Source organism: Panulirus ornatus, chromosome 45, assembly GCF_036320965.1.
Source record: "Panulirus ornatus isolate Po-2019 chromosome 45, ASM3632096v1, whole genome shotgun sequence".
NCBI lineage: Eukaryota > Metazoa > Arthropoda > Malacostraca > Decapoda > Palinuridae > Panulirus > Panulirus ornatus.
This window is the reverse complement of record NC_092268.1, coordinates 4,397,732-4,541,910: the sequence shown is the minus strand read 5'-3', so window position 1 is coordinate 4,541,910 and position 144,179 is coordinate 4,397,732. Positions and strand designations below refer to the sequence as shown.

Sequence of the window (144,179 nt, the reverse complement as noted above, 5' to 3'; positions counted from 1 at the left end):
AAAAATTATCATAAAATATGGTAAAAGTAAATACTTTTCATGGTGTGTCATGAATATGGTTAGATAGGGATACCCCCTAGTATTGGGTTTAGTATTGTTAAGAGAGTATTCTTATATCTCTCTAGGTCACCTCACGTTTTCTTTAGAATTTCTTCCCATTATTTGCTTGTGTCTTTATGATAGTTTTGGTATCAGAATATGTACCATACGGCAAAAAATTTAATTTTAAGAAACATGAGTTTCCTCTACATTTATCAGAGTGCACATTAAAATACACACTCACATGATAAAGTATATTTTATATATTTCTAATTGGTCCAGTGTCTCTTTCAAGGACATGAACAGGAACACTTAAAAGCCCAAGATTTTGGTTGAACCACATTTTAGGTTACTGCTCATTGGCCATAAAGGCCTACCACTGAAGTCTCATGTATTTCATTTAGTTCAATGCTCTCATTCAAAATAGGAGACTGTCAGCTTTGAATAATAATAAAGGTACCTCAGGATTTTTGGATATAAGTGCCTGCCATAAAGGCTACCTTTGAAAGTTCAGACTTATTACAGCTTCATGTGGCACCAAGAGGCCAAAGAGCTTGAATGTAAGCGCTTCAGAATTGGGGCAAGGTTTTCATCTACCCCGTATTGGCCTTCAAGGCTGCTTTTAGGCCACTCGAGACTACTAAAGACCATCCCTGCCTGATAGATTACTTTCATATCATTGCACTTATTCAAAATAGGTGACCCGTCAGCTTCAAACTATGAGGAACGTACTTCAGGATCGAAAGTACTGGTGCTGTATGATAAACTCTTGGCATCAGGATGCTCACCTATTACTTTGTATGGTATGGCATCTATTTTCGGTTCTTATGAATTATCACAGATGTTAAGAAATTTCTTGGATTGTGTAAAAGGCTGTTGTGCAGTATTGTTAGCTACAATTTAGAAAGTTTGTTCTCGAATATTCCATTGCACAACACCATTAATATTGTCATCTCAGTTCACATTTTGATTTCTCTGAGAGTGTGAATAGAATTCTTTAAAACCATTTTAATACTCTGTTGAAACTATCTGTATCAAGTTTATGTTCACCTCATGATAAGGTTTCTGTGCAAGGTGTGGGATACCTTTCGACTCAGTATTAGCTAATTGAATGATGTGCTTCCATGAGAGTAAATCATTTGAGTGATTTTCTGTCTATGAGTTCTGCCTTACTCTGCATTAGCATTACGTTCATGACTTTTTTACATTCTTGATGCCAGTTTCCTGCTTATAGTTTCTTTGATTAGTAAAATAATCAACACCTAAAGATCAAGTCTACTTTGAAGATGGCAAATAATGGTAAACTTTCTTTCTTGAAAAGTTTGCTGGTTGATTTGAAACTTATTTATAGAAAACCTACTTTCTCTGGGTTAGGTGTAAGTTACTTAAGGTTTGCATCAATTCAGAATAAAGAATGTGTTGTATAGTGTCAGCTGTATATGCTTGAACTTCGGGTGTAAGCATAATGAAGATTTTATAAAATCTCTTTTCAAGGATGTTGGTTTCCCAGCATTCAGTAATACTGGTTCCTGTGTAAACAGATTTCTTACTAAGATGTGCAAGTCTTTCTTCAAAGCATGTGCTGTGCCAAAATTGGAAAAGTATGTAGTTTACCTGGGAACTTAAAAAAAGAGCTATACTCTATGCTGTGCAGATTTTGTTTTTATACGGTTGTAAGTGTTGTCTAAACTAGCTATCTAACAAATATGATCATTATTGATATATAAAGACCTTGTGCCATTGTTTGTCTGTCCTCAGTGCTTATTTCATTGTGGTTTGCATCATACATTAGATCCACAGTGCGATCAGAGCATTGTAGGGTTGAACAGCGTTACGACATGTCCCATTGCATAGGTAAGTGGCTTTTAAAGCCTGGTACTTTTGCTGTAGAGGCTCATGCAGAAAATTGTGGCTCTGACTTTTCAAGTTATGATTTTAAGATAATTGGCTAGGAGAATAATTTGCAACATTTAGAGGTTCATAGAGTCCGTGCATATTTTCAAAACTAAGGTTAGTCAGAAGGATAATGTTGTGATAGCTTTGTTGAATATCTTGGTTTAATTTAAGAGTCTTATATATTATGATTGTGGCTGTTGATTCTTCATATTTTGAATTCTGTATTTTTTTATGTTTTATAGTTTTGTGTAAAAGTTAAAGCACTCCTCTCATATATCTGTATGTAGCCTTTTAAGATTTATGTATCATTAACCATTATTTCACTGAGTTTGGTAAAGTGTGTGAAAGAAGAAAGTTAAGAGTAAATGTGAATAAGAACAAGGTTATTAGGTACAGTAGGGTTGAGGGTCAAGTCAATTGGGAGGTGAGTTTGAATGGAGAAAAATTGGAGGAAGTAAAGTGTTTTAGATATCTGGAAGTGGATCTGGCAGCGGATGGAACCATGGAAGCGGAAGTGGATCATAGGATGGGGGAGGGGGCGAAAATTCTGGGAGCCTTGAAGAATGTGTGGAAGTCGAGAACATTATCTCGGAAAGCAAAAATGAGTATGTTTGAAGGAATAGTGGTTCCAACAATGTTGTATGGTTGCGAGGCGTGGGCTATGGATAGAGTGGTGCGCAGGAGGATGGATGTGCTGGAAATGAGATGTTTGAGGACAATGTGTGGTGTGAGGTGGTTTGATCGAGTAAGTAACGTAAGGGTAAGAGAGATGTGTGGAAATAAAAAGAGCGTGGTTGAGAGAGCAGAAGAGGGTGTTTTGAAATGATAACATATGTTTTAAGGAATAATTCTATTTCAGTAATTTTGTGTGCTTACAAGAGTATTCTCTAATGATGAGATTGGTTCCCGAACCTTCAAACTGATAAAAACAAAAGGGAATTTAAGAAGTATAATAGTCTTGATGATGTATGGATGCAAGGCTTTGACTAAAAATGAGAAGGTGAATGTATCAGAAAGGAAATTGTTTGAGGATGATTTGTAGTATGAGGGTTGATCAAGTAAGAAATGAGAGGGTAAGATAGAGGTGTGAAAATAAGAAGAGTATGGTTGAGAGCTGAAAATGGAGTGCTGAAATTCTTATACATACAGAGAGAATGAGTAAGGAGAGGTTGACAAAGAGGATATACGAGTCGGGTTAAAGGAATAAGAAGAGGGATGGAATTGGAGATGGAAGGGTGGAGTGAAAAAGGTTTTGAGTGCTTGAGGCCTGAACGTGCAGGAGGTGTATGGCATACATAGGTTATATTGAGTTGGAGCGCTGTCATCGCACTAAACCACTGCACATGAAGGGGTTAAAGGATACCACAAAAGGGTCAGTGGGGCTTGGCTATGGATAGTGGGCTGTGGTTTTGGTGCATTACAGCTAGAGAATGAATGTGAGCAAACGAGGCTATTTCTTTATCTGTTCCATGCGCTGCCTTGCTGATGCTGGAAATGGTGAACATGTATGAAAGAATATATTTAGTCATACTTTTTTTCATACGTATTCGCTATTTCCCCTGTAAGTAAGGTAGCATCAGGAACAGAGGACTGCACTTTAGAGGGAAAGTCTTCGCTATGCCCCCTTCTCTGTTCCTTGTTTTGGTAAAGTAAAAACTGAAGGGGAGGATTTTCAGCCCCCCTAGCTCCCACCACTTTTTAGTCGCCTTCCAAGACACGTAGGAATACAGTCTCATCAAGAAACTACACACTTCAGAGTTCGCATTCCCCTGCTAGTGGAAATAATTTTTGCACATCCATGGGCTGCAAGAGCCTGAGTAAGAACAGGCCTTGTTCCTGGAAATATGTCCTACTTTTATTCACCTTCTGTGACTTTTAGATGCATTTAAAGAGGGGTTTCATTATATTTGTATATAATGATAGGAAGCTGTGGTTTGTGTTTGCACCTGCATTCAATATGAGAGGTAGAAACAAAATAGATACAAACACGATTTTGTAGAGAAGAGAGCTTTTTACCACAGAGCCTCCAGAAGTCACCTGGTTTAAAATGGCATGTTGTGATTTATTTGTTAGGAAGTATAACCATGTTCTCAGTTTATTAATTATTTCCATTTCATGCATTATGTATGCTGTGACACTATGGGCTAATTTTTTTTAAAGGCTTTTGGTAAATTTGCATTCATACTTCAGCAATTTATGTTTTCCAATGTCTCCATAATTATCATGTAGTGATAATGTGGTATCGATTATGATCTTCCCACCACAAAGCATTGGTTCCTTGGGTTTCGTGAGTTATCTGTTTGATTTTGTTAAATCTAGATTTATAGTTGTAATTATTATTGGTTAGATGCAGTCAGCTCTCTCAGCGGTGCAGGAGCCTCATGGAATATGCCTCTAGGGATGGGATTTATTTTTTCTATTTTTCTTGACAGGTTTATTTTTCTTTGGCAGTTGAGCTGCACACTTTAAACATTGTTATTGCAAGTGGTAGATTCCTCCAGCCTAACCATAGAATTTGCCACATCAGGACTTCTCTGACCTCATTATCACATACTGCTTGCTACACATTTGAAATGAATGGGAAAGTTTTTATTAATGTAGGGAGATACTTAAATATGTCACTCAGCATTAGATACATCTGGTGTATAACATCATCCTCCCGGTACATTGACTGCCAATCTCCAGATTCCATAATCATTTGAAGAGAATATATTATCTGCCCTCGACACTAACCTTGCCAGTTTTGTGGAAAGAGCCATCTCTAATCAGAGGTATTCACTTATATGTAGGGTGGATAAGTGAAAGTGGAGTCAGGTCAGTCAGTCACAACTGGAGTGATAGATTTTTTTAACTTTTAGAACAAGAGGGCCAATACCATTATGACATCCTATGATGCGCTAATACTCTCCATACTACAATATTGTTCTGTGCTTGCATCACCCTGCAAGGCAGTCAAAACTGGCGAGGAAGGTGTGCAAGATTTCATTTACTGTCTGCATTGACTTTATTGAAAATCAAAATGACTGGAAATGACTTAAAGCACTCTGGAGAGAGAGAATATGTGTGTGCATACACATATATATGCAAATATTATTGTGTATGTGCATGTTTGTAAGTGTATTTTTTACAAACATATACATGCATGCACCTGCATATTGATATGTATATAATGTGTATGTATATGTGCCATTTCATGTGTAGTGGGTTGGCGATGGGAATGGATGAAGGCAGCATGTATGAATATGTACATGTGTATAGATGTATATGTCTGTGTATGTTTATGTTGAAATATGTAGGTATTTATATGTGCGCGTGTGGGCGTTTATGTATATACATGTGTATGTGTGTTGGTTAGGCCATTCTTTCGTCTGTTTCCTTGCGCTACCTCGCTAACGCGGGAGACAGCGACGAAGTATGATAAATGAATATAAAAAATAATGATATATGTGCATGGCTGAGTGATTGTTGATAGTCAGGTAATCAGAAAATGTAATGAACTTCATATCCCCAATTATTTATATTCATTGAATGTCTCTTATCATTTCAGAAAATAAGTTTCCAGTATGCAGTGAGAAGTTAAAGGTAAGATTTTTTTTATTTTTCATTATGTTGATGATGTATAGTGGGAAATATATCTGAAAGTTTGTTGTATAAGCAGTGACTTATTTGTCATGAAAATCTCAACAGAGACATGTTTATGCATTAGGTAAATAGAATTATTTTGCTGTGCATATGAAAAATTGGAGGGTACTGGGACTGTTCATTTTGTTGTTTGGACAAAAGATGAGTGGTGTGAGGAATACTTCTGTGTATGACCATCCTGGCTTCAAATACTTTGGGAGTATTTAAGTATTAACACATTCCACAAAGTAAATCAGTCTTTAGGGCTTGTTGGCTCTTGGTCTGTAGGGTATCAGTACAGGAAGATGCTGAAAGTCCAGTCCTCATTTTTGCTAACCCTCACATCATGAATTCTTTTTCCCCCTGTACAGGAGAGAGGTTTATGCAGAACTCCTTGCAGATACTGTTGTGTTTGTGGATCTGTGTTTATCCACGTCAGATGCTCCCCTTGTACACATCGTAGAACACTTTTTCTTTTACATCCTCATTGTAGCACATTTTCCTTTACATTTTTTTACACACTGTGCTATACTCTATTCCCTTTGCTCCATATCTTGCCTTTTATTTCATATTAGATCATTTCAGACCTTGTACTCCATCACCCTCTTTCACAACTTTCCTTGGGATCCACCTCACCACTCCTGAGATGTGACCTTTTGTAGTCATTGCTTGCATAGCCATACATGTATCATATTGCTGTACTGTCAGTGTTCCATCATTTGCTTCATTAATCACACCCTTCGTAACTGACCTTACTGGAAACATGTCACACATCCACAGGCTTTAATCTCACAACATAAAAGACTTTTATCTCTACCCATATAGCCATTTTTATTTTGAATTGACGCTTCATTACATCTATGTGAAATTCACATTATTAGTCAAACATGCTATATAGCTTAGGCTAAAGGTAAAACCCAGACACCCACTGACAAGAATTCCTTTTTTGACAATAACATCTACTGTCTTGACTTGTTCACAGATAGTCTTTCATTATTCTTATTTATGGCCTTAGAGTTTACTTATCAGAACTTTGTTACCTCAACATACATTCCCTTATTCTTGCTAAACATTATTATATCCAAATTTTGAATTCTTTGCAACATCTTATTCTTAACATCCACTATTGATAAAGAGACTGACTCCCCTGTCGTAATCATAATCTTCTACCGTATTCAGCATTGCATTTGTACATGCTTTTCTTGTTTAATCCTGTCTTGATTGCTTGGAACTGATTTCTCAGCTTATTATTAGAGGTATTATCTATGTAAGACATCATTAACTGGTATTCCCTTTCAGCAGTCTTATATACATTGCTGCCTCTTGAGTTATTTATTAGTCATAAATTCTAGGTTTCATAGTAGTGAATACATTCAGTTGCCATGATTCTATAAAGCTTGAAATTTTAACTATGATATATTTGTGAAAGTAGTCATTTGGTTAACCTGGTTGAATCCTATGAATTTCCTTAGATTGTATGTAACATAGAGTTTGATAAGAGCAGGCCTCATTATGTTAAAGGATGATTATTTATATCTTTTTTCCCGAAAGCATGTTTTGACCACTTTGTCGTAAAACATTATCAGTAACTTGTGTGTTTTACTAACCTTTTACCAACTAATTCATAAGAACCATTTCTTTCCATATTTCAGCCATCTTTGATGTGATTACCTTAATACTCACCTATTACCACTCTTCCTTCAGAAAAATGTCTTACTTCATACTCTGAGTAAGCACCTACTGTTGCATTTACAGCTACATATCATGATTTTTCTTTTTGGTATGGTGGCATAAAAATTGATCTCATGTAATCACTCCATTGATATACTACCTTCATTCTTTACTGCTTAGTTTTGGCAGTGGAAGCACTTGTGTACCCCTGTACAATGTTATATGAAGTTAAGTAATTTTAATGATCTTTGATCATCCTTATCATTTACCCTATCAGATATATCCATTGCCATGCACTAATTTACATGACTTCTATATTGATAACCCTCTCGTACATATATATTGGTTCTCAGTGAATGTAGGTTTGCGGCAGGGGTGTGTGATGTCTCCATGGTTGTTTAATTTGTTTATGGATGGGGTTGTAAGGGAGGTAAATGCAAGAGTCCTGGAAAGAGGGGCAAGTATGAAGTCTGTTGGGGATGAGAGAGCTTGGGAAGTGAGTCAGTTGTTGTTCGCTGATGATACAGCGCTGGTGGCTGATTCATGTGAGAAACTGCAGAAGCTGGTGACTGAGTTTGGTAAAGTGTGTGGAAGAAGAAAGTTGAGAGTAAATGTGAATAAGAGCAAGGTTATTAGGTACAGTAGGGGTGAGGGTCAAGTCAATTGGGAGGTGAGTTTGAATGGAGAAAAACTGGAGGAAGTGAAGTGTTTTAGATATCTGGGAGTGGATCTGTCAGCGGATGGAACCATGGAAGCGGAAGTGGATCATAGGGTGGGGGAGGGGGCGAAAATTTTGGGAGCCTTGAAAAATGTGTGGAAGTCGAGAACATTATCTCGGAAAGCGAAAATGGGTATGTTTGAGGGAATAGTGGTTCCAACAATGTTGTATGGTTGCGAGGCGTGGGCTATGGATAGAGATGTGCGCAGGAGGATGGATGTGCTGGAAATGAGATGTTTGAGGACAATGTGTGGTGTGAGGTGGTTTGATCGAGTAAGTAACGTAAGGGTAAGAGAGATGTGTGGAAATAAAAAGAGCGTGGTTGAGAGAGCAGAAGAGGGTGTTTTGAAATGGTTTGGGCACATGGAGAGAATGAGTGAGGAGAGATTGACCAAGAGGATATATGTGTCGGAGGTGGAGGGAACGAGGAGAAGAGGGAGACCAAATTGGAGGTGGAAAGATGGAGTGAAAAAGATTTTGTGTGATCGGGGCCTGAACATGCAGGAGGGTGAAAGGAGGGCAAGGAATAGAGTGAATTGGAGTCATGTGGTATACAGGGGTTGACGTGCTGTCAGTGGATTGAATCAAGGCATGTGAAGCGTCTGGGGTAAACCATGGAAAGCTGTGTAGGTATGTATATTTGCGTGTGTGGACGTGTGTATGTACATGTGTATGGGGGGGGGGGGGTTGGGCCATTTCTTTCGTCTGTTTCCTTGCGCTACCTCGCAAACGCGGGAGACAGCGACAAAGTATAAAAAAAAAAAAAAAAAAAAAAAAAAAAAAAACATATATATCTTACCATACACTAGTTCATATCACATTATTCCTTTATAAACACAGTTGCTTCTCCTTCCTTAGCTAAGCAGTTGTAGGAACTAATGAATAATGGCTTTATTTGCACATATCCATTCTTCTAGCTATCATGTGTAATGCATCAAAACCAGAGCCTTGCACCTAAAGGCTAACCTCACAGAATATTTCATTGTTTACTTAACCACTTCACATTCTCAGGTTCATCCCATTAACAGCTTGGCATTCTTGATGTTGATTCATTTCATTCCATCCCATTTGTGCATTTTACCCTCCTTAATGTTTGGTTATTGATATTGTAAAGCTTCTTTCACTTGACCCTTGGTCTCTCTCTGTCTCCCTCCACTTCTGACATTTCTTTATCAGTCGTGAAGTTGTGCTGTGCATGCCATCTCTCTCAGTCACCACTCTTTCATTCATCTTAAAAGGTGTACCTCTTTGGTATACCTCTTTAATTCGAGCACCCTCGTTCCTGGTAACTTTAGTTGTCTTTATTGATTTGACTATTTTCGTTGTTTTTTAACATCTGATTCACCTCATGTTGATGGCATTGGAATTAAGAAAGGTTTTGGAATGATAGGATAAGTTCGAACATTGCAGATTATGTATACATATTGTATTAGATCATGAGAACATTGTTAAGGAAGAAGAGAACAGATACTGAAATGAAATAATTTACATGTAGTGGGACATTGTTTTGTCATATCTACATCTGTTTTTCTGTATGTCTGTGGATACATTCTTGTACTTGATACTTCATACTTGTACCATAGGTATACCATGTAGATTTGATGAACTGCTTAGAATTGGGGGCAAGTAGTTGCAGAATTCACATTTGTTTGGAAAAATAGATCTTTTTGCAAATGCTTTAACTCAGGATTATCGAATGATAGGAATTTCAAATATATAACATATGAATGTATTTGGCAGAGACAAATATCATGTAATGCAGATTTTTTTGATAGTGATTTTTTTCATTAACAACTTGTGGCAGGACATTTGGAAATGCAAGTGCCAATTATTTCACCATACTTGAAATGATTGTTACATTGCTGTTTACTGTTACATCAAACTGATCTTCAGCATCTGCAACTTTCCTCAGAGTGATTGCCTTTCACGACAAGAGCTGGAATCTGTTCAGCCTCTAATGGGTAAACTGGAGGATGTTCTGCTCCCTGCATTGCATCGGCAGGCTGGGCTCTATCAATGTGGAGATTCTTCACTCAGATATCTGTTGGTGTCTGAAATTCAAGAGGTGTTACTTCAGAAAGATTCATCTCTGGTAGGTCCTTAACGTCTTAGTTGTTCCAATAGTTTTTTCTATTCATGCATATACTTTCTGTATGTGTTACTCTGTAATTTGTTTTTGTTTTTATTGGTTGTCCCCAGAAAAAGCTTCTTGCACTTTTTTCAGGTTTCTTTTTTGATATGTATTGAGATGGCGTATGCAAAGAATTATGCCAAAAAAATCATCATTACAATGTTTTGGAGTTGATATAATATACTTCTGAATATTTAAAATCTCTTTTGTTAGTCTAGTTATCTCACGTTAGACACAGTTGCTTGTGGCTGGGACAGCATTAGTATTTAGCAAAGGAATGTTATGCCCATTGCTAAAGGGAAGATGAGAGAGAAAAATAGGTAAGAGGAAATGAAAATAGTATTTCTTTTGACTCATTAACTGTTAAGCACAGTGTTGGTCTTACAGTGAATGTTTGGTTTCACAAATGAACCTAGGTTTTATTCCTAATAGTCTCAAGTTCTATGTTTCACTACATTAAGATATCAATGCGCTAGTGTGTTTCATCTAGAAATGACATGTTGTCACTTGAGGAGTATTTTGATTGGGGAGTCGAGGTACGTTACTTGCAATACTTTCCCTCTAAGGTCTGATCAAAGAATGTTACATTCTTATGATGAAGTTTTCAAATGAAAAATGGTCTGTGAACATTTAGATAACCTTTAGAATGTATATTTTTTCATTTCACATGTCTGTGCAGGAAGGTTTCTTTCACTTCACTGAGCAAATGGAAAGAACTTTATTATAAGTAAAAGAAAAGTATGTTTCTCTGCATTTTGATACAACAAAAGATAGGTATTATTTAAGGTATATCAGTGATTATTGGTACATGACTGTTTTACAGGATATTTGATTGAAAACTGCAATTGGTGAACTGTAATGGCTTGTCATTATGCTTCCAAAATTTCTTAGCTTACCTATAGTTTTACTCCTGTACTAGGTGTAACTTTATCCAGTAGCATAGGCATAATGTGAACATCTGAAAACCACCTTAAGCAAGAAGTAAATTCATTATCATTATTGTATGTTTATATTTTTTTATTAGTTCCCAAAACACATTGTCCACCAAAGGACACCAGTTTACAGCCAGTGGAACACAATTGAGTGATTTTATGAAGTAGTACTGATTTCTAGCTAGGAGAACGGGGCATCCCTTATGAGATAGGCATGTGCAGGAGTTGAATATGTGATCTGAAGCTTATTCATAGATTGTAGTACAGTTTGGAGATCTCTCGTCTAAATTCCTTGGGACTGAGCAGTTTTCGATGTATCATATGGGTTATATATATATATATATATATATATATATATATATATATATATATATATATATATGTATATATATATATATTAGTCTTTCCAGTGAGGTTTTTCAGATTCTAAAAGTTAAAAGATTTTTGTAATATATATAAATGAATATATATATATATATATATATATATATATATATATATGTAAGTGATGTAGTGTACATTTATTAATGTTTCCCATAATTTTTCCCTGTCTCATTTTCCAACAAGTATAATTTTAAGGTAGTATTTGATGATTATAGATGTAGTGAAGTGCTCAGGTTGGCATCAGCCTTTTCACATTGTTTCTTCACTTCGCATATATTCAGGTTACCAGCATCATAGTACTCCCTCAGCTTCACTATGCTCATCACTGTCCCATTATTAGAGGAAGAGTAAGGGCAGAAATCATAGAAGTAATTGAGAAGAGCATGGAACACCTTTTGCCTTGAATTTACTATTCAGAAACTCATTTGCCATTTCAGCGGGAATCTTAAATGGATGGGCATATCAATTTTGGATGTTGTCAGACTGAATAACTGGGCTGGAAATCTTGTGCCTTAACTGTAAACTTATAGAAAGGCTTGTATCTCAAATATTAAGGCATCAGTTAGTGAACTGGCATCGTTAATCCTTATCCTCAGCAAAGGAAAGTCTCCAGACTGTAAATATCTGGTTTCTTAGTTTTTATCATTTTACATTGAAGACTGATTTTGCTTAGGTTTGGTTGAGCAAGTAGCATCCACAAATTGATTACCTGGATTACATGTCTTGGGTCCTTGGGTCAATGTATCAGGCTTGGAGAAGAAGAAAAAAAATGAAAAGAAAGAAGCTTGTTGGTTAGCCAAGGGTATACTATGTTGAATCACCGTACCCAGATAGAGATGGCAGCAGGGGTGCTGATATTAGTGGTTGAACCACAAAGGATTGAAAGTGAATTACGAAATTATTGATGAGTGGTTTTTAACTCTAGATATTTATCTCCGGATGTGCTGCTTAATCTAACGCCACTGGGTCTGTTTGAGCATCATTTACTTACCTAGAAAAGTTTTTCATCATTACAGAACCATGTTTCTAATAGCTTTATGTTAACAGATTTACCTTTGTGGGTGATATGTAATGGAGGAAACACTTAACATTAATTTTTGTCGACAAGAATAGGATAGAAAGATATTTTACTTTTGAAAGAAACTGCTAAGTTGTAACTTTTAAGTTTTGATGGAGATGGTATATGATGCATCTTTTTTGTATAGATGTTATTGAATTTCTTTTTTCAGAAACCTTCACACATCACTGAGGGCATCCATTCCCTGGGCAAGTTGACAGAATTGAATAGTCATTGGGGTCTTGAGGCTGTCAGAGGAGGGGAGAATGAACTACTAGGCATATCTTTGTCTTCACAGCCAACTTACATTTTATGCCATATCACTGCAGCCATTTACTCATTCATCTATTTAGCGATGGGTGTTATTACAGGTAGGTGTGACATTTTCATTCAAGCAAATAAGGTAATATTTGAACTCCCCAGTTTGAATCCAGTTTGCTTCTTTTTCAGATGAGGGTTTTCGATACATAAGGTATCTTGAATATACTTATTACCTAAGAATTATTTTAGAATGTTATATGATGAATTATGGTGTAAGAGGGCACTGTGCCTACAGTAATCTGATTATGTATTTAAACAATCTTACACAATTACTTATAGAACTCCAGTACCCATTTTATGGGGTTCTTGGAGCTTAAAAGCTTCACTCTATGCAGGAGCAGCTAAATGAAAGACTTGGAGTGAAAAAGGCCCTCACAAAACTGAACTCCTTTCCATCCATTGATGATGATATACCGTCTTCAGAGATTACTTCTCATTTACAGTGTATCAACTTCAACCTTTGATTTGGGCAGTGTGGAATTGATGGTATAGTGTTGGGGAACAAGATCCCTGGTGTAAATGAAAATATGGAAGAACTCTCTTGGTGTTTATGGACCTGGTAATGAGAGAAGTTTGGAAAAGTGGTGAGCATTTTTCAAGAGCTGAGTGAGTGCATCACTAATTTTCATGTGAGAAATTGAGTAATAGTGTTGGGTAATTTGAATGCTGTGAGATATTATGGGGCATGAGGTACATAGTGTTTGTGAATGAAAATGGTGAATCATTTGTGGAGTTGTCTGTTGTAAAAGGAATTATGATTGAGATAGCTGGATTTATGGACATACATAAGTGAGTATTCATGTGTGTTAGGGTTGACTGGTAAGCAGGCATTAATGTATTATTTTCTCAATAATGGATGTGCAAATTTCTAATTTTGGATGTAAATGTGTTGAGAGGGGTAGCTGTAGAGATGCCTGATCATTTCCTGATGAAGATGAGGGTGAAGTTTGCAAAGACTTCAGGAAAAGAGGAAATGATATGGATGGGAAGAAGTATGGTGAAAGTGATTGAGCTTGGAAGAGCCTTGTGTGAGAAGATAGAGAGAGAGAGAGAGAGAGATTAGGTGAAGAACAGCAAAATGTGAAAGTAAACTAGCTAGGGGAGTGGTTAAGGAATGCGAAGTATACAGGGTCGCAGTGCTTATGTGTGTGAGAGAAGTTTGTGATATATGGAAGTTGGGATATAGGCATATGAGAAAGGGTAAGAAAGTAGTGGGATGAGGAACTAAAGCTTTTAGTGAAAGAGGAAAGAGAGTTGTATGGGTTTTATCTGCAGTGAAGGACTGCAAGTGATTAAGAGATGTACGAAAGGTCAAGAGGTAGGTGGAGGGCTAAAAAAAGAAGCAGTTCAAGTTGGGGTGAGAGAGCCTCAGTAGACTTCAGGAAGAATAAGAAAATGTTTTAAAAATAGGTGAATGCTGTCAGGAGAACAAATGGGAGCAGATGGGATAATGGTAACAGGCAAAGAGGAGATGGAGTGAGAATTTTAAGGAGCTGATGATAGGGTGGCAGGTGCGGGGTTTGGGATGTAAAGGTATGTAAAACGAGAGAGTCATGGCTGGTGGTTTGGTGAAAAAGTGGAGGTCATGAATGCCTTACTAAAGCTAACTGGTTACCAAACCTTAAATAGAAATGAAAAGCTTATTCCTGTCTCACACGTCAGCAACCTCTACGCCCTGACCCCCCCATCCCCAACAATAACAAACAAAACACATACATACTGACATGGCTCAACAAGCATTAAACAACCACCCTCTCTACTCAGTCTTAAACACCACCAAACCATACTTACACCCACCTGAAATGACAATCTCCAGACATATATGAATCACACTCTCATGTCTGCACTCAAGACATCACCCCTCCCTGTAACACTACAAACACTGATTCATCATATCCCTAGAGCCTTCATGCCTATGATACAGCTATCGCAAGGAAGACAGTGAACACTAACTGCTCATTTACGCTCTCCCCACATAGATGTGCATACATCATTACCGTATATGATTTGTGGTTTAGCAGGGTGGATATGGCTGGTTTCCTGAGTGCTGTGGGATCCCCATGAAGAAAGAAGGGACTCCTGGGGTGGGAAATGATTATGCATGTAACTTATATGAGATCACCAAGGTTAAGGCATTCAGTTTTCCTTGCCATCTCACCTGTCATAAAACAAATGCACGAGTTTAGTTTTTGATCAAATTTTATCCATAGGGTTCGGGGACAAGAAATACTACCCATGTATCTCCCGTCAGTTGGGAATCTTCCCTTTGTGGATCACTTTCAAAAAGAAGGAACAGAGGAAAGAACCAAATGAGGATTTTTTTTATCTTCTAAGGCTCCGTCATCTCTTGTGGATACTACCATGCTCGTGGGAAATATCGAATGTGTGAAAATTATAAGCATAATGAGAACTTTCTAAAGCTGCCTAAAGTGGTGCAGTAAGGATTTTACTGGAGTAGGTGTGAAAGAGGGTATTGTGGATTTTCATTCTACTTGAGTGTGCTGTCTATATACCACCATCTATCTAAGAGAATAATCATTTGTATTAATAGTGGTACATGTAGAAATGTATCAAAAACCATGGTTTCTAGATCTATGGGCTGTTGCTTCGGAAATTTGATTGAACAAAGGAATAGCAAAACAGCTTGTTCCCAGACTGAGCTGTCAGGCAACAGTGCCTCAAAAACCATTGTGAGTTATACTGCAGAATTTCTTGCATTAGAATGCTGGATACACAGAAGCATAATTCTACACATATATTTCTGATGGTTTGTGGGTAGGCAGCCAACAACAAGGGAGGTTTATTACCAGTACTACCCACCTAGGTATCAGGAAGGTTAGTGACATCTGCAAAGTGAACCTGCACTTTAGTGGTTGTCAAGTTGCACTCCTCTGACCCAGGTAGCTGTCTTTTCTTTCTGCCTCACTAACATGTGAACTACTAGCATTGTGTCCACAAACATACAATCTCTCCTTGTCTTATGTAATACTTGATGACACTTCGTAACTCTAGATTTTCCTGCAGTGAGCAGTGTGTGCAAGGCCTACCTTTTGGTAAAATGATAGGAGCAGGAGATTGAAGTACTAGGTAGGAACATTTAGGCAGGATTATTAGGTAGAAGTAGTAGGTAAGAGCATTAGTTAGGAACAATAGGTAGGAGCTACTGCAAACACTGTGCTGCACTTGCCATCAGCCAGTGGCTTGTTAAGGGTGAGTTACTAAGGGCTAAGAAGCGGCATTGGAGTTCTTCAGTTACTGAGACTGTTGCCGTGGCCACCCCTTTGAGGGAGTTCCTGTTGAAGCAGGCATCAGAGATATAGATAGATAGATAGTTTGTCAGTTAACCGAGTTAAATAGGATGAATTTAACCATTGGAATAGTGGAATAGTAAAAGATGAGCTGTAGTTTTAAGATGTAGGTGATATTGATTTAGATAAGTTTGCAGAAGATGAAATATGAATTAATGGTAATTTATGCAATGTTTTTCTTTTCCAGTTATTTTTACAGCTTGGCTTGCATTCTACTGTGTCCGATATCACAAGCGGAAAGCAGAGGAAGAAAAACAACAGGTAAATATGCATATTTACTTTTATTGTGTTCACACAGAGAATGAAACATGTACACAGATCAAACCCCACAAATGCCAAAGAAATGCCTTCCAGTAATCCATGGTAATCCACAAATAGTTAAACATCAGCATCACAATCTGCTTTCCTGAAGCTGAGGGTTTTACATAGGTGTCATAAATATTTCTCTTGAGAGCAGCTATTTCTTATCTTCAAGTTTTAATTGCCTTCGTATGGAGTACTGCTCACATTTCTGGGCTGGTTTGTCCTCCACTATTAACTGAAGTACAATCAGAAGCTTTCTGTCTCATTAATTCTCTTGACATCACCTTTATTCAACCATCCCTTTTTGTACACTTTGATCTGCTACTTTTTCTTTATTCCGTGGGTATTATTTTGGCCTCTCTTCTCATGAGCTGTCTGTTTGCCCACACTCCAAAGGCTTTTCTCAAGGCTCACATTTGGGTGTTGCTTCCCCCTTTTATGTGTGGAGACCAGCCAGTCGAGGATTGAATGTTATATCTCCTTCTACCCTAGAATAGCTAAGCTGTGGAATTCTCTTCCTCTTTTTATCATTCCTTCTATATCCTGGGATTTTCAAGAGTCAGGTCTACAAATGCCTGCAGAGCCCAGATTAATTTGTGCTTTTTATTTCTCTCACTTCTATCTTTCACTCAGCATGGCCTTTGATTGGGGCATGTTATGCCCATTTCATGTCAGTTACTGTTACAAAGAAATGGAGGAATGTCACTGCTATTACTTTTAGAGAAGATGCAGTGTAAACAGCCTTACTCACACTATCAGGAATGATAAAGAATCCATCAGTGTCATGTATGATATAGAAATTTTTGAAATTTATTGATACAGAATTGAAAAAATTTAATTTTGCAAATGTTTTGAGCATTGCAGTTGGGATGTTGACAGTAAGAACATGTGGAGATTATCAACTTTTGAAATGAGCACAGCTTTTGCTGAAAATGTAGAAAAGGGTATAACTATGGGATTTTCATTCTTTTTTTTTTTTTTTTTGAAAATTTTCAAGTAAATATGTTTATTTTCAGAATCTTTTTAAAAGCTCAAAGTTTTAAGTCTATACCAAGGTTGCTTTGCATTATTCCCCTTTTATGATATGATGTGAAGTGTCATGATAAGAGGTAAGGTTGACAGGAAAATTAGAACATATCTTTTATTGATAGACTCGAAGAGAATTTTTTTCCCCTTTCCATATATTCCCTTTTCATGAAAATGGATGTGAGCAATTGTGGCTTTTCTTTGTATGTTCTTAGCCTTGCCTTGCTAACACGGGACACATCAATCAGTTTTAAAAAATATTTTGTCATAACTAAAATGTTTGTGTGTAGTACTATGATTACTGGTGGGCATTTTCCTTCTAGGTCTTGACAGAGATTTTGCTAAAACTCGAAATGCACCCGTTAAAGCAATTAAAGAGTCATATTCAGATTTACATTGTACACCTATCTACCTATATTTCTAATGCCACTGGTTCTCTCTGGGATCTTCATGAAGAGGGTGGCCATGGCAAAAGTGTCTCCATAACTGGTGAACCTTATTACTGCCCTTTTAGCTTTTCGTGCGTTACCCGTAAAAGGCCACTGGCAGAGGGCAATTATAGCTCAGTGTTTGTAGAGGCTCCTACTTAATTATCTTATTGACTATTACTACCTTATGTTCCAACCTACATCTATTTTTACCTAATATTCCTGCCTAATGTTCCTGCCACCTACTCCCATCTATTACTACTACCATTTTGCCGAAAGTTAGTGCTCGTGTATAGTGCTCACTGCCGGAAAGTCTACGAGTTATGAAGAAATAAGTTGTCCGTCTATTGTGAAGTAATGTATCTGAAGATTTGTCAACAAATTTTTTATTTTATCCATTCCTTCAAAGTTTCCTTATGCAAGTTCATGAGTTGAATGCGGATTTTGGTCTTACTTTCAACTAATATGATTCTTCATTTTTAGTTTTCTTGGTTTGGTTTGGTAGGTAGCCCAGAATTTGAAAGATGTTAAGTACCTGCTGTATTCTCATGTCTTGTAGATAGTTACCATTATATAGCTGGAGAATGCTGGTAATTTTAGTTGTATGAAGATATAGTATCTACTTTAGTGTACTCGTCTCCCTTTCCATTTTATTATTTCTGGTCTCATGAGTGCTTTCTAGTACAGATAGTGTTACATGAATATTTATGTACTAACAAGGCTTGAAGATTGCCTGCAACTAATGTTTCCCCTTTCTGGTAATTATACCTGATCTGGCTTTTGTGCTCTAAACTTGCTGAGATAACTGGCTGCCTTTCAGTGTATTTACATCTAATTTTTTTTTTTTTCTAGGGCCTCAGTTGACATTCCAACTTGAAATGGGTTTCTTATTGTTAAGAATGGTATTGGAGTGGTTTGGGTTTGACTGCTATAATAAGTCACAGTGTACTGTAAGTCAACATGTACTGCACACTTTAACCCTTTATCTCAGCTGTCTCTTCAGTGAAACCAATTTTCTGAAATGGGTATTCTGCTTATGTATGAAATTTTTGTATAAGTGTTTTTTAACTTTTTCAGTGTAATGTTAAATGTTTTTTTTTTTTTTCCCATGTGTTTCAGGTTTACGAGTTAATAGAACAAATTTTAGAGGTCTTAGGAGGAGTTGGTGGTCCTGGAGGAAAAGATTATGTTGCAGTTAATCATGTACGAGACTCCCTCATCAGCCCAAGAGACCGTCGAACGAAGAAGAACTTGTGGGAAAATGCTGTGCAGTTCATTGACCAGTATGAGTCTAGGGTGCGTTTTTGATGTATTTCAATAGATTTTTTTATGATGAGAGGAATGCTGAAGGGGCCATAATTTGAAATTGATAGAGGTGGTATAGTTTGTTAAGTAATATACAGAAGAAACCTAGATAAATGGCTGTGATTAGGGCATTCGTTTGCCCATGTCATTGCAGCTTACACTGAAAATAAAGCTGACTTCCATATTAGTTTGTTTACTATATTTATCTCATTATTTACCATATTTTATTTATATTTCCGGTAATATTAATTTGACAGGATTTACTGTTAGTCCATCACTTTCAGATGAATGTAAAAATTTTTTTTATTCATTTGAGTGTCTGGGGAGGAGGGCTCCTGCCTTTCCTATTTGTTTATTAACTGTATTTATTGTAGCTCTCATTGTTTACTATGTTTTATTTATTGTTCTCATTATCGTAGTTTCATAGTCTTTTAATGCATTGAATCACTCTTAGTCCAAACCTAACCTGAGCTTTGTAGAAGTGAATTTTGGATAGCACTTGGTAAATAATGAACATGCGAATTCAGCGTAAGTGAGGGACACCTTCATATCAATGTCCAGTGCCCATAAAACAGTTTTATTGTTGTCATAACCTCATCCTGTTGTAGATACGACGTGAAATCCAGAATGTTGGGGGAGAAGATTGTGAGGTTTGGCGTTGGGCTTCTGGTGTGCCACATTCACCAAGCAACTCACCAGGAGCCGATGGCAGTGTGAGACGTCCCCCTGCCAAGATGTGGCAGGGACCAGCCTTTGATACTCATGGACCACATAATGTTCCCAATGTTTCTCTTACCTCTTGCCTCAAAATTAGGAATATGTTCGACTGTGATGTGTAAGTATAGTTTACTTCTTGACCTTTCTATGATTACTAAGTTGATTTAGAAATAGTTTTCCCAAATGTCTTCAAGGAAATATGAGAACTCAGAATACATTAATTCATTGTTTATATGGTCTAAATTGTTTTTTACTCTTTTTCCAAGATGTGGAAGTACTGTATGTGCTAGTACAAAGTAGGATTTAGGTTAGTATTTCTACAGAGAAGAACTTTTAGAAGTAGGTGTTCACATGATATTACCCCTTGAAAAGAAATGCTTTTCATATTTTGACCTTTCTGAACAATATACCAAGTGCATAAAGATGATACAATATTGTCATCTCCAAAGTGATTAATGTCACCTTACAACAAACTAAGAGTTGAAAAATGTGGTCATTAGATATGTGTTGATTTGCTGCTCATACTATCTGATTTTGCTTGCAAGATTTCTTTTTACCAAATTTCCAGAGAGTTTGGTGATAGTTGGCCCTCACGAATCCAAGACAGCATACTAGAAAAATGTGAAGGGATTAGCATTGTCCATGTAGCAGTAGATCGAAGTTCACGAGAGGGCTGTGTTTACCTCAAGTGTGCCTCACTGTCAGAGGCAGGTAGAGCGTTTAGAGCGCTACATGGCTGGTGGTATGACGGTAAGTTTTCTTTTTTTTTTTTTACCTTAGTTTTGAGAGTAGTTATTACTTTTGTGGATTTCTTTTATTCACATTGAAATGTAGGGAACTCCCAAGTAACAATGTCTCATAGAGTGATTCTTTGTCAGTTATAACATTCAAGAATAATAATGCATGATCTGTGAGGATTTAGAAAAAAAATAACAATTTTTTCCATCCAAAATATTGCAAGATATTTTTTGACTTAAGCATTTTAACATGATGTCATAGCCTAACTACTGTTCCCCATTCAGAATCTTGTCCTGTGGATGTCCCTTACCAGGTTTACTCGATGTTTATATCCGTGGTATTTCAGGATTCACTATGGACCCATTGTCTTTAAGTAAGAGCACTATCTGGGGAATATGGGCCACTCTTTCATCTGTTTCCTTGCGCTACCTCGCTAACACGGGAGACAGCGACAAAGTAAAATGAAAAATAAAAAATAATAATAATGGGGAAAGTGGTAGAGGTCCTTCCCTTCCTTTGAGTTATGCAGTGTACAATGAACTTCTCAGTAATGATGATATATAAATATAGAAACCCTACCTTCCTTGTATTTAACTTTATAAAAGGGGAAACAGAAGAAGGGGTCATGCGGGGAGTGCATGGTGGGGTAGTGAGTGGTGGGATGAAGAATAAAGATTATTTATGAATGAGAAGAGAGAGGCTTTTAGACAATTTTTGCAGAGAAGTAGTGCAAATGAATGGGAAATGTATAAAAGAAAGCGGCAGGAGATCGAAAGGTGCAAGAGGTGAAAAAGAGGGCAAATAAGTGTTAGGGTGAGAGAATATCATTAAACTTAAGGGAGGATAAAAAGATGTTTTGGAAGGAGGTAAATAAAGTGTGTAAGACAAGAGAACAAATGAGAACATCGGTGAAGGGGGCTAATGGGGAGGTAATAACAAGTAGTGGTGAAGTGAGAAGGAGATGGAGTGAGTATTTTGAAGGTTTGTCAAATGTGTTGGATGACAGAGTGGCAGATATAGGGTGTTTTGGTCGAGTTGATGTGCAAAGTTAGAGGGTCATGGAGAATGGTTTGGTAAACAGAGAAGAGGTAGTGAAAGCTTTGTGGAAGATGAAATCTGGCAAGGCAGCTGGTTTGGATGGTATTGCAGTGGAATTTATTAAAAAAGGGGATGACTGTGTTATTGATTGGTTGGTAAGGATATTCACTGTATGTATGGTTCATGGTGAAGTGCCTGAGGATTGGCAAAATGCATGCATAGTGCCAGTTTACAAAGGCAAAGGGGATAAAGATGAGTGTTCAAATTACAGAGGTATAAGTTTGTTGAGTATTCCTAGGAAATCATATGGGAGGATATTGATTGAGAGGGTAAAGGCACGTACAGAGAATCAGATTGGGGAAGAGTAGTGTGGTTTCAGAAGTGGTAGATGTGTGGATCAGGTGTTTGCTTTGAAGAATGTATGTGAGAAATACTTAGAAAAACAGATGAATTTGAATGTAGCATTTATGTATCTGGGGAAGGCATATGATAGGGTTGATAGAAATGCTTTGTGTAAGGTATTAAGAGTATATGGTGTGGGAGGTAAATTGCTAGAAGCAGTGAAAAGTTTTTATCAGGGATGTAAGGCATGTGTGCGTGTAGGAAGAGAGGAAAGTGATTGGTTCCCAGTGAATGTCGGTTTGCGGCAGGGATGTGTTATGTCTCCATGGTTGTTTAACTTCTTTGTGGATGGGGTTGTTAGGGAGGTAAATGCAAGAGTTTTGGAGAGAGGGGCAAGTATGCAGTCTGTTCTGGATGAGAGGGCTTGGGAATTGAGTCAGTTGTTGTTTGCTGATGATACAATGCTGGTGGCTGATTCGAGTGAGAAACTGCAGAAGATGGTGACTGAGTTTGGTAAAAAGTGTGAAAGAAGAAAGCTGAGAGTAAATGTGAATAAGAGCAAGGTTATTAGATTTGGTATGGTTTAGGGACAAGTTAATTTGGAGGTAAGATTGAATGGAGAAAAACTGGAGGAAGTGAAGTGTTTTAGATATCTGGGAGTGGATTTAGCAGCGGATGGAACCATGGAAGCAGAAGTGAGTCACAGGGTGGGGGAGGGGGCAAAGGTTCTGGGTGCGTTGAAGAATGAGTGGAAGGCGAGAACGTTATCTCGAAGAGCAAAAATGGGTATGTTTGAAGGAATAGTGGTTCCAGCGATTTTATATGGTTGCGAGGCATGGGCTATAGGTAGGGTTAGGTGGAGGAGGGTGGATGTGTTGGAAATGAAATGTTTGAGGACAGTATGTGGTGTGAGGTGGTTTGATCGAGTAAGTAATGAAAGGGTAAGAGAGATGTGTGGTAATAAAATGAGTGTGGTTGAGAGAGAGCAGAAGAGGGTGTGTTGAAATGGTTTGGTCACATGGAGAGAATGATTGAGGAAAGATTGACAAAGAGGATATATGTGTCAGAGGTAGAGGGAACGAGAAGTGGGAGACCAAATTGGAGGTGTATTAATGCACTGAAACCAGAGCCCTATCTACGGCCAGGTCCAATGGACCTTTCTATGGTTTCTCTCAACCACAGAAAAGTCTAAGTGGCCTAGTTATGGATAGTAAAGGTATGGTTTCAGTGCATTATACATGACATCTAGAGAGTGAATGTTTGTGAATGAGGCCATTTATTCATCTGTTCCTGGTGCTTTCTCATCATACCTGTAAATGGCTAATAATGTGTGAAGAAAGACCATAGATTTTGTTGTCAAACTAAATAATTACAATATTTGTAATCTTCTCAGACCTTGTAATAGTAAAAAAAAATGTCACTTCAAACAGCTGACCATGTATAATTCATGTTTTTTGTTTTTGTTTTTGCTTTGCTTTGGGAAACTTGGAATTTCCAATATCAAAAGAGGGATTTCATCCAAGTAGTCCATTTAGGTAGAGTATTACCAATTTAACTGTTAGCAGGTTTAGTTGGACATTAAAAACAAAAGAAAATAGATATCTTTTATGTGAATAGTTAATTTCTAGTTCTTTTGTCCCTCAAAGACACACATCATCACCATATCTTTTGACCTTTTGTCCCACCTCGTTGATGTGGCTAGTTTCCAGAGCACTGCAGGAACCCTATAGAATAGGTCCCTCTGCAGGAAAGTAAGGTTTTATATTTTTTAAGACTTCTTTTCCAGGCAACTTTGTGACTCAAGTTTCTTTTAAACACTTCCGTTACAGGCAACTTGATGTCTGCCAAATTTCTTTTACATACTTCTGTTCCAGGCAATTTGGTGACTGTCAAGTTTCTTAGAGACAAACGTTATCATCAGCGCTTTCCATCTGCTCGTCATGCCGTGCATCGGCTAAGACCGTCCAATAACAAGCGCCTCTCTTTGCAAGCTCCCACAGGTCAGCCAGATGCCTCCAGACATACATAAATGTGACTGATATTAGCACACGGGCTTAAACAGGGTGAAGGACAGCTGCTAATGGTCTAGACAGTAGGGAGGCTTGGACAATGGATTTTGGCTGCTTGGAAAGTATATATAATAATTTTTGAGAAATGGAAAATAAGGTGTAGAGTGCAGACTTGTGGGATTTACGAAGACTTGAAAACGTGAACGTGAAATTTATTACTACATTTATGTGAAGGATGAAAGATTATTATAGAGTAATTTGTTTTATATTTTTCTTTGACCTTACCCAGTAAAAGGAAAAAAATCCACAGCAATCAGCAATTTTCAACCATAAGTCCATAGTCTTGTTTCTAATCTGTAATATTGCTCTTCCTCAGTTTGTTCAACCATAATATAAACAAACAGTATAATCAGTTTTTCTGGATAACCAAGGTCCTAGTTAGCTGGATCCTTAAATCAGGGTGCACCATACTTATGTCTGTCAGAATTTATCTAGCCATTTCTATCACTTTTGTATTAAACCACCTATCATATCCTAAACATATCTTCGTCCAATTGTTCTTTGGTACCCTAGTTTTGTGTGTAGTTCCTCTATATTTTTGTGTGGAGCACCCTCCCTGTCAACCATAGTGATAGTGATACCATGGTATGCACAGGGAAAGCAATCCACATTATCCTTGTTGGATGCTGGTCATTGTCATCCAAAGTTGCAAAACTAGTTCAACCCTGCTTGTCTGGGAGAATGCCCATCACTCATCCGAAAATACCAAATAAGTTTACCCCTGCTCATCAAGAAGGATGACAGCCACTGCCATGCAAAGGTGCCAGAGTAGTTTAAACCAACTCATCTGGGAGGATGTCAACTATCGTCATCCATAGGTGCCAGACTAGATCATTCCTTCTCCTGTAAGGATTACACCATAGCAGGAAATTCCAAATGGAGTAATTGGCATTACCATTCACCTTGTTTGCCCTGATCTTTTTCTTTCATATGTTACTGGTTTATTATTGTACTTGTGGTTAGTGATAATGTACCATTTAGGAACTCCGAATATATTTCTGAAGACTCACCATATATTACCATTTCCAAGTTTTCATTTATGGGACCCTTTCCAGATCTCCCTCATCTATTATATTTTTTTATTATTATTATTTTGCATTCCCTTTGATAGATTAGGGTGATTGAAATTAAAAAGGAATGTAATGACCTATTTGTCAAGGTAGTAATTTGTATGAACCACCTTCTGCGTGAATATATCAAGTGTTCATTTGGGAGCAAATAAGTCAAAAAATATTATAAATGGATGGCTGTGAGTGTTGTTGCCATGATCTGTCCAAAGAATGGCTATCTGAAGCAGTGTGTGAGGCATTGAATTTAAATGTTATGGTTCTCTTGTGTGTACAAAAGTAATAGTCAACATTTGTCTCAAACTTTGTGTCACCTACAGTTGCACTTGATGTACATTCTTTATTAAGAAATTTTCCATGCTATTACAGAAAATGCATATATTATTAAAAGATCTGTTGAAGTACTGATACTGTGAATGTTAGCATGTTGTGCATGTGTAACGTTAAGATATTGTGCGAAGAAATGGGACAGAACTCATCAAAGATGATAATAGTTTTATTTCAATTTCAGAAGACATACAGCATGAATAAATGGTTGTATGAACAAGGGAAATTATCAACAACAAAAAATTTCTTCAGAAGCAATAAAATGTATGATCACCGTACTTGTGTTGATGTGTATGGTCTGTGTGTTTAGGGATTACCTGTATGTGTGTTGACACATGGCAGCGTAGGATGTGTGATTACCTGTCTGTGCATTTGGGAAGTTTTACACATAAGGTATCATGTAATTCAACTTGTGTGGCTGAGTGGTGTATTGTTTACCATTTGTACATGATGAGGTTTGAAATTTGTGGGACCTTGTCTCAACTATAAATGTATATATATGTGTAAATATAACTCGGCTTATGATAAGTACCCATTTATCCACCAAACCCAAAAAGGAAGGTAAAAAAGTGGATTTGCTCTGAGCTGTCTGTCTTATCTAGAATTCAGAAGCCTATGAGATTTGTGGAACTTGGTTATAATCATTGAGTGTGGGTGGTGTGGTTTTTGGGTGCTTAAATTGTATGTGTGTGTGAGGGGTGCAAACAGAGTGCTTGGGTTGTATGCATGTTGAAAATATGTGTGTACCTGTCTATTCGCTTGTGTATCTGTGTCTGAGGGACAGACTTAAGTAGGCTGGATGCATTTGTGGACCGGTATATTTTGTGTATGAGCATGTACGTAAGCTAAACTATAAGAGAGACAGGAAAACAAAGTTTGTTAGAAATAGGTGTCCATGCGTAGTACTGTAAAACTTATAGATATAAAAGATTACATGCTGAAAAGTTTAACAGAGGTTTAGTTGACTTTCTTCTCTGTTGGTAACAGAATAGGGATGAGGCAGATTTTTAGATTTATGTAAACAGTACAGGATCCTTGCACCCTGTAATATAATCTGCACATTTATGTTACTTCATCTGTCAGTATTTGGAAATTATGAGGTAAATTATATATTTTAATTTATTTGTGCAGTTCAGAAATATCAGATATAAGATTTTTTGACATTTTGAACTGTTATATACTTTATGTACACAAATATAGGACAATTTTATAATTTTAGCATGGAAGCACTTGTTTCACTTTGGCATTGGACTTGGGTTATGGATGTGTGCAAGAGAACAGAGAAGCTTTATGCACTTGATCCACCTCATGTAAATGGGACTGGAAGTAAAGGTAATATTTGTTTTTTCGTACATTGAGAGTTTTGCAGGTAATGCCTAAACTACATAGCTAACAGAGAATTCACATCTCAGAAATCCAGATAACTGAGTCTCCTGTATTACCAATAAGGTAAAAGGTCATTATATGTTATCAGGGTGAACAAGGGTTAATGAATGACTTATCCATCACGTGACAACTTCTCCCAGGTGTCCATAAAATGTCTGAGATGGTGCAGCCTGTGTATATTCAGCTGTTGTTTTCCTCATATTTTTATTCTAACAAGTGTGAGAAAAGTACTTAAATTTCTGTGTTTTTATTTCATAGCCATTTTATAAATGAAAAAGGTTAGGAACAACATTTTAGTTTTACTGTGATATGGTTAGTAGATGAAGTAATCACAAGAGTATTTAAGTAAAATTTTATTTTAAACTTTGTTTCTATGGTTTTATGGTCCCCCGAACTTTCTATTGTCAGGACTGCTTGGGGATAAGCTTAGTCAGGATGGATATGATCTCAGCTTGGAGCAACTCCGGATGACTTACAACATTACCATGCCATTAATGCATTTATTGAAATTATATTCTCATATTACTCAAAAATAGTCTCTTATTGTAATGATATTCAGTACACATGGAACTTCGGTCTGTGTATCTCTCAAATTTCCTCCGTGTACTCTCTTGCCCACAAAGTCACTCTTATCCTGCCTTCTCAACTTTGGCCTCCCTCGCATTTTGCCTTCATTCTTTCTCTCTTATGACTGCACCACATGAACAACCTCCTGTTCTGTCACTTCTTTCTCAGGGATAGTCAGTGGTTTTAGATGGATCAGAACACTGTCTGACAGTATAATATACTTCAGTTATCCATCCCTGAGTTTTATTAACACTTTTCACTGACTTGTAGCCATTTTACTGTAGAATTGTTTGATATATGGGTGATACCATTTCCTTAATCAAAGGGAAGATCCACCAGTTCTGTTTATGCTGATTATTTCTCATTACGTATACCCCTTCAACCCTACTTTTATCTTGTAACCCTGTATATCTATACTGTATGGTGGCACCTTAACGGGAAGCCAAGTGATAGTTTGCTATTACTGGTTGCATATTATAGCTAGAGCACCAAAAATGGCTCACATACATGTATTTGTAATACTGAAAATATCGTACTTCAAGGGGTCGATGGAGACTGATGAGGTGAAAGGATGGATTAAGGATGCTTTGAGATATCAGTGCCTTTGCTTGGGTGTGGATCCTTACTGTTTATGGGCATATAAAGTTGTCATTGTAAAGTATGAAGTTGTCTGTGAAGCTTGGCTGTAAATGGTACACTCTTTTTTTCAAGGCATTATACACAACAGTTAGCGACTGGATGCTTGCAAATGAAATTGTTGTTCATCAATTCCTTATGTTACCCTGTGAAGGCAGGAAAGGCATTTTGGTACAGTTTTAGACCCAGTCACTTCACACAACAAATCCTGGATGGCTTGGATAAACCCTAACCTAATGCAAAGGATTAGTGGCAACACAACACAAAGCATTTGAAATAATCACTGGCTGCCTTTCAACCTCAAACATTCAGTACCTGCACAATAAGACAAAAATTTCTTCCAAGGCAACTTCTCTTCATTATTATTACCTGCGTGTCATGGAAGGTGACTAAAAGGGGTAAAAGTGGTGGGGCTGGAAATCCTTCCCTCTTTTACTTTTCAAGAGAAGGAACAGAGAAGGGGTCCAAGTGAGTCTTTTTCCTTCAAAAGTTCAGTTGTCTATTTTTGACACTACCTCACTGATGTGGGAGGTGGCAAATATGTATGGGGGAAAAAAATGTACAGGAGGGAGAGAGGAATAGAGTGAATTGGAACGATGTGGACTGAACCAGGGCATGTGAAGCTTCTGGGATATACCATGGAAAGGTCTGTGGGGCCTGGATGTGGAAAGGGAGCTGTGGTTTTGGTGCATTACACATGATTGCTAGAGTCTGAGTGTGAATGAATGTGGCCTTTTTTTTGTCTCTTCCTGGTGCTACCTTGCTTAAGGTGGGGATAGTGATGCCGTTTCCTATAGGACAGGGTAGTGCCAGGAATGGATGAAGACAAGCAAGTATGAATAGGTTTATATGTATTCCTATTAGTCCATGGGGAAAATGAAACATGATGAGTTCCCAAATGCACTTCCGTGTAATAAGCACATCATCAGGGGAGACACGAGAGAAATATGTCAGTTGATATACAATGAAGAGACGTAGCTAGGATGCCATTTGGTAAACCAAATGGCATCCTAGCTCTGTCTCTTCATTGTATATCAACTGACTATTATATTTCTCATATCTCCCTGATGATGTGATATTACATGAGTGCACTTGGGAATTTATCATGTTTCATTTTCCCCATGGACTCATAGGAATATACTTGTTCATACCCTTCCTAAGGGTGGATGAACAGCTGGGTTTACATAAGAAAGACAGACAACAGGAGACCTGCTTGGCCCACGACTGGGTTGACTGTAGTCCATCTGCCACAACTAGGATTTGAACTTAGAAGCCCAACCTCGGGTGGCCTGTAAATGAGTCATGGTCAGGAACCAGTACACAATGGAGGATTTTCATTTGTATCCCTCCTTGGGAGCTGGATTCCTTTCTGGTTTTATTTTCTCTACCCACACAATCAGATTTATGCACTTAGTAATTATTTTTTTCTAAGACTGGCATTATAGCAAATATTTAAAATTTCCTGGTATTATATATATAAAATGGTAAAAGATGTTTTCTTGAAAATATACCAAAAATTTATGCCTCTGAACACCACATTCCTTCCCTTTTGCATCATTACATTCACTTATGTGTACTCATATCATCCTTTTTGTGTCTGTTCCTTATATTTTTTCAAACTCTAATTTTCACTCTACTATCATTTTGAACTCTACATCCTTTGTTCAGGAATCCATATATAAATTGCTTGCTATCTTTATTATTATGATACTGCCAACATGTGTTTCACCCCCTATTAACCATGTTGGGCTAAATAATGTCTTTGACAAGCTCTATCACATTTGCAAAAAATGTTTAACCTTCATCACTCCCTTTAACTTGTCACCAACTTACATGTGTTAATCTATTCCTAACGCCCATTTCCTTCGGGAACTCCCTCAGAGGGATGGCTTTAGCAAAAGTCTCCATAACTGGTAAACCCCAGTGCTGCTGCTTGGCCTTTATTGCCTTACCCTTAACAGGCCACTTGTTAGAGGACACCTCTAATGCAGTTTTTTCAGAGGCTTCTACTTAATATTCCAACTGGCTGCTGCTGCCGATGTGTCCTACCTAATCTAACCAACTACTTTTACCTAATGCTCCCACTTAATGTTTTGGCATATAAATAATCGGGTACAGTTTCACAGCAATCAAGAGGACTACGCTTTCCTGATACCTTCAGCAAATTATGACTTAACCATACTGAAGCAGTGACGTATCTATTACTGGTTACTTTGTCAACAGTACAGATCAAGATTCAATAATCTGAAATTCTGAAAAGTGAAACGTCCTTAAATCTGTGGTCAAGTACATTTAATATGACAAATTTCCAGTCGTGTTTTTTTTTTCACAAAAGCACTGCTGACAGTAGCATCATTGTTCTATCTTGTGGAATAAAAACTTTTTTGTTTTAATTACCAGTGTGATACAAATTCTGTTCTTACAATAGCATCCAAAAAGTACAGGAGAGATAATAATGGGTGTATACTGCTGAAAGGAAGTAAACAATGAACTTACCATGTACAAAATGAGGAAATTTTACAGAAATTAGTTTTCATCGTTAACATCACCTTTAATATCTTGGTGGGGGTGCTATTCTGTAAGTTTGTATTCCAGACTGCTTAACTTTGTTTCACCTGGGAAGCATAATAGACTGTTTGTGGTCCATGTGTCTATTAAGAGACGCACTTTCAACCTGGTCATGACCTGAAAGAATAAATCGGTTACAAACAGTCATGGAATTTTATGCTGTTGTTTCTTTATTGGAAAGTTGAACAACACAAGACCATTAACTCGTAGTCTGGATTTTGCCTGAGTACTGTCTACTATATACACAGAATATAAAAAAGATACTAATTTTTTGTGAAACTATGACACCACAAGAATTTTGGGGAATGCCAATATGAATATGTACGTGTCTATATATATGTCTATGTATACGGTGAAATGTATATGGGCGTTTACGTTTATGGGGCATTCTTCTTGTGCTTCCTTGCGCTAACTCGATGACGTGGGGAAACAGCGATTAATTTATATATTATATATATATATATATATATATATATATATATATATATATATATATATATATATATATATATATCTCCTAGCCTGAGTCAGGTACAGATTTTTATCGACCAATCCCCTAGTGGTGGATGAACAGCTGGGTTGACTGTGGGCCTATTGCCCTAACTAGAATTCGAACTTGTAATTAGGAAGAATTAACCACTGACACGTCCAAGATGGACTGATGTAATGTCTTCATAAGTTTCTCCTGTTTTCATTATTAACTTGTTTTCATGTACATACATCATCTTGCTATTTCATTGGTAATGCAGGGACGATAGAGGTATTCCTTATATTGTGAGAGCTAATTTGCATAGAAATGCCGTATGTACTAATGTTAAATGACGAAAATAGGTTTGAGTCGCTCATGGCGTCCGTTTTCCCGTCATGTTGAAATTGCTGGCATTTACATGCCAAAATGTCATTGGTAATTGTATGTCACTTTAACCGTAGTGATATTATTAAACTAAGCTATTCCATGTTATAACATCCAGTTGGTAGCTTATATTTGCTCTGGATATGGAAAAAAAATGATTTAATTGAAGTGATAAACAATTGAAGGTCGTGTGTCGAAGGCGACGGTTGAAACGTTTTGAGAAATACAAAAACGTACAGCACACTTGACATTAATCACGTATGGCTCTCTGGGAACCACCACCCTCTAAACATAGGTATGTTAGATGACCTGTCACACAAACAACCGTTGCGAGTGAGATAATTACTCAATGACGCGTACCTTTGAATAATTTGTGGTCCACGTGTGTCTGGCAGCGGGCAACAACCCACCTCATTTCCAGTCCGCCATTGACCATCATCAATGGCGGACGTGTGACCAAGTGTCTCCTTCATCTCGTGACATTAATCTCGTTTATCACCTCTCGTGAATATTGATTTATATCATATATGGATAAGCTATGTAGATGTGAGTGTTATAAGTGATTATATATTGTCCTGATCGATGATGGAAGACGATAACCCACCCTAGTGGAAAAGGTAAGTTAATCACCATCTTTGCAAAGTGATCGTTACAATTGAGTGTGAATGACGTGCATGGCCTTGTTAAGTGTGCTCGTGACATGTCCTCTCAATACATCATCAGTTAACGACCTGACAGACGAAGTTATATATATATATATATATATATATATATATATATATATATATATATATATATATATATATATATATATACATATATATATATATATATATATATATATATATTATATATATATATATATATATATATATATATATATATATATATATATATATATATATATAGCATTCTTTACGCCCCCTCTTTCCCTTTTCTATGCAGCATACAGGAAGTAAGCCACGTCCACCAAGTGACGTCACCTAACAACAAGTGGTGAGAGATGAGAAGAAACTTAATGATTTTTCTTATTTATGGGAAGTTATATTTCACCAGTTGTACCTTAGGCAGTTAGTGGAAAGACCTAAGCAGAGGTAAAGCATTGTTAGTGTAGTTTTGTATGTGTTTGTAACTGCTTGTTAAAGTAAATGCATTATTAATGTGGTTTTCCAGTGTTCCATGTGTTTTTTACTGCTTGTTTGGTTGTGTAGAGCACGTGGAGACATTTTTTTTATATGACGAGGAATTTTTTTGTTTAATATATATGTTAGCAGAGACGGCACATGGTAATGAGGCTCAAATCAAGGCTAACACATTAACGATATGGATGGTGGTTGGAGGAAATGGGGTTACAGCCAATTGTATTGTGCATATTTAGGAAAATTTTTTATTTATTGTTTTTGGTTTTGTTGTGCCAATGATGAATGTGATGTGTCAAAGCCACTTGACAGCTTTTAATTATAGCTTGGTTGTTTGTGGTATTTTAGTTTTATGTTTGGTTTTGGCTGGGTAATCCATACAACACATTCAAACACACAGTTAGCAAACATCTTTGACACAGGGAAACTTTTACTGTAAACCATTTAACAGTTCTTTCTTTCTCCATGCACACATGAACTTACCTTCTTCATACAACATTTAGAAACTTTCTGTTTACATCATGTATGTATTACACCTTATGTAAGGCATTTCTCTCTCCCCTATTACCTTATCCAGAACCAGGAATGCCATGTATAAGTCACTGGGTATTTTGTTCTTCAAGTATTTCTGAAAATCTTCGAGGCGCACACACCTGGCACACACACACACACACACCTGGCACACACACACCCACACACACACACACACACACACCTTGCACACCCGCACACACACCTGGCACACACACACACACCTGGCACACACACACACACCCGGCACACACACACACACCCGGCACACACACACACACACCTGGCACACACACACACACACACACACCTGGCACACACACACACACACACACCCGGCACACACACACACCCACACACACACACACACACACACCTTGCACACCCACACACACACCTGGCACACACACACACACACACACCTGGCACACCCACACACACACCTGGCACACACACACACACACCTGGCACACCCACACACACACACCTGGCACACACACCTGCCACACACACACACACACACCTGTACACACACACACACACACACACACACACACACCTGAAGCTACACTAAGCCTCCTCAGTCAGGTGTGTGCTGCTTGCCATAACCCTCTCAGGTGCCACACTTCCATAAACTCTGAACATGAGCATTCAACAGACATATATCCTTAATTGAGACGTTCATTCTTGTAGCCTTTCATCTTGTAAAAGGACATTCTACATGCACTCTGCATGTCTTCAGGCACCATATCCCATGCACATTAAACAGCTTTACTGAGTAGTCAGTATCAACCCTTTTCTTGAGAGAGTAAACTGCTATTTCTTTCAGTCTTGTCCAAGGCCTACTCCATCTCCTCCTTCCTTAATCATTAAATTAGTCATAACTCTGTCAGTTTTTATCCCACCTCACCCTAGAACTAACTACCTTGATCTCCCAGCCATCTAACACATTCACTTGCCTTTTCACTCCATCTCCTCCTCACATATTTATCACTTGTCACTTTCTCATTCTCTGTCTTCACCATTAACTTCATTTGCCATGTTGCTTTCCTCACACCATTCACCTGGTAGCTCTCATGGCCTATATCTTCTACTTTTCACTTTCCCTTGTACTTTGTCTCCGTGCATACCAACCATACACCTGCCTTTCTTGTTTCATAGCAATTCAGTATCCTTATTCTTCTATTCATTATACACGCTATGAGTAAACATTTAAGTTCTACACTTCCAGTCCCCTAGTTTCAATAACTTTCATCCTATTTTCAGTAAATCTCATACAAAGGAATTCAAACAGCAAACATTTATCATAATGCATATTGAGTTTCTTATGAGGATGATGAAAAGTCTTCCTTTACATACACATGACTGCAGAAAGCAGATGAAAGAGAACTAAAAAGAATTCTTGAAATGATACGAGAAATAAATTTATGTTGATTCCTTATGGAAGCCCAGTGTGAGGTTTTCATGTTTGGTTGATTTCTAATGTGTTTTACATTAACTAGTTCTGTACCTTCCTTGTTCTTCATATTACCCCCCTCACTCTTATTAACAAAGTATTGTCATGGGAGGATAATTACATTATTATAATCCATCCAAAGGTCTCAATGTACTCTTCATACTGAGAAGCTTTTCATCTCTGTATATAACATTTTATTAAAGATTCCACTTTTTCTTCATATCCCTGCCCACTAGTGAGCCTTAACACATTTTTTTTTAATGAAAAATAATTCAGTTGTTACATTTCAAATGTAATGACGCTGTCTTCACAAAGAGTTAGCAATCATAGGGTCATATGTTATGTTGCCAAAATCTAACAATATATATTTCCATGAACTGGGAGACCAAAGTTGGGGGGTTAGGTAAAGTTGATTTGCACATTAATAATTAAACCTAATAAATGTTTCACAGCCAATGAAGTGTCATAAACAATTACCCTGTTTATTGCCTTAGCACTACAAAGATACAATAGAAATAAGAGTTAATAGGGAAACCAAACAAGTTGCTGGAAATTTGGATTTTTTAAATTTCAGTTGTAGCAAAAAAATTCAGAATATTCAGTTTTTGAAAATGAAAACCTCAGAACAGGTAACAAAAAGTTAAAGAATCTGTAGCAGGCATTTTCTTGCTTTTAATTATATTGCCTAGTTCAGAAGTCTGAACCCTGAGGTAATCCCACATCAGAATTTGAAAGGTTAGAAATATAAATATATTTCAGTATTTGTATATGTGTATGTTGTAATGTGCCGCACTAAAATTAAACATCAGAAAAAAGAAATTAATCTCTATACTGATGTTTATATTTTTAATTATTTCACTTATTAATGCCTCAGTATTGCACAAAGTGTTACAGATTTTCAATTTTTTTGTTTCTAGTATAATTAGTTAAAGATTATTTAGTGTTTCATGCCATTAATAGAAATGTATGTCAGTTGTACAGTCTATTTCAGAATGTTTCATCATTTTGTTTCACAGATTATTTGAGAAAAAAAAATCTGGATTGTAGAGCTTACGTAGCCCATTGTAGCATTATGTTACCAGCAGTGAAATACAGTATTCTCTCATATCTTAGGCATGAACTTACACCATATCAGCATTACATTATTGTAACCAGTTAGGATGCTCGACTTTAGATCGGGTTCATCATTATTAGCTTTCATATCCTGGAAGAGCTGTGGTGTGCCTTGCAAAAATGTTTTTGACCTGATGATGTGCCCCTCATAATTAAGATCAGCTACTGTGCCCACAAACTAAATGATACAAGTCGAATATATATATATATATATATATATATATATATATATATATATATATATATATATATATATATATATATATATATATAATTTTATGTTATACTTGATCCCGTGAACCGTGTGACTACATCGTGCTGCTTATCAATAATTGGATTTACACATTAATGTTTCATTGAAGTCCTGCATGCAGGCTTTTTATGACTTCCATGGTTTTATACTATATCCTAGTTTCATCTAGCTGGCAGAGCGTGACACCAAATATTTTTTTCTTTAATATTTTAGTAAGAACTCTGAGGTGTTCAGTATATGGTGAGAGTACTTTCACAAAGTCTTGCAAATGGCCTACACAAATTTATATTATGCTTAATGTGGCTTAATGTTACATTAGATTTTGTTCCAGATAAATTAACATTTCTGATTTATTTAATTTTGCTTTATTTTCATTTATTAAACATATGTTGGTATTTTAAAGAGGTGTATTTCTCTGATAGTTCACTTGATGGAGAAAGTGTCGCTATTCCACAACCAGCATGACCTTATTTATATATTTTAATCAATTTATAGTCTCTTTTTGCCGAATTCCTAAGTTTGGATTATGTTTGACCAATTTGTAGAAATACTGTAATGTGTTGAAACTACAGTAAAACACAGAAGGCGTTATTTGAATTTATTTGTTATAAGGGATGGCTGTCTGTTGTAGGGAGGTCTATGAAAATCAGGAGGAATGGGGCAATTTAGGTCACCTTGGCAGCATTTCTGGAAATTAACAGAATATTTTAAGGTATTATTATAGTTTTGCATATCCAACACAATTTTTTTAGTTTTAGGTTGGATTAAAACGGTAATTTTACTACCATTAAACCTCACCTAACAAGTGACTTAGAAAGAGAACATGAGGGAATAAATGTTCCTTCTGCACTAATATTAGGAATATTTATCTATTCATTTATTTTGCTTTGTCGCTGTCTCCCGCGTTAGCGAGGTAGCGCAAGGAAACAGACGAAAGAATGGCCCAACCCACCCACATACATATGTATATACATACACGTCCACACAGCACATATACATACCTATACATCTCAACGTATACATATATATACACACACAGACATATACATGTATACACATGTACATAATTCATACTGTCTGCCTTAATTAATTCGCGTCGCCACCTCGCCACACATGGAATACCAACCCCCTCCCCCGCATGTGTGCGAGGTAGCGCTAGGAAAAGACAACAAAGGCCACATTCGTTCTCACTCAGTCTCTAGCTGTCATGTAATAATGCACCGAAACCACACCTCCCTTTCCACATCCACCAAACTTTCCATGGTTTACCCCAAGCGCTTCACAGGACTATTATCCTGTAATAACAACACCCTCCCCCGCATGTGTGCGAGGTAGCGCTAGGAAAAGACAACAAAGGCCCCATTCGTTCACACTCAGTCTCTAGCTGTCATGTAATAATGCACCGAAACCACAGCTCCCTTTCCACATCCACCAAACTCTCCATGGTTTACCCCAAGCGCTTCACAGGACTATTATCCTGTAATAACAACACCCTCCCCCGCATGTGTGCGAGGTAGCGCTAGGAAAAGACAACAAAGGCCCCTATTCGTTCACACTCAGTCTCTAGCTGTCATGTAATAATGCACCGAAACCACAGCTCCCTTTCCACATCCACCAAACTTTCCATGGTTTACCCCAGGCGCCTCACAGGACTATTATCCTTTGATAAATATGATGAAAGAGAATGGAATACTCTTCTTCAAGTAACAGCTTCACCTACGCTACTACCTACACTTATACAAGTGGAGTAAACCATTTTGGAACACCTCCTCTGGTGGGGGTGTGGGGGAGAATATGGCCAGCCACAGGAGAATAGCGGTAATTAAAGTCTCTCGGGAACTGTCCTGGAAATTGTACATGGTAGTTTTAAACAGCCTGGAAACCCGCCCATACAGGAACATTCCCTACCCACCCCTTTTATCACATCCTCAGCCAACAATGGGGGAAAGGTTAGCGGGACTGATCATGTCTGTGTAGTTATGTTAAGTTTCTAAACATCCTGTTTAAGTCCAGTATTGACCGTGGAATCATGAGAGATGTGGCCATTGAACTCGTCCATAATGATTCGAGGTTCAGAGATGGACATCAAACATGGCGGGTCTGTCCACTTGTATGGACATTTCTGAGGTGAATGGTTTGTTTATTGAGCTTATTACTGAACTGGGGAAAGAAATCAGATATGTGCCTCTTAAACTCCTTTTATTATGCGTCGTGGCCATGATTCAAAGTTTTATCATCCATTGTGGCCATGTTTCAAAGCTTTATCATCCATTGTGGCCATGTTTCAAAGCTTTATCATCCATTGTGGCCATGATTCAAAGCTATATCATCCATTGTGGCCATGATTCAAAGCTATATCATCCATTGTGGCCATGATTCAAAGCTTTATCATCCATCGTGGCCATGATTCAAAGCTATATCATCCATGGTGGCCATGATTCAAAGCTATATCATCCATTGTGGCCATGATTCCAAGCTCTATCATCCATCGTGGCCACGATTCCAAGCTCTATCATCCATCGTGGCCATGATTCCAAGCTCTATCATCCATCGTGGCCATGATTCCAAGCTCTATCATCCATTGTGGCCATGATTCCAAGCTTTATTTCAAAGATGGCGTGGGGTGGCCGCGCGCGCCATGTCCACGCCCGCCCATACGTTTGTGACGAATTATCATTGGACGCGGGGGTGCAGGGATGCCACATGGAACGCTTATTATACGCCCTTAAAAAAGGGCCTCCCCGGTGGTTTACCCTGCGTCAAGTGGGTTGGGGCAATACGCAGGGCTTGTTAGGTGACGCAAATGATGGTAATGGATGTCTGCGTTGGTGTACCAGTCGTTTTTTAGGGTTTTTCCCCCGGGGGATGGTGGTGTGTGGCAGCCATGCCAGGCCGCCATGGTGGACATTACGTATTGGGACTATTCTTGCTTCTTGTGTCTGCTGCCTCTTACAACCGCTCTGGGTTATTTCCTCGCCATATTGCCTCGTTAAGGAAACTACCATAGAGGATTAGCGTGGGGTTCAAGGTCGCCCAAAGTCCTGGTTTTGGGGGGGAAAAAAGAAAACAGCAAGAGGACATTAGACACTTAAACCTCCAGGTAGAGGAATAGGTGAGTGGCTGACAGTTTTCCACTTAAATATCGTACAATTCGTGGAGATAACGAGTTATACCATGGTCATCGTCACGACTTAACCACCCATCGTTAGCCTGGATCAACAGGTAGTTGATTAGGTGCGTATTTACTGCGTAATGGCCAAATGTAATGGTGTGGGTTGTCGCGTATGTGACCCGGGGGCCTTCACCATAGTGTAACCTAAATGGCATTTTCGTGCGTATGTCACATGACCTTTTGGTCTAACCATGATTAAGAATATAAAATGGCCGTATTATATGTAAGTTTACGTGAGATTAATAATAAATTAGTCCGTAATTGAGTTATTGGACCAAGGAAAAGATAATAGCCACAACCCTTCCCCCATTTTTTGTTCCTCCAATACTTTTTTCTTTTTTTTTTTTTGCACTATTGTCTGTGCTTGAAGCTAGCTACCATGTCCCTCACATGCGTAGTGGAGATAATATACGCATATTGTACGCCTGAAGGAAATGCTATCTCCGGGGGGAAATTATGCATCCCTCTTCACTACATGATAATCATAATAATCATTATCACTTGTATGATAATTGTGTTTATATGTCGGCTTTCTTCTCTCCCTCCCCCACTCATGACCCCCCCTAAATGGGTGGGGGGGTCACTACTACAAGTCCAGTTAACAAGCATTATAGTCATTACAGCGATGTATTATGTCTATATTAACTATAAACGTATAGCAATTATAAGCCGGGAAAAAAATCTCTGGTGTTATATCACATACGATTATGAATAATTAAATTTCTAGAGGGAAAACCATTCTATATTGCTTCTTAATAACCATGTTATCAGTAAAATAAAACTAACAAACCTCTTTAGGGTTGAGTTAAACCTTGACCTGGACTTATCTACTTATGATAGACATATTAAATAAAGAAAGACTTCAGAAATGACCTGGTTCGTGAAGGTAATGGAGTGCGTTGTGAGCCACACCCAGCAGGAGCAGCAGCAGGCCACCTCCTCACCCTGCCATGGCTCAGGACAGACTGACGTCTTTCCCTCAGTCGTTTGGTGACGTGGTTGACCACTTGACACAGACTCTCGAACGTTCTCTCCGCTACCAGAACGTGACGCCATGATGGCGCCACACCTGGGCCACTGGTGGGATGTGAGTTGCGCTGGGAAGTAATGGGTAGAAAATGGACCCATTTGGGCCATTTGATTGTATGCTATAAAGGTCAAACTCCTTCTAACTTCGTAAGTACATGGCCTTTTAGATATTTTTTTCGCCATTAGCTCAGCCTTAAACTCAAATCAGGCCATCAACCCACGTAAATTGTTCATTAGACATTTTGGTCATGGTTTCATAGTTAAACACATAGACTATGCACCAATTACAGGAATTACAATCTCTGGTTTGCATGCCATGGTCAAATGCTCGTAACACTTAGCATGAGAAATAAGTATAAATCGATTAAAGAATAATATACATTTGATTTATATATATGTGTTGAAGTCCCATTTCCTAATTTTATCTCTCTCACGAACGCCAAAGTTCACCCTGCTCTTCTTTCACGAACTCCACCTTCTGTTCTCTCACGAATGCTAAACTTCACCCTCTGTACTTTAACGAACGCCAAACTTCACCAACTGTTCTCTCACGAATGCCAAACTTCACGAACGCCAAACTTCACCAACTGTTCTCTCACGAACGCCGGAGTTCACCACCTGTTCTCTCACGAATGCCAAACTTCAGCCTCTGTACTTTAACGAACGCCAAACTTCACCACCCGTTCTCTCACGAACGCCAAACTTCACCACCTGTTCTCCACAAACTCCGGGCTTCGGTACCCATGCTCTCACGAACCGTGGACTTCATTCACTGTCCTCTTATGAATGCCATCCTTGACCCTGACCTCTCATGAACCTGCACTTCACTTTATATTCTTAAAAATCCCAGACTTCATCTCTTGACCTCTCACGAACCCTGAACTTCACCCCCTGGACATTCACGAACCACTCTTAACATCTTGGCTCTCTTAACTTCAAAGCAGAACAGGCTTGTTTCATATCATAGCACCCTACATATACCGTTTTGTCCTGTCATCACGATGATCCACGTTAAAATGCACCCACCTGAGCCATTATAAGATACTGCACATGCCTGGCTTACCCCCCCACAACTATTTTTGAGAGAAGTAATACAGGAGGGGAAGATATCCATTCCCTCTACCCCTTCCCCTCCTCTTAGACAACTTTTAGAGCATGTAAGTGATAGTTGGGATGTGTTCTTTATCTCCTGTCTTTCAAGTGTTGTGTATGTCTCCCCATGCTGTTTAGTTGGCGTCAGAGGTGATGGTTATGTGTGTAAGAGAGAAAGAGATGGGGGAGGAAAAAGAGCATTTCTTAGCACACCTTCATTTCTTTCTAAACCAGCACACAGCATCACTCGCCTAGGATGCTCGGTGTATATATAAAATGAGACATGTAGAGTGCACATCACCAGTTAACCCACGCCATGCATCTCCACTTCTTGCACCTGTTCTTTTTAATCAGCTTTGCCATTTTTATTGAAAGTGTTCTTCCCTGCACCAGCCATCACCATCTGGCACCACCTCTTCTTCCCTCCACCACCCATCATCGTATCTGATTCAGAATATTTTCAAGACTACGATTTTTTTTCTAGACATAACTACTATGGATCATTTGAAGACAACGATGGGCCAAGGATCCTCAGATGATGATGAAAAGGCAACAGGTTCTGATAAAAGTACCAACCATGTACCTGAAGGTGCCACAGGAAGCAAGGACAGTAGGAAAATGACTGACAAAGAACACTTGAGGAGACTTAAGCTTCAGAGCAGATTTTTTTTTCGATCCCCTGGTAATGAAAGTGATGATGACAGTGATGACTTTCAAGGCATGGATCCAATTGATATGCATTTTTTGTTGAGGAGGGTGGGTGGGCACCCATGGGGTAATTCATTCTTCAGTATGCGAAGGCACCCACTCCAGCCAGAGTACACAGTAGAAGAGAGTCCTTATGAAATCAAAAACAGGGAACAGCGCCAGTGGCGTCCACCAATGATGGAGAAACCAGACATAGTGGAATGCCAGACCTCAGAAGATCATGGAGAACTGGAGACAGATGCTAGACTATTCATCCTCAGGGAAAAGGTGAGTAATTTTTCCACTTAGTTTCGTTCTTCACTCTTAGCCAACAAGGTTTTGAATACTGGTCATTGATAGTAGATGGATCACCCTGTATTTAATGATGTGTTCAATATTGTTATGTAAGATGACATAAGTAATCATTGAATATACTGGATTTAACCTGTACGAAAAGAGTTCAAGAACTTATTTAATACTGCACTGCATTATGTTCTGGAGAATGCTTGCTTTTGTTTGATAAGGTTCCATCACTGAAAGAGTCATGAGCAACACTGATGGAATCACAGGCTTGTGTTGAACTCGAGAAAACTTTCTTACTATATGAAACAAAAAGTGAATAGAAATCTGTTGTGGAAATTCTGAGAGCTTGCTTGCACTAAGGAAATAGTTGTATCTGTTACTACTCTGTTCCTAGTACAATAGGATGGATCAGGAAGGCACAGCCTCCAAAATATCACACACACACACACACACACACACACACACACACACACGTCCTCATTCCTTACCCTGTTTTAAAAGTGATTCATGAACTTTCATACTTTTCCACTTTACACCATGAGCTAATTCATTGATACTAATATCTTGATTCACACCCATTCTATACAGTGTTTCTTGACATACATTTACTCTGAAACCTTTCAAACACCTATACGTTTACTGGGAAATGGGGTTTAGGTGTAGGTATGTAATATCTCTCTCCTCTCGTCTCAGCAGTAAGATAACTTTATGTTACAACAGATTGACTACATTGCATTGTATTAGGTTTACGGCAGATGTGTTATAGTAATGATGAAAGTCAAAATATGAAAAAAGTATCAAGTGATGTGAAAGGTAACTGACTACCTGCAGTCATTTGCCCCACTCCCCAGAATTAGGACAAACATAGCTGACAATATCACCGTAAATTTTGCTTATAAAATGAAAGGTGCTCTATCTCATTAGGGAAAATTTACTTTATTCAACACCAGATTTTGAAACTTCTTGTAAAGCATTGTAAAGATACTTGAAATCATCTGTCCAACAGAATTCTCACAGAATGATATATAGCCAAAATGGGTGTAAAGCATATAATATTCGTGCCCAACATTGTAGTGCCTGAGGTTGTATACATTTATACAGTGTCATATTTTAACAAAAAAATGGATATTGAACATAATTATAAGACATGTGTACTGGATATATATACTTTTCGCCTTTAGTAATAAGAACCATTTAGTATTGATATAGTTTAAGCCACATATTTCACTTTGCCTTGGTGCTAAGGCATGTCAGGGAATGCAAGTAATACATATATTTTGAGGGATCTTAGAATTTTGAAATTACCATAGCATTCATTTTTTTTATCTTATTATATTTTTCAGAATGATAAGGAGGAGAGAACTCATTCAGTCCTGCACATGCCATCATATGTACCTGATAAGTTGAAGTCTGGAAACCATGTTCATTCCTCAAGCACTTTCAACATTCTCATGGCAGATGTGTCAGCATCAATGATGGATTACTGGAGACACTTGGTACAAGGGTGGAATGACCATATTGCACCGATTTTGGTTGGACGAACCAGTATTTATGTATTTGGCAGTGAAGTTACCTTCAAGAGGTCAGGAACAATGTTGCAAAAGGATGATTTTGATAGAGGAAGCACAGACTTGACTGGTGCACTACAGACCATTGTAAGTGAAGTATATGGATGTAAGGAGAGATATATCAATGTGTTTCTCATCACAGATGGCCATCACAATGTTACAGTAGTTGAGCCAGACACAGTTATTTCTTACATGCAAACTGCTAAAGGCAAGAAATGTGAGGTTTATATTTTGGGTGCTGGCAGTGCATTTCCTGTGAAATACAGTGTTGATATCCGTTCACATCTGCACAGTGGCAGTTCCAACCTTCCCACTCTCTTCTGGGCCCAAAGCCCGGATAACGTAGAAGAACAGATGTGTGCCATTGCCAGCGAAATTTCTAGTGGAACTTCACAGAGCCTAAAACTGTCTGTGGCAGGTTCATCTCTGCCTGGAATAGACAACATAGACAGTTTCCACTTGAATGAGTGGGTATACTTCCCCTGCAGGCCAGATCAAATAAAAGAAATTTCTCTCAGCTTTGGTGTAAACAAAGGCTACATAACTCTAGAGCCATGTGCGATGCCTATCGCTGATTTGAGTGCACTGTTCCGTCAGTGGAACTCTATCATCATTCAGCGTCACAGCAAGAAGGAGGTTATTCCCCCAGATGTGTTGCCCCTCATGGAACAGCTCTTCAAAACACAGATGGAGGAGCTTCAAGAAATATGTGGCCCACCCTCCATCCGCCAGAGACTTGCAAAGAAGGAGATGACCAAATATGAAACAGAATTCAGGACACTGTTCAATAAAATAAAGATAATCCTGACAACAGAGAAGTTTCAAAATGAACTAGAGCTGGCTGAGAACATTCTTAGTGCAACAGTTGTTGGGGGTAAATATAACACAAAAGCTTTTCAGATGAAGGGCCATACAGACAGGGATTATGAAGATGACTGTCATGAATTTATGAAAGTCTTTAAAAAATGCAAAGAAAATCTTCTGGATATCAAAGTTACTCCTGAAGACTGTTGCCGAGTCACTTTAAATTCCACCTTGTCAGACCTTAAGGACCCAGACCTCCCTGAGATGATGAAACAAAATAAGTTTGACTTCCTGAAGCACTTCACTATTACTGGGATCCCAGTATTTGCACCAGCCAGGGACTCTGTGACCATCAATCCTTGGTCCTTAAGTATTAGAGCAATACTCAAGGAACCATACACCATTGTGAGTCAAATAGCTTTAGATGCTGCAGCCAACACCAACCTTATTAGCGAGCAGAACCAAGAAGTGCACCTGAAGCCAGATGACTGTAATACTCGCTGTAATGCCATAGTTCCAGTCTTCCCACCAAATGCTTGTAAGGTCATAGCACCATTAGTTCATACACGGCTCTTCGCAATGTGTGCAACCTTTGCCATCTTAAAAAATCCACACATAGTTGACTTTAACATACACATGGCAGCCTTAGGGGTCACTTGGGTACGCCTTTTGTTTGAATATCCAACTCAACCCAGACCTGAGTTTGTGCGTCGTCGTATTGAAAGCATACAAGCCACAGCTGCCTTGTATATCAACCGACCAGGTTTTACCAAGTACTGGAAAGTTCTGAGGGAAGAAACTCCCCAGGCGCTGATGACCGAGAGCACTCTGCAGGTAGATAACAGGACACTCAAGTGTGAGTCACTCATCAAGCCCATGTTCATACTTTATTTGAATCAAAGATGTGAAAACCTTATAGACCCAAGTATTTTGGCTAAGATTTTGAGGTTGATACTCACAGAATACATAGGTCGCTGCCTTTCCAACTACAAAGTAAGGACAAGTGATTCAACACCATTCACAGATTTCTTTGCTGAAACACTTGACAACCAAGACAAGAAGAAAGAATGGGTTGAAAAATATGTAGCTGCATCCAAAGCAGCTATGGAAGGATCTGAAAATATACTTCTAGAGGATTTCTACACCCTCGAGAGGGTCCAGAAAGCAGTTAAGAAGTTAGCAGTAGAGGAAGTAAAAAGCCTCCAGGAAAAGCTAACGGCAGATATTCCTATACGGGTCAATATGAAGAAGGTTGAACAGCTGCGTAATGTGTCTGGGGCTGGTGATGTGTCATGGCTTACTCTGAAGACTTATGCCAAGGAAGTGGGGCTGACAGAGGACATTGTCAATGACTTGTTCAGTGAGGAGAATGTTTTTGTGTATGTTGCTCATGCCTTGATGCACAGGAGTTCCCGAGAGCGACTAAAAACATCAGTTTCTAATTATGACACCATTCGGGGACTGGTAATTAAACACGTTAAAGAAGAGAATTCTCAGAGCCTTTCGAAAGATCTTTATAATAGATTTATCTCATATCTGCAGAGTTCATGGTTAGAAGCATATTTTGCTGCCCACAAGGAAGTAGTTCGGCCAATGACACGTCAGGAGATCCTAAGAGAGGCCCCACTTCTAGGAGTGGAGGTTACAGACGCCACATTTGACCAAGTGTACAAAAGATACCGTCCTCATCTTGGACTATTAGGTAATGCTTGTCAAAGTCGAGCTTGCCCATATTTTCTAAAACCAGACAAGAGTTACAATCAACATTCATCAGTGGAGCGACATGGACGTGTTGCCTTCCCTCATGCTTTCCATCATGCTGCCTATCAGCTCAGAGACACAGACCTGCCCACAGTTGTCTCCCAAGTGGTGTCTGGTGCCTACTCTAGAAACCACACCACCATACCCCAGGAGGCTGTTAAAGACATCGTTCATGACCTTCAGAATTTACAGAAAATATACCGGGAGACAACTTTATTGCATAGATAGTTGAGGGAAATTTGCCTGCATCAACAGGTAGAAGGTGGCTGGCAACCAGCAAGCAGGGAGGTACATATTACCATCTGGGTATCAGGGTGGCTAGCGACTGTGATGTTGTGAGCCAACATTGCAGTGATTATAATGCTTTGACCTCAACTTGCCTAGGTGGGTGTCTTTCCTTGCTACCTTATTTATTTGAGGGTTTCTGATATTCAAGTCAGAAATACACACAGTGTTGTACACTATGCCCAACAACATGCACGATACACAAATGTTTAATCTTGATTAAAAATTTACTCAACTTACATTAATACAACTTATTGGAAGTGCATCCAAACAATGTTCCTCCAGCACCTTGTCAGAATAGTACCACTGGTTGCCGAGGGCAGAGTCATCCCTTTTAACACCGTGCCTAAAAGTAGCCAGTGGGAACATTAGGTAGGAGCATCTGCAAGCAGTGCGCTAGAGTTGCCATCTGCCTGTGGCCTATTAAGGGTGAGGCACTAAACGCACGGTAGTTCATTAGTTATGACGACTGTATTGCCGTGGCCACCCCCTTGAGGAAATTTCACTTGGAACAGGTGTCAGAGATATAGATCGATAGCCTAGATCTGTCTCATTTCCTATACATTCCTGCAACCTCTGCCATATCATGTCTAACCTCCCCTCATTTGAACACCAGCTGCATCCCTCTTTCACCTATTTGCTTCTCTCTGAAACCCAACTGTTTAATAAAGTGGATTGTAAAGTGAAACCCTTACAATGTACATTAAATATTGTACAAATGTACTGTTAGTGATAGTAGTAACCCTGTAAAACATTTGATTAATGGGAATCTGTTTAGGTTTGCCCCATGAAACTTGGATGTTTGCTATAGGAACTGATTTTCATGAAATTCATCACCTTTAATTCATTAGTGTACAGGTCACTGATAAGAATATGCTTATGCTTCACCTGAGCATCTAAGTAAATAATGTGCCATGTGGTCCATCATTCAAGGGGTTGAGTATACAGAGTGCATATGGTTTTAGAATTATCTTGAACACCTAAGGATGTTCAAGATTTTTTGATTGGTGTTTATAACTTGATATTATTGGACTTAACCCAGGGAGTCAATAAGTCTTTTCTCAGAGTTACCAGCCTGCCATCCATCATTTTTTTCATGCATAGCTATCCAGCATAGTACTGCACCATATTTCTTCTTCATTGTGGTTTTTATGGTGAGTTGTTGATATGATTTTTTCATGAGCCCAATGATGTCATGAGATATCATTTTGTAAAACATTAGCTGATATTTACAGTAACAAAAATGAACCTCCACCAGTTGATGAAGTGACAGAACATGCAATAGTGGAAATGGTAAAAATTGGTTGAAAAAGGAGGCGAAGAAGCTGTGTAACTTTGTAGCATGTAAGGTAGACTCGGTGAGTCACTGCAAAAACAGATAAAAAGTTTAGAACGAAGAATTAAGCCTTCCTCCTTGACAAATGCACTTACAGGCAAGAAAAAGAAGAGAAAAGAAAAATGAAGATTAGCAGCAGACATAGAAACAACAAAACTGTGGCAAAGGAGGGAGAATAGGATTCGCAATGAACATAACATAGCAGTGAAGCTATTATTAACTGTATCAGCATACATGGAACTCTTAATACTAATTCTGAGTTGAGTCGGTTTGTGTCCTGCATCATCAGAGGAAGCATGTATTTTCGATTGTGCGAGCCACTTTCTCAGTTGAAGCATCCCGCTCAAGCTGAATTCTTTGTTAGCCCACAGAATAGAGTAACCTTTCTGATGCTTGCTGGAGGTGGAGTTGGAACTCACTCTGCAGCCACCACCTCATGGTTAGTTGTGGGTAATTTGAGTGGTTTGATATGAATCCAGTTCTCACATTTGCAGAGCAGCATATTCCCTAAGGTGATTTATTCTTACATTCAGTAAGACAATAGTACATGTAGCATGAAACTTCAAGTTCCACGAGGAAGGCCAAGGTGAAGTGATAAGACCATAAAGCCAAAACATGATTATATTGACAAATTTGGTACATAACAAAATTCATAAGTAGAAAAGTAGCTTACTGCAGTATAATTTCAAACCACTCTACTGTTTAGGGCTGTCTCTTCCCTCCTCTTTCAAATCCCTACCATTGTTTTTGCTCTAAGGGCTGTATTTGTGCACATTGTTGTAATAAACACTCATTTCTGCTACCTTTATAGGCTTTTAAACTCGTCATGATTTTCATTTTCCCTAACATTTAGAATCCATAACCTTTCACATCACTGATATGGCAATACATGGTCTACAGGTGATCTTTCTTGTGAGAATCACCTCTGGCCTTCCTCTCTTGGTGATTTTGATGAATCTTTTGTCATGGCCTTAAATATCTCCAAAGCATTTGAGAAGGTTTGTTTTGCTTCTAGACTTCCTCTCCTTTCACTTTTCTGCTTCTCTCTTCATAGTAGCACTGCTTCCTCTGTAGTTAACCCATTGGAGTAGTTGTTGACATAGTAACTTCATGTCCTGTCAACTGTGGTATTCCTCTGAGTTCTGTCCTGTCGCCTGCTCTCTCTCTCTCCTGTCTGTCAATGATTTTTCTTCAGCCACTAACCCTATGCTTTCTTATGCCAGGGACTGTATTATTTGAACAATTCTTGCTCAGTTTCTCACCTGAATCATATCCTTTATTAATTTAGACCAGCGCAGCATCTTAGCATTGGGAAGCAGTGACCTGGGTAAATTTAATAATGCTAAAACCCAATTTCTCTTATACCTTTTTTTTTTATTATTAATCTTACCTGTTTCCTACCGTCATATATCAAAGCACTGCAATTCATCCATACAGTAACATAAACATGGGCATAACCAAATCCTATCTATTTAGGAAGTTTCACATAATTTAGAAAATCTCCTTCTCAAAAGCTGGAAATGTTAAGGCTCTGTACTTATGTGAGCAGGTATTCCATATTTTGAGGGGGTATGTACATGTTCCACCAGTGTGTAAGCCAAAGTTCTTTCAGAGGTCTTTCACCTCATTACAGTTTTAAACTCTGCAGTGTTGCAGTCCTATCCCTACTTTGCATGTACTATTTTGCCTATTGATTTTGTGAGCTGCTTGCATGTACCACTCGTGTTAGGCCTTGGATCCATGCTAGATGCTGTTCATTGTACATGTTACTAGATAGGTAGGATTAGGTATTTCTGGTCTTCCTGTCAGACAAGTTGTACTCAGAATATTTCACAAATCATCTAAACCCTAATCCTACTGTCATATACAGCATATCAGTGTACATTTTTCTTGTATGATAGATCCATGTTCTGGAGGACATATTGTTCATCTCCTCAGTACAGACCTTTTGTCTTGAGATTCAAACTTTGTCTTCCTGTAAGCTCGTGTCAATAAAAGAATTGAATTGAACTGAATTACCTCTTTTCCTGAAACAGCAAAGCTGTGGTGTTCTGTCCTTTCTTTTATGTTTCCTTTTCCAACAATCTTTTTCAGCTTAATGTGTTAGGTCTGCAACACCTAAGGAGCTTTAATTAATTTTACACTTTTTGTATTGTTTTTCCGTCATTTGAGTTGGCTATCTGAAAGCACAACCTTCTGTTCCCATGCTAAATTACATATAAGATGCATCTACTCTATCACACTTTCTCTTCCATACTTCAGCACTTCAGATGTAATCCCATCCACTCCATTTGCCTTTCCTTCCTTCAGCCTCATTATTGCCCTTCTTACCCCCCTTTTTGCTATAGGCCCCTACACTTGTATCCTTCACCTTTCATCCTCCGTACCCATGAATGTAACAGCTGCTGCCTCCCCATCTCCCACATTCATCAGTTCCTCAAAATACTCTTTCCATCTTCCTTTTAATTCCTCCTTTCCTTTTGTTTCAGCAACTTCCCTTCCATAATTCTCTCAACATTTCCACTCTTACATCCACCTCTTTCCTTTTTCACCTGCTTCCAGTATAGTTTCTTGTTATTCCTAAACTTTTCACTAAACTTTCTTTCAAAATCTCATGTACTCCTTTGCTTTCCTCTATCAGCCCCTTAACATTCAACTTATATATTTTGTATTCTTCCCTCCTCCTTTACTGAACTTCAACTGGTACATTCCTATTGAACAGTCTACCATATGCCATTTTCTTCTCTTTCACAGCATTTCTAATCTTCTTTGTCAACTTTTTTATTGCTGTATTTCACTACCTTGTATCCAACTATTTATTCTACAACTTTTAAATATCTTTTTAAACATTTTAATCACCTCATTCACACATGACTGCATTTCTACATTCACTGCAGTTCATCTAAATTTTCAGTTACCTCCTTTCTTCCTCCTCCCAGCATTTTTCCTGATTCATCTTCTCACTTGCCAACACTTTTACTTCATTCTTTTTTTTTTTACTTCTCCATTCTTCCTTCCCACAAGAACCATGAAATGATCAGACTCTCCAAAGAATCCTCTCAAGACTTACACCCAGCACAGCCTTTCTCAATCCTTCATCCACTGCCACATATTTTTGTCGATCATCTTGTGCTGAAAAAAGGTGTTTGCAAGGAGGAAACCCCTCTCCGCACAAATATCCACAAGATAGCTTCCATTCTCATTTACTTAAGGCACTTCCCATTTAGCAACTATCTCACCAATTTTTCACATCCCACTTTCACATTCATATCACCCAATATGACCATGTTTCTCTTATTCTCTAAACCATTTATGCAGTCATTCAAATTTCTCAAGAAAAGCTTCATTTCATCCGTACTCGTACAGACGTCATAGTCACAGGCGCTTATACACGTACTTGCATACTTCACAGTCTTAATCTTTCCTTTCACCCGCACTGTTCCTGATCCATTCCATCCATGCTCTGTAACACCCTCCCATACTCTTGATTATAGCAGAACTGCACATTCTTCTTTTCCTCTTCCTTGATAATTTTCACTCATTCCCATCCCTACCACACCTCCTTCCATGCTCTCCCATGCATTCATCATTTGCATTTTCCCCAATCCCTAGCACATCCATGCTACAACTTTTAGACCCTCATAATCTCCCTCCTTTTACTCTTTTACTCCAGTGCAGTTTCCATTAGGTGGTATATAGTTATGTTTATTTCATTGTAATTTATGAGATTTCTATGTATTATATAGCTTTTAACCTTTTAAGAATATACATAATTGTAAATTATGAGATTTCTATGTATTATATAGCTTTTAACCTTTTAAGAATATACGTAATTGTAATTTATGAGATTTCTATGTATTATATAGCTTTTAACCTTTAAGAATATACATATGAAATATTTTTGAACTTATTGGATGACATCCTGATTGCTGCATGGTCAAAAGATAAAATCATGAGTAATACATTAATTATGCAAAACATTTCCTTACTCAGAACTGGTTCTGCAATAGGTCAGTGGACACCCATGTTGCATGTGTTAAAGAGTGCACAACCTCAGTTATTAAGTGATGACTTAAATTGACTAGGTAAATATTTATTCATACCCATATTATACCAAGTATGTAGACAATCAGTGAGGGTAACACAATGCATTATAAACTTATTTCCAGTGTGTTCTTCACAGCAAAATGAAAATCATAAAGCAACCAATGGCAGAGTTGTACAACAAACAGTACAGAGGAATTGAAAATATAAATACACATATACAGACTATACAAGAAACAGCAGAAACTACAAAAAAGGCATGTGACTATAAATCACACATTGACAAATGGAGTCATCCTATATACTGTAAAGAATAGATGAAAATTAAACAAACTAAATCATGATACAAATGAAAAAAGTAAATCTGCAAATATATACTGATATAAAGATAATTTATTCATTATTTTATTATGGTTAGTCGCTGCCTTCTGTGTTAGCGAGTTAACACAAAGAAATAGACAAAAGAATGGCCCAACCCCTTCCTGTAGGAAGGGGTGGCAACAGTAATGGATGAAGGGAAGCAAGTATGAATATGTACATGTGTATATATGTATATGATTATATATATAACTATGTATGTGGGCGTTTATGTATATATATATATATATATATATATATATATATATATATATATATATATATATATATATATATGTGTGTATCTGGTCTCCCACATCGCAATATACTTTGGTACACTACAGTTTATGATGATATATATGTGGGCAAATCTGAAATGATCTAACGTGTATTACAAAGGAAACATGCCACCATATCTCACTTTTTCGGAACCATCATGTACTCTGGGAGGAACAATGAGCATTCATCTAAATGATGTTATTTTGCATGACCTAGACCCTTCCTGAGTAAGAGTATAAATGTGGGTGATACTGCTATGACAGCATAGATTGAAAAAAGTAATTAAATTTATAGCTTCCCTTGAAACAGAAGGTTGAGATTTATAAACTTGGGTTTAAAGCTTATCAGTATGTTTGGATTATTTATTATTGACCTTCTTCAAGATAGTATCCGTATGAGGCTACGTTTGAAGTTACAGTATGCCAATGTTATAATAAGAAAAAAGTTAAATCCAGTATTTCTGAGGAGTACAACTAATACCATCTGTAAGTGTACTTCCGACCACATGGTTAGGGGGGCTGATTTGATGCAAGCCTATCTGTTTACCCTAGTTGCAAAGGCAGTCTCCTTGTAAATGATCTGTAAATTTTGAAGGTCATCTGTAAAGTTTTGAAATGCTTCCAGAGGCACTGGGGTCTGGTTCCTAGAATAGGCCCCAGATACCACTTGGGAGACAACAATCGGCAGGTCTGCATCTCTGAGTTGGTAGGCTGTATGATGGAAGGCATGAGGGAAGGCAATGGGTCCACGACGCTCCACTGAAGCATGCTGGTTGTAACTTTTGTCTGGAATTAGGAAATATGGGCAACCTTGACACTGGCAGGCATTACTTAGCAGACCAAGTTGAGGACGGTACCTTTTATAAACTTGGTCAAATGTAGCATCTGTAACATCCACTCCCAGCTGTGAGGCTTTCCTTAGGATCTCCTGACGTGTCATAGGCTGAACTACCTCTTTGTGGGCAGAAAAATATGCTTCCAACCATGAACTCTGTATATGTTCCATAAATTTTGCATGTAGATCTTTTTCAATAATCTGGGAGTTTTCCTCTTGGATATATTTGGTTACCTGTTTCAAACTGGCATCATAGTCAGAAATGGTAGCATTTAGCCGGTCTCGAGAAGCCCTGTGCATCAGGGCATGAGCAACATACACAAAAACATTCTGCTCACAGAACAAGTCACTAACAACATCCTCTGTGAGTCCAACCTCCCTGGCATAAGTCTTTAGAGTTAGCCATGAAACATCTCCAGCCCCAGATACATTACGCAGCTGCTCAACCTTCTCTACATTTACCCGTATAGGGATCTTTGCTATTAATTGTTTTTTTAGACTTTTTACTGCCTTTGCTGCTGTCTTTTTGGCTGCTTTCTGGACTCTCTCAAAGGTGTAGAAATTCTCCAGAATAAAATTTTCAGATCCTACCATAACTACTTTGGAATCAGTAAAATGTTTTTGAACCAATTCCTTCTTTTGATCAACAAGTGTTTCAGCAAAGAAATCTGTGAATGGTGTTGACTCACTCTTCTTTGACTTGTAGTTGGACAGGCAGCGACCAATATACTCAATTAGTATCATCCTTACAATCTTAGCCAAAACAATTGGGTCTTGGTAGCTTTCACATCTTTGCTTTATATGAAGTAGAAACATGGGCTTGATGAGTGATTCACACTTGAGTGTCTTGTTATCTACTAGCAGGGTGCTTTCAGACATCAGAGCCTGAGAAGTGTCATCCCTGAGGACCTCCAAATATTTGGTATAACTTGGTCGGTTGATATACAAGGCGGCCGTGGCTTCTATGCTTTCAATACGGAGATGCACAAATGCAGATCTGGGCTGTGTTGGGTATTCAAACAGAATACGTACCCAGGTGACCCCTAAGGCTGCCATATGTATATTAAAATCAAGGATGTATGGATTTTTCAGGATAGCAAAGGTGGCACACATTGCATATAGACGTGTATGGACAAATGGTGCCATTACCTTTGCGGAAGCTGGTGGGAAGACTGGAACTATTGCATTAAAACGTGTATTCTGATCATCCCATTTTAACTTTATATCTTTATTGACCCCAGCTAAATCATTAGATTCAGCATAAGTCTCCATTGCTACCTGACTCATGACAGAATATGGTGCACTCACCAGTGCTCTGACACTGTATGACCACGGGTTGATTTTTACAGAGTCCCTAGTTGGTGCAAACACTGGAATACCTGTAATGGTGAACTGTTTTAGGAATTCAAACTTGTTTAAATTTGACATCATACAGAAGTCTGGATCTTGAAGATCCGACAAAGTGGAGGTTAAAGTAACCCGGCAACAATCCTCTGAAGTAACACTAACATTTTGGATACTGATTTTATATTTGTTGTAGACTTTCATAAATTCGTTGCAGTCATTTTCGTAATCCTTATCTGTATGGCCCTTCATCTGGAGAACTTTTGTGTTATATTTGCCTCCACCAACAGTTGTACTAAGAATGTTCTCTGCCAGCTCTAGGTCATTTAGAAATTTCTCTGTTGTAAGTATTGCTTTCGATTTATTAAACAATGTTCTAAAATCAGTTTCATAAGTGTTCATCTCCTTCCGTGCAAGTCTTTGGCGGATAGATCTAGGATCATTTGTTTTTTTAAGCACCATCATCTCTGTTTGGAAGATTTCTTCCATTAAGGGCAACAAATCTGGAGGAACAACCTCCTTCCTGTTGTGCCACTGAATGATAATAGAGTTCCATTGATAGAATACCTCTTTTAGGATAGAAATGGGTATTTCATGAGGCTCTAGTGTTATATGCCCTTTGTTTCTGCCCAGACTAACTGTTAAATTTTGCAAATGTTCTGGTCCCATTGAGAAGTACACCCATTCCTTTAAATGAAATGTGTCATTAATCTCTGACCCTGGCAGAGATGCTCCTGCCACTGACAGCTTCAGGCATTGGGAAGTTCCATCAGAAATGTTGTTTCCAATTTCCCGTAATTGCTCATCCATTTCAGTATGAGTCTTTGCCCAGAAGAGAGAAGGGAGGTTGGAGCTGCCACTGTGCAACCGTGAACGAATACTGATGCTGTACTGCACAGGAAATTCATTGCCAGCACCTAAAACATATACATTACATACTTTACCTCTGGCGGCCTGCACTTTGTTAATAACACTGTCTGGCTTAACAGATGATGTATTATGAGTGCCATCTGTAATGAGAAACACATTGATATATCTCTCCTTACAACTGTAAACTTCATTTACAATTGTCTGGAGGGCACCAATCAAGTCAGTGGCACCACCTTCAAAGTCATTCAGCTCTAACAATGTTCCCGCTCTTTTTAATAAAACCGCACTACTGAAAACGTATAGCTCTGTCCTTCCAACCAAATGAGGTGTCACATAAGTATTCCACCCTTCCACTAAGGCTTTCCAGAAATTGGTCATAGACCCTGATGTGTCTGCCATGAGAATATTATAAGTCCTCACTGCACTGCAAACACCTTGCTGGTGTGTACGAGTTAACTGATGCGGAAGAGATGATGGCATTTGGATCAATGAGTGTATTCTTTCTTCACCATTACCCTGAAAATAATAAAACAGTAAGTAAACTTTCTGAAAATTTGGCAAATCTTCAAATTTATTCCCTTTCTATTTTCAATATGAAACATCAGAAGTCACAAAAACTCTTACAATACAAACTCTGGGTTTTCTTTGCACTAAAATAACACTACAATCATAATTCATTCAATTAAAACATTCATTCATACATACATATATGAATATATATGGAAATAGAATCGTTTTTCCTCTCCCCAAAATCATTTTCAATCCATCATTTCACCTCCAGTTTCATCTCCAACTCCTCCTCATTCACTCTGGTTCTGACACATAAAACCTCTTTGTCAACCAAACTCTCTTCACTCATGCCCTCCATATGTTTAACCCATTTCAACACACATTCTTCAGCCTTAACTTAAACTACCAGGCTGTTTATTACTTAGATCACGTAGTGACTTGTAACTTAATCTTACCTGTTGAATTAATAAGTGGTTGGTGGGTTACATACAGTATTCTGTAATTGTATCTATATATATATATATATATGGCAATCTTATATCTTAAACCAAGACTTAACCAGCTAAGAACCATTAGCATGCAATACAGAATGTATATCACAAAACAACATTAGCATGGAAAACAGAATGTATATCACAAAACAACATTAGCTTGGAATCACAAAACAACATTAGCATGGAATACAGAATGTATATCACAAAACAACTTATCTTTACCCTGAGAATGTACAGTGCAGCATCACTGTCTATGTCACCATGATCAACTATAGTTTCATCCTCTGTTTCCTTCTCTCATCAGGTTCTACCATAATTGGTGGCTCCCATCTCGCTTCAGTTTCCCTAGGGTCTCTGGATGTTAGTAGAAGTTGGTCATGCGAGATGGAAGATGCCATACTGCTGAAGTATAGGCCTCTTCCTCTTGTAGAGGTCATTCTGTATTTCAGCGCTCCATTCTTGCTCAGCAAATCTTTAGGATAAATGCACCTGTGAAGGAATGTCTTCAGTGCCAATGAAGCGCATGTAGTTTCCTCGCTTCTATTTGATGTGTTTGGTTCCTTATATTATTTCCTGCAGCTGTAGTATTACTATTGGTACTAACTGCTGGTTTGCTCATGGAGTAGAACTTATAAAGACTGTCTATAACTTCCCGGAAAATTTCTCGACCGCTTCATCTCGTCATCATTCTGGAATGGTAGAAGAGAAAGTTAATTACAGGAAGCTAAAGATCTCATTGTGTGTATATCTCAATGTGTGTGTATATATACATTGTGTGTATATGTGTGTGTGATTCACCTGACGAGGTTATATGAATTATTCTTGATTGCCGTTTACTGCATAAACAAAGTAGTGCTAGGAACAAACAAGGAAAGGCCCAATTCGTTCACACTCAGTCTCTAGCTGTCATGTGTAATGCACCGAAACCACAGCTCCCTTTCCACATCTAGGCCCCACAGACCTTTCCAATGGTTTACCCCAGATGCTTCACATGCCCAGGTTCAGTTCACTGACAGCACGTCAACCCCAGTATACCACATCGTTCCAATCCTGCATGTTCATTCCCAATCACTCAAAATCTTTTTCATTCCATCTTTCCATCTCCAATTTGGTTAGCACATTCTTCTTGCTCCCACCATTTCTAGCAATATCCTCTTTGTCAACCTTTCCTCTCTTATTCTCTCCATTTGTCCAATCCATTTCAGCACATCATCTTCAGCTCTCAACCACATCTTATTAACACATCTCTCTTAATCTTTCATTACTCGATCAAACCACCTCACTGCACGTATTGTTCTCTAACATTGAATTTTTGAATTTCCATCACATCCACCCTCCTCCACACAGCCTTATCTATAGCCCATGCCTCTCATTTATACAATAATACTGGCATGATTCTACCTTCACACATACCCATTTTTGCTCTTTTAGTTAACAATCTCTCTTTCCAAACATTTTTCAGTGCTCCCAGAACCTTCGCCCCATCACCCACCCTATTACTCGCTTCCGCTTCAGTAGTTCCACGCTATCTTGTCACTTCCACATATCTGTAACACTTCACTTCCTGCAGTTTTTCTCCAAACTTATATCCTAACTTCTCCCTCACTACTGCTGAATCTCATTTTTTATCATCACATTTACTCTTGGCTTTCTTGTTTCACACAGTCTTCCAAAACTCAGTCACCAACTTCTGCAGTTTTTCACTCGAATCAGCCACCAGCGGTGTATCATCGGCGAACAACAGCTGACTCACTTCCCAGGGCCTCTTATACCCAACAGACTGCATACTTGCCTCTCTCTCTCCTCTCCAAAACTCTTACATTTACTTCCCTAACCACCCCATCCATAAGCAAATTAAACCATGGTGACATCACACACCCGTGCCGTATATATATATATATATATATATATATATATATATATATATATATATATATATATATATATGTATATATATATTATTTATTATACTTAGTTGCTGTCTTCCACGTTAGCGAGGTAGCGCAAGAAAACAGACGAAAGAATGGCCCAACCCACCCACATACACATGTATATACATACACGTCCACACACGCACATATACCAATAAATTTCAACGTATACATACATATACATACACAGCCATATACATATATACACACGTACATAATTCATGCATGCTGTCTTCCTCCATTCTCGTCGCCACCCCGCCACACGAAATAACATCCCCTCCCCCAACCCCACTTTTCCTAGGTAGCGCTAGGAAAAGACAACAAAGGCCACATTCGTCCACACTCAGTCTCTGTCATGTAATAATGCACCGAAACCACAGCTCCCTTTCCACATCCATATATATATATATATATATATATATATATATATATATATATATATATATATATATATATATATTCTTACCGTAAATAAGGCTTAGGTGTTGTGCATGGCGAATGCGAGGGTAGTAGAGAAATCCTGTATTGTGTGTTCATTGCCTCCAATTGTGCCTATATTCTGTACACCTAAACAACTCAATTGGTGTCGTCGAAATGCTGGCAAGGTCAAGGTAGATGACATTATTACTTTGCTCACGAACACACGAGTAAATGGTACACAATAGTTTTCATATCGTGTCATTGCCTCCATGCTGGGTGTATTTATGTAGCCTCCGTGGTACAGAAATGGCTTTTCTAACTCAAAAAAAAAAAGAAAAAGGTCTGAAATAACATTCCTCGCCCAACACCTAAGTCAAGTTAGCCACATTACTGCCATAGTGGCTTGTGTCGGGCAAACGTTGCCACATGTACGACATCATTGCCGTGATTTTTTTTTTTTTTTACCATGAATACAACTGGGTGGAAATTACTTTTGAGTTTTGGTAAATGATAATTTGATTATTAATTTTACCGTAACATTTGATGGTATGGGAAGTCTTAACGGGATAATGTGTTCAGTCGCGCGTGAATGGGGGAACATAAACATGAGTTGGCAACGTCGCAGGTTTCTACCCTCCCCCTCCCGCATTTCCAAGCGTATATGCGTATCTACGCATCTACGCCATGCATATAATATACATCGTGAGTATAAACTTCAAGACTAATGTTCCTTTCCTTATGTACCGGAATAAATGTCATAAAAATGACAGATTTTCGTCACCTGCGTCCGGCGTGAGGTATAACTGATTAAAGTCATTAAATACATCATCTTTAATCCATCTTCGTCTTGGCAGAAAAAGGAAATTCAGCAGCAACTTAAATGTATTTAAGTTGCGACCATGAAATACATCAACCGCCCAAGTTACTTTAATGTGTTACTAATATTGCCTTAGCGGTAGATAAGTGAATAACCCGGTCACTGTTTTCAACTTCAACAATTCTAGTGACGGATGTAATTTCATTATTTCAGTAAGTCGAAGTAAATTTTTCCACTCTATTTTTTATCATATATATATATATATATATATATATATATATATATATATATATATATATATATATATATATATACACACACACACACACACACACACACACAAAACTGCCTCCCTAAAAGTAATATGCGTTGCTTTACGCCATTGATAATGTGTGTACGTATCTACGCCATTGATAGTGAATACGTACTACATTATATTGAACACCTTGCAAAAAGGATAGATATTTTTTCGAGTGTTTATTAAGTATTGTAAAACAAAAAAATTTTGTGCCGAATTTTTGACTTGCCGCCATTTTCTCATAAATTTGCGTCTATTTCTTGGCCGATCGAACTGTGCGAAAAGGTTCGTTCTGGCCTCAAAAGTTTTCGATCGTAGTCAAATCAAAATACATAATCGTGATTATAAAAATTTCTCAAATAAAATATATACCATAGTTTGATACGAATATTAGTGTATTTAGACGTAAGTTGTATTATATATCCTTCCAGAATAGTGTAGTTCAAGTTTATTAAATTAACTTTGATAATGTTATAAATACCTCATTTGTTAAGTTTCCATAGCCAAATGTGGGTTCATTTTTGACTCGTGTGTGACCTGAAGATCCTTCCAATGTCTTCATGGCCGCCTTATTATCGCCTCCTCTGAGGACAATCCAGTGCAAACAAGAGGTCAATGGATGAACGAGGCCCTTGCACCGTTGTGGTCAGGTGGTGAGCTAAAGTTCACGTTGGCGTGGGTTCGATTCCCGGCCACGTGGTGGTGGTAGTGACATGGTCCACCATGTCAGCCACCCATGTCCACTAACACGGCATTCATGAAGGACGCCGCCATTATTGACCTAACCTAGCCTAGCCTAGCAAGACTAACCTAGCCTAGCCTAGGAAGATTAACCTTACCTAACCTAAGCCTAGCCCTAGCCAGACTAACCTAACCTAGCCAGACTAACCTAACCTAACCTAACCTAACCTAACCTAGCCGAGCAGGATTAATGTAACCTAGCCGGACTAACCTAACAGCCTAGCCTAGCCAGACTAACCTAACCTAGCAAGTCTAACCTAGCCAGACTAACCTAACAGCCTAGCCTAGCCATACTAACCTAACCTAGCAAGTCTAACCTAGCCAGACTAACCTAACAGCCTAGCCTAGCCAGACTAACCTAACCTAGCAAGTCTAACCTAGTCAGACTAACCTAACAGCCTAGCCTAGCCAGACTAACCTAACCTAACCTAACCTAACCTAACCTAACCTAACCTAGCCGAGCAGGATTAATGTAACCTAGCCGGACTAACCTAACAGCCTAGCCTAGCCAGACTAACCTAACCTAGCAAGTCTAACCTAGCCAGACTAACCTAACAGCCTAGCCTAGCCATACTAACCTAACCTAGCAAGTCTAACCTAGCCAGACTAACCTAACAGCCTAGCCTAGCCAGACTAACCTAACCTAGCAAGTCTAACCTAGTCAGACTAACCTAACAGCCTAGCCTAGCCAGACTAACCTAACCTAGCAAGTCTAACCTAGCCAGACTAACCTAACAGCCTAGCCTAGCCAGACTAACCTAACCTAGCAAGTCTAACCTAGTCAGACTAACCTAACAGCCTAGCCTAGCCAGACTAACCTAACCTAACCTAACCTAGCCAGACTAACCTAACATCCTAGCCTTGGTTAGATGTCCCATGTGGTTATAACCCCGGAAGATATAGTGATGCTGGGGTTAGATTAGGGTAGGGAACCTCATCCAAAATGTCTTTATTTTTTTTATCTTATCTTTCAGGAATATATGAACGCCAACTACATCATACATACATAAATACATACATACATACATACATACATACATACATACATACATACATACATACATGATACAGGTTGTGGCCGCTGCTTGTTACAACCCAACCACGCAAATATGAACCTAACAACTCTCGTAATGGCTGGGGTTATGAAAATGTTATAGCCTCAGTAACAGCAGTTGTAAGGCTTCAAATATCGATGAGTGGCTTCAAATATCATGAATCCTTGGCTTCAAATATCGATGAGTGGCTTCCAATATCATGAATCCTTGGCTTCAAATATCGAGCCATAGCGAATATTGATCGAGCGATATTCGGCCATGGAAGGCGGGTACCAATATATCTCTAATATCACCACATCTATGTCATGTCAATGCCTATAATCTAAGCAATATTCTATACAGCTTTGCAAACAATATCCAACCATTGCAATATCTACTATAGTCATGTGACATGACAACTCATGATAGAGTGATATTGTATAATATTCATGTTGATTTTATAATACCATGATTATAATATGTTTCTATAAGGCTATAAGGATATTTCATGGAGGCTATACTTAAATTAATCCTTCAATTTCACCCTTTTTATTTATCATTTTCATGATAATTTGGATGATTAAATATTCATTTATGGTCATTTGTGAACCACTTCATAAGTATTTTAATATTCGTTTATGTTAATGTGTGAACCACTTCATAAGTATTTTAATATTCATTTATGTTAATGTGTGAACCACTTCATAAGTATTTTAATATTCGTTTATGTTAATGTGTGAACCACTTCATAAGTATTTTAATATTCATTTATGTTAATGTGTGAACCACTTCATAAGTATTTTAATATTCGTTTATGTTAATGTCTGAACCACTTCATAAGTCATTATAGGTTCCTTAAAATTATTAATACCATTACCAAACTAATTGAATAAGATTACATTATTTCTTACTTACTTGAAAGATTGGACTTGATAAATATTTCGTTTCAAATCCATAATTGACATTATTTGAGCCTCTTTTTTTATTTAAAAGTTGACGTTGAAAGATGGATTTCCAGGTAAACAATAGTAAATGATATTTTCATTTCTTCCATTATTCCATTATCACAGTCAGCCATTGGTCTGTTGGTGTCTGGACTCCATATTATTATAATAATTACCATGCATGCACCGTCATTCACCACAAACTACATTGTTGTGTAGAGAATAGACATATATATTTTATAATGACTTTAATAAATGGGATGTATTAGAGAAGGTATTTGGCCATGGGGTACCCACACCTTATTTTTTTTCGTTATGGCTGCTCAAACTATAAAATATTTTGAGACCACATTAATGGCCCAATTATGTCGTCCCAAATAGATGTGGTTCATGTAAGTAGATGGTATAATATGTCGACCGATTATATAAATGGCGTGATTTCTCATTAGCTCATTCTTAAGAATTTTGATGAATTTTTGCAAAAGTTTACTTAAGTTTTATATGGAGAGATCATGACAGAATTGCCTTTGTAGATGTGATGGTTAGCAGAGAGAAATAGGCAGTCTAAATTATCTGTAAATTAGAAATAGATTTCAGCTCATGTATTCATTTCATCTCAAATTCATGAAGTTCAGGGAAAGTGATCAGTTTTGGCCTTGGCTGTTCTCAAGGGCATATTAAGGGCACACAGGAACTGTCACCCTTAAATATATTAATGAACCAATAAAGATGTAACATAAAGACATATTTGATGTTCTTCAACATATAAATAGCATATTTGATATCAGAATTATTTAGATATTCCTTCATCTTTCAAGGGACAAATGGAGTCTTTCCCAAAACCTTGAAAATTGAATTTTGCATTTTAATATACCAAGTCCACAAGGGTTTTGTATTTGTAGATTATTAACAAACCTGAAAAGTATAGTGTATATATATGTCATCTTGAGAAAATAAGATGTGTATAAACTAGTAATATATGAAGGATATGGAATAAAATAGATATAAGAGTAGAGTGTTATATATATATATATATATATATATATATATATACACGGACCGATCACGGCAGTTTATAATATAAAGAAGTGGAAAAAAATAAATATATTTCATTAAAGGTAGAACTGTTTCATTAAGGGAAACAAGTAGTGCAAAGTTCTTAAATTTCGCCTGTGAAAGGAAGGAATAAATGAATTTAAAAAATTTAGAAGAAAAGTAATTATATAACAGGATTTGATTATTCTTTTTTGTGTTGTTTAGGCTAGGATATACAATATGCTCTGAGATCAAGTGCTAGGATATAACATTATACTGTAGATCAAAAGCTAGGATATACGGTATGCTGTAGATCAAAAGCTAGGATATACGGTATGCTATAGATCAAAAGCTAGGATATACGGTATGCTATAGATCAAAAGCTAGGATATACGGCATGTTATAGATCTAAAGCTAGGATATACGGTATGCTATAGATCAAAAGCTAGGATATACGGTATGCTATAGATCAAAAGCTAGGATATACGGTATGCTATAGATCAATAGCTAGGATATACAGTATACTTTAGATCAAAAGCTAGGATATATGGCATGCTCGAGTGCCAGGATATACATATATATATACTCTAGATCCAATGCTTTATATTAAGATTATAATTAATACCCAAGATAGAGAGCCACACACACACACACACACCACGAGCTGTTATATTGCTGTGGATAAATTTGATTATGAAATGTATAGATCTTTGCCATCTTTATAATACATCCTAATTATTAAATGCACGAAGTTCAATACACGCCCTAACGTATTTATCAATTGTGGTGATAAACAACTGTAATTATAATGCATTTATCAACTGTGGTGCTAAGCAACAACTGTAATTATAATGCATTTATCAACTCTGGTGCTAAGCAACTGTAATCATCTTGCATTTATCAACTGTAATGCTATAAACAGATGTAATTATCTTTATCGAACCAGTTTAATGGTTTTTGAAATTGGTTTTCATAGTAATTATCGGTAAATTGGTTTTGTTTGCCATGTAAGGTGACATAAAAATTGGTAATAAGGGTTTGTGGGACGATGCCACTTCATCAACTCTTGTCTTTATAGAAGATTGATCATTTGGTATTGTTAATTAAACACAAGACTCAGGAATGATGTGTTGGTGCTAGTCATTAATAACTAAATTGTCCACATAATATTTCCACAGTCTACCTGTAATTAATAACTAAATTATCCACATAATATTTCCACGTTCTACATGTAATTAATAACTAAATTATCCACAGAATATTTCCACAGTGTATGAATGATTAATAACTAAATTGTCCAAAAAATATTTCCACAGTCGACGAATAATTAATAACTAAATTGTCCACACAATAATTAATAACTAAATTGTCCTCACAATATTACCACAGTCATTAATTCTAATCGTCTTCCAGTCCACTGGTTTTTTTCTTCATTAACCAAACATCACCATTTTGATTATTATTTTTTTTTGGATAAGTTCTAAGTACAGAACAAATGGTTCATGGTAGAAATAACCTTCCAATTGACACCAATCAACTAGTCATCCTGTTCTCAAAAACGAACTATATGTAGTTAATGAAGTTGGGCTGGTTTGACGTAATGGTAGGCTACCCACTATGGTGATTACACATCATATCTATCGCCGATAGATGATGTTCTTGACTCGCAAGACGTCTTCCCACATGATTATTTAGATGATTAATATATATATAAAAAGCCTGCATGAAGGAATTCTTTTAAGTCCTGGAGATATTAAATTGGGTTTCCGAACAAGGTGTTGGATCACCAAAATCAATAATTTAGATAAGACTCGTCTAGAAGGCACTGATTTATAAACACACACACACACACACACACACACACACACACTTGGTCAATGTAGTTTTCACCATCACTTACCACACAGTTAATGGTCAAACAAGGGGGGGGGGGCTTGGAGGTGTGTTATAATGGTTCAAACACCACAACAACCACCACTACACTGGCTGGACAATGTTTCTGGGCCAACTAGTGGCTCTGGCGAAGAGCAAGCCACTATATTACCTCCCCCCCCCCCCCCACATGCGCGCATTTGAACGCCAAACGTTTTTATCCTCAAATAAGACATATTCATCAGTTTAACGGGTATGTAATTTACGACCATAATGGGATTGTTATGCAGCGGGGGATTGTTTGTGTGTGTGTGTGTGACCCAAGGCCTAAATTGAGCAAGGAATGAGGCAGTTGGAAATGTTTGATTTATTGGAGAATCTCTCAAACGTTTCTAACGAAGCCGGTACGTTTCAAACGTAGCGGCCCACCTTTCTCGAACAGCAACACGGAACTTTGGAATACGTTGCTAGCTTAAACCTCCTTTGCTAAGGTAAAATGTCTCCACCTATACTCACCTCTATACTCAAAGATAGAATACCTTTGTGTTACTTTAAGTCTAGTTTGTGGTATATACTGTGTCTCCACACACTATGGTTACAGACCTGGGTGGTCATTAACCATCGGTTTCTGGCTGGTGAATGAGGTCACCATTTTGTGCTATGAAGACCCCACAGCATTTCAGAAATTGTTGACGTCATTAAAGCAATCTTATGATACACACATACACACACATTTCCCCTTTAAGCTCTGCTCTCTTAATAAAGTCACGTCTTTGGTGTCTGACCCCCATATCTTACATCCCTTGCCCCATATATATATATATATATATATATATATATATATATATATATATATATATATATATATATATATATATATAATTCCTATGAGTCCACGGGGGAAAATGAAACAGGATAAGTTGCCAAGTGCACTTTCGTGTCATAATCACATCATCAGGGGAGACACAAGAGATAAATATAACAGTCACTTGATATACAACCAAGAGACGTAGCTAGGACGCCATTTGGCAAACAAGCGATTGTCCAAGACTGTGGACACGACACGTTAAAAGAAAAAAAAAGTAATTGTTCTATTGGCTGTCTATCATCTATGGAATACTAATTGGCATAAGACATAGATGTTAAAGAACACTATGTACTCTTATGTAGGTACAATGTTACATCTGTAACTTAAAGAGTAAATGTAATTACTAATGCATTAACTAAACCTACGTGTGATAGACTGATTGTAGGTATAATAACTTCGAGAAATAGACTGTAAACTTGAACATGGTGTAACTGCTTGTCAGCGCAGACTTGGGAGTTACGTAACGTTCACTCCAGTGTACGTATTGTCATAGGTACATGTATAGGTCGTGTATAATTCCTCCTGCCAGACGTTTAAGGTGAGTTTTCTCATACAGAATTGATTGGGTCAAACTCATATTTGCCTTAGTTTGAAAAGGAATGCACCACACTTGTGTTTTCTGCTGGTTCTTAAGGTAATATTGCTGTAAAAGTAATTTTTTATTTTCTTTACCGTGGCTGTTGCTATAGATTTGCATATTCATTTCAGACCATTGTAAATATTTGATCAGCATATATATATATATATATATATATATATATATATATATATATATATATATATATATATATATATGTATGTATGTATATAGTGATTATAACGAACATTAAATAAAAGCCTTGGTGGCTTCCATTTCTCCAGATGTTAAATGATATAAATGTCTAAGACATGATTCATAATGAGGGTTTTGCCATGTAAGGAATTGGATACGCTTTGTATCTATTCCAGGGTATTGGTCGAGTGCATAGGTTCGAATCCTGGTTACGGCAATCGGTCCACAGTCAACCCAGCTGTTCATCCACTCCTAGGGGTGGGTTGATGAATTGGGTACCTGGCTCAGAATATATATATATATATATATATATATATATATATAGACTGGTAAGGATATTCAGTGTATGTATGACTCATGGTGAGGTGCCTGAGGATTGGCGGAATGCGTGCATAGTGCCATTGTACAAAGGCAAAGGGGATAAGAGTGAGTGCTCAAATTACAGAGGTATAAGTTTGTTGAGTATTCCTGGTAAATTATATGGGAGGGTATTGATTGAGAGGGTGAAGGCATGTACAGAGCATCAGATTGGGGAAGAGCAGTGTGGTTTCAGAAGTGGTAGAGGATGTGTGGATCAGGTGTTTGCTTTGAAGAATGTATGTGAGAAATACTTAGAAAAGCAAATGGATTTGTATGTAGCATTTATGGATCTGGAGAAGGCATATGATAGAGTTGATAGAGATGCTCTGTGGAAGGTATTAAGAATATATGTTGTGGGAGGCAAGTTGTTAGAAGCAGTGAAAAGTTTTTATCGAGGGTGTAAGGCATGTGTACGTGTAGGAAGAGAGGAAAGTGATTGGTTCTCAGTGAATGTAGGTTTGCGGCAGGGGTGTGTGATGTCTCCTTGGTTGTTTACTTTGTATATGGATGGGGTTCTTAGGGAGGTGAATGCAAGAGTTTTGGAAAGAGGGGCAAGTATGCAGTCTCAGTTAACATAAAAAAAAAAAATTAGAATATAATTTCAAACTGAAGTTGTCGAATTTTCATTCATTTAAGTGGCCGGCCTAGTGTGTGTGAGCAATGAATGGGATGACACAAGTTAAGAAACAGCCTTGCTTAACCCTCACATGGGGGGAGAGAGAGAAGGGGCCAGTTAATCCATCATTACGTAACCGGAAGAGAAAATAGATTATATGGAATCGAATTAGAAGGAATATGTCACCATATCCTGACCATGTTTCATGTTGGGGGATCTAGCTTGGTAATATTATGATGTGGGTGGCAGCAATTTCCAGCTAATAATAATTTTTGACTTTTTTTTGTTTTGTTTACTGTATGTATAGATAAGTTACTCCCTTACTAGCTTTATATATTTTTATGGTGTATTTATAGATAAAGGGATTCCCTCACTAGCGTTTTTTTTTTTTTGTTAGTGTAATTATGAATAAGGTGTTTCCTAACGTGTTATTTATGATGTATTTATAAATAAGGTATTTCATTACTAGCATTACTCCATCCTATTAGTGGTTTGAAGTGGCTCTCTGGGGCCCAGTTTTGATAGAGATTAAACATCATGTGAAATAACATTTTGATATACGTAAAAGCTGAAGCTAACAGACATAGTAACACTAATTGTAATATTGTTTATTATGTTTTTTTTCAGTGACAAACAAATTTTTTTTTGGATCTCAGTATTTTTTGATATAGTCTATGACACCCTTTCAGTATTTCTTAATATTTCAGTATTTTTTGATTTTTCATTATATATAGTTCTTGATATATAGCCTATGGTAACTTTGATATAGCCTGTGGATAACTTGAACATAATCTATGATAACTGTAATACAGTCTATGCAAGCTTTTTTGATATAGACGAATGCAAACCTTTTTGATATAAACTATGCAAGTATGTCTGAGTGATTAGTGTATGCCATAGATTTTACCAGTATTCCTCACTTTCATGACGATAGATTGATGTAGAATATATAGAAGCTAAGATTTTATAGGTTATAGATTATTCATATCGTGTTTGCCTCTCTCTCTCTCTCTCTCTCTCTCTCTCTCTCTCTCTCTCTCTCTCTCTCTCTCATATATATATATATATATATATATATATATATATATATATATATATATATATATATATATATATATCAATTGCAAAGCAAATCTAGTTCCACTGATTTGTATTCTCTAAATATAATCAAAGGCATTTCACAAGTCCTGTCACCTCAGTTTAAGAATCATTAGTCTAATTATTATTATTATTAGTCTAATTATTGTAGTTATTACTGCAGATCTTAGTGGCTATCTATCAGAGCCAAACTACTCATTCAGATGTATCTATTAGAGTGAATATATTATTGTTCACAGAATATGTGTTCAATTCTTGCATTACTGAAAGGAATTGTTATTAGTTATGTAAATGTTTGGTTAATAGGTTATTAATGCCAGACGACCTGCTTTTACTACACAACGCTTGAATTGCCTCGTTATGGTTGTTAATTAGCTAAACCTCGAATAGTAATTGGGGATTTTTATGGTAAAATCAAATTAGGAAAAAATTTCTAACGTATTGCCTTTTCTCGTAGTTCGCCTTTTGAATGGCTTATTAAGTGGGTAATGATAGAACAATCTGTTATAGAACCACCCTGTTAAGTCGTGTTTATTTATTTTTAAACATGATACAAACAAATATTGATGATAATTGCAATTTTTAGACATTTTCTCAACAAGTCTAGATTTGGTATCGCAAGATTTTAATGATGGTTCGTGACTTGGCATGAGCAACTACTTAATTGCCCTAGACTGCCAATAGAGGCTTATAATTGCCCGTGGTCGTTGAGTAATACAGGCTGATTAAGGAGGGAGGGATCTAGTGAATCATGTAAGTTGGGTAATGAGTAAATTGGCATGTGCAGTCCAGGGTATGGCGTCTGTGTGTGTGTGTGTGTGTGTGTGTGTGTGTGAATTGCTTCCATGTATATTACAGTGAAGTGAACGTTTGTAATTTGCTGTATCTATTTTGTATCCTACAGTGGATGCTATTTTGTTGTCTTGTTTATATCCATATTTTTCTGATCCTGTCACCCACATATCAGCGATTTTCTTTGCTTCGTATTTCCCAGCATATTGTTGCCACATAGATATATATTTATTTATTTATTTATTTGTTTATTTATACCTTTTGGAAAGGGGGGGGGGAGGGGGGAGAATAAGCCAGTGGTTCACGATGGTCGACTAAATCGATTAGTTTTTATCCTCTTGACTTGCACATCAGACCCGCCATGACACATCAAGTGATGAACCCGCTTATTTTTTTTTTCTTTTTTAAAGTCTTTGGTTTGTGTAATCCTCACGTGAGGTCTCTGACGTAAACCCAGTATTTGGAAGAGATTTTACTCGAATTAGCTTCTGGTGGACAGTGTTCAATTGGTCCACGGTCACCATGTCATGCTCAAAAAGTATAGGTAATGTGTATGTGGTGTATATACTAATGTGTATGTTGTGTATATACATTAATGGTGTTTCTTGAATTACTGTTATTAGAATTTATATTATACCAGGCAACTGCTCGTACATGATGCCATGATTGGACGCAGACGCAAGAAACATTTCTCAGATCTCCCATCACCACGGTGTAAATCTCATGTGTTAGAAAATATGTATGACTTAAGGCAAGAAATATATATATATATATATATATATATATATATATATATATATATATATATATATATATATATGTTAGTGAATACGTTTTGGAAAAAAAGAATATGTGCCTTTTTCATGTTCGTCTTTCCGCTCCTAAAGCATGACGTGTATTGAAAACGGGGTGCTTTTCTTGTAGTGTACTTTAAGTAAAATAGCCACTACATCTACTTACAAAATGTACTAATGTGTGGCTTCTATAGATTTTTTATACATCTGTAAAAAGAGCGTTTCATATGGCCAAATTCGTCATTCCATTCGTACCAATACGTAAAAGCAGTTTTAAACGTAAGTAAGCGACGTAAAAAGCAGTTTTAAACAAGTAAACTGCGTATAAGCATATTTAAACGTAAGTAAAGTCCGTAAAAGCAATTTTAAACGTAAGTTAAGTACGTTAATGCAGTTTTAAATGTAAGTAAAGTCCGTAAAAGCAATATTCAACGTAAGTAAAGTCCGTAAAAGCAATTTTGAATGTAAGTAAAGTCCGTAAAAGCAATTATAAACGTAAGTAAAGTCCGTAAAAGCAATTTTAAACGTAAGTAAAGTCCGTAAAAGCAATTTTAAACGTAAGTAAAGTACTCAAAAGCAATTTTCAACGTAGGTAAAGTCCGTAAAAGCAATTGTAAAGTAAGTAAAGTCCGTAAAAGCAATTTTCAACGTAGGTAAAGTCCGTAAAAGCAATTGTAAATGTAAGTAAAGTCCGTAAAAGCAATTTTAAACGTAAGTAAAGTCCGTAAAAGCAATTTTAAACGTAAGTAAAGGACTCAAAAGCAATTTTCAACGTAGGTAAAGTCCGTAAAAGTAATTGTAAACGTAAGTAAAGTCCGTAAAAGCAACTTTTAATATAAGTAAAGTCCGTAAAAGCAATTTTAAACGTAAGTAAAGTACTCAAAAGCAATTTTCAACGTAAGTAAACCATACTTTACATTCGACTTTGGTGTGTATGACTTCTAATATCTTAGAGCGCTTAGAGTAACATTTGAATATATGATTTTTTTTGTCATTTATTAGTTTAAGATGACTTTATAGCTAAAGCGCCCTTGGTTGATAGATTTAGCGCCCTTGGTTGATGGGCGTAGTGCCCTTGGTTGATAGTTCTAGCGCCCTTGGTTGATAGATTTAGCGCCTTTGGTTGATAGCTCTAGCGCCCTAGGTTAATAGATTTAGCGCCCTTGGTTGATAGCTCTAGCGCCCTTGGTTGATAGCTCTAGCGCCCTTGGTTGATAGGTTTCGCGCCTGTGGTTGATAGATTTAGCGCCCTTGGTTGATAGCTCTAGCGCCCTTGGTTGATAAATTTAGCGCCTTTGGTTGATAGATTTAGCGCCCTTGGTTGATAGCTCTAGCGCCCTTGGTTGATAGCTCTAGCGCCCTTGGTTGATAGCTCTAGCGCCTTTGGTTGATAGATTTAGCGCCCTTGGTTGATAGCTCTAGCGCCCTTGGTTGATAGCTCTAGCGCCTTTGGTTGATAGATTTAGCGCCTTTGGTTGATAGGGCTAGCGCCTATGGTTGATAGGTGTAGCGCCCTTGGTTGATAGATTTAGCACCCTTGGTTGATAGGTCTAGCGCCTATGGTTGATAGCTCTAGCGCCCTTGGTTGATAGGGCTAGCGCCTTTGGTTGATAGGTCTAGCGCCCTTGGTTGATAGATTTAGCACCCTTGGTTGATAGGTCTAGCGCCTTTGGTTGATAGGGCTAGCGGCCTTGGTTGATAGCTCTATCGCCCTTGGTTGATAGGTTTAGCGCCCTTGGTTGATAGATTTAGCACCCTTGGTTGATAGGTCTAGCGCCTATGGTTGATAGCTCTAGCGCCCTTGGTTGATAGGGCTAGCGCCCTTGGTTGATAGGGCTAGCGGCCTTGGTTGATAGGTCTAGAGGCCTTGGTTGATAGGCTTAGCGCCTTTGGTTGATAGGTCTAGCGGCCTTGGTTGATGGGCTTAGCGCCTTTGGTTGATAGGTCTAGCGCCCTTGGTTGATAGATTTAGCGCCCTTGGTTGATAGGTCTAGCGCCTTTGGTTGATAGGTCTAGCGGCCTTGGTTGATGGGCTTAGCGCCTTTGGTTGATAGGTCTAGCGCCCTTGGTTGATAGATTTAGCGCCCTTGGTTGATAGGTCTAGCGCCTTTGGTTGATAAGTCTAGCGCCATTGGTTGATAGCTCTAGCGCCTTTGGTTGATAGATTTAGCGCCCTTGGTTGATAGGTTTAGCGCCTTTGGTTGATAGGGCTAGCGGCCTTGGTTGATTGCTCTAGCGCCCTTGGTTGAATGTAGCGGGATCTCCGCGGTGTGGCAACACCGTCAGCGGTTGTCATGTTATCCGACCCAGGTGGTCAGTCCGACGCAGGCAGTGAGGGAGAGCACACGTCCGTCATTCCTCCCTCACTTCCCTGCGAAATCGTCGCATTTTATCTTTTTAACGAATTCTTCCTGAGCCACCGTCACCATGGCTCAGTTATTTGGGAGTTATATTGACTCCAAGAGAAAGGCGGCCTCGAAATACCTACAGGTAAGGCTTTGGCCACAAGGGAAACGTTTCGTGTGTGTGTTGTGGTCGTGGTCCGTTCAGTACAGAGACCAGACCAGTATTGTTGTGGTCGTGGTCCGTTCAGTACAGGGACCAGACCAGTATTGTTGTGATCGTGGTCCGTTCAGTACAGGGACCAGACTAGTATTGTTGTGGTCGTGGTCCGTTCAGGGACCAGACCAGTATTGTTGTGGTCGTGGTCCGTTCAGGGACCAGACCAGTATTGTTGTGATCGTGGTCCGTTCAGTACAGGGACCAGACCAGTATTGTTGTGGTCGTGGTCCGTTCAGGGACCAGACCAGTATTGTGGTCGTGGTCCGTACAGGGACCAGACCAGTATTGTGGTCGTGGTCCGTTCAGGGACCAGACCAGTATTGTGGTCGTGGTCCGTACAGGGACCAGACCAGTATTGTTGTGATCGTGGTCCGTTCCGTACAGGGACCAGACCAGTATTGTTGTGGTCGTGGTCCGTACAGGGACCAGACCAGTATTGTTGTGGTCGTGGTCCGTTCCGTACAGGGACCAGACCAGTATTGTGGTCGTGGTCCGTTCCGTACAGGGACCAGACCAGTATTGTTGTGGTCGTGGTCCGTTCCGTACAGGGACCAGACCAGTATTGTTGAGATCGTGATCCGTTCCGTACAGGGACCAGACCAGTACATAACAAGGGATGGTCTGGTTCTTCGTGGGGGAACGAAACGTTTCCCCTCGTTACTAGGACCAGTCCGTTCCATGATTAGAACTGAGGTAATCCGTTACTAGGGGAAATCTCAATTACTAAGACTTTATTATCTTTAATAAATTCTGAATGTATGATGATAGATTCAGATCTTTAATAAATTCTGAATGTATGATAATAGATTCCGATATTTAATAAATTCTGAATGTATGATGATAGATTCCGATCTTTAATAAATTCTGAATGTATGATGATAGATTCCGATCTTTAATAGATTCTGAATGTATGATGATAGATTCCGATCTTTAATAGATTCTGAATGTATGATAATAGATTCCGATATTTAATAAATTCTGAATGTATGATAATAGATTCCGATCTTTAATAAATTCTGAATGTATGATGATAGATTCCGATCTTTAATAAATTCTGAATGTATGATAATAGATTCCGATATTTAATAAATTCTGAATGTATGATGATAGATTCCGATCTTTAATAAATTCTGAATGTATGATGATAGATTCCGATCTTTAATAGATTCTGAATGTATGATAATAGATTCCGATATTTAATAGATTCTGAATGTATGATAATAGATTCCTATATTTAATAGATTCTGAATGTATGATAATAAATTCCGATCTTTAATAGATTTTGAATGTATGATAATAAATTCTGACCATCACACTTGATCACTCTTAATTGAGGTAATTTGATTAATCATTTGTTTCCTTGTTTTCAGATACTTGTTAGAAATGTTAGAAAAATATGGTTAAACAGAAGATTAATTTCTTATGTAGGTATAAATATGCTTTATGTAGGCATTAATTTTGTTGTATTTGGTGGATTAATGAAATGTTACAATGGAATGATAGTTATGTGGTTAGATAAATGGCTAATTGTAAATTGATGGGTAAATGGCCAAATGTAAAATGAAATGGCCAAATGTAAACTTAATGTAAATGGCTTCATGTTGCAATGGAATAATAGTTATGTGGTTAGATAAATGGCCAAATGTAAATTAACGATAGATGGCCAAATGTAATTTAACGATTAATGGCCATATGTAAACGGTTAATGGCGTCACGTTACAGTGGAATAATAATTATGTGGTTAGATAAATGGCCATATGTAAATTGAAGATAAATGGCTTCGAGTGTTGATTGAAATTATTGTGATTCGTCTGGCATTATTAATGGAGTGACCTCAATGATGCGTAGTAATTTGCAGTTAGAATAGGATGTATGATGATAATATTTTACTTTCCTGCAGAGCTCACAATTTTCCATATTGAGTGCTCACATCCCCTTAAACTATGGAGATTGAGTGCTCACATCCCCTTAAACTATGGATATTGAGTGCTCACATCCCCTTAAACAATGGATATTGAGTGCTCACATCCCCTTAAACTATGGATATTGAGTGCTCACATCCCCTTAAACTATGGATATTGAGTGCTCACATCCCCTTAAGCTATGGATATTGAGTGCTCACATCCCCTTAAACTCTGGATGTTGAGTGCTCACATCCCCTTAAACTATGGATATTGAGTGCTCACATCCCCTTAAACTCAGGATATTGAGTGCTCACATCCCCTTAAACTATGGATATTGAGTGCTCACATCCCCTTAAACAATGGATATTGAGTGCTCACATCCCCTTAAACTATGGATATTGAGTGCTCACATCCCCTTAAACTATGGATATTGAGTGCTCACATCCCTTAAACTATGGATATTGAGTGCTCACATCCCCTTAAACTATGGATATTGAGTGCTCACATCCCCTTAAACAATGGATATTGAGTGCTCACATCCCCTTAAACTATGGATATTGAGTGCTCACATCCCCTTAAACTATGGATATTGAGTGCTCACATCCCCTTAAACTATGGATATTGAGTGCTCACATCCCCTTAAACATGGATATTTGAGTGCTCACATCCCCTTAAACTATGGATATTGAGTGCTCACATCCCCTTAAACTATGGATATTGAGTGCTCACATCCCTTAAACTATGGATATTGAGTGCTCACATCCCCTTAAACAATGGATATTGAGTGCTCACATCCCCTTAAACTATGGATATTGAGTGCTCACATCCCCTTAAACTATGGATATTGAGTGCTCACATCCCCTTAAACTATGGATATTGAGTGCTCACATCCCCTTAAACAATGGATATTGAGTGCTCACATCCCCTTAAACTATGGATATTGAGTGCTCACATCCCCTTAAACTATGGATATTGAGTGCTCACATCCCCTTAAACTATGGATATTGAGTGCTCACATCCCCTTAAACTATGGATATTGAGTGCTCACATCCCCTTAAACTATGGATATTGAGTGCTCACATCCCCTTAAACTATGGATATTGAGTGCTCACATCCCCTTAAACTATGGATATTGAGTGCTCACATCCCCTTAAACTATGGATATTGAGTGCTCACATCCCTTAAACTATGGATATTGAGTGCTCACATCCCCTTAAACTATGGATATTGAGTGCTCACATCCCCTTAAACTATGGATATTGAGTGCTCACATCCCCTTAAACTATGGATATTGAGTGCTCACATCCCCTTAAACTATGGATATTGAGTGCTCACATCCCCTTAAATCTATGGATATTGAGTGCTCACATCCCCTTAAACTATGGATATTGAGTGCTCACATCCCCTTAAACTATGGATATTGAGTGCTCACATCCCCTTAAACTAATGGATATTGAGTGCTCACATCCCCTTAAACTATGGATATTGAGTGCTCACATCCCCTTAAACTATGGATATTGAGTGCTCACATCCCTTAAACTATGGATATTGAGTGCTCACATCCCCTTAAACAATGGATATTGAGTGCTCACATCCCCTTAAACTATGGATATTGAGTGCTCACATCCCCTTAACTATGGATATTGAGTGCTCACATCCCCTTAAACTATGGATATTGAGTGCTCACATCCCCTTAAACAATGGATATTGAGTGCTCACATCCCCTTAAACTATGGATATTGAGTGCTCACATCCCCTTAAACTATGGATATTGAGTGCTCACATCCCCTTAAACTATGGATATTGAGTGCTCACATCCCCTTAAACTATGGATATTGAGTGCTCACATCCCCTTAAACTATGGATATTGAGTGCTCACATCCCCTTAAACTATGGATATTGAGTGCTCACATCCCCTTAAACTATGGATATTGAGTGCTCACATCCCCTTAAACTATGGATATTGAGTGCTCACATCCCCTTAAACTATGGATATTGAGTGCTCACATCCCCTTAAACTATGGATATTGAGTGCTCACATCCCCTTAAACTATGGATATTGAGTGCTCACATCCCCTTAAACTATGGATATTGAGTGCTCACATCCCCTTAAACTATGGATATTGAGTGCTCACATCCCCTTAAACTATGGATATTGAGTGCTCACATCCCCTTAAACTATGGATATTGAGTGCTCACATCCCCTTAAACTATGGATATTGAGTGCTCACATCCCCTTAAACTATGGATATTGAGTGCTCACATCCCCTTAAACTATGGATATTGAGTGCTCACATCCCCTTAAACTATGGATATTGAGTGCTCACATCCCCTTAAACTATGGATATTGAGTGCTCACATCCCCTTAAACTATGGATATTGAGTGCTCACATCCCCTTAAACTATGGATATTGAGTGCTCACATCCCCTTAAACTATGGATATTGAGTGCTCACATCCCCTTAAACTATGGATATTGAGTGCTCACATCCCCTTAAACTATGGATATTGAGTGCTCACATCCCCTTAAACTATGGATATTGAGTGCTCACATCCCCTTAAACTATGGATATTGAGTGCTCACATCCCCTTAAACTATGGATATTGAGTGCTCACATCCCCTTAAACTATGGATATTGAGTGCTCACATCCCCTTAAGCTATGGATATTGAGTGCTCACATCCCCTTAAACTCTGGATGTTGAGTGCTCACATCCCCTTAAGCTATGGATATTGAGTGCTCACATCCCCTTAAACTATTGATATTGAGTGCTCACATCCCCTTAAACTATGGATATTGAGTGCTCACATCCCCTTAAACTCTGGATATTGAGTGCTCACATCCCCTTAAGCTATGGATATTGAGTGCTCACATCACACATAACTTTGGGTTCAATGCTCACCTCGCTCAGAACTTTAGATATTGAGTGCTCACATTGCTATAAACTTAGATATTGAATGCTCACATTGCTATTACCTCATGGACATTGAGTGCTTACGCCGCTATTGATTTCAAAATGAACTTTAATATGCGTGCTCACATTGCTATTAACTATAGTTATTGAGTGCATATGTAGTTCTTAACAGTGAATACTTTTACCTTTACCTTTGGGTATTAGTTGCTGACATCGCCATTAACTGTGGATAATGAGCTCTCACAGTGCCATTAACTTTGGGTATTGAATGTTCACATAACTATTTGAACAGTGAGTGCTCTCATCGCTGTTAACTTATGCTATTGAATGATTTCATTTTGCTGTGGTAGTGTATTGTTCAGAGAATACAGTAACTGTTGCAGAGTATGATTTGCAGCATTGCTACTTATTTTACTGAGCGATATTAGTTACATTTGATAGTAGTGAGGGTTGTGGGTGTTGAGAAAATGTATTAAGGTTAATGTCTGCCACCAAAAATATAGTCAGTTATTGTAAAAGTAGACGAGACTTTTTTAAAGGTAAATAGTTCCTATAAAAAAAAATCACAGCCTGTAGAATATAGTGCCTACAGAAACCACAGCCAGTAGATAGTTATTAAGAGTAGAAATGTACCAACTTATAATCGTTTTACTGCTCCTCGGGCTGTCATCTGTTACCTGCTTTTGGTATTCATGGAATGCTCTGTCTTTGGTCTAACTGCTATATTGTGACTAGAATATTAAACTGTAAGAAAGATTCTAACTGCCAGGGTGGGTAGACAAGATTTCCGCAGGTTTTACACTTTTATGCGTATTTTATATTTTGACCTCATTTTTATCCCTTTTTTTTTATATATTGTTCAATGAGATATAATGATCCAAACCATGCTCTATACATGTAATTGTATTCCTAAAAAGTACACTTGCATTAAAGACCAAAAATCATGTAATATACAGCTGATAGTGATGCATTCCTAAACAGACACAGCCCTCTTACAAGATGAGAATTACCCATTATGTACAATTGTTTTTTGAGGAAACATTTATTTGAGTACAATATATGGCTTGATGGCTAGGTCAGTGGTTAGTTTTTTTTTTTTAGCATAGACTACTTTATTTATCCTCAAGGTGGTCAGTTTATGCCACTGATATTGTAGGGTTACCCTTGTCACATTAATGTTTGGGAAGTGTTAAAGGAATATGTAATTGTATGGTTAATGGAGAAGTAATTCAACTTGGGATTTGTAACAAACCTAATTGTAAGGCAGCTCTCAATTATTTCATGAGAAAAGGCGATAGTGTTCTTGTTTAATCCTTCACCCTATGGGTTTCATTTCATCTGTTGACGGGATGAGTTAAGAAGCAAAGTTGTTAATAAATTTGACCATCTTTTGAAATTCAACTCTATAAGTGTATCCTTTGTGTTAAAGTCACTCGCATCTAGTCTGTGAGACATATCGTTTGGTTAATCAGCTTGAATATTTAAGATAAAATCAACCTCTTATTAAAGTAAAATTTAATAGCATGGATTCATAGCAATGCTGTCAATGCTATAATTTCTTATATCAAGTAGTGAGGTTTGATTAATCACTAAAGAATCATGGAGTATTTATTATTTAGTTGTAAATTGACAGATTTCTTGAAAGGCCAGTCAAGCAGCAGTTGCTTTGGAATTTATCAGTTCGTTCTTGCCATCAGTCATTAAATGAAAACAGTGTTTTGAGAGAAGTGTCTTGATAGATAACAAGGATTTTCTCAGTCGAAGGTGGAAGTTCAAGAAAATAGTGCATGTAAAAACAGAACTGCAACTACTCTTTAGTATTCTAGTGTTTTTTCTGCGGGCCATGTTTTGCCTGTGCAATGTCAGTCACATAACAACTAAATAATAATTCACTGATATTATTGGTGTTATTGAACATTTTTCAGGAATGGCAGTCAACAGCATATTCGATGATAGTGTTTGGGGCGACCCTGGTGGTGATGTTTTGGGTGAGCGTCTTTCTGTATACGTCATTCTACTTCACCTACATGCCTCAAGAGTCTGCTACATGGCCTATCCATTTTCAGTACACGTAAGATAACTCCTTCAAAATGTTTTGATTGTAAACTATGGAGAAATACCAAACCTCGAAATATCACAGATAACATAAGAGTAATGTGTGAGGGGAAAAGTAAACTTTTCATTTATTATGTGCCCATTCCTTTCATCACGTTATCTATAATGTAAGAATTGTGGATTTTAACTTATTTCTGTCTGTTCTACCTGAAGTAATTTGTTACAGACTCTCAAGATGCCTTGATATGAAGATTTTACGAGTCTCCTTAATATACCTCATCGGTATAAATTGCATATAGCTTTTTGGTAATTACTACCTCTGATATTTTGCAGTTCTTGTGGTGAGAAGCCAGGCATCTGCAGCTTCCCTTACGCCATCATCAGTGTAACTGACCCAACTCGTGGCTCTGTCCTTGCCAGGGGTCAGAAATATCGTGTGGTTGTTGACATTGAGATGCCAGAGTCACCCATGAACCAGAGGATAGGTAATGAAGCTAAGGCATTTATCTCAGGTGTGTTAAGGAAAGTCACTGTGTATGTATTGATTGCTGAGCTTGCTTGTGCCATCTACTTCTACCAACGGGGGAAAGAATTATCAGGTACTTTCAGAAGCGATGACATTTGCAATGGATGTTGAAGTAAAGCTGAGAATGATTGTTGGTTGCTGCACTTATGAAAATGTTCTATACAGTCTATTTATCTCATGGTATACCTAGTATGTTTTTATGATTGCAAGAGAAGCTCTAAAGTTAGATGCTTAAATGGCATAATACCTCATGCTTGAAAACTTAATGAAAGATATGTTGTAAGAGTTATGACAAGTTTAAAGGACATTATATCAAATATGAACTTGTCACTAATGGAATTTTTTTAATGGTTCCTTATTATTGTATGGCTATTACATGGAAAGCTTTATTGTTCAGCATGTTTGATATCTTTCAATACAAGTGCATTTTACAGTAGATGATACCCATATGATTTTAGCCAGCATGTTTCAGTTTGTTTTTAAGCTTTATGGATGTTTGAACTACCATGCCATTGTGTTGTTTCTGAGTTTTCTTATGAAGCTTCAGTTCTTACCTGCTTTTACAACAAGGGTGACTTATCTTTGATTTTTTTTCATGGGAATATCTTATCTGAGTCTAGCAAGATATTAGTGGGCATCCCTATCAGCAGAGGAATGATTTGTACTAACCTGCATGAGAAAACACTCATCATGACTGACTGGAGAAAGGTGGGGAAACCTTTCAGATTGATGGGAGAAAATATAACTGGTTGATCAGCCATCTGTGATAAATAGTCTCGTAAAGAATAGCTAATCAAGTTTTTTGTTGAATCTGTTAATTGTTTAGAACTTCTTGTCGTTGATAGTTACAGAAATTAAAACTTGTTATTGATAGTTACAAAAATACAAAACCTTAAATAAATATTCATCAAAAAATATCCAAGAAAGCACTTATAGTAAGGAAAGCTGAGAAGAGCTTGAATATCAAATCAGGAAAAAACTTGCATGTTGAACCCTTTCACTGCAGCTGTGTAGTGCATCTACTTTTTTATAAACTGGGATATATATATATTTTTTTATACTTTGTCGCTGTCTCCCTTATTAGCGAGATAGCGCAAGGAAACAGACGTAAGAATTGACAAAGAGGATATATGTGTCAGAGGTGGAGGGAATGAGAAGTGTGAGACCAAATTGGAGATGGAAGGATGGAGTGACAATGATTTTGAGCGATTGGGGCCTGAACATACAGGAGGGTGAAAGGCGTGTAAGTAATAGAGTGAATTGGATTGATGTGGTATATGGGGGTTGACGTGCTGTCAGTGGATTGAAGCAGAGCATGTGAAGCATGTGGGGTAAGCCATGGAAAGTTTTGTTTGGCCTGGATGTGGAAAGGGAGCTGTGGTTTCGGTGCATTACACATGACAGCTAGACAGAAATGTACTTCTGTATATGTATGTTTATGTCTGTATGTATATGTATGTATATGTTGAAATGTATAGGTATGTTTATGTGCTGTGTGGGCGTTTATGTATATACATGTGTATGTGGGTGGGTTGGGCCATTCTTTTGTCTGTACCCTTGTGCTAGCGCGGTAGACAGCAACTAAGTACAATAAACAATAAGATAATAGGTATATATAACCATCATTGCCTTTAGTTGCATTTCACTCATGTTTTCATGTACTAGATTCTAAATATTTTCTGTGTATGGGTCTGGATATGCCACAAATTATTGATAATTTTTGAAGCGTGACTTTTATAAGAAAGTAGATGATGATGAAAACCCTTTACATTAGTATTTGTTTCTGACAAAAATCTTTCAGAATTACCTCAGATCTCACTGTGTATGCCTAAAATACTGCTGGAGTGTCTTATATGCCTGGCAGCAGAGCAACATAGGTTAAAGGACTAAGTTTTATTTTTTATTTAGAAAATTATGTTCTAGTGGTCATTATAACAAAAGTTATGAGATTATTTTTTTTTAATATTTGAGACTATTCTGCTCATAGAGTGTTTCATGGATATTATGATAATCACAGTAAAGGTCTCCTAGCTGTACAAAGTCGCTATGAAAGGTTTCAAGTGTCATGGCATTTACAATACTGGATAGAAAGTTGATTCATCTCAGATGCGAATAGTGTGGTCTTACAAGTAGAGTAGGAGGGGATTGAGAGCCCCACCTTGTATAGGTCAAGGCGGTGTAGAACAAGAAGATTGAAGATATTTCAAGAAGTAAGAAGAATGTTAGGAAAGTAATTTTTTCATGGAGAGTAAATGAAGGTTGTAATATTCTAAAAATAAAGATGATTTCTGGTAATGTGACCCAAAAGGATTACCTTATGTAGAATTTTTTTATTAAAATGTTTGACAAGAAATAAAGACACCATGTACTCATGTACACACAGGTAGTCCATGCTCAACATGGTTTCATTTAGAATTGCTGAGATCTTAGGAAACTAGTTTGGTTGAGATAATACTTGATCTGGTTCAGTGTAGTTGCTTATCATGACAATATTTTGCTAATGATAAACTCATGATGAATGGAGTGTTAACAGTGTAGAAACATATCATTTTTTGCTAGTGATAAACTCATGAATGGAGTGTTAACGGTGTAGATCTTATTTAAGTATATAAAAGCATGATGAATTACATCAGCATCTTAGCTATTATAAGCCAGCAGATGTATAATATCAAAAACAAGACTTTATAGCTTGAGACTAACTGAAAAATTTAGAATTCTAACAGATGTTTAGATTTACACTATGGTATATCACTCTTACGAATTGTTATATGCATTAACTATAACTTTATTTTTTCTATTGTTTGATGGTTTCAGGTATGTTCCTGATCAACATGAGCATGAAGAGTCACAATGGTGAAGTACTTCGTCAGGCAGCACGTTCTACTATGATTCGCTACAAGTCGGAGCTCCTTCAGACGATATCTACCCTGATCTTTTCCCCTTTTCTCCTCTATGGTGTTCATGAAGAGAAGCAAATGGTGACAGTGGAACTCTTCTCTCAGTATGAGGAAGATCCGGTATGTGTTGCAGGTTTTGAAGTACATTAAGTTGTTTTTATTTGCCTTTATAGATTCATACATTGAGAGGGGGGGGCTGGAAATCCTCCCCTCTCATTTTTTTTATAATTTTCCGAAAGAAGGAACAGAGAAGGGGGCCAGGTGAGGATATTCCCTCAAAGTTCCAGTCCTCTGTTCTTAATGCTACCTCGCTAATGCGGAAAATGGCGAATAGTATGAAAGAAAGAAACATTGAATTCCTACTGTATCTATATCTTCACCTCCATTGTCACTAACATGGGCAGCATCAAGAATGTACAGCCTTTTTATTTGCTCATAGATCCTCACAGATTCATGTCTTTAGAGAGAGAAATTTGTGTGACATTGCCTTACTTTATTGTAGCTTATTTGGTCTCACCATACTTTGCCCTGCTTTACCTTACCCTGAATTATTGCTTTGTTTTCTCTTGCTCTGCTTTGTTTTGCACTGTATAACTGTTTCCCTCTCATTTGAGACACCATCATTACATGGGTTTATTCGTTAAATCATTCTAACCTACATTTTGAAACTTTTCAAGTATTAGTTTCCTAAATATCATGCCTCATTGAACAAGGCATCAGCAATTGCTCCATACATTTGCTGATGGATTCTATCCATTTAGGATTGAACATAATTGAAGTAGATAAATTTTAGTCACTTCCCATAAAGAAATAAAAAAAAGTTTGTAAAGAATGAAGGTTGCTTCAGCTTGTATGTAGGAAGAGGGAGTCGAATTTTAGTTGTATGAAAAGACTTATGGAGAAAAAAAGGTACGAGGAGTCATATTCTTCTAATATCGTAGGAAGCAGTAGAAGGAAATGAGAGAACTTTTGCAAATGAAAGATAATGTGGAATTGGAAAGTATGATAAACCACCATGTATAGAGTGAATTGGATTTATGTGGTATATGGGGGTTGACGTGCTGTCAGTGGATTGAAGCAGAGCATGTGAAGCATGTGGGGTAAGCCATGGAAAGTTTTGTTTGGCCTGGATGTGGAAAGGGAGCTGTGGTTTCGGTGCATTACACATGACAGCTAGACAGAAATGTACTTCTGTATATGTATGTTTATGTGCTGTGTGGGCGTTTATGTATATACATGTGTATGTGGGTGGGTTGGGCCATTCTTTTGTCTGTACCCTTGTGCTAGCGCGGTAGACAGCAACTAAGTACAATAAACAATAAGATAATAGGTATATATAACCATCATTGCCTTTAGTTGCATTTCACTCATGTTTTCATGTACTAGATTCTAAATATTTTCTGTGTATGGGTCTGGATATGCCACAAATTATTGATAATTTTTGAAGCGTGACTTTTATAAGAAAGTAGATGATGATGAAAACCCTTTACATTAGTATTTGTTTCTGACAAAAATCTTTCAGAATTACCTCAGATCTCACTGTGTATGCCTAAAATACTGCTGGAGTGTCTTATATGCCTGGCAGCAGAGCAACATAGGTTAAAGGACTAAGTTTTATTTTTTATTTAGAAAATTATGTTCTAGTGGTCATTATAACAAAAGTTATGAGATTATTTTTTTTTTATAATTTTCCGAAAGAAGGAACAGAGAAGGGGGCCAGGTGAGGATATTCCCTCAAAGTTCCAGTCCTCTGTTCTTAATGCTACCTCGCTAATGCGGAAAATGGCGAATAGTATGAAAGAAAGAAACATTGAATTCCTACTGTATCTATATCTTCACCTCCATTGTCACTAACATGGGCAGCATCAAGAATGTACAGCCTTTTTATTTGCTCATAGATCCTCACAGATTCATGTCTTTAGAGAGAGAAATTTGTGTGACATTGCCTTACTTTATTGTAGCTTATTTGGTCTCACCATACTTTGCCCTGCTTTACCTTACCCTGAATTATTGCTTTGTTTTCTCTTGCTCTGCTTTGTTTTGCACTGTATAACTGTTTCCCTCTCATTTGAGACACCATCATTACATGGGTTTATTCGTTAAATCATTCTAACCTACATTTTGAAACTTTTCAAGTATTAGTTTCCTAAATATCATGCCTCATTGAACAAGGCATCAGCAATTGCTCCATACATTTGCTGATGGATTCTATCCATTTAGGATTGAACATAATTGAAGTAGATAAATTTTAGTCACTTCCCATAAAGAAATAAAAAAAAGTTTGTAAAGAATGAAGGTTGCTTCAGCTTGTATGTAGGAAGAGGGAGTCGAATTTTAGTTGTATGAAAAGACTTATGGAGAAAAAAAGGTACGAGGAGTCATATTCTTCTAATATCGTAGGAAGCAGTAGAAGGAAATGAGAGAACTTTTGCAAATGAAAGATAATGTGGAATTGGAAAGTATGATAAACCACCATGTATAGAGTGAATTGGATTTATGTGGTATATGGGGGTTGACGTGCTGTCAGTGGATTGAAGCAGAGCATGTGAAGCATGTGGGGTAAGCCATGGAAAGTTTTGTTTGGCCTGGATGTGGAAAGGGAGCTGTGGTTTCGGTGCATTACACATGACAGCTAGACAGAAATGTACTTCTGTATATGTATGTTTATGTCTGTATGTATATGTATGTATATGTTGAAATGTATAGGTATGTTTATGTGCTGTGTGGGCGTTTATGTATATACATGTGTATGTGGGTGGGTTGGGCCATTCTTTTGTCTGTACCCTTGTGCTAGCGCGGTAGACAGCAACTAAGTACAATAAACAATAAGATAATAGGTATATATAACCATCATTGCCTTTAGTTGCATTTCACTCATGTTTTCATGTACTAGATTCTAAATATTTTCTGTGTATGGGTCTGGATATGCCACAAATTATTGATAATTTTTGAAGCGTGACTTTTATAAGAAAGTAGATGATGATGAAAACCCTTTACATTAGTATTTGTTTCTGACAAAAATCTTTCAGAATTACCTCAGATCTCACTGTGTATGCCTAAAATACTGCTGGAGTGTCTTATATGCCTGGCAGCAGAGCAACATAGGTTAAAGGACTAAGTTTTATTTTTTATTTAGAAAATTATGTTCTAGTGGTCATTATAACAAAAGTTATGAGATTATTTTTTTTTAATATTTGAGACTATTCTGCTCATAGAGTGTTTCATGGATATTATGATAATCACAGTAAAGGTCTCCTAGCTGTACAAAGTCGCTATGAAAGGTTTCAAGTGTCATGGCATTTACAATACTGGATAGAAAGTTGATTCATCTCAGATGCGAATAGTGTGGTCTTACAAGTAGAGTAGGAGGGATTGAGAGCCCCACCTTGTATAGGTCAAGGCGGTGTAGAACAAGAAGATTGAAGATATTTCAAGAAGTAAGAAGAATGTTAGGAAAGTAATTTTTTCATGGAGAGTAAATGAAGGTTGTAATATTCTAAAAATAAAGATGATTTCTGGTAATGTGACCCAAAAGGATTACCTTATGTAGAATTTTTTTATTAAAATGTTTGACAAGAAATAAAGACACCATGTACTCATGTACACACAGGTAGTCCATGCTCAACATGGTTTCATTTAGAATTGCTGAGATCTTAGGAAACTAGTTTGGTTGAGATAATACTTGATCTGGTTCAGTGTAGTTGCTTATCATGACAATATTTTGCTAATGATAAACTCATGATGAATGGAGTGTTAACGGTGTAGATCTTATTTAAGTATATAAAAGCATGATGAATTACATCAGCATCTTAGCTATTATAAGCCAGCAGATGTATAATATCAAAAACAAGACTTTATAGCTTGAGACTAACTGAAAAATTTAGAATTCTAACAGATGTTTAGATTTACACTATGGTATATCACTCTTACGAATTGTTATATGCATTAACTATAACTTTATTTTTTTCTATTGTTTGATGGTTTCAGGTATGTTCCTGATCAACATGAGCATGAAGAGTCACAATGGTGAAGTACTTCGTCAGGCAGCACGTTCTACTATGATTCGCTACAAGTCGGAGCTCCTTCAGACGATATCTACCCTGATCTTTTCCCCTTTTCTCCTCTATGGTGTTCATGAAGAGAAGCAAATGGTGACAGTGGAACTCTTCTCTCAGTATGAGGAAGATCCGGTATGTGTTGCAGGTTTTGAAGTACATTAAGTTGTTTTTATTTGCCTTTATAGATTCATACATTGAGAGGGGGGGCTGGAAATCCTCCCCTCTCATTTTTTTTATAATTTTCCGAAAGAAGGAACAGAGAAGGGGGCCAGGTGAGGATATTCCCTCAAAGTTCCAGTCCTCTGTTCTTAATGCTACCTCGCTAATGCGGAAAATGGCGAATAGTATGAAAGAAAGAAACATTGAATTCCTACTGTATCTATATCTTCACCTCCATTGTCACTAACATGGGCAGCATCAAGAATGTACAGCCTTTTTATTTGCTCATAGATCCTCACAGATTCATGTCTTTAGAGAGAGAAATTTGTGTGACATTGCCTTACTTTATTGTAGCTTATTTGGTCTCACCATACTTTGCCCTGCTTTACCTTACCCTGAATTATTGCTTTGGTTTTTTTTTTTTTTTTTTTATGGTTTAGCTTTGATGCATTATTGGTTACTTTTGAAGTTTTAGTGGTTTTATTGAAATCATGTCATCTTTAAAGGCCCCACTGTGAAAAGTATTGCTTTCCTTTTGAATCTGGTTTCAGTGGCAGAAATAAGATGTTGGACATAGATGTCCTTTCTGCGACTGTATCTTATCCTTTAGAAGTTCTTTATAAACAAATATGATGTCTTCACAGTATGTTTTTGCCAGTGTTTCATAATGTAAATCCTTCATAAACAAAGCTGATGTCTTCACAGTATACTATTACCACAGTTTCAGAACGTAAGGATTCCTCAAAGCTGTATCAAGCCTCATCAGGCGTACGTCAAATATCTGGTGCTGATCCTGATGATGAAGGGCTGCAGGAGATTTTAAGAGATGATGAAGGTCAGGTGAGTAATCAGGGAGTTACCCATTGCTGACCTTGCTCTTGTCTGCAGTATTTTAATTGTTTCTTTATTATTTTATTTTGTTAAAGTTATTTAAATCTTTGTCTTCAGAGCTCATTTTCAAGTGAAGACATTCGCCTCAAATAAGATGATTTATGAATGTCGATCATCAAGCTTACTTCCCAGTGTTCCTTTTTGTCCACTGGGAGAGTCACACATTAATTTTATAGGGTTCTTCCATGGTCATGTGTATTATGGTAGCACACTTATTAGTACACATATCCTTTATGGCTACACACATATATTACGTTTATATTAAATGATGTCATTATTGAATTTGCATTCCTCCACCTATGGTTGTTCCCTTTGCCACCCCTGGCTAGGAGATGTATGTGGTAGGTTTCACTCTAACATTCCTTCATCCCCCTGATGCTCCTCTTATTAATCCTATGCCTCCTTCCCATAATCTCCTCCACCTGTCCGAAAAGTGCCTCTCTCTCTCTCTCTCTCTCTCTCTCTCTCTCTCTCTCTCTCTCTCTCTCTCTCTCTCTCTCTCTCTGGACACAAGCAAGGTTTATCATAGGTCCTGATGGCACCCATTCCCGTGTACTGAAAGAGTGTGCTGTAGCTGTATAAAGTCATATAAGCTGACTTTTTTGTAGCTATTCTCTGCTTTTATATGTAATCTCATAATGGGATTTTGTTTCTCCAAATCCTGAGAAACTGTGCAAATTGTATGTTGTTGCTGAGTTGATTATGTTCTTAACTCTTACCAATAATTCCAAAGATCTCCTTTCACCTTAATGCTTATATCTCTGTTTTAGATGCACAATATTTTAAACTTTATGTGCTGTAGCTGCTAGTAAATTTCTGTTTCACATTTCTATGGCAAAGGTAATTGTAGGCTCAAGTCTCATGTCTACCTAGGAAGATGTATCACCAATTTTCCAACTGTAATGAGGCTTAAGTACGATCTGTGGGACTGAGAAATTATCAGTAGTCGTATGTAGTTCTGGTCATACTGATGTACTCCCTTCAAAAATGTTTATGATGAAAATTAGGTGCTGTCTCACCATATCAGAACCATGTTAGACAGAACTCTCCTCAGTGATAAATTTGAAAATAATGTATTTGGGATTTTGATATGAAACTTGGTAAAGTTGTAACAAAAATTAAATGTTCTCTGCTTGTCTTTTAGACTCCTCATTACTTTCCCATTTCCATTGATGCTTCAGTGGTACGTACACAGGATGTCAAAGCTTCCTGTCATTAATTGCTGTATGCCACTTATGCAAAGGTTTGATTTGTCCTTACATGGAGCACTTATGTTACACCTTGGGAGCCTTTAGAACCTTGAACTTTTTCCATACAATTTCTTCTCTTCCAGTCCAAGTCAACAACTTGCTCCACTTTCCCTTCACCATGCTGTTTGTTTTCTTTCCCCTTTTCTTTATTTATTACTTCAGTTTCTTCTGAGTGCTTCCTGTTTGAATGCCACTGTTTCATATGATTGATATGCAGCCATTGGAAAGTCAAGATAACATATGATGCAACCTTTTGTAAAAGGCAGACTTTCTGCTTATTTAAAACTTGTACCATTGTTTTCTGTTTTTTTCTCTAATGATTCTTGCTTTTTTTTCATTCAAGGAAGGACTATAATAGGTGATCATTGCTACCATGTTATCTATCATAAATTGTGGTTGTCTAGGGTCAACCAGATTTTTATATGATTGTTAATGCAATTTATGAAATTATACCTGAAATTTTGAATGTGTTCTGACTGTTTTGATTTCAGAGACTGAAAGCTGATCAGCTTCCGGTGTCAGAGAGACGTGATAGTGATGATTTTGAAGTTGTTAGTTCTTCTAAAACACAAGGTTTGTTTAATGTTTTTCATTGCTCTGTACTTGATCTGTTTTTAACTGATAAAGTTGTGAATCTGTAAACCTGATCCCTTACCTTAAAAGGCTACTGATTCAAATTTTTTCCGCATGACACACTTTTGATATCAATTAGCATTTTAAGTTTCCAGTTTGGGTGAAAAATAACCTTAGCTATCGTTTATGGTTGCCAGACTCCATAAGGTCTTAAATTGTTCCATGGGAAAAAATTATAAAGAGCATAAAATCAAGCACAAACTCATGCATAGCATATCAGAACTGGGTAAACACTTGATAATGGTTGAAAAACTTCACCACAATGCAGGGAATCTTGCCAATTTTGATTGCATTTCCTTAATCATATGTAATGGTTAGGAGTCATGAGACATTTATTGATGTTTTTTTTCAAAATGTTTCATGACATGTTCTCAAAAGCCTCTGAGCGAGTTAAAGGAAAACTGATAATGCCCATGGTAATCAGATATTTTTGGATGTGTATCTTTTACAGTGATTTTTTTCCATCATACTTTTTGTTGACAAATATCACTAATTTTCCATATAAAAGGTTTAAGAAAAACAAATGTTCTGTTGAATAGTTTTATACCATTTCATTCAGTAGGATTTTCTTAACTGGAGCAGAGACTTTATGTTGTGTTATGATAACAGATGTTCTGAAGTTGATATGACACTTCCATAACTTTACATATCTCTCTCTCACCAGTGATTCTTGTTAGAAAGAGTTAGGTGGAGGAAAATTATAAAGAAGAATTGAGTCCAAAAAGGAAAGCTCTCTTGCTTTTGTCATATCCTTTTATTTTTCCACCCTCAGGAGTTTACTGCACTCCAATTCTTTCAGTCCTTATAAACCTAATAACCCAAAGTGAGTATATCTGTACTCCCACCTGATCCATGTCAAAGGTTCTCTGTGGGTACATAATAACCAAGAAATATTTGCCAGGGAAGCATATTGTTAGCTGAATATTACTTAATATTATACCAGTTACTATTAGTTAGGCATATGATAAGTCTTAGGGAAAGCAGTGCTGCCCTCAGACAGGTTGCCTTATTATCTTGTTTTGAAAGAAGAGGGAGATTGTTCAGTTTGATAACGGGTCAAGCTAGAGATTGATTAATTATTTGCTTAAGCATTCTTCAGTATTGTTTGGAGCAGTGTTGTATTGCTTAGAGTTAAATGATTTGGGTACTAGCAAGGTTGCTGTTAATGACTCCCTTTCCTCAAGTTAGTCGTGCTTGTTTTGGCTTGAAAGTAAATCATTTGGGCATATGTCCCCATTATGGTCGATTTCCCTTGGCGACATAGGTTCATGAAGAAGCTGTTTTTCCCTTTATGAATATATATCACTATTCCACCCACATATTTTAATGGTTTGCTTTCTTTGTATCAAGATCAACTATCTGTTTAAGAACAAAGCTGTGGTTAATTGTAGTACTTTTAGTAAATAAGAAGTTGAATTGCAGCTTCTAATTGATCAGGCCCAAGTTTAGATTTTGTTACACAATCACTTTTCAACAGTTGAATTATTTTTAGTCCACCTGTCATAACCTTGCAAGGTTAAGACAGTAAGTTCCTGTTGTACACATACTTTTTTAATATGAAACTTAACACCATTGATATAAAGAACTGGTGAGGAACCTTGATAACCTAATTTGTGTATTTATTAAGCACTGATTTGGACACTTCTGATGCTTTAAAGAAGCATTGAAATATATTCCTTTTTTTAAGAAGATGGAACAAGCAGTAGACGAGGATCAAAACTTGTGGTCTCATCAGCAAGCAAGGCGGGTAGCAGACGAGGCTCTCGAGTATGTGATGTTGATGAAGATTGTGATGTAACAGGTGAGACAAACACAAGGATTGAAAATGGATAGTATTTATGAATATCTCATGTCATTTGTGGGCTAGGTCAGAATATTTGAACTGGTATATTTATGTAGAGACATAATGGTAATTTTCATTAAGGCACCATAGCTTCTCTTGTACAAAGTGAGACATCTCATTTTGGTATTCCATGCACCATTACATGTATTACTTCTTCCAGATATTTCATAATTCCATGGTGTTAATGACAGTACATATTCCTTTTCAGTAAAAAATGCTGGTAGCAGACGTGCATCAAATGTTTACAGCAGTGAAGATGATTGTGTTATTCGCCAAAGACATCAAGTTGTAGAATAGGCACGAGTAGAGTTCATCCTCTCAGTAGCTTTACGTAGGTTTTGAAGTCATTGTGCTGTTACAGTATACATTACTATTGGTTCTTCTTTCCATAAGCTTAATCTGTATTTTAGTTTGTGTGTGTGCTTATATTTATTCATGTATGTATATTAAACTTGAAAATTCCATCATCTTCAACTAACCGGAATATATAAATTTTTTTGTATCATGGGTTTTACATAGTTCCTACAACAGAGCAATTTCAAAACATACATGACTTGCTATTCTCTTTCATATGTGTTTGCTATTTCCTGCATGAGTGAGGTAGCGACCAAAACATGACTGAGCTTGAGAGGATCAGAGGTCATCATGTGGCTCTTTCTGTTGTTCCTTCTTTTGGAAAGAAACACAGGAGGGGAAGATTTCCAGCCCCCTGCTCCTGCCCCTCATTCACCTTCTATGACACAACACGGGAGATATGTGGGTCACATTTTTCTCTCGGATCACCAGGAATAGCTTGTCATTTTCGAAAAAAAAGTTGATTTAAATATTTAAATGTATAATCAGCAATTTGTACTGTCGTTTGGGCTGAACCAGGGTTTATAAAGTGGTTAAGGGCAGGGTAAACCATGGAAAGGTCTGTGAGGCCAGGTTGTTGATAGGTGGACTCTGGTTTTGTTGCATTATACATGATGGCTAGTGTGTGGATGTGAGTGAATGAGGCTATTTCTTTGTCTTGTCTTGCTGTTACCTACTAACACAGGAAATGGTGAATATGTATGAAAAAAAAGGTATGTAGTTACAGTAGACAAGGGTATGATAGTAATCCTCATTGAAAGAGTTTGTGTGCATATACTGTTTTATATGCACTGTGGATTTTTATTCTATTAAGAACAAAATAAGTGAAAAATGTATTTCATGTAAGTACACTTTACATTAGTAAAGCTCATTAATGACACTTTTTTACCATGCTTTTAACATCACAGAATAGGTTTGTGAAAGCAATTTGTACTTAAGTTGATTATTCCTTCTAGAAGTATATTTTAGGTTAACTGGTGCAATATATTGAAAGCTTTAAGAATGTAGATAAGCATGATTAGTTTAATTGCAAACTTTTTTCAATGTATAGAATTTTTAAAATGATTGAAGAGCTGAATGTGCAGTATTCATTCCTCCACTTTTCACATTTTTCCTTTGCTTTACATTTCCTTTATTGGGGATTTAACTCAGGCCAGTTGTTTTAAGAATTTATATTTTGCTTCAGCATTTTCTCTTAAATACTATTTTCACATGGAATAAGAGTCTGCATTCTTAGTAATTTTGATAAAAAGTTGTGTTAAACCTCATAGTAATAATAGGTAATTTCCAAAGATGAGATCAGGTTAGAGGCAACATTCCTCGGGTAAATTTAAGAACATTGTTCCTTAAGTATTGATGGGTCATGGAAGGAGTCTTGTTCCTCAATTATTTTTATTTAAGTAAGTGTTTATACTGTTCTTGTCATTTCCTCAGAAGAGGTCTTGAAAAATAGACATAAGATTGGGAAAACATTCTTTCATTTTTCCTAAGAGTTATTATCAAAGAAACTTCATTCCTAAAATGGCGACCACTCACGTGACATGCCAAATAAATTCAAGGTATAACTCAACCCTAAAACAGTCTTGAAAAAATTGGGAAAGATCTGCAAAATCAGGACAACATAATCACCAACAAAATTGTTATAGGCACCTAACAATAAATTAATACAATCACTACTAACAGTTTCAGTTTAAGGGTAAAATTACAAATGGTACACTTACAAGTTTGATAAATGGTTTGCCTTAGCTGTTTTCATGTCCCATGGTTCAGCCTGTTGACTGCACGTAACCCTCTCATGTACCACATCCATCCAATTAATTTTGTCCATGTCACACACCCTCTCGAATGTTCAGGCCTATATACACCTAACACCTGCAGTGAAAGGCTTCCCATCCCAAGATTTGTTTATCCCTTGTTCAAGAAAAAATCGAGAGATTCAGCATAACCTCCTAAAACCCTCAGAAGCCACAAGTGGAAAGCACCAAAATGAATCTTGTGCATTGCTTGAGATAACAGAAGGGATACAGGAAAAGTTAGTAAATATGAACAGTTTTGATGCTAGCCAGTGTGTTGTTGATATTACTGGTGTTCTTTGGTTGCCCACTATATCAGAACAATTCCTGAGAGTGTAGATATAATAAGGTAGCGTGTCTCCAACATGACACCTTAAGGTGCCAAAAGGATCATTCATACCAGAAGTAAAGTTACAGAAAACATGGAATGAATGTCGAATGTCAGGATAAAAAATCAGAATCGGTGCAATATGCCTAAACTTGGTACAAATGCTTTTTTCCTTAAAAGCATTATTATAAGCTGTTTCTTTTTTCACTGCTTTTATATATATATATATATATATAGAGAGAGAGAGAGAGAGAGAGAGAGAGAGAGAATGATGTACACAAGCACTAAAACAATCTTCACACTCTCACTGTTACATAATGTCTCATAAGGACAAAAAATATGAAAGCATACCAAAACTTAAGGTTAACAAGTGATCATTCCGAGACCTGTTCTTCAGTGGTATAAATAATGTTTTTGTGCTGTGTACCTGTAGTGTATTATGTCTCTTGGCATTCAAGTCATATTTTTGTGTGAATATTTAGTTAAGAAGTCTACCGTAGGAATGTGGCCTCCCTTATCCTATTCACTCCTATAGTAAAATGTGAATCATTATTGTTAATTCCTCTTAAATTTTCCTAGAACACTTTCCCCAACATCAAGTGGGGACTAAGTATACTGCCAAGGCCTCAATCACTCCATTTCCTCCCGAGTCCACCTATTTCCCTTATTCCCTCCCCTCCTGACACATTTATCCTCTTAAACAATATTTTCTGGTTTATCCTTTCTATGTATCTGAATAATTTGAGGACACACTAGGCCTTCTCAGTTAGATTGCTCCATGTAAGCCTCAGCTCTCTCTTGCACTGCCATTTCTTACATGATCAACCTACATAATGTCACATATCCTCCTCAAGTGTTTCACTTCCAACATATCCAACCTCTTCCTTTATTCAGCTCTGAAGGCCCAAGACCTTCATCCATACATCAGTGTCAAGACTTCAGTACTTTCAAACATATCCATCTTTTTTCCAAACAGATAGTGAACTCCTACATGCTCCTTAATGCACCTAGGGCCATAGCCCCATCTTCCACCCTACAACTTGCTTGTGCCCCATCGGTTTCATCCAATGCCACATCCAACTGTAAGTACCTAAAGTACTCCACTTTCTATCTACGCCTATGTATCTGATGCCTGTTCCCTTTGGGAACTCCTTCAATGGGATGGCCACGGCAAAAGAGGCTTCATCACTGCTCTATTCAAGTGCTGCTTCTTAGCCTTTTAGTGCCTTACCCTTAACAGGCCACTGGCAGAGAGCAACTCTTAACAGTGTTTCCAGTGGCTCCTACTTATTTTCCTGCACTCTACCTTTTCTACTTCTGCCTCATGTTTCTACTTAATGCGCCTGCCTAAATGTTCCTACCTCTTGCTTCTGTCTTTTGGTCCTACCATTTTGCCAAAAGGCAGGGTTGGTGCATAGTACTCACCTTAGGAAAACCTGGTGTTACAAAGAATGAGCTGTTGGAGATAATTGTTGTCAAGTGTTATATGTAAGAAAGAGAGATTGTATGCTTGTGGAAATGCCAGCACTCCACATGTGGGTGTGGTAGAAACAAAATTAGTCTATCTGGGTCAGAGGAGTGCACTTAACAACCACTGAAGTGCTGGCTTATTTCATAGACAACACTAACCTTCTCATCCATCCGTCTAAGACCCTTGCACTTACCTTCCTAACCGCCCTATCCATAAACGAAGTAAACACCCACAGGGACATTACAATATTTAAGGAAGACCCAACTTAATCTACAAGCACCTACATCTCCCTTCCTAATCATGCACGTCTTACTCTCACACCTACATCTCCCTTCCTAATCACACACATCTTACTCTCACATTAATAAATGCTCACTACATTATAAACTTCATTTACTCCACATATTTGTAGCACATTCTGCAATGCATTTCTGTCAACATATATGCTCTCTCAAGGCTCTTATATTTCTCCTATCTCTTTCTCAAAGTATTTCTAGAGTAGATCCCTAAAAGCAAATATCTGGTCCTACCATTCTGTAACACTCCTTAAGCCATACCACTACAACTGAGTGGTATGGGCCACATATCTGCTTTAATGATCACAAAATCCATATAATTCCCCACTAGAAAAAAAAAAAAAAAACTGGTTCCATATTCTTGTATCACTAAATGATAGCAAAGGACCTTTAATTTGTTATACAAAAATGATCGTTCTCAGCTCGCTCAAATATTGGAGGTCTAATATGCGTATAGGAAGGTCGCTAAACTAAAAGTTATACACCCATATTTAAAAAAATCCTATAAACTAATTTGATATTTTCACGGTCAGTTTTAGCTACTTTCTGTATCACACAATCATATAAAAGTATAAACAAAGATATACAATACCAGTTATGCAATCATATTTGTTACAGTTTTAGATTATATATCTCTATTGCACATCTCAGAACAAGTCTAAGTCACCATTATAGAATGTTAGAATCAACCTTTTTTTCATCAATATGTCAATGATATCTTCCTTGCAATACATGTCCTACTTTGAATGTAACATATCATCAGGCAAAGGTACCATCTTCATTTCTCCATCCTTACCAGTAATTGAAAATAAGACACAGTGTGCTTGGATAAAGTCCTTTTAACAGTCGTATTCAAATACTCATTGAGATTTCATGCTTAAGTATCAAAATTCAAATTAATTACAAAATTTACTATGGTATCACAGCTTTGCATCAATTTTTCTATATTACATCAAAAAATATCTACTCACCCAGGCTAATTCTTATGATTGCCTGTCTATACTAAGCCACTCAAGACATTTGTTCAGATTAGAAGCTACAAAATATATTCGAGTACAGTAAATGTGGCTTAAAGAAGAAATTAGTAATGGGATGGCTTTTTTTCTCCGTACTACACAGTTTCTGTTAGTAGTTGGGCTTGAATACTTAAAAGTAGCAAGAGCATGGATATTACATAAAAAGCAGCAGGAGCATGGATTTTACATATTTGTACTTTATGTTAAGTAGTACCTGAAATTATATTTGATTTACACATCATAGAGTTTTACCCAGCTAACCTGATTAGTTGGGCTCTTTATGTAACTTTCAGGTCAAAACAATGGTTATACCTTTTGTATGTAAACAGATTTACAAAGGTTGGGAACTCAAGGCAGTTGACTGTTTATCATTATTCCATTTCCACTTCAATAGTGTGGATCAGGTACATATGACCTCTGCAACATCGTTCACATACACATCTGCACAGTCATGCAATATAATTGTTACAAAGTTCTAGTAGCACTAAGACAGAAAATTATGATGTACAAGATCCTATTTTCAGTAGAACTGATATAGAAAAGTTTTAAAGATTATACTGCACAGAACACAAATTATGCTCTGTACATTACAGGTGTTGACCGTAATGCATTTCTGTATAAGGCTTTCAGCAAGGGTTATCATTCATTGTTCCTATGCTCAGTTTCCCATTCTGTATGTGACATATTGTGGAGCAAAACCCCCATCATCACTGTCTTCACCACTACCAGCTCTTTGTCCTCCCAGGGCTCTGTCATGTCCGCTCGAGAAGACGCATGAATCATATGATGGTGGAGCTGAAATATACATACAGCTTATCAGTTTCTTTAATGCCATCAAGATAATGATGTAAATAATTTCACAAGTGAAACTGTTAATATTTTTTGGAATAAAAGAAAATCATACAAATAAGTGATGTTAACACAAGTGGAAAAGGTTTAATATTAGGAGAAAATGGTGACAGGGTGGAAAGAAGGCATAGCAATTACCAGAGTCCTTTATATCTGGTGACTTTGATACTTTGAAAATGATAATGATAATGTTTTTTCATTCATGTTCGCTGTTTCCAACATGAGTGAGGTAGCATCCAGAACAAGTGACTGAACCTTAGAGGATAAAAGTTTCTCATTTGGATTTTTCCTCTCTTACTTCTTTTGGAAAGTATCACAGAAGGGGAAGATTTCCAGTCCCCTGCCCTTATTAGTCACCTTCTATGACATGCAAGAAATAAATGGGTAGTATTTTTTTCTTCCCTATCCTCAGGGATAAATGATAATAATATTACCATTAACAACAGCATCCTCTACTCCTAATGTGTGTATTCCTGGGCACTTGACCTTTTACTGTATAGGAATGATAGTGAATAACAAATACTAAGTAAGACATCTACGATTAGTATAATTATTTCATACTCAATTCACGTTTAGTAACGAAGCATCCGTCAGTTAAGCCTTTCTCCTTTTGCAGACTCATGCAACATAAATTGATAACACTCACGTATATCTCTGTAGCCATCAGGCATGAAGGTGCCAGTATAAGGTGGTGGAGCATCATTAAATCCGTAGTCTTCCTCAAGTTCTCCATGGTTTGGCAAAGTCGTAGCAGAATATGGATCGGTTATTGTGGGAGCTGTGGGTTGGTAAGGTGAAAGGCTAGGTTGTTGTAAGGCACTTGTTGCTAATGAAGTTCCTCCAATTTCTGGTAATGCCTCAAGCTGAACTGGCATTGAGTAAGTATTTTGTAGTGGAACAGAACCAATCACAATGGGAGCTTTGAGTTTTGCACTTTTGCATGCTCCAAGTTTGGCGATAAACTGTAAAATACAATTTCTTTCTCAGCGATCAAAATTTACAAAGAGCATATTTGTTATGCTCAGTACCTATGAACATCTACATGAGATGTTGTTACATCTTCATTCCTACTTCAATATAAACAAGAAAACATGTTTGTAAAACAATTATGCCATCTACATATGTTTTTTATATCTAAAATGAATGTCACATTGTGATATTGACATTTGACTCTTCAACTTCAGGCAATTAACAGGGTTTAGAACTTTCTTTTCTTAAATATCAGAGATGTAAGTTTGGTCCTTGGTGAATAATACAGTCATGAGATATCATAAACATGAGCGTTTAGTAGTTAAAGATCTTGACCTTGTCCTTTAAAACTTCACCAGGTGTAAAACTGTTGTATCTGTGGTACAAACTTGGTCTGGTGTTTGATCACCCATTCATGAAAGCATTCGATTATAAATCATTATATACAACTTGTAACCTTAAACCCTGACTCAAAAATTTAATCTTGTGTAGGATTTTGCATGCAGTAGCTGTGGTACAAGTATGGTTCATATCGTACCCTCCACTCATGAAATACAAGGTCTGTGGGGCTTGGATGTGGATAGGGAGCTATGGTTTCAGTGCATTACTGACAGCTAGAGACTAAGTGTGAATGACTTAGGCCTTTTTTTGTCTTTTCCTGGTGCTACCTCACTGGAAGGTGGGGGGATGATATTTCATGTGTGGTGGGGTGGACACGGGAATAGATGAAGGCAGCAAGTATGAATATGTACGTGTGTATATATGTGTATGTCTGTGTGTGTATGTATATATATATATATATATATATATATATATATATATATATATATATATATATATATATATATATTATCCCTGGGGATAGGGGATTAAGAGTACTTCCCACGTATTCCCTGCGTGTCGTAGAAGGCGACTAAAATGGGAGGGAGCGGGGGGCTGGAAATCCTCCCCTCTCGTTTTTTTTTTTCCAAAAGAAGGAACAGAGAATTGGGCCAGGTGAGGGTATTCCCTCAAAGGCCCAGTCCTCTGTTCTTAACGCTACCTCGCTAATGCGGGAAATGGCGAATAGTTTGAAAAAAAGAAAAAGATATATATATATATATATATATATATATATTTTTTTTTTTTTTTTTTTTTTTTTTTTTTTATACTTTGTCGCTGTCTCCCGCGTTTGCGAGGTAGCGCAAGGAAACAGACGAAAGAAATGGCCCAACCCCCCCCCCCCCATACACATGTACATACGTCCACACACGCAAATATACATACCTACACAGCTTTCCATGGTTTACCCCAGACGCTTCACATGCCTTGATTCAATCCACTGACAGCACGTCAACCCCTGTATACCACATCGCTCCAATTCACTCTATTCCTTGCCCTCCTTTCACCCTCCTGCATGTTCAGGCCCCGATCACACAAAATCTTTTTCACTCCATCTTTCCACCTCCAACTTGGTCTCCCTCTTCTCCTCGTTCCCTCCACCTCCGACACATATATCCTCTTGGTCAATCTTTCCTCACTCATTCTCTCCATGTGCCCAAACCATTTCAAAACACCCTCTTCTGCTCTCTCAACCACGCTCTTTTTATTTCCACACATCTCTCTTACCCTTACGTTACTCACTCGCTCAAACCACCTCACACCACACATTGTCCTCAAACATCTCATTTCCAGCACATCCATCCTCCTGCGCACATCTCTATCCATAGCCCACGCCTCGCAACCATACAACATTGTTGGAACCACTATTCCTTCAAACATACCCATTTTTGCTTTCCGAGATAATGTTCTCGACTTCCACACATTTTTCAAGGCTCCCAAAATTTTCGCCCCCTCCCCCACCCTATGATCCACTTCCGCTTCCATGGTTCCATCCGCTGACAGATCCACTCCCAGATATCTAAAACACTTCACTTCCTCCAGTTTTTCTCCATTCAAACTCACCTCCCAATTGACTTGACCCTCACCCCTACTGTACCTAATAACCTTGCTCTTATTCACATTTACTCTTAACTTTCTTCTTCCACACACTTTACCAAACTCAGTCACCAGCTTCTGCAGTTTCTCACATGAATCAGCCACCAGCGCTGTATCATCAGCGAACAACAACTGACTCACTTCCCAAGCTCTCTCATCCCCAACAGACTTCATACTTGCCCCTCTTTCCAGGACTCTTGCATTTACCTCCCTAACAACCCCATCCATAAACAAATTAAACAACCATCGAGGATGTAAGGCATGTGTACGTGTAGGAAGAGAGGAAAGTGATTGGTTCTCAGTGAATGTAGGTTTGCGGCAGGGGTGTGTGATATATATATATATATATATATATATATATATATATATATATATATATATGTGTGTACGTGTAGGAAGAGAGGAAAGTGATTGGTTCTCAGTGAATGTAGGTTTGCGGCAGGGGTGTGTGATGTCTCCATGGTTGTTTAATTTGTTTATGGATGGGGTTGTTAGGGAGGTAAATGCAAGAGTTTTGGAAAGAGGGGCAAGTATGAAGTCTGTTGGGGATGAGAGAGCTTGGGAAGTGAGTCAGTTGTTGTTCGCTGATGATACAGCGCTGGTGGCTGATTCATGTGAGAAACTGCAGAAGCTGGTGACTGAGTTTGGTAAAGTGTGTGGAAGAAGAAAGTTAAGAGTAAATGTGAATAAGAGCAAGGTTATTAGGTACAGTAGGGTTGAGGGTCAAGTCAATTGGGAGGTGAGTTTGAATGGAGAAAAACTGGAGGAAGTGAAGTGTTTTAGATATCTGGGAGTGGATCTGGCAGCGGATGGAACCATGGAAGCGGAAGTGGATCATAGGGTGGGGGAGGGGGCGAAAATTCTGGGGGCCTTGAAGAATGTGTGGAAGTCGAGAACATTATCTCGGAAAGCAAAAATGGGTATGTTTGAAGGAATAGTGGTTCCAACAATGTTGTATGGTTGCGAGGCGTGGGCTATGGATAGAGTTGTGCGCATGAGGATGGATGTGCTGGAAATGAGATGTTTGAGGACAATGTGTGGTGTGAGGTGGTTTGATCGAGTGAGTAACGTAAGGGTAAGAGAGATGTGTGGAAATAAAAAGAGCGTGGTTGAGAGAGCAGAAGAGGGTGTTTTGAAGTGGTTTGGGCACATGGAGAGAATGAGTGAGGAAAGATTGACCAAGAGGATATATGTGTCGGAGGTGGAGGGAACGAGGAGAAGAGGGAGACCAGATTGGAGGTGGAAAGATGGAGTGAAAAAGATTTTGTGTGATCGGGGCCTGAACATGCAGGAGGGTGAAAGGAGGGCAAGGAATAGAGTGAATTGGAGCGATGTGGTATACCGGGGTTGACGTGCTGTCAGTGGATTGAATCAAGGCATGTGAAGCGTCTGGGGTAAACCATGGAAAGCTGTGTAGGTATGTATATTTGCGTGTGTGGACGTATGTATATACATGTGTATGGGGCGGGGTTGGGCCATTTCTTTCGTCTGTTTCCTTGCGCTACCTCGCAAACGCAGGAGACAGCGACAAAGTATAAAAAAAAAAATATATATATATATATATATATATATATATATATATATATATATTTATTTATGTACAAGTTAAAATGTATATGTATGTATGTGTGTGTGTATGGGCGTTTATGTATGTGTGTGTGTATGGGCATTTATGTATGTGTGTGTGTATGTGTACATGGATATTTGTTACTGGTATGTAGCACTTGATTTATTTCTTAACAGTTCCATCTTCTCATGTACCCAGTATCACTTCAGAACTGTTTACAGCTCAGCAAGAAAGAAGTAATTGAAGTAATTCTCCAATCAGACCCCTTTCTAATTTGCTGTGCTTTATAAGGTCAAGAATATTTGTAATACTTACGCGAAAAAAAATCAAGAGGCCTTTGTGAAACATTTCGAATTAATATCTATACTCATGACCCTACAACATTCTCTTTTATCATGTGTCATTCAGAAAAAGACAATGAATATAATGTACTGAGGATTATAATATAATCATTTCCATAGTGTTACATCAAAATCGTAGTAATCAAAATGGAGAAACTATGTGCCAAGAAGTTGAAAGTCATTTTTGGAGCTTTGTATTTATGAAAGAATGAACACCATACCATAAGAAAATATTCTATTATGATGATATTGCAGTGTTGTAAATGGCTAGCAGGAACAGCTGGTACTGGTAATGGAACAGAGGACCACACATCCGTTCCACCAGCATGAATCTGTGGACGGTAGACTCGCTGTACAGTACGGATTTCTTCCTTGGTCTTCCTTGGAGTAATGTACTGAATTTGCTGTAATGATAGTGTTTCATTGTTAAAACATGATAGGAGAAAGAGTTCCAAAGCTTCAGTATCAAAATGGTCCACCCTTGAGTTGCCAGTGGTCACACTAAAATTATATGGTGCAATAGTTTGCCGAGTATCATGTGGTCTAACTAATGGTAGGAATGCACTATCAGCCACCTCTTGGGAGCAAAAGCTAGAGTATTAACTATAAAGAAAGGGAGAGTGAAACAACATTGCAGCATAAGGCAAATGGATTAGGTTGTGCGGTTATTTTAGTAGAGATGATGATTGAAACTGCTTTAGACTCTACTCTGTCAAGTGAGTACATAGATCTAAAGCCTTCTCTATGTGATTATCAGTACTCATACAAGGATGAAGCAATCCTTTGTGTGATGAGAACAACAGTTCAAAAGAAGAGAATTTATTGCATCTAACCAGGGTTCCCATTTTCATGAAGGTAGACTTAGTTATATCTGTAACGTGAGGTGTCCGAGACAGATTTCTTTTATGTTTGCCAAGATGGCATGGGCAAGTGAATGCCATCTTATTACTGCAATCTATATATTTATTGTATTATTATTATACTTTGTCGCTGTCTCCCGCGTTAGCGCTCTCCCACGTTCGCGAGGTAGCGCAAGGAGACAGACGAAAGAATAGCCCAACCCACCCACATACACATGTATATACACACGTCCACACGCACATATACATACTTATACATCTTAACATATACATATATATACACACTCAGACATATACATATATACACATGTACATAATTCATCCTGTCTGCCCTTATTCATTCCCATTGCCACCCCACCACTCATGAAATGACAGCCCCCTACCCCCACATGTGTGCGAGGTAGTGCTAGGAAAAAAACAACAAAGCCCACATTCGTTCACACTTGGTCTCAAGCTGTCATGTATAATGCACCGAAACCACAGCTCCCTTTCCACGTCCAGGCCCCACAAAAGTTTCCATCGTTTACCCCAGACACTTCACATGCCCTGGTTCAATCCATTGACAGCACATCAATCCTGGTATACCACATCGTTCCAATTCACTCTTCCTTGCATGCCTTTCACCCTCCTACATGTTCAGGCCCTGATTGCTCAAAATCTTTTTCACTCCATCTTTCCACCTCCAATTTGGTCTCCCACTTCTCGTTCCCTCCACCTCTGACACATGTATCCTCTTTGTCAATCTTTCCTCACTCATTCTCTCCATGTGACCAAACCATTTCAAAACATCCTCTTCTGCTCTCTCAACCACACTCTTTTTATTACCACACATCTCTCTTACCCTCTCATTACTTCTCGATCAAACCACCTCACACCACATATTGTCCTCAAACATCTCATTTCCAGCACATCCACCCTCCTCTGCACAACTCTATGTATAGCCCACACCTTGCAACCATATAACATTGCTGGAACCACTATTCCTTCAAACATACCCATTTTTGCTTTCCAAGATAACATTCTTGACTTCCACACGTTTTTCACTGCTCCCAGGACTTTTGCCCCCTCCTCCACCCTATGATTCACTTCCGCTTCCATGGTTCCATCCGTTGCCAAATCCACTCCCAGATTTCTAAAACACTTCACCCAGTTTTTCTCCGTTCAAACTTACCTCTCAATTGACTTGTCCCTCAACTTTACTGTACCTAATAACCTTGCTCTTATTCATATTTACTCTCAGCTTTCTTCTTTCACACACTTTATCAAACTCAGTCCCCAACTTCTGCAGTTTCTCACACGAATCAGCCACCAGTGCTGTATCGTCAGCGAACAACAACTGACTCACTTCCCAAACTCTCTCATCCACAACAGACTTCATACTTGCCCCTTTTTCCAAAGCTCTTGCATTCACTTTCCTAACAACGCCATCCATAAACAAATTAAACAACCATGGGGGCATCATGCACCCCTGGCGCAAATATATGTATATTTACATTGACATGCTGTCAATGGACTGAACCAGGGCATGTGAAGTGTTTGGGGTAAACCATGGAAAGGTCTGTGGGGTCTGGATGTGGATAGAGAGCTGTGATTTTGGTACATTACTCATGATAGCTAGACACTGAGTGTGAACAAATGTGGCCTTCTCCCACTTTCTCTTATACATCTTCCAATCATTTGGACTCCTTCCTTGCAAGTGTTGTCCAAACGCCTCTCTTTTCTCTTTCACTAACAACTTCATCTGATCTGCCCAACTCCACCTTTCTCATGCCATCACTGTTTCCCAAATACATCCCATTCCTCACCCACTCCCCTTATATCATTTGCTCTCACCTTTTTCCATTTTACACTCAATCTCTCCTGGTACTTCCTCACACAAGTCTCCTTCCAAAGTTCACTTACTCTTGCCTTTCTCTTCTCCCCAACATTCTCTCTCTCTCTCTCTCTCTCTCTCTCTCTCTCTCTCTCTCTCTCTCTCTCTCTCTCTCTCTCTTTTTAAAGACCTCTACAAATCGTTAACTTCAACTCCAGAAGGTAGTGATCAGACATCACACCAGCTGCCCCTCTCAACTTATGAACTTCCAAAAGTCTCTCTTTTACATGCCTATCATTTGACATGGAATTTAATAATACCCACATTTTAGTGGAAGCCAAGTACCCATTTTATCGACGAGGCCCTTGGGGAGGATGAACAGTTGGGTAAAAGGAATGGCTACTGCAACCAGGATTTGAATTTATGTGGACGTGGCCCTTGGGCAGCCCCTGAATGTGTCACAATTAGGTAACAGGGATACCAGTGTGTTCACTGTGATAAATTGTGGATTAACATATCAATCAAAAGAGACAGGAATATGTGCAAGACTAGAAAGGGAGACATGCAGAAATTAAATTTCACCAGGTTACATCCACTCCAATGAGATTCTATGCAGGTGAGAGTTTATACAAGATAATGTGTCAAGACGAGATGCACATCAAGAAAGAGAGTATGAAGCAAGTTTGAAGGAAGTTGAATGCAGTGCTGAGTTATGAGGATATGAGTGTACTTGGTTATCAGTTGAAGTAAGGACAATGTTTCAATCCATTGGCCATCTAAATCTACATACTTCGTATGCTTTCCCACTCCTCCTAAGAAGATGAATTAACCATGCAATCAAAAAGTGAGAAATGTGCTGAACTGGCCCAATTTAACTCCTTGCCTTTGATGTAAAGATGCATTTAGCCTTATGACTATGTGGTGTCTGGTATAAACATTGGGTGATGATGAAACATTTGATGACCATGGTTAGTGTCATCAGCAAGAGCATGAAGAATGGTCATCATAGTGGCAATTTTTATTGATTCATCAGAACTAATGACTTGTTTTACAAAGAATACATCCCATGCAGAAACAGTATATTCTTCAAAAAAATATTCATAATATAAAAATACGAAGGAAAGACTCTTAACTTGGTACATATTGTATCTAAAATTTCCATTTTGGTCTGTAAATCATGAAAACAAATGCATGTTATGCTACTTTGTTCATATAAGGACTGTTCAGTACCTTAAAAGTGACACTGAAGGTCAAAAAAGAATGTTCCATAATCTTATAATTGTTAATTCACACATTTTAGATTTAGCACTAGATGGTGCTTAACAGGAGGTTGCCATGAAAAAAATTCCACTTCAGTTTGCTAAGGTTGGCTGGTCAACCATTGAACATGATACAGAGAGAAATTTTATACTGAGCTAGTTAATTTCAAGTGCCAGAATTCTATTATAATTTCAAATGTTATACACCAGCGTTCCACATTAAATACTTCATAACCTGTCTTTGTTAGCTTTGCCTAAACAACATCTCATCTTTTCCTTTCATTACATTTTTTAGATCCAATCAATCTGGTCACCTTTCAGCAATCTGAATGGCAATAAATCATGAAAAGGTTACAATTTAACACACCTGCACAATCTTGGCTTCTGTGTACTTGATGGGAGATCTGCTGTTGTTTACCACCTCACCATTAACAACAATGTTCTGTCCAGCTACATAACCAGAACGTGCAGCAGTTATTGACAGTGAAATAGGGCCTTCAGCACAGCAGCAACAGCACACTGTCTTTTCTTTCTGTGAACGCACGGGATACTGAAATATAAAATAATATAATTATTTGTTGAGAAAAGGAAAGAACTCTGTCTGGGATTTATAGATCGAGTGTTAGGATGGATAAAGATGTTTTGAGGAAGGTGCTACAAATGAGGAGTCTCAATTAGGAAAACATGGCACATGTACAGAGTAGGAAGGGAAAAGCTGAGCGCTTTTAAATGATGGTGGGTTTGCTTCAAGGCTAAATGATATCATCATGGCTATTTAATCTGATCATGGATTGGATGGTAGGAGAGAGAACTGCCAGGTTCTTTGGGCATTGGTTGGGTTTAAAGTATGTTGTGGGTGATGGGACATGAATGCAATTGACACAGCTCTGTTGGTAGACTGTACAGAGAAGCTCCAAACTCGGTATAACCCTGTATTGCAAGGCAGTGTGGTATGAAAAAGATTTTTAGCAACCCGAAGGACATTATTTGTTGACAACATTAAATGTCAGATTTCATGGCACAAACTATAGGCATTCAAGAAAACTCGTATTTGTCATCTATTACTTACCTTAGCAGTGTTATCCAAATTGAGGTCATACAGATGATTAACTGAAAATAGTGCCTTTGTAGTAATATCTAAACCCCAAGGTATGTCTGCCACAGCCTTCACCTGATATCGTACTTTTCCATGTGTTGCTTCAAAGGATGATGGAATATTGTGTGGAAGAACAAATTGGAAAGGGAATCTGTGTCGGCCTGAATGAATCTTGTCTCCAGTATCTGTCAAGAGGAAGACACCCAATTCAGAGCACAATTTTTCTGGGGGAATTTTGATGAACACTAGCAGAGGCTAAGTTTGACACTAATAAGACAGTTAGACTCAACTTTCTATTTGGTAGAAAATGTCAAATTCTGTATCTAAAATTCAAGTTTAGCAAGGATAAAAATTTTAATGTTAGCTAAGCGTTCACAGAAAAACAAAAATGTTTGTGTAATGTCATTTCTCTTACTTTTTCATAAGGAAACAATTTCATCTACTTTTTCATTAGTAGTCTTTCATTTTTGTTTGGCTCATATTAGGTAGAGCATTAATATGTCTATCCATCTATCTTCATAACATGAAACCTTTCTTTCATTCAAAGCAGGGGGTTTATACAAAATCAACACAATCTCCTCACTACACATCTCTCTGATTAACACATCCATTATACCCTTTAACAGCTTAGTGAATCTACTGAAGAATTCTGCATGTTTATCAGTTTGACATGCGATGTAACTTCTAGGGTAAAAACAAATGGAAAACAAAGCAACTGAATCAGTGTTAGTCTGTCGAGTAAACCTGATAATCTCTTTGTTACTAAGAGGGTGGTGGCATGTAATGAGCATCAAAATGGAGAGGAGCCATGTGTCTTTAGGTGTGGTGGAGAATGTGTTGAGCAAGCTTTTGCTTTGAAGATTTTGTAAGAGGAATACCTACAAAAAGAGGGATTTGTTTATGGTGTTTACTGATGTGAAGGCACATGATAGGGCTGACAAATACCTTCTTTCTTAGAAACCTCATGTTTAACGCTTATATACAACAGAAACATGCACTTTCTCATGTTGGCTCTTTGTCCATTCTACATTTATGTTAAAGTTTCAATGAAACCTCCAGCTCTTTATTCTAGTATTAGTCTACTTTCAACTTCTATTTTCCCACTTATGTCTTTATCAAAGGTAATTTTCAAAAACCTAAATTCATTCCTAAAATCTTGTTTTCCTCCATTTGAATTGCCACTAACCTTCAAATACAAGATGTCTTTTCCATGCATTCATTCTCACTGTATGAATACTTGACCCAACCAAGTGAATCACCAAAAAAAGTATACATAGGAATTACCTCTTCCTTGCCACACTCTCACTGTCTGTCGTGTGTACTCTTCCTCAGATGAGTAATAATGTGTTGTCTTTCCCCGTCGTTCTGACCAATGCACCTTTCCCACACCTTTTGCTGTTACTGTAATTCCTGAAAAAATATGTTTGTCCATGAGTAAGAATATTTTCAAAGTTATCCATGTTTAGTGCTCAACACTGGGCAGAGTTTGTTGTCACCGACTATTCTCTTACCATTAGTTTTTTCATACTTGTTTGCTGTTTCCTACATTAGTGAGGTTGTGCAAGAAATGGGCAAAGAAAGACCTCATTTGCTCACATCCATTTTTTTTTTGTCATGTATAGTGTACCAAAACCATAGTTCCCAGTACTTATCTCATTATATTTTTGAGGAAGAAAAAGCTAGTGCCAAGATGTGACCCCTGGTTAGAAAAGATGGATTACATTTCAGAGAGAAAAAGTGTGCTACAGTGCTGGGTCACTGAAAATCCATGATCAGTAAGACCATTCTTCACATGAAGATGAAAATCAACTGATGTAACATAGGTTGTGCCAGCCACTCTGTTACTATTGTGCATTTGTGACGCATCCTAATGAAAGACAAATAAAGCAAAACTAGAGAAAAAAGGGGTTGACTTTAATGTTATGTCAGTATGATAAAGCAAAACTGACCCATTTACCAAGGTATACTCACAACTGCTATGCTGACATGGTTCATTCCCTACTGTAAGATGGGAGAGAATAAAGTACGAGAGAGAAGATCATCAATTTCCATAAATGTGTAAGACTGGCTTGAACAATGGCTTCAACTCATATTCATCCCCCTCCCAGTTTATGAATGCCTGATTTATGAAACTTCCCTTAAAGAAAATTTTATATAAGAACAGTGATTTACAGATGAAGACTTGCAGTTACAAAAATTGTTTTGCAATTTTTACTGTGGAACAAAAATGGGAGCAATATGTATGGGTTCCATGCATCTTGCTGAACATAAAATAAGCTCCAATTTACAAAGATAACCATGCTCAACAAACACAAAATCATGCCCCCATAAGTTCATATCATCCTTGCTTGGCAGGACTGGAATAGGATTCAGTTGTGCAATGCTGGCATGTGCAGTGCTTTACTGGGTCATTAGACGGATAAATAATAAATTAATACTCTTAAGAAACCAGAGGATCAGGAGGGCCATAACCATAATTTATAAGAATATCGGTAAATAAATAGCATTTTTCTTGCACCAGCACTAAACACTTTGCATTTAGTGCAATTACTAAGTAGAAAAAACTGACCCGTTTCAGATTTCACCAACCTACACTTGTAGAAGTCCTATTCCCCAATAAACATAAAAAGAAAAAAAAAATTATAACCACAAGGACCCAACAAGTTGCACATTCTCATCTTCGTTCTGGACACCATATCTCTCCAGTATTTCAAACTAATTTAACAGACCACAAGACCTGTTGTGCCTAAGATGCACCTTCGACATTCAAGGTACTGAACAATTTTAACATACCACAAGACCTGTTGTGCCTAAGATGCCCCTTCGACATTCAAGGTACTGAACAATTACTCCTCAATTGCTTTGTGCTCACCCAACAGAGATATACATACATCATCATTGCCCCTTATAACCTGCAGCACTGCTCGGTGGACCTGATCAACTTCCTGAGCACTTCAGGGGCCCCACTGACGGGACTCCCAGGGCAGAATGATAAGGCATTCTCTGTGGATGCAACCATACTCTGCCTGCTTTTGGTTACACAAGATAAAAGTCACTCACGAGGCTGGATCATTGTCAGTGAATAGAAAGGAGTGCAGTTTCATCAAGGACATTCTCACAAAGGAGTAACTGTAGGATCTCTCTAAAAAGTGGCCTGGGATTGAATACTACTTTGATCATTAATAGTAAACAGGGTTGAATATTACTCAGATAATTAAACAGTCTTTGCTGTTCCATGTGAGAAGACAAAGACACTCATACTGTATTGCTACTTCTTCAAAAACCAATTTTACTTTTAGTTAATGATTACAGAATTATTAGACAAAATCAGGAAAGAGTAAATGGTGTAAACCTCTATTGTACTCTGCCCTTCCACCAAAGCATGCAAGATCCTGTGGCTGGCTCATACAGTAGAACTCTTCTGGTCTAAAGCTAACAAAAATACTTACAACTAAGTGTGTGGTATATTGCTTCAAGTGCAGTGGACTACAAACACTGAACATGGCAAGACCTATCAAATTTAAACCAGGCAGATATAAAGAAAACTATGTAATATAAGGTTACAATAAGGTTATAATTCAACATGAAAGAATTGGTTTTCTGAAATATATGAAGATATCACAGTAATTCAAAGAAGATTCTTCAATTCTAAGAATTGAAAGCCATGACTTTTGAAAAGTTATTATTTAGGATACTGTGGACAGTTCTGGACAACTAGTTCTGCAGCAAAATTAAGTTCTGGTCTAACCTCGACATGACACTTCTGATGACACCTTAACAATGATGTGACCTTTAATCATCTGACCAGGAAAGTACACCGGCTGGTTGGGTTGCAGGACAACTAGGAGACCATCAATTGCCATTATGATGCCTGTGAAAGTCAATGAGGCTTAAAAGTACATGGCAGCGACTTAGAACTCATTCTGGTAACAAATACGTCATACATCTAAATCTGAAATTTATGACATAACCCAATCCCTTGCCTTATGCGGGAACACTATATGCAACTTTGCCATCCAGCAAGGAACCTACTTGTAACACTCCCTATTTTTATGTTAATGTTATGAAAATTTGTTGCTTTGTGTGTTAACACTTCAAAGACAATTGGCGGATGGAGAAAGTGTGGGTCCTGGATGGAGTACACAAAGTTTCGATTAGTAGGAACTTGTGTTGCACATATCTCATTTTCACTTAACATAATGCCCGCATAAAGTGAGGGATGGGTGTATACAGTAGAGCATCACTATATATCATTGTAGAACCCTGTCCCCACCCCTTGAGATCACTACAACAGAGTAATGACGTGACATTCATATATAATGTGTTTTATGGGACTCTGCTTGTTTGAGGTCACCTTTTGCAAGGCTGGATCATTGTGAGTTCAGTCATGTCAAAAAGACTTTTCATTCCAAAGGAGTCTACATTTCCCTGCTACTGGAGGCAGTCCAGGTTTGGGGTGAAGAAGTCATTACCAATACAAAATATATAATTGTAATTTGCAGTAATATGATCCAGTTTAAGCTGAATATCCAATCTTGTGTGTTGCAAAACTTAGAATTACTGTATATAAGAATTTGTTATGAATAATGCTCAATCAGTCATTTATGTAAGAATTTGTTATGAATAATGCTCAATCAGTCATTTATGTAAGAATTTGTTATGAATAATGCTCCATCAGTCATTTCTCTGTTTTGTAATGACAGTTGACTTACTGGCTTCATCAAAAAAATGTATAAAACTCTAGTTGAATTAATATGAAACCTGATTTCATTCAAAATGATGTATGTAGTGACAATCATTAGAATATGGTAAGCACAATAATGCTTAAAAATCATCACAAATGAGATCTTTTCTTCATTTACATTTACTGTGTAAATGGTGGCTTAGCAGTAATGCTTGCACATCTCAGAAAGTAATTCTATGAATAGGAAAAATGGAGAAGGGTTAACATACATACAGGAGGGGAAGGAAAAGTGAAGGTGTATTAGATGAAAATGACTGAAGTAATTTCATTTGTGACATCCCATTACCAGTATAATAATAGCCTTTGCCTTAATTCGTGTCAAGATTGAATTCTATTAATCCTAAAATTAAGTGTTTGATTTGTAGATGGTGTGTCTTTATGTGGGTACCAACTGCTGGCCATGACCAGGGAGGTTGTATTTGGTTATTAACCTTCCATCTGGCAAGATCACCTCACTTCACTATCAATACAGGTCAGTTTATCAACCTTAATTATTATGTCTTTAATTATGTAATTAGCCACTTACGAATGCTTCCCACTCTACAAATGAATGCCACAAACGTGTTAGTGGGTTAAACTGAACGTGATAGATTATACAAGAAATGACGATGTAACTACATTTATTGTTAATGGTCATAAATACATATATTGTTAACGATCATAACTACATATATTCTTCATGGTCAGTAATTAGAGAAAAGTAAAGAATATCTTCAGGCAAATAGTGTATAGAAGTGGACAGATTTCATATGGGGTAATTACATTCGAAATCGTTTAATTAAATGAATAACTGAAAGTAACAGAATAAATGATTATGTGGTAGTCATGTAATTACGTAAGCCACAAAATCCCTCTCATTCATATGTTTTGGCATCAGTCCTCTATATGGTGACTCTAATACTATAATTCCCTCATTACCCTAATTCTGTGGATAAAACTAATGGCTTTTTAATTAATCATAACCTTCCTAAATATTCCTCCTGGCCTCAGCCATGGGATGAGGCAAGGAGGAAAAACTTGGGTAAAGGTTAACCACATTGTCCATTCCCTTTAAGATTTCATCTTTTTAAGTTGGAGATCACATGAAAGCTAAGCCATTTCTTTTTTCCTTTTTATTTTTTTTTAACAAACTATCACTATTGTAATGTCTTGAGATTATTTTCATTCACGTAACTACAACTATATACTCTTACCTCCCTGGAGTACTTGGTTGTGACGCGTACGAGCTTTTTCCCTGTTCTGCACCACGTGTTTGTAACCCTGAACCCGTTGTATTAATGCCTATCGTATGCATCTTATTCAGCAAAACGTAAACGAGGTTTAAAACCTTAATTACGTAGTTCAGGAACGGTAATCACTGGGAGAGTGTTGAGAAATGGTAGTTTAATGGTATTGAGCGATCTTGTGGCCGAAGCCGAAGTCAAATCGAGCCACGGGACAAAGCCGAAACCCTGTCGTCCCACACGATTTACACCCCCTAGCAGACTCCCCCATCATAAACTGACGAAATAAATACCTTTACGCTCAGATAAAACGAAATAGTCAATGACATATTTTGACCTCACTTCCATTCCATCGTAAACGATTTATTTCATTCAATGCAGTACGTGGAATTGGGAGTAAAATATGGCGTGGGGAGTAACCGAGGCGACATTCCTGAAAACTGATACGTACGGTCGTCCGCTAAAAGGGGGCGTGGTCGCGTCTTGACACGATTTTAATTATAGCTTTAATGGCTTATGGTCTTACCGTGTCAAGGGCCCTGTCCGTCTGCCATGGAATGATAATTGAACAAAAAATCTCATTAGATATCGATTTAATGAGGATGCTTGAGTGTTTTTACCCTGACCTTGTAAGATACATGTGTCACTCACAAACACGTCACCATCTGGTCTGGGTTATGGAGTGACATGATTATAGTAAACACGCCTCGCGTGAATTACATGAATTAAAATTATGGATTATATTCTTTTGGATAGATAGACCGATTCCTTTATATTCTCCCCATCTTTTTGTTTCTCTTGTTGCTACGTATGGTAGTCCCTGTGAGTCCTGTAGCTACATGAATTAGTATGTGTCACTCTTGTAGCTACTTAGTTTAAGTGGCTCCTGTAGCTACGTAAAGTAGTATGTCACTCTTTTAGCTACATGAAGTAGTTTAGGTGACTCCTGTAGTTACATAAAGTAGTCTAAGTGACTCCTGTAGCTACATAAAGTAGTCTGAGTGACTCCTGTAGCTACATAGACTAGTCTAAGTGACTCCTGTAGCTACAAGTGACTCCTGTAGCTACATAAAGTAGTAAAAGTGACTCCGGTAGCTACATAAAGTAGTTTAAGTTACTCCTGTAGCTACATAAAGTAGTCTGAGTGACTCCTGTAGCTACATAAAGTAGTTTAAGTGACTCCAGTAGCTACATAAAGTAGTCTAAGTGACTCCTGTAGCTACATAAAGTAGTTTAAGTTACTCCTGTAGCTACATAAAGTAGTCTGAGTGACTCCTGTAGCTACATAAAGTAGTTTAAGTGACTCCAGTAGCTACATAGACTAGTCTAAGTGACTCCTGTAGCTACAAGTGACTCCTGTAGCTACATAAAGTAGTTTAAGTGACTCCAGTAGCTACATAGACTAGTCTAAGTGACTCCTGTAGCTACATAAAGTAGTAAAAGTGACTCCTGTAGTTACATAAAGTAGTATATGTGTCTCCTGTAGCTACATAAAGTAGTCTGAGTGACTCCTGTAGCTACATAAAGTAGTATATGTGACTCCTGTAGCTACATAAAGTAGTAAAAGTGACTCCTGTAGCTACATAAAGTAGTCTGAGTGACTCCTGTAGCTACATAAAGTAGTTTAAGTGACTCCAGTAGCTACATAAAGTAGTCTAAGTGACTCCTGTAGCTACAGAAAGTAGTTTAAGTGACTCCAGTAGCTACATAAAGTAGTCTAAGTGACTCCTGTAGCTACATAAAGTAGTTTAAGTGACTCCAGTAGCTACATAAATTAGTCTGAGTGACTCCTGTAGCTACATAAAAAGTAGTTTAAGTGACTCCAGTAGCTACATAAAGTAGTCTAAGTGACTCCTGTAGCTACAAGTGACTCCTGTAGCTACATAAAGTAGTAAAAGTGACTCCTGTAGCTACATAAAGTAGTAAAAGTGACTCCTATAGCTAAATAAAGTAGTTTAAGTTACTCCTGTAGTTACATAAAGTAGTCTGAGTGACTCCTGTAGCTACATAAAGTAGTTTAAGTGACTCCAGTAGCTACATAGACTAGTCTAAGTGACTCCTGTAGCTACAAGTGACTTCTGTAGCTACATAAAGTAGTAAAAGTGACTCCGGTAGCTACATAAAGTAGTTTAAGTGACTCCAGTAGCTACATAAAGTAGTCTAAGTGACTCCTGTAGCTACATAAAGTAGTTTAAGTGACTCCAGTAGCTACATAGACTAGTCTAAGTGACTCCTGTAGTTACATAAAGTAGTATATGTGACTCCTGTAACTATGTATCATAAAAGAGTGTGAAATCCTCCCTACAGCGTCGTGTCATTCTTCATGTAGATATCTTATCACGGGATGAATTCAGGTTATCTTTCGGCGCCAAACAATATGGCTTTATCACTTGCATCATGGCATCAGTTTGGGTATTTCCTGCCCATCCCAACCCACTTTAATGCATTCATCTCTTTAATATGTAGACTCCGTTCCCCCTCTACAGAAGGAGGGTCGATGGTGATCCATTTAAGCTCCGCATTTTACTTTGTTAAGGTTTGGTGAAGTGTTGTCATTTGCAGTAATTAAGCCTCAAGTGATCATGTGATCACATGAATGGTTATTGTCTCTATAGAGATGACTCATGCTGGTTGTCAGCCTGTGGTGATTCTCTCTCTCTCTCTCTCTCTCTCTCTCTCTCTCTCTCTCTCTCTCTCTCTCTCTCTCTCTCTCTCTCTCTCACAATATTGTGAAAGACTTGCACGCACAAATATATCTGAAATGTGGTGATTTAAATGGTTATGGTGTCTTTGCAGTGAGATTTAAATGGCTTTAGTGTCTTTGAAGTGAAATTTAAATGGCTTTAGTGTCTTTGCAGTGAAATTTAAATGGCTTTAGTGTCTTTGCAGTGAGATTTAAATGGTTACAGTGTCTTTGCAGAGATTTAAAAGGCTATGGTGTTTTTGCAGTGAGATTTGAATGGCTATAGTATCTTTGCAGTGAGATTTAAATGGCTATAGTATCTTTGCAGTGAGATTTAAATGGCTATATTATCTTTGCAGTGAGATTTAAATGGCTTTGATGTCTTTATAGACTTTTATGCATACGTCTTTGTGCAGTTCTAGAATTTATTTAATGTATTCATATTTTACACTTTTATTTTATTCAATTGTGTTACTTTCAGCATTTTTCTTCAACATTTGGGAAATGTGGATCATAATTATAACTCCATTTTCCTCCATTTTCACTTACTTTCTACATATAGTTTCTTCCCATTTTCCTTTCATAGGTTTGACCACACTTTCTCATATTTCTCTCTAAATTTTACTCGCTTAATTTGCTTTATGATATTCCGGATGTGCACAACCCACAGACGTTTTCCTCCGTGCAAACCATACCTTATGTGGACTCAACCAAACCTCATTTTTTTTCACCAGTTTCATTCTCTTATGGTCCAGCAAGGGTAGTCACCCTGTGTTCACCCAATCTTTTAATCTAGAATGACCCCTTCATTTGACCTTTGACCACGAACCATATGTAGTCCTACATCACGCCACTGTTGGGCATGGACGTGCAAACTATCTACATCCAAACGTGTGTGATTCGAACCCAGAGAATCTTGTCGAGTCTGGTTCGACCCCTCCACCCCATCTCTGTGACCAGGTGGAATGCATGGAATGGAACATTAAACAGAGTGGCTCAAAAGGAGCGGTCAGGGCAGGAGGCAGACAATGGCTAGATTTCAGGATGTCTAAATGGACGCTAGAAAACATATAGAGTAATAAACAAGTGTTCGTAACAGCCTAGGAATAAACAAACATAACAGCCTAGGATAATCAAGTCTTTGTAACAGCCTAGGATAATCAAGTCTTTGTAACAGCCTAGGATAATCAAGTCTTTGTAACAGCCTAGGAATAAACAAACATAACAGCCTAGGATAATCAAGTCTTTGTAACAGCCTAGGAATAAACAAACATAACAGCCTAGGATAATCAAGTCTTTGTAACAGCCTAGGATAATCAAGTCTTTGTAACAGCCTAGGATAATCAAGTCTTTGTAACAGCCTAGGAATAAACAAACATAACAGCCTAGGATAATCAAGTCTTTGTAACAGCCTAGGAATAAACAAACATAACAGCCTAGGATAATCAAGTCTTTGTAACAGCCTAGGATAATCAAGTCTTTGTAACAGCCTAGGATAATCAAGTCTTTGTAACAGCCTAGGAATAAACAAACATAACAGCCTAGGATAATCAAGTCTTTGTAACAGCCTAGGAATAAACAAACATAACAGCCTAGGATAATCAAGTCTTTGTAACAGCCTAGGATAATCAAGTCTTTGTAACAGCCTAGGATAATCAAGTCTTTGTAACAGCCTAGGATAATCAAGTCTTTGTAACAGCCTAGGATAATCAAGTCTTTGTAACAGCCTAGGTTAATCAAGTCTTTGTAACAGCCTAATTAATCAAGTCTTTGTAACAACCTAGGAATCGGGTCTGGATTTGGCTATGTTGTTTGGTGTCGTGTTGTTGTGTGTGTGTAGAAAACGTCATGTGGTGGAGGGTGAAGGCAGGTGGGCGAGTGTTGCTGCACTGACGACCCTGTACAGGGAATCCAGGCAGGGTCTGGATGCTTGGAAATGATGGCTGGAACAAGTGTGGGGAACTACCACCTTGTTATATAAAGTGGTAGCTAACTACCCATCTTGGTCTCACACTACCAGTAAAAGTGTTAAGTGCAGCAGTTAAGTGTGGTAGGTTGGCAGTTAAGTGTGGTAGTTCTGAAGCTCATCTTCTACCACTTATTTGCCATAGAAAATATAGGTCAAAATCATCCACAAGACATCAAGAAACCATCTGGGGGAAAACCAGTTTTAACTATGCATATTAGACGTAGCCACAACGGAACTTCTCTACAAAAGCAACACATGTTAAATATATTTTTTACATAGCTATAGAAATACTTTACCACAGAGTAAGTGTTCCAGAAAAGAACACGTATTGTAATCTTGAAGGCCAGGACTGTTTACTATATCATGTGATCTGGTGTATATAAATAGGTGTTGAGTATAGGGGTACTGAGTGAAGGATGGACGGGGGGGGTGAGTTGACGCCCCCCCATGTGCCTTCATATCTCCTTATCACCTCCTGTTATCATGCTCGAGAGTGATAAACAGATAATGGAACTCGGAGAACAGCGGTCAACTGAGTCTGTTCCCCGTTGGCTGGAGCTGTGTCACACACAAACGGTGGGGACCAATTGGCAGTTTGGATACGTTGTTCGCGTCTTCATGACCCCCAGAGGTGATCGGTGTGACATGAGGATTGATAGGGTCCTGGTGTGACGTGACGATTGGCGGGGTCTTGGTGTGACGTGAGGATTAGTGGGGTATGGTGTGATATGAGGATTAGTGGGGTCTGGTGTGATGTGAGGATTAGTGGGGTCTTGGTGTGACGTGAGGATTAGTGGGGTCTTGGTGTGACGTGAGGATTAGTGGGGTCTGGTGTGACGTGAGGATTAGTGGGGTCTTGGTGTGACGTGAGGATTAGTGGGGTCTGGTGTGACGTGAGGATTAGTGGGGTCTTGGTGTGACGTGAGGATTAGTGGGGTCTTGGTGTGACGTGAGGATCGGTGGGGTCCAGGTGTGACGTGAGGATCGGTGGGGTCCAGGTGTGACGTGAGGATTCCCACAATAGCTGCTGGTGTGACGTGGGTAGAGGTGATTAGCTTTTCCTTCATTTTCTGTTGATTTTTTATTTTTTTTTACAACCCATCTTGTAAAGGTTGTGACATCATTTGTACCCAATACCACTGCATCCATCACCCCACCATCTCTCACTCTCACACACACACACACACACACACACATCAGTATGGCACAACTGGGTTATTATTTTCTAATGTTAACAGAGACAGCACAGATAACTGATTGCCCTAATTAAGGCAATCTCATTGATATTGATATATATATATATATATATATATATATATATATATATATATATATATATATATATATATAGCAGTGGATGGAACCATGGAAGCGGAAGTGGATCATAGGGTGGGGGAGGGGGAGAAAATCCTGGGAGCCTTGAAGAATGTGTGGAAGTCGAGAACATTATCTCGGAAAGCGAAAATGGGTATGTTTGAAGGAATAGTGGTTCCAACAATGTTGTATGGTTGCGAGGCGTGGGCTATGGATAGAGTTGTGCGCAGGAGGATGGATGTGCTGGAAATGAGATGTTTTAGGACAATGTGTGGTGTGAGGTGGTTTGATCGAGTAAGTAACGTAAGGGTAAGAGAGATGTGTGGAAATAAAAAGAGCGTGGTTGAGAGAGCAGAAGAGGGTGTTTTGAAATGGTTTGGTCACATGGAGAGAATGAGTGAGGAAAGATTGACCAAGAGGATATATGTGTCGGAGGTGGAGGGAACGAGGAGAAGTGGGAGACCAAATTGGAGGTGGAAAGATGGAGTGAAAAAGATTTTGTGTGATCGGGGCTTGAACATACAGGAGGGTGAAAAGCACACAAGGAATAAAGTGATTTGGAATGATGTGGTATGCCGGAGTTGACGTGCTGTCAATGGATTGAACCAGGGCAGGGATAAACCGTGGAAAGTTTTGTGGGGCCTGGATGTGGAAAGGGAGCTGTGGTTTTGGTGCATTACACATGACAGCTAGAGACTGAACAAATGTGGCCGTTTGTCCTTTCCTAGTGCTACTTCGTGGGGGAAGGGGGATGCTGTTTCATGTGTGGTGGGATGGTGACAGGAATGAATAAAGGCAGCAAGTATGAATTATTTACATGTGTATATATGTATATGTCTGTGTATGCATATATATTTATACGTTAAACTGTATAGGTATGTATATGTGCGTGTGTGTACATGTATGTATATGCATGTGTATGTGGGTGGGTTGGGCCATTCTTTCGTCTTTTTCCATGCGCTACCTCGCTAACGCGGGAGACATCGACAAAGTATAATAGAAGTAAATAAATATACCCTAGCTTAAAATAGGTGCCCATTTACTGACCCACCCTTAAAGGAGGATGAAAACTGGGCTGACTGTGGACTGACCGCCACAACTTGGATTCATACTCATTTGCTTGGGGGGGCCCATGAATATGTCACATTTGGCAACACTAACTGCTATACTACAGAGGTCCATAGAACATTACAGCACATTACATTTTCTTACTATGAATTTTGTCACTCTTGACATCACTGGTTCGTAAGCCGTTACTAACTATCCATAACATTCTTCAGGATGAAGTGACATAACCTCAGTTGCAATCTGCCAGTCATTGCTTTGCCATCGCTCCAGCTTCATAAAGAACAAGAATATTACGATAAGGACAGTATTTTGAGAAGACAGTTGGGAAAGGGATCCATGATGTCTGTTGACTCCTATGACATAGAGGGCGATTCTGCCTTTGCCTTCACTGAGAAGTCCGTCAGGATGGGATTTATCAGGTATGATGGCTTGCCAGACACCACAGGTAAGACGAATGCATCTACATATGTCATGTGTTCTTGTTATTACAAGAAACATCAGTTTCACTCAATGTTTGTCACTTTAAAAAGTGTCATCTTAATGTCATTATTGAGTGACATTGAGTCTTAATGAGCCATAGTGTAACTAGAACTCATTTGATCATGCTTGTTATTCAAAACCTTTTTGTTTGAAATCTTTTAGCATTGCTTTATTATATACGTGATGTCATAGGCAATGGAATTGGATCTTGTCATCTCCTTGTTTATAATATTATAAAACATAAGCACTGCAGATATAATGGTCTCACATTTGACCTGAACGTTAAGGGTCGGGTCATGAGTTATGCCATCATACACAAGGGTTGTATCATCATGATGATCAATACGTAATCACTTTGCTCTCCACCAGGAAGGTATATGGCCTCCTCTGCGTCCAGCTGGTCATCACCTTTGGCTTAGTCGCCATTATTGTCTTAATCCCACAAGTCAAGGAATTTGTCATTAACAACCCGGCACTCTTCTATTCTGCCCTTGGCATTACATTTGCAATGATCATTATCCTCGCATGTTGTGGGGAATTCAGAAGAAAGACACCCCACAACTTCATTGCTCTCATCCTCTTTACTATCTGTGAGGGGTACCTACTGGGTTGTGCCAGTGCTACCTTTGATGCCTGGGAGGTTATGGTGGCCATTGGTGCCACAATTATTGTTGCTCTGGCACTCACAGTTTTTGCTTTCCAGGTTCGTTGCCTCCTAAGTTTAGCGAATTTTATTCTGCCTTTGTAATTTAAGGTCCCCTTTTATAGGATTCCTGCATTAGTTAGCCGTGAGTGAAAAGTCACCTTTGGTCAGACTATATCAAGTTTAGCTAAAGAAGAGAGTACAGTCGTGTTAAAGAACATCTGGCTCCAAAGAAATCTATCACATCTTTGCTTTTGATTATAGCACAGCCTCGAAGCAGCAGGAACCTTATAAAAGGGGTACAGAGAAAGTAGCAATAATGATAATAATGTCATTGATTATAATGATAAAATCCTGTCCTGTACTACCAATGAAGATATTACTGAATAATTCAAAAGGCAATATCAGTTGTAGAGCTTTAAGAGAACCCTTTCATCTGGACAGACCAAATGGGACTTCACCTTGAAGGGAGGAATGCTGTACGTGTTTCTTATCATGCTGATCATCTTTGGGATCTTTGGCGGCATCTTCCATAACCAGGTTCTCAATATACTGTATGCTTGCATTGGTGCCCTTATCTTCTCGGCTTACATAGTCTTTGATACACAGCTGATGCTAGGTGGAAACCATAAGTTGACCATCTCCCCAGAGGAGTACGTTTTTGCTGCCCTCAATCTCTACCTAGATGTGGTCAACCTTTTCTTATACCTGCTCATAATCTTCTCAGGAGGGAAAAGGTAATTCAGATGATTTTCATCCTACTATGTGCAACCTCATATTGTAATTATTTTGAAATAGGTTTATACATTAAAGTCTATGAAGTCTAAATGGCAGTTAAATATAAATGCAGGAAATTTTCATCTTGCCCCCAGTGAATATATTACTTTAATGCTGGAGTTTTATAGCGCTGAGTTATTTTAGAATTACATATTATGTTACATTTTGGCCTTTGTAGAGGCCAATATAAAACACAAAGAACTATGTTGTTACATTGGTTTATCAAAGTTACACTTTTTTATGCTATCTCCCCCTCTTATAAGATTATATGTTATTTATATTTATTATACTTTGTCGCTGTCTCCCGCATTAGTGAGGTAGCACAAGAAAACAGACAAAAGAATGGCCTAACCCACCCACATACACATGTATATACATACACATCCACACACGCACATATACATACCTGTACATCTCAACGTATACATACATATATACACACACAGACATATACATATATACACATGTACATAATTCAAAATGTCTGCCCTTATTCATTCCCATTGCCACCCTGCCACACATGACATGACAACCTCCTCCCCCCACATGTGTGTGAGGTAGCCTTAGGAAAAGACAACAAAGGCCACATTCGTTCACACTCTGTCTCTAGCTGTCATGTATAATTTCCGAAACCACAGCTCCCTTTCCACATCCAGGCCCCACAAAACTTTCCATGATTTACCACAGCCGCTTCACATGCCCTGGTTCAATCCATTGACAGCACATCGACCCCAGTATACCACACCGTTCCAATTCACTCTATTCCTTGCATGCCCTTTACCCTCCTGCATGTTCTGGCCCCGATCACTCAAAATCTTTTTCACTCCATCTTTCCACCTCCAGTTTGGTCTCCCACTTCTCCTTGTTCCCTCTACCTCTGACACATATATCCTCTTTGTCAATCTTTCCTCACTCATTCTCTCGATGTGACCAAACCATTTCAAAGCACCCTCTTCTGCTCTCTCAACCACACTATTTTTATTACCACACATCTCTCTTACCCTTTCATTACTTAATCAAACCACCTCACACCACATATTGTCCTCGGACATCTCATTTCCAACACACCCACCCTCCTCCACACAACCCTATCTATAGCCCATGCCTCACTACCATATAACATTCTTGGAACCACCATTCTTTCGAACATACCCATTTTTGCTCTCCCAGATAACGTTCTCGCCTTCCACACATTCTTCAACACTCCCAGAACCTTTGCCCCCTCCCCCACCCTGTGACTCACTTCCACTTCCATGGTTCCATCAGCTGCCAAATCCACTCCCAGATATCTGAAACACTTCACTTTCTCCAGTTTTTCTCCATTCAAACTTACCTCCCAGTTAACTTGTCCCTCAACCCTACTGAACCTGATAGCCTTGCTCTTGTTCACGTTTACTCAGCTTTCTTCTTTCACATACTTTACCAAACTCAGTCACCAACTTCTGCTGTTTCTCATCTGAATCAACCACCAGTACTTTATCATCAGTGAACAACAACTGACTCACTTTCCAAGCCCTCTCATCCAGAACAGACTGCATACTTGCCCCACTCTCCAAAACTCTTGCATTTACCTCCCAAACCACCCCATCCATAAACAAATTAAACAACCATGGAGACATCACACACCCATGCTGCAAACTGACATTCACTGGGAACCAATCACTTTCCTCTCTTTCTATTCATACACTTGCCTTGCATCCTTGGTAAAAACTTTTCACTGCTTCTAGCAACTTACTTCTCACACCATATACTCTTGATACCTTCCACAAAGCATCTCTATCAACCCTATCGTATGCCTTCTCCAGATTCATAAATGCTACATACAAATTCATTTGTTTTTTAAGTATTTCTCACATACATTCCTCAAAGCAAACGCCTGATCCACACATCCTCTACCACTTCTGAAACTACACTGAAACCACTTGTGAAACCCCAATCCGATGCTCTGTATATGCCATTACCCTCTCAATCAATACCCTCCCATATAATTTACCAGGAATACTCAACAAACTTATACCTCTGTAATTTGAACACTCTTTTTTATCCCCTTTGCCTTTGTACAATGGCACTATGCCTGCATTTCTTCCCAATCCTTAGGGAGATGGGAGAATAAATACAACCCATGTAACTTCTGCATGTCATAGAAGGCATGTAAGAGGGGTGGGAGAAAGGGGCTGGAAATCCTTCCCTCGTGTATTACTTACCAAAGAAAGAACGAGTAAGGTGACATGACGGTTTTTCTTGTCTTATGCTCAGTCATCTGTTTTTGATGCTCCCTTGCTCATGCAGATAATGGCAAATGTATGAAAGAAAGAAGAAATATAGAAGAGAAATATTAACAAGGTGTTTGCATGTGATAGCATCTTCAGTGAAAGTTCACCCTAAGGGAAGTTGTATTTCTTTTTCATTGAATGAAAAGGAGTAGTCTTGTTGAGGATGTGCTTGCTCTAAAGGAGTTCATCATTTCACAAGTAATATTTGGATTGTATCTTTGAAGCTGTAGAGCCCCATAACAATGGTCCTGTGGTTGTATAATCAAAATTATTTGTATGGGATGTGTGATTCAGAAGTTCCCACCTATAATCACATAGCTTACGTCTTTCTATCTATAGCTCTGATACCTGTTCCAATTGGAACTCCCTTAAAGGGGTTACTTGGTAACAAGAAATATGTTTTTGTCAATTTCTATAATGAATAGTTTCCATGTATATAAACCTTTGAGAGATACAAAGGCAACATTGTACATTCTAGTTAATACAGGCAGTATCATGTTCAAAAATTGGTGGAATTTACAAAATTATGTAATGTTCTTAACAATTCCTTTATGTTGGTTTGAATGGTCAGTGACAAATAGTTATTTTTTAGCCTTTGTGCAAATCATTGTATTAATCTGTCGTATAACTGAGTGTCAATGTCTAAATAAAACAGAAAAGTTGATGGAGTTTGCAACCTCATTCTTTGCATAGAAACATGGGCAGAAGATTAGTGAATCTGAATCAGTATATTGATTTAATGATGAAAATAATCCAACTGAAATCCTTTTTCCTACATTTTCTTAGGTGGAACGTTTGTACCTTCAGGGTTCATAGGAAACATTTATGAATTTTTTTATAACGGGGATTAATGAAGCACTTGTACATGAAGTAGGTGGATTTATGAAGATAAAAAAGGATTTATATTATACTATGTTTATTTATGTTATGTTATATAATGATAATGATTATTTATTATATTATTTATTATATTTTGTTGCTGTCTTCCGCATTAGTGAGGTAACGCAAGGAAACAGGTGAAAGAATGGCCCAACCTACCCACATACACATGTATATACATACACGTCCACACGCACATATACATACCTATACATCTCAACGTATACATATATATACATACAGACATATACATGTAGACACATATATATAATTCACACTTGCTGCTTTTATTCATTCCCGTTGCCACCCCGCCACTCATGAAATAACAGCCCCCTCCCCCCGCACAAGTGCAAGGTAGCACTAGAAAAAGACATCAAAGGCCACATTCATTCACACTCAGTCTCTGGCTGTCATGTATAAAGCACCAAAACCACAGCTCCCTTTCCACATCTAGGCCCCACAAAACTTTCCATGGTTTACTCCAGATGCTTCACATGCCCAGGTTCAATCTGTTGACAGCACATCGACCCGGGTATACCCCATTGTTCCAATTCACTGTATTCCTTGCACGCCTTTCACCCTCCTGCATGTTCAGGCCCCGATCACTCAAAATCTTTTTCACTCCATCCTTCCACCTCCAGTTTGGTCTCCCACTAATCTCCTTCCCTCCACCTCTGACACATATATCCTCTTTGTCAATCTTTCCTCACTCATTCTCTCCATGTGACCAAATCATTTCAAAACACCCTCTTCTGCTCTCTCAACCACACTCTTTTTATTACCACACATCTCTCTTACCCTTTCATTACTTACCCAATCAAACCACCTCACACCACATATTGTCCTCAAACATCTCATTTCCAACACATCCACCCTTCTCTGCACACCCCTACCTATAGCCCATGCCTTGTAACCATACAACATTGTTGGAACCGCTATTCCTTCAAACATACCCATTTTTGCTTTCCGAGATAATTTTCTCGCCTTCCACACATTCTTCAATGCTCCCAGAACTTTTGCCCCCTCCCCAACCCTGTGATTCACTTCTGCTTCCATGGTTCCATCCGCTGCCAAATCTATTCCCAGATATTTAAAACACTTCACTTCCTCCAATTTTTTCCATTTAAACTTAACTCCCAATTGACTTGACCCTCAACCCTACAGAACCTAATAATCTTGCTCTTTTTCATATTTACTCTCAACTTTCTTCTTTCACATACTTTACCAAACTCAGTCACCAGCTTCTGCAGTTTCTCACCCGAATCAGCCACCAGATTCATTGTTGGTATGAGTAAGAAGTGTGAAATGAATAAAGGTAAAGGTGGCTGTGATTGATAAACTGATATATTTTTATGGATGGGCCATCACATGTGTAAATTTGCTGCTGAAACGTAGCAGAAGAATATAGAAGTAATCTTCATCATTCTGTGTGGTTCAGTCAACTGAATCATGATGAGTAGTGTTCTTTGATGACCTGAGGATGAAGATGCTACATTTAAAACTAAATATGAACAAGATATTATTTTTTCTATTTGAGATGGGCTGTTTCAGTGTGATATCAGTTTTAAGGAAAAATAAAAGATGTAAATGGACAAGCTGAAATTATGAGTCATGAAAAAATAATTAAGAGGTAATGAAAGTCCTGGTGAATGGCATAGATTTAAGTGTGATGTTAGCAAAAAGATTGCATGTCCTATGTCTGACATGTAGATGTAATGTTAGTCGTTTTAGGTTAGGAGAGGTAGAAAGTAAGAATTGTGGAAATATGCAACTTGCATAATTAGGATTGCCAGAACATATACAGCTTGAAGATGTAAGAAGGATGTGTTGTGTGAATACATTTTTTATAGAGATGCAGATGATTTTTTGATAATGATAGGCCATGGAGCAACACAAGGAAGTTGCAAGGTGTATCAAGATATATGACTCAGCTCTAAGAACAAGAAGAAGAAACAGACCACTGAAGAGATGGACAGATGCAGTAAGTGGCTCGATTAGAGCTATGAGGACTTCATTATCCTGGGGTAAAAGAGAGATATATTTACTTCCAACACATCTCTTGAATGTCTCAGAAGGTGACTAAAATGGGTGACATTGGAGGCCGGAAGTCCTTCCCACATGTATCACCTTTTTATAGGCAGAACAAGATAAAGCTATGTCAGGATTTTTTTTGAAAGTTCAGTCCACTATTCTTCATCTGTTATTCCTAAGGGAAGATAAAGTGAGTTGTTGGAAGAGAAAAAAAACATATGAGGATCTCGGAAGGGACAATTTCAGACTGTTTGAATTGTCATTTTGTTTGTGAAGTTGGAGGTGCAATTAATTTTGTTTGTGAAGATGGTGGTGCAGAACATTAGTCTCACTTTAGTAAACATAGCATGTAAACTGGAAAAGTAAGCGTAGTAGCTCATGATTTCCTTTAGTATATAGTATGGGTTAAGGACGATTTAGTGAACTGAGAAGCCATATGCACTTTATCCAACTCATGTTCATGGGAATAAAGTCAAAGATAGGAAGAGAAAAAAGTTTTGCATATAGTACACATTTTTTTACTTTTGCAGCTATTCTGAATGTACGTTTTCGAGATGAAGATGTCATCTTGATTTATTCACAAAGTCCAAGTTAGTTTATTCTGTAAAGATTTCCTAGAAATGTCAAATTGTGGTCTTCACCCATTCTTTCATATCCCTGAACATGGAAATTTTTGTACCACTAATATCCACGAAACACTTCAGAATACTCCTTTTGCCACGAAATCATCTCATTTTCTAATGAAATTTATTGTTCATATTCTTTTTTATTCATATGATTTGATTTGATTTTCTTATTTTCAGAGAATTCTTATTTCCTTTTTTACTGGTAAATGGCATAGATTTTAAGTTCATTGTTAGCCAAAACTTGCCTTTTTCCACTTCTGACATAGAATGTTTGTACTTTTATAATGACAGTCTACAACCATAGTAGAATAAACAGCTCCCTTTGATGTATTTTACTGCATTAGAAACATCATTTTAACATTATGGGATTCTATAACAAAGTATTACCATTTTTCATAATAAGCCCTGATATGTGGATGAGAACCTGCATGCAGGTAGGCTTTGTCTAGTATTGATAGGTATGAAAACACAAATAGTAATCACAGATAGTAATTACATCAAAATCAGTGCTTGCCAACCGTAGCCAATCCCGGCAGACCATTTCATGGTTCCCTGATCGCTTCATATACCCTGGTTAACCCCACTTATAGCACATCTTCCAATTAATTCTATCACATGCAAACCTTTCAGAGAAAAGTTGAAGAAAAAATGTTCTAAGTAGTATTTTAAAGGTCAGCTGAATGTGTTAGATTATAGGGTAACAGATGTCGGGTGTTGAGTCATGGAGGCAAGACAAAGAGGTCATGGCAAGCGGTTTGGTGAAAAGAGAAAAGATGGTGATGGGTTTGGGGATAAATTTCTTAAGACAGGGTGATAGTACTGCTGATTGGTTGAGCATGATTTTCATTGTATTTACGGGTCAAGGTAAGGTTCTTGAGGATTGGCAGAATTCATGTATGGTGCTATTATATAAAAGTAAGGAGGAAAGTAAATGCTAGATTTGCAGAGGTATAAGTCTATTGCGTATACCTGATAAATTGTATGGGAGCTTGGTGATTGCGAGGATGGTGGCATGCACAGAGCAACAGACTGGGGAGGAGCAATTTGGGTTCAGGAGTGGTAAGTGATGTGTGGATAAGGTGTCGGTCATAAACAATTTGTGTAAGAAATTCCAAAAGAGAGTGATCTTTATGTGGAATTAATGTACGTGGCAATTATGGCTCTGGAGAAAACACATTTGTTCAGTAGAAGTTGCGTAGAATATAGAGTGCAGAAAGAAAGAAAGTTACGAGAAGTGGGGAGTTTTTATCAAGAGAATTAAGGGTGTATGCCAACAGGAAGGGATGAGGTTGAGTGGTTCCATATGAAGGTAGGGCTGTATCAGGGATGTGTGATGGCACCATAGCTGTTTAATCTGTTCATCCATATGGTGGTGAGGGAAGTAAAGGCAAGTTTCGTGGAGAGTGAGACAGGTCTACAGTAGACAAAATGTGGGGGGAGCCTGGGAATTAAGACATTTGCTGCTTGCCGATACCATATCTCTGGTGGCAGTCTTAAGTAAGTCTGAATTTAGGAAAGTGAGAAGGGAGGAGGATGTTGAGAGTTAATAATGACTAAAAGTTAGGTTAGGACTCATCACCTTAACTTGTTTATAAAGTTTAGCTCATCTTCAAATGGGTCTTCTAATCTACCCATGACAGATTTCATGAAACAAGATCCACTGAAAGAGAGAACTATTAAGATTTTTTTTGTTCCTCGAATATATATGAGAGAGACTATGTGATCTGAAATAAGATTTAAGTTGAAATCCATAAAGAGGTAAGTATGAGAGATTTAACCTTTATACCATGAGGTACTGACTGATATGGCAAACACATCTCTTAATGGATTACCACCATCTTATGCTACATATTTAAACACAAATATATTAACTCCTGATTCAGTCTTTGCTTGCATGGGAAGAATTGAGTGGAATTCTTGTCATAGTATCATAGCTGAGCACAAACCTAGAACATTTCTCGTGATGTAATATAAACTTCAGAGACAAAAGGTGACATTGAACCTCAGGTTCATACATCAGAATTTATCATGATAAGTCTATATAGGGTCATGTGACCCTGGCGCATATGTATCTTTAATTAGCAGAAATGTGCCACCATAGAATCCAGTTTCCCCTGCCCAGACGTGATACAAAATCATAAACACTTGCACTGTAATTTTCATTATGAGGTTATGATGGAGTTACATATTTAATCAAGTATCCACAAAAGTTTTAAACAAAAGTTATTTGATACAACAGTATCTATTTTACTTTAGGATATACATTAGAAAACAGAAGGGATCAAAGTTATGTAAAGATTTGCCAGGATTTATATGAAAAACACATGATATTATTTTCATGATAAGTGTAATATCATTAAAGGAATGTAAGGATAGATATTTTTATTTCTAAGAAACAGGTAAAATCATATGTATGACATGAATTATGTCTTAATGATGTTGACCAATGCTCAGTTCTCTACACTGGTGGCCATGTTCAGTTCTTTAATATTAATTTCTCAGTACAAAATAATTAGGTTTATTATCTAGCTTAATTGTACTTTTTTTTTTTGCCTGCCGTCAATCATGTTGAATTTCACTAGTGGTTTACTGGATATATTTCTGTATAGATTCTATGCGATAGGTTATTGTAAGACGTCTTTATTGTCAAAGTAAAATTACATAGACAGTATATCTAGATTCAGTCATATTTGTATTTTGAGTCCTGGTCTTTCACTTCATATGTATCTTCGTATCTTTTTTTTTCTTTTGGTTTTTCTAAAATTAATTTAGAATTTGATTTGGGTAAACCACCCGCTGCCGTGCGCATGCGCGTCCCAGGACTTTGCCAACGGCGGGAAAAATGGCGAGACGGGTTACCAAGTGGGTCGTTCATTTTCCGAGCTCTGAGCTGTTATGGTTCATGGTGATTGTAATGTGAGGTCGCGACCATTAGCGAAGATGACGGTGCGCAGGCGCGAGACCTCGAACGACCACTGAGGTGAGGAATGATGACACAGTTGACCGGAGACATGACCTGTGGTGTGTGTGTGTGTGTGGCTGTGTCATGAGGAGCTCCAGTCTGTGTTGCTATTTAAGTAATTTACAAGAACAAAATATGATATCGAAATGGTTAATTACATTGTTAATTACACCTATTATAACGTAAGCAGAGTAATCTAGGCACAGGAAGGGAGGTAATTATTTAATTCAGGTAATGACCGAAGTCTTGTATTTGGCTGTTTGGACGTGTATGTAAATGACATTTTCTGTCTTCTAGAATGATCGAATTATTATTATTTACTATAAATGTTCAGGTTTGTTTTAGAATGATCGAATTATTATTATTTATTTATAAATGTTCAGGTTTGTTGTAGAATGATCGAATTATTATTATTTATAAATGTTCAGGTTTGTTCTAGAATGATCGAATTATTATTATTTGTCATAAATGTTCAAGTTTCTTCTAGAATGTTCGAATTATTATCATTTATCATAGATGTTCAAGTTTCTTCTAGAATGTTCGAATTATCATTATTTATCGTAAATGTTCAAGTTTCTTCTAGAATGATCGAATTATTATTATTTATCATAAATGTTCACGTTTCTTCTAGAATGATCGAATTATTATTTATATAAATGTTCAAGGTTTCTTCTAGAATGATCGAATTATTATTTATAAATGTTCAAGTTTCTTCTAGAATGATCGAATTATTATTTATCATAGATGTTCAAGTTTCTTCTAGAATGATCAAATTATTATTATCATAAATGTTCAAGTTTCTTCTAGAATGATCGAATTATTATTATTTATCGTAAATGTTCAGGTTTCTTCTAGAATGATCGAATTATTATTATTTATCATAAATGTTCAGGTTTCTTCTAGAATGATCGAATTATTATTATTTATCATAAATGTTCAAGTTTCTTCTAGAATGATCGAATTATTATTATTTATCGTAAATGTTCAGGTTTCTTCTAGAATGATCGAATTTATTATTTATCATAAATGTTCAAGTTTCTTCTAGAATGTTCGAATTATTATTTATAAATGTTCAGGTTTCTTCTAGAATGATCGAATTATATTTATCAAATGGTCAGGTTCTTCTAGAATGTTCGAATTATTATTATTTATCGTAAATGTTCAGGTTTCTTCTAGAATGATCGAATTATTATTTATCATAAATGTTCAAGTTTCTTCTAGAATGTTCGAATTATTATTATTTATCATAGATGTTCAAGTTTCTTCTAGAATGGTCGAATTATTATTATTTATCGTAAATGTTCAAGTTTCTTCTAGAATGATCGAATTATTATTATTTATTGTAAATGTTCAAGTTTCTTCTAGAATGTTCGAATTATTATTTATAAATGTTCAGGTTTCTTCTAGAATGATCGAATTATTATTATTTATTGTAAATGTTCAAGTTTCTTCTAGAATGTTCGAATTATTATTTATAAATGTTCAGGTTTCTTCTAGAATGATCGAATTATTATTTATCAAATGGTCAGGTTTCTTCTAGAATGTTCGAATTACTATTTATCATAAATGTTCAGGTTTCTTTTAGAATGATCGAATTATTATTTATAAATGTTCAAGTTTCTTCTAGAATGTTCGAATTATTATTTATCATAAATGTTCATGTTTCTTCTAGAATGATCGAATTATTTATCATAAATGTTCAAGTTTCTTCTAGAATGATCGAATTATTTTGATAAATGTTCAGGGTTGGTTTGGTTAGGTTACAGGAGAGTATTATAGATGCCTGATGAACACCAGTTTAGAAAACTTATGGAATGATATACGTTACTATGTATGTGATTATTGTACTGGATCGCCGTTCCCAGCATCAGCGAGGTAGCGCCAGGAAACAGACGAAGAATGGCCCAACCACACACACACACACACACATATATATATATATATATATATATATATATATATATATATATATATATATATATATTTTTCTTTTAATTTTCCAAAAGAAGGAACAGAGAAGGGGGCCAGGTGAGGATATTCCCTCAAAGGCCCAGTCCTCTGTTCTTACGCTACCTCGCTAACGCGGGAAATGGCGGTTTGAAAGAAAATATATATATATAATATATATATATATATATATATATATATATATATATATATATATATATATATATATATATATGCATAGATCAGAGCAGAGGACTTAATAATTTGATTGGTAAACTTTGCTTTGTAAAATTATAAACTCAAATTTTATCCGTTGAAATTTATAAGTAATGTAACCAATATTTGTAAATTGATTTAATGGCTAGGATGTTTTACTTGGCCTAATTAAATATGCGATGTGCCGTTCACAGAAGTTCATTAATTAGGGTTAATGACGTGTGTATTAAATACGAGGTCATTTTCACTATGATTTTTTTCGAAGTAAATTTGTTAAAATACTTTGCTAATGAGGTTTCAGGGAGTGTCTGGCAACCGGTACGAGTGACCCCAGGGGATCCATATGGTAAATTTGTCTTAATTATTTTTAATAGTTAAATAACTTATTATATTTGGTGTACGTCATTTGATGTTTAGTGCGCCGCTGTAATTACTATATTGCTTGTTTTTAGAAAACGGCAAATCGATGTATAATTATTATTGTTGTTGTTTGACGTAATATGATGACATGGGGAGAAATTTATTTTGATTTTTTTACGGGTTTTTAAATTGATTATTATTATTATTATTATTATTGTTATCGCTTTTATTGCCACAGTTTTCCTCCTGTGGTGCGACGGGGGAAGAAGGAAACATTTTTATATCATGTAAGAGAAGACAATTTGCATATCGGATGCCAATATGGCGAACTTGGGTGAAATTTACCGTCCTTAAAAATAATGACTGAATTTTCTGCTTCAGGTTTTCTGAAGTAATTAAGTACACATGGCGGCTACGACGGGAGGCTGGGAGTCTCTGATGTGTACGGAAGTCACACATACACACACACACACACACACGCACATACACACACACGCACACACATATTTTGTTTATATTTTATTGTATTTAGTCGCTGTCTCCCGCGTTAGCGAGGTAGCGCTGTATATGTATGTATATATATATATATATATATATATATATATATATATATATATATATATATATATATATATATATGTGCGTGTGTGTGTGTGTGTGCCGACCTCACTACAATGGAGAATAGGATAATGAAAGAGTCCAATAAAAGAGAAAATTCTAAAGCATTGAGCTAACTTAAACTAGGCTGTTTAGGGGGACATATGGCTTGCCCAACAGCCTAATTGATGTAGGTGACCTCAACTCCATCTTATAACCTTGCAATATCGTTGACCCTGATGATTAACGAGGCTCTTAATCATTATACTTCATTATGAGTCAAGGATTCTTAAGCTAACGAGTTCATAGGCTGTTTAACCCCTCAAGCTATTAAGCAATAGTGTACGGTAGTTCAGTATGGCCATATTGCTTTCTCTGACCCCGGAACATACAAAGGGTCGTATTGGCTTGTTTAAGGGTCGTACCGTGCCCTCAGGGTAGTAACGTCGTGGTCAAGGGTCGTTAGGTCGTGCTTAATGGTCGTTAAGGACTTGCTCCTCATACGGTTGTCCTGACGGGTCATAACGAGGTCGTAGGTCGTTACGTCGTGTCAGAGGTGGTTGCCTACATGCACGAGACTCGTTTTAGAAAACTTGATGGAAAACATATTCCATTACAACCGCTGATGTTGTGATTTGATTGTTATATAGTGCGTGGGGTCAAGGGAAGGAGCAGGGGTTATGATTGTACATCCCCGTGAGATATGTTGTGAGAAAGTGATATGTTGTGAGAAAGTGACATGTTGTGAAAGGAAGAGATGTTGTGAGAAAGTGAGATGTGAGAGGGAAAGTGAGATATGTTGTGAGGGGGAAAGTGAGATATGTTGTGAGAAAGTGATATGTTGTGAAAGGAAGAGATGTTGTGAGATGTGAGAGGGAAAGTGAGATATGTGAGAAAGTGATATGTTGTGAAAGGAAGAGATGTGAGAAAGTGAGATGTGAGAGGGAAAGTGAGATATGTTGTGAGGGGGAAAGTGAGATATGATGTGAGAGTGAGATGTGAGAGGGAAAGTGAGATATGTTGTGAAAGTGAGATATGTTGTGAGAGGAAAAGTGAGATATGTTGTGAGAAAGTGATATGTTGTGAAAGGAAGAGATGTGAGAAAGTGAGATGTGAGAGGGAAAGTGAGATATGTTGTGAGAGGGAAAGAGAGATATGTTGTGAGAGGGAAAGTGAGATATTTGTGAGAGAGAAAGAGATATGTTGTGAGAGGGAAAGTGAGATATGTTGTGAGAGGGAAAGAGAGATATGTTGTGAGGGGGAAAGTTAGATATGTTGTGAAAGTGAGATATGTTGTGAGGGGGAAAGTTAGATATGTTGTGAGAGGGAAAGTGAGATATGTTGTGAGAGGGAAAGTGAGATATGTTGTGAGAGGAAAAGTGAGATATGTTGTGAGAGGGAAAGTGAGATGTGAGAGGGAAAGTGAGATATGTTGTGTTGTGAAATTGAGATATGTTGTGAGGGAAAGTGAGATATGTTGTGAAATTGAGATATGTTGTGAGGGAAAGTGAGATATATTGTGAGAGGGAAAGTGAGATATGTTGTGAAATTGAGATATGTTGTGAGGGAAAGTGAGATATGTTGTGAAATTGAGATATGTTGTGAGGGAAAGTGAGATATGTTGTGAGAGGGAAAGTGAGATGTTGTGAAATTGAGATATGTTGTGAGGGAAAGTGAGATATGTTGTGAGAGGGAAAGTGAGATGTGAGAGGGAAAGTGAGATATGTCGTGAAAGTGAGATATGTTGTGAGAGGGAAAGTGAGATATGTTGTGAAAGTGAGATATGTTGTGAGATGTTGTGAGAGGGAAAGTGAGATGTGAAATTGAGATATGTTGTGAGGGAAAGTGAGATATGTTGTGAGAGGGAAAGTGAGATGTGAGAGGAAAAGTGAGATATGTTGTGAGAGGGAAAGCGTTTTTGAGCAAGACTTACCAACACCTTATTTGCAAACAAAAAAACTTTAAATTCATCTCATAATGTGAGTCGGTATTCCCGTGTTCGACCACCAGGTCAAGATAGTGCTAAGAGCAACGAGTGGAGTGGAAGCATTTCTATATTTCTAGCGGCATCATATATATATATATATATATATATATATATATATATATATATATATATATATATAGAAATATTTATTTTGTTTTTGGATGTTAATTTCCTTGTGAGTCAAGCGAGTGTCTGAGGATCCGGCCTACCCTGTAGGGCGCTCACCTGCCCTGCCGGACGTAGAACGAAACCTCACCCCAGGCACGGAATATTCAGCTTTACATGAATATAGAACAGTTTGCGACGCTATATGATTAATAACCACATATTTTTCTCCCCTCTCTCCCGTTTCGAATGTGTTTTTTTTATTTTTTGTTAAATTTATGGATTTGTCGTTGATGTACGGAGGGGGAGAGAGAGAGATGTTTTCCGAGGAGCAGCCAGCGTCGGAGCTCAGTTTGACGTAAGCCGTTGTGGAGTGAGGGTGTGTTCGCGCCAGCTCTCAAGTTGTGTGACTTGCTTGTGGATATTATTTCCCGCCGGCCCCCCCCTCCCAGCCCGCCCCCCCTCCTCCTCCCCCCCACACACACGACCCCCCCCCGCGTCCTCGCCATGAGTGAGCGGTTCAAAGTCTCCTCCGTCGGGGATGGCGGTCCACAGACGAATTACGGGTCGATAGACAACGATGAATTTGATGGTAAGGTGTCGACACCCACCTCGCCCGGTGGTGGTGGTGTGGTTGGGGATTGTGGTGGAGATGATGATGGAGACAGCCTGGTTGGTGGTGGTGGTGGTGGTGGAGCTGCTGCTGGCGACCAGGAAACAGCAGCGTCACTTAGCTTCAGCTTAGCCAACGGTAACTAACATTTCTCTCTCTCTCTCTCTCTCTCTCTCTCTCTCTCTCTCTCTCTCTCTCTCTCTCTCTCTCTCTCTCTCTCTCTACTAACAGCATGCTTGTCCCTAGTAGTGGCTTAAGGGGTGTGGGCCCCGACTCTCTTGCCCCCACGCTGAGCGTAGCGTCTTCCTATATCACCTGTGTGTGTCTCGTGTGTGTGTGTGTGTGTGTGTGTGTTAGTTTCCTGCATGCACGTCCCATCTTCTTTGCATGGTTAGGGGGGTAGTGGCACGGGTCTTCCCCCTCCTCCTCCCCCCTATACAATAGCCCCCCCTCCCTCCTCTACACCCCCTACACAAGACATGGCTGCTAATACAATGCTTTCCATCGTTGAAATTACCTCCCCCGCTCTCTCTCTCTCTCTCTCTCTCTCTCTCTCTCTCTCTCTCTCTCTCTCTCTCTCTCTCTCTCCCCGTGACTCACTGGTTCTCCGCTCTAGCGGGGTCTGGGGAGACTCTTAGCTCCCCACACCCCCACCCACACACACACTCTCCCCTCCCCCCCCCCCTCTCCTCCCCAGCCCACACGGAATTAAACTTGTGCACAGCACGGGGTAGGGGGAGGGGGGGGGGGGGCGGGGGCGTTCACCTCTTGACCTCCCGTGATATTGATGTAACCAACCCTCCTTCCTTCTTCTTTCCTCCCCGGCGAGTGAAGGAAGTGTAACGAAAGTGAGGGAGGAGGGGGAGGTTTTCTTTCAGAAAATGGGGGAGGTGGTTGACACATATCCATGACTCCTTCCTTCCCTCCCCCGCTGCCAGGTGCATGACGGGCGGCCCATCAACCAACCCGCAACACGGTTTCCTGGGCCCAGCCTGCCTCGTGGTGGTGTTACATGATCTTGAGGGTTGCCTGCCTCACGGACAGCGAGAGTGAAGGCGCTCTGTGTTAGCTACAACCGGGAGGCGTGTAGGAAAGGTTGTGCACACGGACGAACGAGAGCGTTGTAGTTGTGGGGAAAAATGTGAGTAGGTGCAAGTGAGAGGGTTGTAGTTGTGGGAAAATATGTGCAAGTGAGAGGGTTGTATTTGTGGGAAAATATGTGCAAGTGAGAGGGTTGTAGTTGTGGGAAAATATGTGCAAGTGAGGGTTGTAGTTGTGGGAAAATATGTGCAAGTGAGAGGGTTGTATTTGTGGGTAAGTGCAAGTGAGAGGGTTGTAGTTTTGGGAAAATGTGTGGGAAAATGTGTGAGAGGGTTGTCGTTGTGGGAAAATATGTGCAAGTGAGAGGGTTGTTGTGGGAAAATATGTACAAGTGCGAGAGTTGTAGTTGTGGGAGAATGTGGGTAGGTGCAAGTGAGAGGGTTGTAGTTGTGGGAAAATATGTGTAAGTGCAAGTGAGAGGGTTGTCGTTGTGGGAAAATATGTGCAAGTGAGAGGGTTGTCGTTGTGGGAAAATATGTACAAGTGCGAGAGTTGTAGTTGTGGGAGAATGTGGGTAGGTGCAAGTGAGAGGTTGTAGTTATGGGAAGATGTAAGTACAAGGGAGAGGGTTGTAGCAGTGGGAAAATTTATGTAGGTACAAGCGAGAGGGTTGTAATAATGGGAGTGTGTAGGTTCAAGCGGGAGGGTTGTAGTTATGGGAGTTTGTATGTAGGTACAAGTGAGAGGGTTGTAGTTATGGGGGAATATGTGTAGGTACAATCGAGGGGGTTGTAGTTGTGGGAAAATATATAGGTACAAGCGAGAGGGTTGTAGTTGCGGGAGAATATGTGTAGGTACAATCGAGGGGGTTGTAGTTGTGGTAAAATATATAGGTACAAGCGAGAGGGTTGTAGATATAGATAGTTTCAATTCAGTGTTGACTTTTGTGTCTAAATCTTCAAGTTGTGTTCTTATCTATGTTTGTGGGAGATTTAGGTTGTGTCGTCCATCCGTGGTTGTAGATGGTTGGTTGTAGCGCATCTCCCCCACTTCAGGGAGGGAGGGTGCCTGCTTGGTCGTGGTGGGGGGGGGGGGGGACACACAGGAAAGGCTTGTCAGAATTTACGAGTGGTCAATTTTATTTATTTTTTTTTCAGACGGGAGTTTAAAAAAAAGTTTTAGAGATTTAGTAGAAAATGGGATTTGGTCGCATTACTAACGTGCTTCGTGTGTGTGTGTGTGTGTGCAGATATGTAGATTTTGAGACTAATACATGAGGATTGCGGGCTAAGAGGGGAGAATATATATATATATATATATATATATATATATATATATATATATATATATATATATATATATATATATATATATATATATATGACGGTTTTTTACAGTAAAATCTTTTAGGGTAATATTGTGTTAGAGGTAAGGAGAAGAGGGTGTGGTTTTTAAGGGATAACTCATGTGTTATATTGGGGGAGGGGAGAAGAGGGTTGTAGTAATAATGGAAATGGGGATGTTGTAATAGGGGTATTAGGGTTGTAGTTATAACAGGAGGATGAAAGGATGTACGGGGTATAGTGTTGTACTTTATATAGTACGTGGGTGGGGGGGGGGAGGTGGGTGTATGGGGCTGTAATTTTGTATGTGGTTGGGTCGCTCGAGGTCGAAGAAAATGGGGTGTGGCCAAGACCAATGTGGTGGGAGGGACAGTCCCCTCGCCTGGCCTCCATGTTGGCTCTCTCTCTCTCTCTCTCTCTCTCTCTCTCTCTCTCTCTCTTTCTCTCCTGCTGATTCGACTCTTGTCAGACACACACACACACACACACCCGTTTTCTGCTTCCTGCTTGTGCTGCTAACCTGCCTGCTGACTCTCCCTCTTCCTGACTTCACCTATCAGTCAGTAACTGACAACCCGTTTTCGTTGCTGACGCCGTCTCCACCTCCCCCCCCCCCCCCACCTTTCCCTCTCCCCTCCCCTCCCCTTTTACATTCAAGCACTCAACCCACCTCCTGACTTCAGCAAACTCCTGCTAACTTCTCCCCCCCCCCTCCTCCTCCCTCCCCCTCCCCCCATGCTAACTTTACCGCCCTGACTCTCCTTAGTTGACAACACACGCCCTCTGCTCGTTTTCTTCCTTCCTCTCTTTTTCGCTGCTGACGTGTCTCTCCTAACGAAAACGTGAGGAGAGCCACGGTATGAATTAAGTGAAGTAATCCATATAGAGTTGATAGAATTACATTAATTATTTATATATATGTCAGATGCATGTAATTAAAGACCTCTTTAATTAGGATGTTGTGACCAGTTGTGATTTTGTTTCGGTTGTACATCATTAAAAACATTATATATATATATATATATATATATATATATATATATATATATATATATATATATATATGTGTGTTGGAAAGGGTCAAAATTTAGCGCGTGATTAAGTGTATATTCCTATGAGTCCACGGGGAAATGAAACACGATAAGTTGCCAAGTGCACTTTCGTGTAATAATCACATCATTATCATGGGAGATGTTTACCAAATGGCGTCCTAGCTACGTCTCTTCGTTGTATATCAAGTGACTGTTATATTTCTCTCTTGTGTCTCCCCTGATGATGTGATTATGACACGAAAGTGCACTTGGCAACTTATCCTGTTTCATTTTCCCCCGTGGACTCATAGGAATATATATATATATATATATATATATATATATATATATATATATATATATATATATATATATATATATATATATTATATACATATATATATATATTATTCAATTTTCTAGTTGAGTCTAGTTCAAAATAACCTCTTTATCAAAGTTTTGATTTCTTTTTCCATAGGTAATGAAAGTAATTAAGATGTATGAATTGTATAAACTTTCGAGGGTTGTATAAACGCTCGAGTTATATAAACGCTTCGGGGTTGTATAAACGCTCCAGGGTTGTATAAACGCTCCAGGGTTGTATAAACGCTCCAGGGTTGTATAAACGCTCCGGGGTGTATAAACGCTCCAGGGTTGTATAAACGCTCCGGGGTGTATAAACGCTCCAGGGTTGTATAAACGCTCCAGGGTTGTATAAACGCTCCAGGGTTGTATAAACGCTCCAGGGTTGTATAAACGCTCCAATGTTGTATAAACGCTCGGGGGTTGTATAAAGGGTCCGGGGTTAAATAAGCGCACCAGGGTTGTATAAACGCTCCGGGGTTGTATAAACGCTCGGGGGTTGTATAAACGCTCGGGGGTTGTATAAACGCTCGAGGGTTGTATAAACGGTTGGGGGTTGTATAAACGGTCGGGGGTTGTATAAACGCTCCAGGGTTGTAGAAACGCTCCAGGGTTGTATAAACGCTCCAGGGTTGTATAAACGCTCCAATGTTGTATAAACGCTCGGGGGTTGTATAAAGGGTCCGGGGTTAAATAAGCGCACCAGGGTTGTATAAACGAACCGGGGTTGTTTAAACGGTCCGGGGTTGTATAAACGCTCGGGGGAAGTTATTAAAACTTTTGACGTGGGCTTCTTTGGCTCTTCTCTTTCTTGGGAATTACTTTGGCCACAAAAGAAAAGTTGTGGCTCGTGGATTAATTACCTTGTGGACGGGGTAGTTCTGACGTGTAGTTTAATTACCTTTAGCTACGTGTGGTAATTACCTTTAGCTACGTGTAGTATTTACCTTTAGCTACGTGTGGTAATTACCTTTAGCTACATGTAGTAATTACCTTTAGCTACATGTAGTGATTACCTTTAGCTACATGTAGTAATTACCTTTAGCTACATGTAGTAATTACCTTTAGCTACATGTAGTAATTACCTTCAGCTACATGTAGTGATTACCTTTAGCTACATGTAGTGATTACCTTTAGCTACATGTAGTAATTACCTTTAGCTACGTGTGGTAATTACCTTTAGCTACATGTAGTAATTACCTTTAGCTACATGTAGTTTTGAATTATAGATTAATTAGCTGGTATGTAGGTCGTTTTTTTTATGTAAGGTTTAATTACCTTAGCTTTGGGCAGTGTAGACTTAGTGGGTTAATTACATTAATTATGGGCATTGTTGTCTTACAGCTTAATTACCTTAACTATGGGTAGTATTGACTTACGGGTTAATTACATTAACTATAGGCACTTGACTTACAGCTTAATTACCTTAACTATGGGTAGTATTGACTTACAGGTTAATTACCTTAACTATGGGTAGTATTGACTTACAGCTTAATTACCTTAACTATGGGTAGTATTGACTTACAGCTTAATTACCTTAACTATGGGTAGTATTGACTTACAGCTTAATTACCTTAACTATGGGCACTTGACTTACAGCTTAATTACCTTAACTATGGGTAGTATTGACTTACAGGTTAATTACCTTAACTATGGGTAGTATTGACTTACAGGTTAATTACCTTAACTATGGGTAGTATTGACTTACAGCTTAATTACCTTAACTATGGGTAGTATTGACTTACAGCTTAATTACCTTAACTATGGGTAGTATTGACTTACAGCTTAATTACCTTTACTATGGGCACTTGACTTACAGCTTAATTACCTTTACTATGGGCACTTGACTTACAGCTTAATTACCTTAACTATGGGTAGTATTGACTTACGGGTTAATTACCTTTACTATGGGCACTTGACTTACAGCTTAATTACCTTAACTATGGGTGGTATTGACTTACGGGTTAATTACCTTTACTATGGGCACTTGACTTACAGCTTAATTACCTTAACTATGGATAGTATTGACTTACAGCTTAATTACCTTAACTATGGGTAGTATTGACTTACGGGTTAATTACCTTAACCATGGAGTGTAGACTTACGAGTTAATTACCGTAGTT

At 38.0% G+C, this 144,179-nt stretch overlaps 7 protein-coding genes and 1 long non-coding RNA gene across 26 annotated transcripts in view; 5 read left to right on the top strand and 3 right to left on the bottom strand.

The window, feature by feature from the left end:
- The window catches only part of MAN1 (LEM domain-containing inner nuclear membrane protein MAN1), a 30,916-nt gene extending 3,292 nt beyond the window's left edge, over window positions 1-27,624 (top strand). Inside the window, exons 2-9 of the mRNA XM_071688024.1 lie at window positions 5,483-5,517; window positions 9,858-10,037; window positions 12,622-12,820; window positions 16,266-16,339; window positions 18,955-19,131; window positions 19,749-19,975; window positions 20,426-20,607; window positions 23,850-27,624. Coding sequence (XP_071544125.1) covers window positions 5,483-5,517; window positions 9,858-10,037; window positions 12,622-12,820; window positions 16,266-16,339; window positions 18,955-19,131; window positions 19,749-19,975; window positions 20,426-20,607; window positions 23,850-24,004 — 1,229 coding nt within the window. The 3' untranslated portion in view covers window positions 24,005-27,624. The remainder of the gene's footprint in view (window positions 1-5,482; window positions 5,518-9,857; window positions 10,038-12,621; window positions 12,821-16,265; window positions 16,340-18,954; window positions 19,132-19,748; window positions 19,976-20,425; window positions 20,608-23,849) is intronic.
- A 2,678-nt stretch (window positions 27,625-30,302) lies between these two features.
- LOC139762843 (uncharacterized) lies at window positions 30,303-40,891 on the bottom strand. The gene is made up of 2 exons (XR_011715850.1): window positions 39,986-40,891; window positions 30,303-30,712 (listed from the first exon to the last, which is right to left on the bottom strand). It is a non-coding gene; the product is annotated as an uncharacterized lncRNA (long non-coding RNA).
- Window positions 31,124-51,877, top strand: LOC139762840 (uncharacterized). Of its 2 annotated transcripts, none has more exons than XM_071688023.1 (3): window positions 31,124-32,065; window positions 41,718-42,208; window positions 43,567-49,992. In XM_071688023.1, the coding sequence occupies exons 2-3, from the start codon at window positions 41,729-41,731 to the stop codon at window positions 46,582-46,584; spliced, it is 3,498 nt and encodes a 1,165-aa protein (XP_071544124.1). In that variant the 5' UTR covers window positions 31,124-32,065; window positions 41,718-41,728; the 3' UTR covers window positions 46,585-49,992. The 2 variants fall into 2 exon arrangements, with proteins under 2 accessions (XP_071544124.1, XP_071544122.1); XM_071688021.1 differs by lacking the exon at window positions 31,124-32,065 and adding an exon at window positions 36,662-39,052 and having other exon boundaries at window positions 43,567-51,877.
- Window positions 50,949-59,546, bottom strand: LOC139762842 (uncharacterized). The gene is given in 4 exon segments (XM_071688025.1): window positions 50,949-56,221; window positions 56,914-57,008; window positions 57,011-57,398; window positions 59,107-59,546. Coding segments are annotated over 3 exon segments (3,261 nt in total). The 5' UTR covers window positions 57,147-57,398; window positions 59,107-59,546; the 3' UTR covers window positions 50,949-53,191.
- A 13,858-nt stretch (window positions 59,547-73,404) lies between these two features.
- Window positions 73,405-93,089, top strand: Seipin (lipid droplet biogenesis associated protein seipin). The gene is made up of 9 exons (XM_071688268.1): window positions 73,405-73,591; window positions 80,406-80,551; window positions 80,869-81,047; window positions 83,876-84,091; window positions 87,946-88,148; window positions 88,881-89,015; window positions 90,808-90,889; window positions 92,637-92,750; window positions 93,001-93,089. The coding sequence occupies exons 1-9, from the start codon at window positions 73,529-73,531 to the stop codon at window positions 93,087-93,089; spliced, it is 1,227 nt and encodes a 408-aa protein (XP_071544369.1). The 5' UTR covers window positions 73,405-73,528.
- Window positions 88,863-126,617, top strand: LOC139762839 (protein lifeguard 1-like). 7 transcript variants are annotated; one of them, XM_071688014.1, is made up of 9 exons: window positions 88,863-89,015; window positions 90,808-90,889; window positions 92,640-92,750; window positions 93,001-93,123; window positions 96,244-96,349; window positions 113,891-113,997; window positions 121,995-122,201; window positions 122,632-122,965; window positions 123,350-126,617. In XM_071688014.1, exons 7-9 carry the CDS (start codon window positions 122,119-122,121, stop codon window positions 123,644-123,646), a joined length of 714 nt encoding a protein of 237 aa, XP_071544115.1. In that variant the 5' UTR covers window positions 88,863-89,015; window positions 90,808-90,889; window positions 92,640-92,750; window positions 93,001-93,123; window positions 96,244-96,349; window positions 113,891-113,997; window positions 121,995-122,118; the 3' UTR covers window positions 123,647-126,617. The 7 variants fall into 7 exon arrangements, with proteins under 7 accessions (XP_071544115.1, XP_071544117.1, XP_071544116.1 ...); XM_071688016.1 differs by having other exon boundaries at window positions 92,637-92,750; XM_071688015.1 differs by lacking the exon at window positions 113,891-113,997.
- LOC139762838 (arrestin domain-containing protein 3-like) lies at window positions 94,522-119,722 on the bottom strand. Of its 2 annotated transcripts, none has more exons than XM_071688011.1 (8): window positions 119,697-119,722; window positions 112,530-112,652; window positions 110,066-110,191; window positions 108,755-108,966; window positions 108,053-108,235; window positions 103,975-104,157; window positions 99,546-99,861; window positions 94,522-98,845 (listed from the first exon to the last, which is right to left on the bottom strand). In XM_071688011.1, exons 2-8 carry the CDS (start codon window positions 112,642-112,644, stop codon window positions 98,709-98,711), a joined length of 1,272 nt encoding a protein of 423 aa, XP_071544112.1. In that variant the 5' UTR covers window positions 112,645-112,652; window positions 119,697-119,722; the 3' UTR covers window positions 94,522-98,708. The 2 variants fall into 2 exon arrangements, with proteins under 2 accessions (XP_071544112.1, XP_071544114.1); XM_071688013.1 differs by lacking the exon at window positions 119,697-119,722 and adding an exon at window positions 114,719-114,872.
- Window positions 126,618-138,015: 11,398 nt separating the features above from the next.
- Window positions 138,016-144,179, top strand: part of kcc (solute carrier family 12 member kcc) — a 332,913-nt gene continuing 326,749 nt past the window's right edge. For 4 of the 11 annotated variants that reach the window (XM_071687999.1, XM_071687994.1, XM_071687997.1 and 1 more), the window contains exon 1: window positions 138,155-138,416. In XM_071687999.1, the coding sequence (XP_071544100.1) occupies window positions 138,173-138,416 (244 nt within the window). In that variant the 5' untranslated portion in view covers window positions 138,155-138,172. Of the gene's footprint in view, window positions 138,417-144,179 lie in introns of all 11 variants that reach the window. The other 7 variants (XM_071688007.1, XM_071688005.1, XM_071688000.1 and 4 more) reach the window with 4 other exon arrangements.

Coding starts and splice junctions, on each gene's coding strand:
- LOC139762840 (XM_071688021.1), top strand. CDS start 41,729: ATGGATCATTTGAAGACAACGATGGGCCAAGGATCCTCAGATGATGAT. Junction 42,209..43,566: donor TATTCATCCTCAGGGAAAAG/GTGAGTAATTTT, acceptor TATATTTTTCAG/AATGATAAGGAGGAGAGAAC.
- Seipin (XM_071688268.1), top strand. CDS start 73,529: ATGGCTCAGTTATTTGGGAGTTATATTGACTCCAAGAGAAAGGCGGCC. Junction 73,592..80,405: donor CGGCCTCGAAATACCTACAG/GTAAGGCTTTGG, acceptor AACATTTTTCAG/GAATGGCAGTCAACAGCATA. Junction 81,048..83,875: donor AGCTAAGGCATTTATCTCAG/GTGTGTTAAGGA, acceptor TGATGGTTTCAG/GTATGTTCCTGATCAACATG.
- LOC139762838 (XM_071688011.1), bottom strand. CDS start 112,644: ATGGCAATTGATGGTCTCCTAGTTGTCCTGCAACCCAACCAGCCGGTG. Junction 108,236..108,754: donor ATTTGGATAACACTGCTAAG/GTAAGTAATAGA, acceptor TTTATATTTCAG/TATCCCGTGCGTTCACAGAA. Junction 99,862..103,974: donor TAATAGAATATTTTCTTATG/GTATGGTGTTCA, acceptor TGTATTTTACAG/TTTATCGCCAAACTTGGAGC.
- LOC139762839 (XM_071688015.1), top strand. CDS start 122,119: ATGATGTCTGTTGACTCCTATGACATAGAGGGCGATTCTGCCTTTGCC. Junction 122,202..122,631: donor GTCAGGATGGGATTTATCAG/GTATGATGGCTT, acceptor GCTCTCCACCAG/GAAGGTATATGGCCTCCTCT. Junction 122,966..123,349: donor TCACAGTTTTTGCTTTCCAG/GTTCGTTGCCTC, acceptor TCATCTGGACAG/ACCAAATGGGACTTCACCTT.